This window comes from Dipodomys merriami, unplaced genomic scaffold (assembly GCF_024711535.1).
Source record: "Dipodomys merriami isolate MVZ:Mamm:240054 unplaced genomic scaffold, mDipMer1.0.p SCAF_5, whole genome shotgun sequence".
In the NCBI taxonomy this organism is placed as follows: Eukaryota; Metazoa; Chordata; class Mammalia; order Rodentia; family Heteromyidae; genus Dipodomys; species Dipodomys merriami.
In genome coordinates, this window is record NW_027206068.1 from 14,270,793 (window position 1) to 14,414,971 (window position 144,179).

The window sequence follows — 144,179 nt, forward strand, 5'->3', positions numbered from 1 at the left end:
AGGAACATGGAGGTACAACGCTCCTGAGGCCCGGGACAATGGAAAACCTAAAACTAAGAATCAAACAAATTAAATACCACTGTATGGTAATGCAGCCTTAGCCTAAACACAAACTAATGTTAAGAAACTTAAAACATGTGATGCTCAGAGGGTAACCCTAGCAATAATAAATCCCAAACCCAGATCATCTCCAAACTAGATTAATTTGATTATCCTGATCTCCCACTAAAACTTTGGCAGAAAGAAAGTGTTGCCATTTCCAGTTGTCAACACTTGTCCTACACAGGATGTTTGGCTTAAATGCAGAGAGAGAGAGAGAGGGAGAGAGAGGAACAGGTATATACATACACACATACACACTACAAAAATCACTGCCAAGCAGCAATCCCTCAAACCACAAAGAAGACAAAAACTAAACGTGTGAACATTACAGATCACCCACAGGCTGCGGGATAATACCAGCCTGTTTTAGGTTCAGACTTGCAATCTTAGAGAGGAAAAAAATGTTTTTAAAAAATAATGACTTACAAATTCTTCTGAAATCAATAAACACCAAACCACAAATCTAAATCTAATAACCACCAAACACCATAAACACAACTAGTGGATCCCACTCAAATTGCTTTCAAACTAAATACAAAGCACACCATAGAAGCAACGAGAGACAAAGGTATAAAGGGAGGAGGTGCACTGGCTTCTCTTCTGCCAGAAGACTGGGGCAACACCTTTAAAGCACTGAAAGCAAAAAAGTAAACAAGAGGTAATAACCTCAGTGAAACAGAAACAGAGAATTTGCCGTCAGCACACCAGAAAGGGACGCACTGTGGAAATACAGCAGTTTGCCCAGCAGCATTAAGGCTCCACTTGAGTGGATTTGGGTGCTTTGCTTCAGCCTGAGTTGGAGCTGAGTTGGCTGGATATAACCATGTTGGGCTGGCTTTTGCCAGAACCATTTAAGGAGGAAAGTTGAGGTAGAGGAGTTGATGGCATATGGAAATGGGTGATCGATACTTACTATATAGTATTTAAGGTGAGTAAAATGAAGTGCTGGAAGGAGATTGGGAGGCAGTACAAGCTGATAGATAAGTAATGGATTGATTGCTCCACCAAGTGGAGTCAAAGGTGTTTCTTGTCTGAGCAAACGGGGTAGTAATGAGAGTGTAGTGGTTGGAAGTGAAATAATAAAATACTTATAGTTAGTAGAAATGAAGTCTAGGGTAGAGTCAGTAGCTGAGGTAGCTTGGACAGGATCACTGTACTGGAAGGTCATGGAAGGAAAGCTTTAGAAGATTCATCTCTGCCATTATTGAAGGCAGGGAAATTATTATAGAAACAGAGTTGGAGAGTGAAAGAGAACCACGAGCTCTGATAAAGAATGGTCCAGGGATAAGATTCTAGAGATGCTACAATGAATGTTTCCATGTAACTAACATACTAGGAAGCTGACACTGAGAATCAAAGTAAGGTTCCTGCTGAACATACCAAGAGAAAATTCAAACAGCATTGGAATACTACCTGGCTGTTTTCAGTCTTCTTAAAAGAAATTTCTTCTACAGATTGCTGATGCCTAAAGTTTGGTCAAACTCATTATAGAAATGGAAACTAATTTAGCATTGTATCTGCCTCCACCTTAAGTAAGCCCTCTGTATATCACTCTTACAGTAAAATAAAATGTAAAAAGAGATATGCAGACAAGATGCTTTGCTTTCTCCTGTAGTTAACAGAAAACCAATTAAGAGTGCCACACAGTAAGAGCATCTATAACCTTGTGGGTGGCAGGTTGTGTGTGTGTGTGTGTGTGTGTGTGTGTGTGTGTGTGTGTGTGTGTGTGTGTGTGTTGGTACTGGGGCTTGAACTCAGGGTCTCAAGCTCTTGCTTGGCTTTTTCAATAAAGGCAGGTGCTCTATCTGTTGAACCACAGCTCCACTTCAAACCTTTTGGTGGTTAGTTGGAAATGAGTCTCATGGATTTCCCTGCCCAGACAGGGTTTGAACCATAATCCTCAGATCTTAGCCTCCTGAGTAGCTAGCATTACAGGTCTAAGCCACTGGCCACGTGTCTTTTCTGTGGTCCTGAGTGGGTCAGCATTTCTTTTATCATGGTCGCTAACTGCCAACAATGCTTTTTAGCATTCTGTGCAGGTGATATTGTCCTGCTAGAAAAGGGAACATCTTAGTCCACTTATCGTCATTATCACAAAATACTAGGAAATGGCTAATTTGTGAAGAACAGAAGTTTGTTTGCCTGGAGGTTCTAGATACTAGGGAATAGAAGAGCACAATGTCAGCATGGTGAAGGCTCCTTCTTGCCTCAAACTCAAGATCCTCTTGTGTTTATCTCCTGAGCATTTGGGATTAAAAGTGTGAACTACCTCTTTATACTGTCACAGTGGAGATTGAATTTGTGTGTGTGCCTGCTCTAAAGCTTGAACTCAGGACCTGGATGCTGTCCCTAGCTGCTTTTGCTCAAGGCTAGTGCACTACCACTTGAGCCACAGCTCCACTTCTGACATTATTGAAGATTCATGATCCTCAGATCTCAGACTCCACCTGGCTTGGAGATTGAATTTTAAACTGAGTTTTGAAGGGGTTGTTCAAACCATAGCAAGGAACATCTTCATCTTTAGCAAAGAACAAAAACTTTCCAAGAATGAGTTCTTGTATTCTGGAGAAATGATCCTCCTTAGATGGTTGAACTACAATTCACTGGCAACCTCCTCTTAAGAATACAGCCGCTAGGAGGAGCCTGTGCAAAGCTGGGTTGTCCTGGTGAGAAAGCTGTCCATTTGGCATCAATCAAAAGAAGCATTAAGCTGTTTTGTCTGAGAGACTATTAACACATAACATCATTAGAAGCAGCACTTTACCCTAACATGTTAACAATGTGAGTTTCTATTGCTCAATAAAAATACTGTCCCTGGCTAAATATTATACTTTATTTTGGAAATGCTCTTAACTATATTCAACTTAAGATTTTGGAAGAGTGAAATAAAACAAAAATGAAGTGGAACTAAGAAACTTTGACACTTGAGGAATTTTAATATCTGGCTCAGAGATATTAAATATCAAGGCAGAAAGAAATAAGCTAACACAGCTATAGAAGGGAGCTGCTGCACAGGTCATTGGCTGGGTGATATGGATGGAGGAGACAGAGATGGGCTTCGGCGGGACAAGGAGAGAGACGAGGATTACAGGCAGGTATGCCAACTCATGGTAAAGTCAAGACTATTCAAGATAGAAATAAAACAAATACTTTTCCCTGATCACTGCTGGTTTTGATAGAGTAACTTAGAAAACAAATTAGAATATAAAGCTTGAACTAAAGAGTTAAAAGAGGAAATGGTATAGAAAATGGATAGATTTGTAGGAAAGACTTATGCGATATGGGAACAGAAAAAACTGAAGTGCGGAAACTAACAGACAAAAGCAAACAACCATCCAGAAAAGAGGTGCCACCAGACTCCCCTAGAAGTCTTCTTTCAACTTTGTTGTCACATTTCCTGTGTCTACTTATTGTAGATTCTAACTTCCTATGTAGTAATGAAGCCCTTTGAAGGCAGACATTATCAGGGACTGTCATTTTTTAAAATTTTTCATTCCCTGCAACATCTAGCATACATCCAGTGTTGCTATGTACCTTGAGCAACACTATTCTTCAAATACGTGCTACATGGAAAGGAGCTCAATAGAGATGCAAGAGAGGGAAGAACTTGTCACTTGTGAAACTCAAGTCAGGGAAAGTTAGAGCCTTTGAAGGGAGAAGAGCAAAAGTATATCTGTGAAAGAGATGACATGAGTGAAGATCAGAACAGAAAAACAACTTTATTTTAGGACTAGTTTTAGGGAAGGAGTAAGATTAAATAATTCATTTGAACAATATGAGAGTAAAACTGTAACAAGTTTAAGCACAATTTCTTCTGAATTAACCTCTAAAACATATTAAACAGCTTTGCTCCTATTTCTATCTGCTACACATTTCCTGGGGATCAGAAATAAAAAGAAAGCCCAGGAGTTGGAATGTAGCTCAGCGGCAAAGCCCTTGCCTAGCAAGTACAATGTTCTGGGTTCAATCCCCAGTACCAAGAAAGAAAGACAAAACAAAACAAGGACAATAACAACAACAAAATTTTTTTAAAAAAACAAACAAACAAAGCCCAGAGCTGGTGGCTCATGCCTGTAATCCTAGCTACTCAGGAGACTGAGATCTGAGGATCACGGTTCAAAACCAGCTCAGGCAAGAAAGTCTGTGAGTCCAATAAACTACTCGAAAACCAGAAGTGGCCCTGTGGCTCAAGTGGTAGAGTGCTAGCCTTGAGCTGAAGAGCTCAGGGACAACACCAGGCCCAGAGTTCAAGGCCCACAACCAACCAAAAAACAGAGAGAGAGAGGAGAGAGAAAGAGAGAGAGAGAGAGAGAGAGAGAGAGAGAGAGAGAGAGAGAGAGAGAGAGAGAGAGAGAGAGAGAGAGAGAGAGAGAGAGAGAATGAGAGAGAGAGAAGAGAGAATGAGAGAATGAGAGAGAGGAGAGAGAGAGAGAGAGAGAGAGAGAGAGAGAGAGAGAGAGAGAGAGAGAGAGAGAGAGAGAGAGAGAGAGAGAGAGAGAGAGAGAGAGAGGAGAGCACCTAGGATGAAAGTCAGGCAGGGGTAGGAATTAGAGGAAGATCCATCCATTTTCCAGCACCAAAGCAACACACATATGTAACCCAAACCTTCCCACTTGCTACTGCTCAATGATTTCCAAAACCCTTTCTTGTAAGATTTCTTATCTAGGGGGGGAAAAAACCTGAAGGTAGAGATCAATGTGCTTTGGTCAAGTAAATCTCCTTTTCTTTTTTCTTTTCTATTTACTTTGGCTGTGCACACTGCTCAGCTTTCTTCATAAACCAGTAAGGATTGTTTGCATGCTTGCTTTTCTCCCTAAATAAATATTTATATTCCTAATGTGCTGGCAGTGAATTATTCCAGGATACAGAAGATCATGTGACATTAGGATATTCTCCACTCTCCATGAATACATGTGCTTCCACTCTTAACCCAAATCCTACCAGTAAGCAAGGAGTGCTTCCCACAATCACCACCAGCAATCTCCAGCCAATACAAAGAGGACCATGCCCTCTGTAACACTCACAGCCAGGGCTGCAGCTTTACAAAGTGGGAGAAGCAGCAGGTCCAGACCTGCCATCACCCAAGTCTCTCACTGCCTCCTCATGTAAAGGAGCAGACACAAATACAGCACCTCCCTGTCAACACTTGAAATGGACAAGATGGAGGTTGAACAGACTTGATGGGAATAGAAAGAAATAATTAACGTGACTTCTAATTCTAGTTGATCACTTTGATGGCGTACATTCCGCCCCCCCCCCCCCACAATTAGTGTCTTTAAATTGGACTCTGTCTTCCATCTGTGGTCCAGCAGCAGGCAAGTCTGTTGTAGTTTCTATTTTCTATAATCAGCAGAACTTGCAGGATAGGTAGAGGAAATCCTTGGAGATTCCAGCAGAGTATCTTGTGAATACTGCATCCTCAATGCTCTTGAAGGCACAGATGATACGTTTTGAAAGTTAATGACTCATGGCACATTTATTATCTATTGTGAGGAGCTGAACACTGGTAGCTCACACCTATAATGCTATCTACTCAGGAGACTGAGAGCTGAGGCTCCTGGTTCAAACCCAGCCCAGGTGGACAGAAACTCTTATCTCCAATTAACTAGCATAATGCCAGAAGCAGAGGTGTGGCTCAAGTGGTAGAGTGCCAGCTTTGAGCAAAAAAGATAAGTGAATGTGCAAGACTCTGACTTCAAGCCCCAGTACAGGCACATAAAATCATCATCATCATCATCATCATCAGGGTTTAGCTGGGGAGTCCTGGGTCAGATCATCATCATCATCATCATCATCATCATCATCATCATCATCATCATCATCATCATCAGGGTTATCTGGGGAGTCCTGGGTCAGATTCTTTGATGAGGTGGTAGTTAAAATGTAGGCTGAGGCAGCAGTCTTCAAATGCTGGACTGAGCAGGAGAACCCAGCTGAACCCTTAGGAGACTGCTGTACAGAGGTGCCAGGCCTCACCACCCAGGACCTCTTGAAGGAACTGTGGATGCCATACATGGTAGCTGCTTTACCTGGAGTGAAGTCCAAGACAACAACTAAGGCCATGATGACTTTACATGACTCAGTCTCTGAACTCATACGTGGTCACATTCACTTCATTCTACTCGCTAGAAACAAATCACTAAGCAGTCCATCAATGGGAGAGGAATTCATCAGCACCATCTACTGAAAGAGGAGTATAGAACTGATGTGATAGTTTTAAAACTACCATCTCAGAGCCAGGTGCCAGTGGCTACCAGTGGCTACCTAGCTACCAGAGGGCTGAGATCTGATGATCATGGTTCAAAGCCAGCCAGGGCAGGAAAGTCTGTGTGACTCTTACCTCTAGTAAACTACAAAGAGCCAAAAGTGGAGCTGTGGCTTAAGTGGTAGAGCACTTGTCTTGGGCACAAAAGCTCAAGGTGAGTACCCAGCCTGAGTCAAGCTGTAGCATTGGCAAAAACAAAACAACAGAAACAACAAAAAACCCTGCCATTTCAAGCCAAAACATGAGTGAGAATTCAGTCATTGACATGAAAAAACTAATGCATGTATTTTTTGGTGTCTGTGCAACAATGACACATCAGAACATACTTAAGTAAGCCTAACAGGGCTCTTTCATATAAGTACAACTCTTAAGTAACATTGGTACACAGTTGTAGTGTAATTGACAGAATTTTTTTTAATGGTGTGTAAAATAATTAGCCATGTCTTAGATTCAACAAATATAGGCTACTTTAATCACTGAAAGTTTAGGAATCACATATTAATATTACAAAGCAGCTGTAATCATTAACCTCTTTGATTTCCCTTTTGAAGTTTTTTCAAGTTGTCATAATCTGATGAAGTTGTTATCTTCTACAAGTTTTATGGGAAATCTGAGTGAGCCTTATCTTGAAGCAAAACTTTTCCACTTGGCATATTGCTTTGATTTTTATGTCTCACAAAATGCGTATCTTTTTTAAAAAATAAATTATCTTAGAAATTAATGAGTGTTATCACGACGAGGGTTTTATATCTACAAACTATGTGGGGCATAGAGCATATGAGCACACATTCCACAGGAACATCTGTATAACCACACTGATTATTAAAATGTTGGGAAATTTCTATATGCCAGGAGGTAAAAGCCACTTGCTTTTGAACCCCTACTACCACCTATGACCTTCCCAGGATCCAGCAACTAAGATGAGAGATGTAGCAGAGTTGTTCTGGGACCTTCCTCTAGTACTTTGTCCTCAGATGGATATAAGGATGCTGTAGAGTCCCTTGGTAAACATTCTGTCATTTGTCTTTGGTTGCTGTGACAAAAATACCACACATTGGTTGCTTATCAACAACAAAAATTTCTCGTATTTCCAGAGGCTGGAAAGTTGAAGATGATGGTGTCTGGTGAGCAAGCACTACTCCCTAGTCATAGGTGGAAGGGGATAGCTAGCTCTCTGGAGCTTCTTTCACAAGATGCCCTTATAATGGTCAACTCCAACAGCTCTACTTCTATTGCCATCACTTTGAGGATTATATTTTAACAGAAGAATTTCTGGGCAATACATTTAAATTGCATTATTGTATCTATAATGAGAACCATTTGTTTTTTTTTTTTTATAAGCTTAAGGGAAATGAACTGAACTTAAATAAACTGAATTCTTGGTTTGATTTCTAAATTTCTGTAAATTCTGATTGGTCCTTGTAGCTTTTGAAAGAACAAAGCAATCAGTTCTGGGCCCTTGGGCTAAGATGGAGTATAGCAGACAGCAGTGTTCCATGGGTTCACAATGTGGATATATTTTAGGCTTAATGATAGCTCAGCTACAAAACAAAACCAAAACCAAAGCTGGACAGTTACTTGATTTTTTTTTTAAGATTGCAATTATGGAAGTATTTTGAATAATGACAGAGTTAAATGACATTTTATATTTTTCTTAGTAAAAGACAAATACTTGAATAATTTGATCAAATTGTATTAGAATAAAATGCCTAAGCTAAAGACAAATACTTTATTTGAATATTTTTGGTGGTCTTCACCAGTATTAAGAAATTAGTAAAAGCTGGATTCAAATAAACAAAATGTTGGGGTTTTTTTTGGTCAGTCATGGGCCTGGGTGCTGTCCCTCAGCTCTTCAGCTCAAGGCTAGTGCTGTACTGCTTGAGCCACAGCACTACTTCCGGCTTTTTCTGTTTATGTGGTGCTGAAGAATCAAACCCAGGGCCTCATGCATGTGAGGCAAACTCTCTACCACTAAGCCACCTTCCCAGCCCCTTAAATAATTTTTTAATTTTTTATTTTTTTGTCAGTTGTGGGGCCTGAACTCTGGGCCTGGGTGCTGTCCCTCAGCTCTTCAGCTCAAGGCTAGCACTCTACTACTTGAGCCACAGCATGACATTTGGCTTTTCTGCTTATGTGGTGCCGAGGAATTGAACCCAGGGCCTCATGCATGCAAAGCAAGCACTCTCTCACTGAGCCACCTAAATTTTTTTTAAAAAAACAACTTCTATAAGCAGGATAACAGATTTTGCCTAAAAAAAGTGAACAGTACCTATAGCAGTAAGATAATCAACTTAAAGGAATTCTGTGGGTTTGCTTTTGAATCATTTCTTAGAAGTCTACATTTATAACGTCACAAGAAAAAAAACTACTTCAAGCTTTTTATGAAATTAGTGGTTACTTAGAATTTCAGTACAAATCAGCAGCCCCAATATATTGAAAAGCAAAGCTAAACCAATAAAAATGAAGAATCCAAGTTCTTTCCATAGGGCTACAAACCCTATCGTAGTTAGAATTTGTTCCATAAAAATAAAAAATGAATTAAGGTAATATATGATCACCAAAATAGGACTTCAATTTCTAACAAGAGGAAACAACTCTAATGCAAAATCATAGTACCTTATAAAAATTTAATTGACTATTACCATAGTTATAAATGTATGATATTCTACCAGACATGTAGATTACAAATGTGACCCTAATGAAGAATAAACTAACATAAGAAAAGCTATAAAGACATAAAAAATGGTTGTTACTGTTGTATTTACAGTATTACTGAATTGAACTGGACTTTTCTTGCAGTTAGCTTTCTGCTTTTCTTAAAGTATTTTCTTTAACACTGGTTTTCAACTGTTAAGGTGACCAAACATTTGGAAGCCACAATGCCCTTTACCTAACATCGTAATATATTGAGGTATTTAATTCCAGTATAAAATTATATAAGCTAGGAGCAATTTTACCAGCAGGAAATACAACTTTACTATGGCTTCTACATCTCAAAATATACTACAACTATAAAATGAAACATTTATTGGACTACATTTTATAAGATAATAAATAACACAATTTGAAGTAGGCCAACCATCTAGAAACCTTAGAAAGGCTTGATTCAAAGATGAATTGGGTTTGAGACAACTGTCTAGTTTCTTCACATTTCTTGCACTTTTTGTCTAATCTTAACTTCCAGATCTCTTAGCTATCTTGTAGCCTATTCATCATATCTTGGCCCAAATATTACCAAAGTGTTGACTCCTACCTGCATTACCTGTAGACATGTCTTCATGCACTCCAGTATCTATGCAGCCAATTCCTAGTAAGCCACAGGAAGTAGGGTCCTCCAGCAGACTGTCCACATTTTTTTTTTGAGACAAGATATCCCCAAACCACCATACAGATGGTTTGGAAAAAAAAAAAAGTTAAAGTGAGTAATTCCTAATTATATTTTTCCCTTTATCAGATTTTGAGAATTTTTCTGTTTATTGTATCTCATTCCCAAAGCATTTCAGCTTTAGGCTAGTTGGAAACTACACTGAACCTCTCTTGCTATGGTTTGAGTATTTCCAAAAACTCAAGCTGAAACCTAATTACCAATATATGAGGAGGAAGGGCCTTTGAAAAGTGCTTAAACTGTGAACTTGGAGCCCTCATACATGACATTATGCCCTTACTAATGATGATTCAGAACGCTACCATGTAGGCAATGACCAAGGAACACAGAAACTAGAAAGAGGTTCTCATTAGACATCAAATCTGCTGGATTTGACCTAGGATTTCCCAGCGTCCAGTCTGGTGAGAAATGAATTATGGCATTATTTAGGGTATTTTGTTATGCCTGGTCAAATACCCTTGGTAAGTTTAACTTGTAATAGTAACAAATTCATGTATTGAAAATCACTTGTCAGATGCATGATACAGTTAACCTTAATCTAAATGTATGTATTCTTCAGTGAGGAAGAGATGTAGAAAAATTAGGCAACTTTACCCAGGAACATTTGGTTAGTAAGTAGCCAAACCAGGAGCCCAGTCTAAACTCTAGGACTCCCAATCCTAGGTATCTGTCACAGTGCTTTGCTGTCACCATCAAGTGTTTGTCTGCATTGTAAATAGACTTTTATGCTCCTTCTTTTCCTTTCCTTTTTCTTTCTTGTCTTTGTTTTTCTATTTCCACTTGAGATTACTCTCAGGTATCCATAAATAATCTCATTGCTACTTGCTACTAAGAAGATCACAGCAGAGCCCAAGGCTATGCTAATCAGATCTTAAGAGGAATGAAAACACACACCTTAAAAATTCATCTTCGGTATTATGGGCAGTAAATATTTTAATGTTGTTTGGAATCATTGAGGAATAAAGAATTCAACATTTCTTCCAGAGACTTGCATTCTCTGCATCCCTATAAAAAGACAGCTGAACTTTTTAGAAAGACTCATGTTTCCCCATGACCTCAAAGCTCTCTTCACCGTATTTCAGTAGCACTATTCTTAGTGCTGCTTCAGTTTTTCTACTCAATAGATCAATGATCTGCCAACTATCTATATAAAGTGATTATTCCTACTTTGTAAGTCAGTCTTGTTCATGGCTGTTCAGTGGCTGAAACTCCAAGACATTCAAAACCAGATCATTTCTACATTAAAATTCTTAAAGAGTAATGAACAGTATTATTCTGACACTTCCAAGTGTAAATTTTTTCAGGTAATTAAAATACACCTTTACTTTTAACAATGCATTTTGATAAATTTCTAGGAATATAAATACTTTGGCCGAGTAGCATTATTTAGCTGTTCCTTGGTTGAGATTTACTATTATGAACATATATTATGCATACCCACATTATCATATAACTGCACTTACAGTTTTGCTGGACAAGCAATGTCTCCCTACATTATATAGTCTCTGCTTATGACAGAATCTAAAGACTGTTCAGTCTTTTGCACAAGCCAGCTTAGTTTCCTTTCTACCTAACATTCTACAGCTCTCCCCAGACTGCTGTGCTAGATCTATGGGCTTGAAAGTGTTTTCACTGAAGTCATTGCAATAATGCACTCAAGATGTCAGTGGATCTTCTCCCAAAAGAGAAAGACAGCTTTTGCTTACAGACTTGGTAGCATCTGTGTGGCCTATATTGCTTGTAAGTATTTCTATATGCTTAAATTATCTTTAGATCTTCCTACAATTTCCTAATGGTCACTGCTTTAAAATATTTAAGCAAAACTCTCTAAATGAAAATTTAATTTCATAAATGTCAATGGACTTTGAATTGGTATTCTTTGGCAGTATGTTCAGAGAAATAGTGACCAGATCTTAACACCAGGAATTAAGAAAGATTGCCAGTATGATTTCTGGTGAGAAGCATTTGACTTTCCAGTGTTCACTGTCATAAGAAGGTTGATAGTTCAAACAATTTATTGCTGCTTTATAGTAGACATAATTAAATGAAACATGTTAAACTCAAGGGAATTTTTAATAGGTTACTTGCAATTGTTATTGCAGGCAACAACTTGTACATGATTTTATTTCCAAATCCACAAAAAACAAATTTTATACAAATCAGCACTGTAAAAATGTCAATTACAGCCCCAGAGGCTTTGCTGGCAGAGTAATTGTCTAAATTCTAGACTATGGGAAACAAGGGTGTTTTTTTTTTTTTTTTCCTGATTAATCTTTTTTTTCTTCATTTTCTTTTTTACAAAAAAAATTTACAAGTGAAATGTTACTACGAAAGTTTTATAAGGAATTTTTGCAAAACATTTACATTTTACCATCAACTATTTCTGTTTTAAAATCATCATGTAGATTTAATACCCTATGCTGCACATCAATTTATGTGGGATGACAACTTAGTGACATGCATAAAAAAACACCACAAGGCATTAAAATGGGAGACTTAAATACAAATATTGTTGCAATAAAACAGTTATAAAATTGAAAAATAGGACCTAAGCCTCATGCTTATCTAAGTTTGACAAATTAACTTTTTCTCCTAGATTACACACTTTTATTACTGCTCTCATGAGAGTGTGATAAATAATGACTTAACATCAAGTTCTAATGTAATCAGCAACACATACACAAACCTAACCAAAGAAAGTATACTGTAAGAAAAAACTATTCTAACACTGGAGTTCTACCATGATAAATACATAGTTTTGCACTGATAATTACAATAAAGAAAAGTTTATAATGGTGGCCAAGGGAATGAACAGTGAAATGCCATTAAACAAGGCTCTACTGCACATCTGTGCCCTATTACTTCTAACAGCTATATCCCACTGCGTCAAATAAAGGACATTGAAATTTACGATTCTTGTAAGACAGAAAAGTAGGTTCAGAATGGTATGCAGAATAGACTGTCAAAATATTTCTAATTTCAGGGGTGAAATGTGCACCTGCTAACACAAATTAATATATTTTATATGCTATAAAGCTATCCAGATTCAGGTTGATAAATTTATAATAGGCCTCATTGTTGATTAAAAAAAAAAACTTGCATTTCTGATTAACACACATAGGTTCATGGAATCCTAATGCAGAGTGCTCATAATTGCTATTAACAACAAAAGTGTCACTCAGAAAAAAATGATTAAAACATTAAGAAAGTTCTTTGCATAAAAAAATTTATAGCACTGATTGTGTAGCATAATGATAAAATATATATTTGATGTTTCAGCTCCTATATAATAAAATTAAAATTAACACTACCAAATGCTCCTCTGTACCAAACAAAACAACAAACTGATTCTGATGTTTTAAAGCCAGATACATCAGTTGTTAAAGAGTACATTAAATAAAATATACAAAACAATTTACAAAATCCAACTAAAATTTAAAGACTTTGTTACAAGTCTACAAAAGCTTTAAGAAACTTGAAATTTATAACCACAGTGTAAAAATTTTTTTCCTTTAATCTCAAAGCTTTTTTATACAAACTGAAAGCACAAAAGACTTTCAGCTTTATATAACGCTACAAAGGGCTGGCCTAAAGTGAGCATAGTGTAAACAGTGGTCATTACAGTATTTCTCCTTCATCAAAATACAAGAAACATCACAATTTTGGAAGAAAGTTCTCATGAGTAGTACTTTTCCTGAAATAATAGAGAAAGCACAAGAAAACATGTACCTATGTTCAAACAGTGCCCACACCAATCTGTTAATAACCAAACAGGTAAAAACTGGTTTTCAATGATCAGTTTCATTCATTGTGATTCTGTGTAAATACTTTTTTTAAACATGAAACATCATTACTGATTTAAGCTACTGAAATAATCAATTTTTTTCATATCAAACTTTTGGCCATCTTTCCTAATAAGACACTTTGCTAATAAGATCCTTGCATAAATGAAATATATTTTTTCTTTAGTCACTATTTGAGTGAAAAGTATTCTGGGTTTTCAAAAATAATTTTTGCTTCATAATATCTCTTATATATTTGCTAGGCCGTCTAGTTTTTTTAGGGAAATTCTGTTATTGACATAACAAAAAGACATTACTGAGATGTAAATTAACTAACCTTCTAACACACTACTGAAAACAAAATGGAACTAACCAATTTTTAGTAAAGGAAACAAACTACTATGCAGTTAAAAATAAGTTTCTGCTGGCCTTGAAAAAGCATGATAATTCTTTCTTTGGCTACCAAGTCAAAGCATAAAGAATTCTGCACATTGCAACTTATATTTACACAATATGAAACTACAAAATGATTTATAATCTATGCAAGTATTTCCAATATAAACATTTTAAATCAAATTTTGTAGTTCAACCTAAGGTTAGGAATATAATCAACTTTAAAGCATAGTATGTTAATAAGTTGCTTCACTTTATTTTTTTTTGAAGCCATCATGAGTTCTATTTTAACCATTTTTTCCCCTAGCATCTGCCTAAGATTTCAATCTAAAATTTAACCTAAGATTTAGCTCTATGTTCTGCTTGTGTCTCCAAAATGGAGAAAGTAATTGAATTTCACTGATTGTCTGCATACACACTACTATAATGTAGTGGTAATAAAGATCTGAGACATATCTCAGATGACTGTTTTGGGAACTTACCTAATTCAACTCCTGAAGCATTTCTAACATTTAGAAAAGACGGCCAAAACTATTTTTGAGTTGATTTTCCCGAAATTAGCTATGGAAATATATTTTCCCTATTATCAATTTACTATCTGTTTTCTGTGCTATAAAAAGAAATATGCATAAATTATTACTGACTGAATTTATAACAAAGTACTTCCAAAGAAAGAAAGTCCAACTAATGTTTAGCCTGCAAACTACTGAGATTTGTCCTTTTAAATGTGTCAACACATGTGAAAAGAGGGGAGAGGATTCTGTTTAAAGGTGATGTGACATACTTCCAACAATTACAATTTACAGTATGGAGGAAATACTTTTCTGCTTCCAGTACATCAGTTTGCTTTTACTATTTTTTTTTTTTAATTCAACACTTGGTGTGTTGAAACAAAACCCTGGAAAATACTTAAGCCAAGAATGAAAACATGATTTCCTATTCTGTAATCCACTTGACCAGCCCATTTCCAGATTTTCAGAGGTGTGTAAACTTAAGTGCAGCACTAGAGGTCTCTGTTATAAATAACTTTTCAGAATTCTTCCATGTTGGTTGAAACATTGGGAGTTGCTGGATTCGAATCTTGAGAAATGGCTGCAACTGTGACGATTCTTGGGGAGCCAAGCACCTCTGTAACAGATGAGTCCAGTTCTCCCGAGGTAACAATGGCAAGAGCTGTCCCACCTCCTTTCTTATTCTGGTGTGTTTTGACATGTTTGGAGAGATGATCACTCCGCATAAACCTTTTAGAACACTCTGGGCATTCAAATCTCTTTTCACCTGTATAGAAAAAGAGCAAATGAAGCTATAATTTTTAATATTCTCTCTTTTTGTCACCTACTTGTTATGTGGTCGGATTTTTATTTTTATTACTTTGTTGGTCGTGAGGCTTGAATTCAGGCCTGGGTGCTGTCCCTGAGCTCTTTTTCTCAAGGCTAGAGCTCTACTACTTTGAGCCACAGAGCCACTTCCAATTTTCTGGTGGTTAATTGGAGATAAAGAGTCTCACAGACTTTCCTTCTCCTGGCTGGTTTCAAATTGTGATCTTCAGATCTTAGCCTCCTGAGTAGCTAGGATTGTAGGCATGAGCACCAGAGGATTTTTTAATGGTCCTACTCTATGTACATCCTTTTCTTTCTGTTTTGTTTAAAAATGCTATCAAACAAACAGTATAGTACAAGAAAAACCCCATGTGATCAAGAGTAAAAGGATAAGTTAAACATTCAGGGCCTCCATTTTCCTACCCAATAAATAAGAGGATTGCTAGAAGATGATATTGAAAACACCAGTCTCATGCCTGCATTTCTTTAAAATTGATAAGGGGTTTCCGTTTTAATCTCCAGAAGCATATTTCAAACAATTTTAAATTAAGATTACTATGATTTTCAAAATGCAAAATGAAGGGGAGAGGGAGAAACATGCTGTTTCTGTTACACAAAATAATTCTTCCATATTCTCTTTGAAATTTAAAATGGTCCTAGTAGAACTATTGCTATACTTTGGAATAAATAAAAGCTAAAAAGGATACTAAAAAGCCATCTTACTTTTTTTTTTTTTCTGGTTATGTGGTGCTGAGGAATCAAACCCAGGGCCTCATGCATGCAAGGCAAGCGCTCTACCACTGAGCCACCTTCCCAGCCCCCATCTTATTTCTATATATAGCATAATAAAAAAATTTGGTTAATTGATATATCCTGATATTTTCAGTGGGTAATTCTAAGTTTTAGTCTTTTCTTCTAAAATTGTTGTAAGAATAAACCAATGTCTTCCAGTGTGATGTAGAACTTGGATAAGAAAAAAAAAACATTTTGGCTGATTTTTCCCCCTCTTGCTCCACTTTTGACTTACAAAAAGAAAAACTGCTACAAACTTAATTTTTTCTGAGTCAGATACTTTCCCCTTCTATGTGTTCTCTTTTGACTTTTTTTTAAAAGCAATTTAATTTGCACTTTTAGAACTTTTTTTTCCTCTTTCAAATTTTGGTAAGTTAAAGGTTAAATACATGCTTTAGGTAAAATTCTTGTAACATCTAAAATAAAGGCAGTAAATCTTTAAAGCAACTTGACTGTGAATGATGGCATTTAGGTAAGGATGAAAAAATTATCAACTAATATACAGTGGCAGATTTTGTCATGTTTATAAACCTCAAGTCTTTTTTTCAACAAATACCTGTAGAAAATCCACAATGTGACAAGCAGTGGTGACAGGAAAAAATAAACAACCAAAAATCTCTGGCTTTAAAGACATCTATTGATAGAGTTATTTGCAGTGAGCTATCAATGCCAATTAAGAAATAAGGGAATTTGCCTCCCCGGCTACCCGGTGACCTGGTTAGTATGTAGACTTCCAAGCCTGTCTCCTCACTAGTGTGTGGGTAGACAAGTAGTTTCAAGCAGTAAAAAGGTGGTTAGAATCTCAAATATTCAAGTCATACTGTACAATTACACTTTCATTAGAGATATGACTCATTTTAAGCTATTATACTTTCCCACAGAGAAGTAGGTTTTCTGTTGTATCAGATAAACTTCATTTTCCCACCCTTAGCAAACATTAGTATACTTTAAGAATGTTAGCAGTGCTTATATTAACTATATGTCTTTTTCATAATTAGAACTATTTTACTTTATAATTATTCACAATATATGATTACCTTTGATAATGAAAGCATCTCATTATTAAAACTGTTGATAATAGCAACAGTGGTAAATAGAATGAACATACAAAGATGTCCATGTCCTAGAAATTGTAAATACATTGTGTTTACATGGTAATAGTGTTTTTTGTACGTGTCGAAGGTTATGGAAGACAATACAGGGCAATTACTCTGAATTATCTGTGTGGGCCTAATCTGATTACATGAGTTGTTCAAAGCAGAACTTTCTGCAGTTTAGAACTATGAGAAGGACCTGACCTGTGTTGCTGGAGGAGGACATGTGGCCAACTATGAGAAAAATATGAGCCTTCAAGAGCAAAAGTAGCCCTTAGTTGATAGCCAACAAAGAAGGAGACTTAAGTCCAACAACAACAAAGAGATGAATTTAACTGACAGTAAATAAGTTTGGAAGCAGGTTTTTCTCTAGTGCCTGTAGGAGGAAATGCAGCCCTGCTGACACCTTGATTTCAGGTCTATGAGAAGCTAAATAGGACATTTCAGCAAAAGCGAAATAGGACATTTCAATGAGCCCAGTTGGACTTCTGACTTAAAGAAACTATGAAATAATAAATGTTATTTCAAGCCACTAAATTTGTGATGTTTTCTTAAGCTCAGTTTGTTGAACATTTTAATAAAATAAACACTGAACTGGGTGCCGGTGGCTCATGCCTGTAATACTAGCTACTCAGGAGGCTAAGATCTGAGGATCACAGTTTGAAACCAGTCCAGATGGGAAAATCCATGAGAATCTTATCTCCAATCAAATACTCAGAAAACGCAAGAAGTGGTATTGTGGCTCACGTGTAGAGATAGCCTTGAGCACAAACAGGCTCAGGGACAGCACCCAGGCCCAGAGTTTAAGCCCCAGGACTGGCTAAGCAACAACAAAAAACACTGAATAGACACGGAACTTTAGTAATTATGTAATTTTTTTCTTTTATCATTAATATGGTAAATTATACTGTCTAACTGATTTTCATCTGTTGAAACAGTCTTTATTCCTGGAGTAACTCTATTTAGTGCTGATGTATTATCCTTTCTATATATTGCTGGTTTTAGTTTGTTAATAGTTTTTTGAGAATATTAACATTTAAATTCATAACACTCTTCTGTAGTAATACCATTGGTTTGTTATAATATGAGCCTGATACAATGAGTTGGTAAATATTTCCTCATGATTCATTTTCAGAAACAGACTATGTAGAACTGGTATTAAAGAAGAAATACTTCCTCAAATGGTTTTTTTTTTTGGGGGGGGGGTCCGGTTGTGGGGCCTGAACTCTGGGCCTGGGCGCTGTCCCTCAGCTCTTCAGCTCAAGGCTAGCGCTCTACCACTTGAGCCACAGTGCCACTTCCGCCTTTTTTCTTTTTGCTTATGTGGTGCTGAGGAACTGAACCCAAGGCTTCAGGCATGCAAGGCAAGCGCTCCACCACTGAGCCACCTTCCCAGCCCGATACTTCCTCAAATTGTATAATTAAACAATATCATCATCTGGGCCCAGGGTTTTCTTTGTTGAAAGTTTTAAACTACAAACTAAATTTCTTTAATAGAGATAGGACTATTGATGGGATCTATTTCTTTCTCATTTTTTTTTAAATGAAGTTATCGCTGGGCTAGTTTGACTTCTCTCTAGCTGTACTGAAATCATGTGCAACTTAATTTTGCTGCTCTAACCCTTGCCTATTTCTTCACAAGCAGGTATTGGCAGATACATACCTTTTTAAAGAGATACTTCTGAAATGTAAGGGGTAGAGTTATATACAATATTCGTTTATTGACCATTTAATATCTATTTTTGAGATGCTGATAAAGGTTCCAGAATAAACTGGCTAGAGTACTTCAGCAAACCAGATTTGGGGTTAAGGGGCTGAGTACAGTTTATCTCAGTGGTATAGCACATGCATGATACCTTCCCAGGGTCTGATGCCTAGCACTACTTCCAGAGGGTAGGGGAGTAGGAAAGGATGTGTCAACCAAATGGCAACAAACTCCACATTCCAATTCTCTTCCAGATGTTTGTTTGACTGCCCCCCCCCCCACTGATTTTCTATTTTCACTTTATTTTCCTTTTTTATTTAACTTTGTTTTGGATTTTCACTTTTATAAGTGAAAAGTTTTTAATGATTAACTTAAAATTGTGTGTGTGTGTAAGCGTGTACACACACGCAAGTGCACACTGGTCTGGGGGCATAAATTCAGGGCCTGGGCACTGTTCCTAAGCTTTTCTACTCAATACTAGCATTCTAACCATTTGAGCCACAGTTCTATTTCCAGCTTCTTTGGTAGCTGAGCATAAGACTCTCATGGATTTTCCAACCTAGGCTGATTTTAAACTGAGATCCTTAGATCTCAGCCTCCTGATTATCAAGGATTATAGGTGTGAGCCAAGTAGTGCCTAGCCAAATTTTTTTAATATAAAAATCAATGGGAGGACTTAGTGTTATGAATTCACTTGAATACTGCTTTACGTGCATTCTACAAATTTAATTATGTTGTGTTTTCTTTCAGTTGAAGGTATTTTCTAATTTCCCAAGACTTTTCTTGACCTAGGGAGTATTCAGAAATGTGCTGTTTAATTCCCAGTTGGATATTTTTGTTATTTATATTTAAAGTTTAGCTCAATTATAATCTGAAAGCATGCTTTATTTCTTATTTTTTGCAAGTAACAGGTTTTGAACTCAGTGCTTACTTGATGGGTTGATATTCTACCACAAGAGCCAGAATTCCAATCTGCTTTTTTGCTAGTTATTTTTAGAAATGGATTTTTGAGGACTTCTTTGCTGACTCTATTTTGAACCACAATTCTTTAGATCTCAGTCTCCTGAACAGTTAAGATTATAGGCATAAATCACTGGCATACAACTTGAAATCACACTTTGTATGATTTATTATGGTGTGTTCTATGGCCCAAAATATAGTCTTCCTTGTATTCTTGAATAAAATATATATTCTGCTAGAATACACTTTAGGGTAAGTTTTAATGTATGGAGTATGCTTTTTTCTTTTTTTTGGTCGTTTGTGGGACTTGAACTCTGAGCCTGGGCACTGTCCTGAGCTCTTCAGCTCAAGGTAAATGCTCCACCACTTAAGTCATAGTGCCACTTCCGGTTTTCTGGTGGTTAATTGGAGATAAGAGCCTCTTGGACTTTCCTGCTTGGCTGGCTTTGAACCATGATCCTCAGATCTCAGCCTCCTAAGGATTACAGGCGCGTGTACCAGTGCCTAGCAAGTATGCTTTAAAGCAAATTTTAATGCCTACCCAGTTGGCTCTTTTAAGCAGAAAGCCAACCAACAATCCCATTCTTTTAATGTTTTGACCACTTGCATTTCATTATTAATTTGACTAGAACTAAGCCTATCCTCCTAACTTGTTTTCCATTCCTATATTCACTTCTAATTCTTCAGTTACTTCTTTTCCTTTGGATTATTTGAATATTGTTTTAATATTGTAATATATAGAATAAAGTCTATAAGATTTTGTCAGATATGGAACTAATACTTCTGAGTTATATTTTTAACTTTTATTATTTAATTTCTAGTTTCTAGTAACATTTATTTTTAACATTAAGAACAACTTTAGCACTTCTTTTAGAAGATTTCAAATCTTCTTAGTTTTCTTTTATTTAAAAATGTTGTTATTTTGCTTTGATTACTGAGGATACTTTTATTGGCTAAAGTGATAGGTTGACAGTTTTTTCCTGCAGGTCTCCATACTTTCTGAGGGGAAATCTGCTTATCACTCAGATTTTTAGTCTATCATATATAAAAAAAAGTATCATTTTTCTTTTGCCTTCTGTTCTTTATTTTTTATTTTCTGCAGGCTGATTATAAGTCCAGGAAGTTCTTTTTCAGTTTTCTTCCAGTTCCTTTTTGGAATTCAAGGAGCTTCCTGAATCTATATTTGATATCTACTATGGGAAATCCCAGCCATTTCAAATTTTTCCCTACAGCAATCTCCTTTCTTATGGAAGCTCAAAGACACACATTTTAGAACTTTTATTGCTATAGGTCCTGTTCTTTTCTCTTTTCTTTCATTCTTTTTATTTTTATTTTGTGCCAGTCCTGGGGTTTGAACTCAGGGCCTAGATGCTGTCTCTGAGCTTCTTTTGTTCAAAACTAGTGCACTACCACCTGCGCCACAGTTCTACTTTCAGTTTTTTTGGTAGTTTACTGTAAAAAATCCTCAGATCTTAGTCTCCTGTAGCTAAGATTACTCCAGTTCACTTTTTATTTCCCCAATCTTCTTCCTCTGTTTTGCAAATTTTCTAATTTCTAGTGATGTTATTTCAACCTCACTCATCCTTTCCTCTTTTATTTGTCTATTGAGTACCTGATACTTTTTTACTTTGAATACTGTATCTTTTTCAATTAATTTCCACCTAGTTCCCGTCTCTCCTCTCTGTATGTGCGTGCGTGTATGCACATATTCACACGTATATGCACCAGTAGCAGGACGTGAACTCAGAGCCTGGGTCCTGGGTCCTTAACTGTTTTGCTTGAGGGTATTGCTCTACACTTGAGCCATATCTCTTTTTCCAGCTTTTTTTGGGTAGTTAATGGGTTACATGTGTGAACCACCATCAGTGCCCAGTTCCTAGTTCTATTTTAAGAGTTCCAACTTCTCTGCTGAGAATTTTTTCCTTTCTATGCATTTGATTATGTTCACTTCTATTCCATGAAGCATGGAACATGGTTACAATAGGTACTTCTCAGTCTTACAAATTTCAAAATCTGGATCATTTTGGTATTTGCTGATTTTCTTTTCCTTTGAGAAATAGTCAACTATACTTGGTTCATAAAATGTTCAACAACTTTGGACTGTATTCTGGACATTTGGATATTATGTTGTGGAGACGATAAGTCTACTAAAACAACGCTGGAAATTGTATGTGTATGTGTGTGTGTGGTGTTACAGCAGGCAAATCAGTCCATATACATTCAGATCAACATTTCATATTGCTTTCTTAAAGCTGCCTTGTTGTTTCAACATCAATTCATTTTACAAAGGCTCTGATATGGAAATTAGGTGTTGGTATTTTTGCAATGGTTCTTTGTGTGTGTCCTATGCACACATACAACTCAAAGTTGAGACCAGAACTTCTTGGTTGACATACAGAATATGTGATCCATTTTTCTTTGTCTCCAAAATTTCCTCCACACATTCTAACATGCTTTCTTCCCTTTATCCGGTTCCTATAGTCACCCAGACAGATTTCTCTGAGGCCTCCTATACTACGTTATACTTACAGTATATATGGGATTAGCTTTGAAGGAAAAATTATATAAGGGAAAAATAATGACAACCCTCCCACTTAAATTAACTGAGAAATAAAAGTCCCATTTCCTGGATACTCTAGCACAGATCTGAGTATTTTAAAAGACTTTTAGGGTTTCTATGCTGAAACTACTGCAGTACAGTCTTCAAATGACACTGGCGTTGAAGCACAAAGGCTCTTGCTTGCTTTTCTAGCTAGATACAGGAAGTTTCTCCTACCATTTTTTTTTCCTGTCTGAATCTGCTATGCAGTACAAGATCAAACCTGATAGACAAAGACGGGAGAAAAATCTGTGAAACTAATCTCAGTTGTGCACTTATTCTAGTTTGATTTTATTGCAATTGTGTGATATTGCTTACCTTTCACCATCATCTAGATACTTAAAAATATCATACTCTATCCAGAGTTTTTTTGTATTTAATGCAAACAGTCTGAGATAGATTTATCAATTTTGGCTGAGATTCAAAGGCACCAGTTTTGATATTAACTAAACATCTATATAAAACAATTCTAGGGGGCTGGGAAGGTAGCTCAGTGGTAGAGTGCTTGGCCTTGCATGCATGAAGCCCTGGGTTTGATTCATCAGTACCACATAAGCAGAAAAAGCCAGAAGTGGTGCTGTGGCTCAAGTTGTAGAGCTCTAGCTTTGACCTGAAGAGCTGAGAGACAGCTCCCAGGCCCAGAGTTCAGGTCCCACAATCGACAAAAAGAATAAATAAATACATAAGTAATTCTAGACTAAAACTTCAATACAACCAATAGAGTTTGTTTTAATCTATTCATACATAGTTCTCCATATTTAGAAATATAGAAATTCCAATCTTTCATTTCTGCTTAAGTTTATAATCAGTGGCAATTACAAATTTACACATGTTTATATGAAGCTATATTTTGAATACAATAATTTGTTACCACATTTCATGAAATAATATCATTACAGTACATGAAAAACCCATTTTCAGTTGTACAAAAGTTTTTAGATTGCTATTTTAGAGTTTTTCTTAGCTGGTGTGAAAGAACTAAATACATGGTTGAAGATGTAACCTTGTTTTATCATCATCAGAAAACAGGCCTAGACTATCTATTGTTCAGCAAAGAATGAATGACAAATAAGTAGTCCAGTAAGTGTGCAACGTGTATAACAAAATATTCAAAAAAGTTAAAACTATACTAATAGATGAACATATCAAATATTTACATTTATTTCAAATTATATTCATTTGGTAATATCATTTTTAACTATTATGATTAATAATATATTTATGATTTAATACAGCAATATAATCATAACTATTCATTTGTTTACCCCATGAAGATACCTGTTAGGCGAAAAGGGGGTGGTGGTGAAATCTATAACAAGAAGAACAGGGAAGAATGTCATCAACAAAACAATTTCATTGCTCTTTCTGAAAACTAGAATAGAAATGATCAAACAAGGGAACATCTTCAAGCAGAGTCAACTTGTTTCCTGCAGAAAGTTATAAACTCTAGGGCATGGCTTAAATGGCAGAGTGCCACTCTAGCCAGAACTAGGTCTTGAATTCAAACAAACAAACAAACAAAACGGACAAATTACTTTTCTTTATGTTAGTCAGCATCTCACAATGTTTTCCAGCAACCAAGGGAGTAAACTGAGAAAAATGAAAATATGAGCTCTTGAGAGCCAAAGAGAGATCCAAACCAGGAAAGGTAAGTCTCAAGCCTATAATCTTAGCTACTCAGGAGGTTGAGATCTGAGACTCTAGGTTTGACACCAGCCTAGGCAGACTAATTCAAGAACTTCTTATCTCCAAGTAACTAGCAAAAAGCTAGAATCAAAGGCACATCTCAAGTAGTAGAGTGATAGCCATGAGCCATAAAGTCAAGCAAGAGCATGAAGCCCTGTGTTCAAGCCTATTACAAAAAAAGAGAAAAATCTCAAGATTACAACTATCCAATAAATAATACCATAGAAGAATCAGTCCAAGCCCAATAAGAAACATGGCACAACTCTACAATAAGGGCAAAGTATGTGAAACTGATTACTTTTGAAAAAAATAACTGAAGGAGAAAGGAGATAAAGACAATGCAAGAATAAAAAAGAAATTAAGAAACCAAGAAACCTAAAACAGTACATTCATGGTCATAATGCAAATAATTTGCTACTTCACTAAGCAGAGATTAGTGCTTAGTGAAGAAAATACAAGCACTTTAATTTCAAGAGAAAGAAATGGAAAACTTTTAGATGAGAAACTTTCAGAGGTAACAAGGATGGGAAATGAAGGACACATGGTAACATTCACATTATAAAGTGGTGAATCAAGAGTACTGTTGGCCCTGCAAAACTTTTTATTTTTTTTTTTGGTTGGTTGGTTGGTTGTGTGGCTTCAACTCTGGGCCCGGACATTCTCAGCTCTTCAGTTCAAGGTGAGCGCTCTACCATTTGAGCCACAGAGCCACTGTCTTTCCTGCCCAGGCTGGCTTTGAATCACGATCCTTAGATCTCAGACTCTTGAGTAGCTAGGATTACAGGCATGAGCCAACAGGCCCTGCAAAACATTTTATATAACAATTTTTCTTTCTTTCTTTTTTTGTGATGTTGGAACTCAAACCCAGGACCTTATGCATCCTAACACACTCCACCACCAAGTTGTATGTCTTTATCCAATACAAAACAACAGTGCCTTCAAATGCTGCAAAACACATTAAATTCTTAACTCTTAAAACAATTAAGTGACTAATATTAATAATCAAGATATAACCTTTAATATATTATTTATATATGTGATAGTCCTCAGAGGAAAAACAAAATGCAGAAATTGTTCAAGGCTTGTGATCCTATCCAAAAAATAAAGAGCAGAAGGAATGACATGTGGCTCAAGAGATAATCCATGTCTAGTTAAGTATGAGGGTCTAAGTTCAATTCTTAGTACTGGGGGAAGGAAAGTTTTTTCCTGGGGAGAACAGGAAATGGAAAAAGAGCTTCCTCACCACTGTAAGGTCTTTTACAAAATCTGATCTTTTAAAATTTTTTTGTCGGTCATGGGGCTTGAACTCTGGGCCTCGGTGCTGTCCCTCAGCTCTTCAGCTCAGGGCTAGCGCTCTATCACTTGAGCCACAGGCATCACTTCTGGTTTTCTGGTGGTTTCTGCTGCCTGGGCTGGCTTGGAATGTGATCCTCAGATCTCAGCTTCCTGTGTTGCTAGGATTACAGGCATGAGCCACCAGCGCCCAGCAAAATTTGATTTTTTAAAGTATGCACACATGTATCATTTTGAAGAACTCACATTTTCTTCTAAAAGTAAACAGATCTTCATTATTTTCAGCAGTGATTAATAACAACTCTTTTATTCATTTATTTTGAATCAATGTGTTTGTACTGGTAGTAGAAGCAAGACATTAAATAGTCCTTGCCATGAATAATCAAGGTTTCAGTATATATCCTTTGCTTAATGAACATTTATTTCATATTGATTTCAACAAATAAGCACTTAGAAACTACCACACATTTGTAAGTATGCTGATACTTAGCAAACGGATAAATTTTTTAGCATTACCATGTTTTGTTCAGGCACACACGCAGGCACTCAGTTAAGCTACATCCCTAGTCTCTAACATGTTTTAACTAAATAACTTTGTAACAATAAGCATAAATTTAATTCTGAATTATCAGGCTACTAGATGATGAACAATGATATGGATTAATGATCATATTTTTAAAAACTCAAATCAGTATATTTGGTGTATCTAAACCCTTTAATAAATTGTTTTATGTTTTGTGAGTGTAGATGTGTGACTTAGAGGACTTTATAAACTTTTTTTTTTCTGAAACATAATGATGCAGTCACAATGCGACTTTCCAAATCAAACAAGTGTTGATTTTTTTTTTTTTTTTTTTGGCTTCTCTGACCTGCCCCTCTGTTAACCAAGGGAGAAACATTGCATCTTCTCATATGGATATAAGAGGACAATGCTTTTCTAGAACAAACATATTCACATCATATTTGACAATGAGTAGTGAGGTGACTAGAAGCCCCATATAATATGGAAATTTTTTTAAGTTTTTCAGGAGTTCATAGTTTTAAGTATAATGATAACTAAGGAACTAAGCAGTAGACTAATACTCATTTGAATGTCAAACTGCATAATGTTATAGTTATGATTTGTAATTGACATACTTTTTCCCTTTTCTGAAATTATTTTCTTTCTCTCTTCCATCCCTCCCTTCTTTTTCCTTCCTTCCAGGACCTTGTCATACCAGGCAAACTCTCTACCACTGAGCTCCAACCACAGCTTTCTGAGACTATTTTCTAATCTTTATGTGGAGCTATTTTTTTTAATTTCACACCTTTGTTCTTATAATCAAATGAACTAGTACATTCATGTTTATTGAATGCATGGTAGCCTATTAAGAAAATATTGGTTTTAATCTCCCTTTTATTCCACATGTACCCACGCAAATGTTAGCCTAAGTCAAAATTTATTCAAATTAATTTATTCAGAAGTCAAATAATGAATATGAACCAGACATGTTCTCAATAGAGAGGGTGAGAGTTCAGATCCAAAATTTTTTTGAATTCCCTATCACATGTCAAAACTTAATATAGCATGCAGGAATTAAAATAGTATGATACTGGAATAGGAACTGATAAGTATATAAAAGCTTCAAACGCCAGTAAATGGAAATGAGGTTTTTTTCTTCGTTGTTGTTTTTCTTTTCTTTTCGCCTTGCTTGTTCATTTATCTGTCTTTGGGAGGGTAAGAGGTGGACACAAAAATGGAGGGATAAAGGGTGAACAAATCAATAGTGGTACCCACTAGACACCATACTGAAAATCAACTATACAACTTGTGGGTGGGGATGGGAGAGAAAGACTGAGAGAAAGCAAGGGAAGGGATAGTAACATTGTGCAAAAAGAAACGTACTTTTTAACCTAACTTCTATAACTGTTAGTCCTCCATACACCTTTATAATAAAAAAATTAAAAAATGTTTATTTAAAGCTTCAAAATACAGAGCTCAGAGAATGAGCCATACGTAATGGGGTGTAGTATATCAGAAAAGTGTTGTTATAAATTGATTGGAATAAATTAGGATATGGCTTTCCATGGCAGGCAAAGTGGCTCAAGTCTGTAATCCTAGCTATTTGGGAGTTAGAGATTGGGAAGATCATGGTTTGAAGCCAGGCTGGGCAAATGTTCATAATACCTCCTTCACAATGAAAAGGCTAGGCATAATATGTGGTGTTACTAACATCCCTGATGCTGGGGAGGTAAAAAGTGAGAGGACAAGTGAGACTTTATCTGGAAATAACTAAGGCAGAGGACCAGGATGGGACTCAAATGATTAAGAGCCTGTCTAGTGTACACGGTACTTGATTTGAACCTCAACTACCACAAATAAGAATTTTACAAAAGGGAAAAATGGTTTTCAATACAGAAGAAAAATAATTTAAAAATAATTGTAATTTAACTTTATCATAATTATAAAAAAATCAAATACAAGCAATGAGATTGATCAGTAATAGTCTCAAAACAACAACAACAAGAACAAAATCTTCAAATCCAAATAGAATCATCATAGTAGAATTCTACTCAATCCTTTCAAACATCAAAACTTCTCAAACTCTTCCATTAAATAGAAAGGGAAGGAATGATAACAAATTCATTCTATAAAGCAAGTATTAATATGTAACAACAAAAAAAGAGAATTACAGACCAAGATCTTTGTTGAATACCAACGTAAAAATTCTCAGTTAAATTGTTGCCAACTTCATTCAATAGTATCTTAAAAAGAACATGAACCATAATCAGGTTTGTTTCATCCAAGGGAAGCAAGGATGGTTCAACATATGCCAATTAATAAATGTAACACATTACATAAACAAAACAAAAATTAAAAAAAACCACTACATAACCATCATGCTAGTAGCATGGCTCATCTGGTAGAGTGCAAGCCCTGAGCATAAAAAGCCAAGTAAGGAGCAAGAGGTACAGTGTTCAAGAACTGCTACTGTATTAAGGGTAAAAAAAAAAAAAAAAAATTAAACGATCTTATTTGACACAGTAAAAGCCTTTGACAAATTCAATGCCCTTTTTTATAATAAAATTTTTAAAGAAACTAAAAACAGAAGGAACTTAATAAAGGTTATATAAAAGAAACCTAGAGGAAAAATTTAAAAAAAAAAACTAGAGGAAAAATAATTTTCCCTAAAGTCAGAAAAGAGTCAAGGGTGTCTACTCTCCTTACTCTTTTTCAATGTGGTATTAGAATTCCTAGCCAGAGAAATAAGCCAGAAGAAAGAAATAAAGATTGAAATAGGCAGAGAATAGACTCTACAGATAACACCAAAAACTTCTAGATTTGATGCCTTCAGCAACACAGCAATATGTAAAATCAATACCTAAAAAAAAAAATAGCTAGTCTATAAACCAACAATGAATAGGCTTAAAGAGAAATCCAGAAAATAGTTATATTCAGCAACAATAAAACATCTAAGTAATTAACTTAGCCAAGGAAATCAAAGACTTCTACAATGAAAAGTATAAAACCTTAAAGAAAGAAATTGAAGACACCAAAAGATTGAGAGACACCCAATGTCCATGGAGTGACAGAAGAGTACTGCCAAAAACAACCTACAGATTCAATGTAATATATAATGAAGTCCCTATGTCATTCTTAACAGAAACAGAAAAATCAAACCAGAAATTAATATGGACACATTAAAAAACCCTGAATAGCAAAAGGAATTCTGAGTAAAAAAAGCAACATTGGAGACATCACAAACCAGACTTCAAATTATACTATAGAACCATAATAACAAAACCAGTCTGGTACCGGCAGAAAAACAGACCTAAAGACCAATGGACCACTAGAAAAGACCAGGAAACCAAACCATACATCTACAGAACCATCTAACTTTCAACATAACGTGCTTGAAAAACTGATTATCCAATTGCAGGAAACTGAACTTGACCATTACACCTCCCTGTACAAAAATCAAATTCAAAAGGATAAAAGATCTTTAAATTAAGATCTGAATTTATAAATCTAATACAGGAAAACACTGGGGAAATCTTGGAAGTTACAGGCACAAGTGTTTATTTGCAGTATAGAACTTCAAGTGCCTAGAAAATAAGAGTAACAATTGATAATTGAGACTGCATCAAATTAAAAAGCATCTGTACAAAAAAGAAAACAATTACCAGAACCTACTGAATGGGAGAAAATCTTTACCAGTTATTTAACAGATAATAGATTAATATCCACAATAAACAAAAAACTCAAATTAAACAGCAAAAGAACAAATAAATTACCCAACTATTAAATGGGCAAACTAACAGTTTTCACAAAAGAAATACAAATGGCTGATACATGAAGAAATGTTCAAAATCCTTAGCTACAAAGGAGATGCAAATTAAAAGCCACATTAAAACTCCATCTCATCCCGTCAGAATTGCATCCATCAAGAAAACGAACAACAAATTTGGCAAGAATGAGAAGAAAAGGAATATTTGCTTGTACAAATGTAAAGTAGCACAACTATTACTGAAATCAGAACAAAGGTTCTTCAAAGAACTAAAACTAGACCTACCTTATGCCCTTGCCATACTACTATTGTGTATGTCTGAAGAAATGCAAATCATACATGAATGATACTTGCAGAGCCATGTTTATTGCAGCACTATTCACAATAACCAAAGGATGGAATTGGCTGAAGTGCTCAACAACAGATGAATGGATAAGAGACATGGTACAAATAAACCATAGAATATTATGTAAACATAAAGAAAAATGGAAGGAAATTGAGAACATCATGTTGAACAAGATAAGCCAAACTTTGTTTTCATTCACATGGAGAAACTAGACCTAAAGAACATATACTAACATATACTAATAAAACTAAAAATTCATGATGTTTAAGAAAAACAAGCAAAAGGAAAACTTCATCACGCTATCAGAAGAAAATGTTTTTTTTTTTTAAATTTCAAAAAACAAAACCAAAAAAACCCACTGGGTGCTGGTGGCTCATGCCTGTAATCCTAGCTACTCAGGAGGCTGAGATCTGGGGAACAAGGTTCAAAGCCAGCCCAGGAAGGAAAGTCTATGAGACTCTTATCCTCCAATTAACTACCAGAAAATTGGAAGTGGCATTGTGGCTCAAAATGGTAGAGTGCTAGCTACCATTGAGCAAAAGAGCTCATGGACAGTCCCCAAGTCCCAAGATTAAACTCCACAACTGACAAAAAAAAAGTCCAAAAACACTTGGAGTAGAAGACAATTTCATAATTAAAAAAATAAAATCGAAGGTTTATATCTAAAGTGTGAAACGTTTATATGACAAAAGATAATCCAAATATAGCGTAAAAATGTAACATATGAATTATATAAATAAGAAAAAGAAAGGAATGAAGGCTTGGTACAGTGGTAGTATTAAACTAGCAAGTGAGAGGAGCTGAATTCAAATATCAGTACCATTTAAAAAAAAACAAAAAAATAAAAGAGAATGCAATCCAAATGAATAAGAAACAGAATAATGAGCAGAAAAAAATGAAACTAATACACACATTACAAGTTGCTTCATCTCACTGATAATCACTAAAAGCCCAAATTTTAAAAAATAGGAATCATATTAATTAGACAAAAACTCCTGAGGTCTGACAAGCCTGGTGAGCATACAGTTAAGTGGAAACTACTAATCACACTAGCAAGGTAGAGATTATAAACTAGTCACTTTAGAGACTCTCTAGCTATTATCTATAACCGAACTGATAGATTTCCTATGATTCAATAAATAATTGCACTTCGTATGCATGTTTCCTACTTTCTAGCAGCAAAATACTTAGCAACAGCCTTAATAATGTGGGAAATGGATTAACAGTAGTCATGTGATTTAATATTACAAAGCTTCTTATTTTCCCCAACACTGGGGATTAAATTCAGGGCCTCATGTTTGCCCAGCTGTCTTGCTCACAACTGGTGCTCTACCACTTGAGCCATAATTCCAGCCTAGAATTATTTTTTTAGTTATTATAAAAGTACGTGCAGAGCCAGACAGGATTTTTGCTAGTTAACTGGAGACTTGAGTCTTGCAGATAATTCTCCCAGGCTGGTGTTGGACCTGGATCTTACAGGTCTCAGTCTCCTGTGTAGCTAGAATTACAGATGTGAGCTACTGGCACCTGGCAGAATACTTCATCACTCTTAAAAGAAATGCATACATGCAACAAACATAAATGAACTTACATAAATCTCAAACCACAGTGAGTAGAATTATTCTGTAATGAATCATTTTTGCAACATTTCATAATCCACACAAAATATTCTTTTATATAGATTCATGATAATGTGTGCAGGTAGTAAAAATATACTGAAAAGTTGTGTTCAATACTGACTATGTAAAGTAAGCTGTTTTACCGAAAAAAAAAAAAAACAACAGAAAATATAGTATCGACAGCTGCCAATCTGTGTAACAGTCAGATGCCTATATGCTATATGAGTCTTGGTATTTTGATGAATTTTCTGGATTTGTAAAGGCCAAAAAGAAACCCAAGTTCATCATTAACATCATAATGCAATTTCATTCTTATCTATTTAAGCAATTCTAGGTCATGTAAAAAGGAGTATATAATGTATCTTAAGACATTAGTTTAAAAATTTTTTATCTTCAACATCAACTACATAATCATTATAGTGAATTCTTTTGTTTCAATTTGCCTATTTCCAATGTAATAGCTAACCTACCACTACAACTTTCATGGGAGCACCAGAAAAAATAAATAAAAAGGTACAAGGTGTAAAATAAAGCAACTAACCTGTATGGGTTCTTCTATGTCTCTGAAGCTCGTCACTCCTTGTGAATCTTTTGCCACAAAACATCCAGTTGCATATAAAAGGCCGTTCCCCAGTATGCCAGCGGAGATGTGCTCGGAGGTGAGATGTTTTGCCATAAACTTTCCCACACCCTTCAATATGGCAGATATGTTGTTTCTTCTTTCCTGGTTCATTACTGCCCCTAACAAAAATAACAACACATTCATTACACTTTCCAAACTGGGCTTCTACTTCTCAAAAAAATAAAAGGGACTTAACAGGATTGAGTGATGCTTTTCTGGATAAGGTTGATCATAAAACAAGTACGAAGTCTGAAAACTTGAAATTAGAAGAAGAAAAAAAGAGAGCTGAGTACTCAAAACTGCCATTAAAATATACTGACCTCAGAGCTTATGTTTACTACAGAACATATTCGTTCCCTAGTAAGTTTTTCCCTTGGTTATTTTTTAGACTGGGTTTCTCTAGGTAGCCCTGGCTATCCCTGGACTCACCATCCTCCTTCCTCGAAGGTCCTCCTACTCCTTCCTCTGAAGTTTTTTAAATATAGCCATGCCCCACCACATTCAGCTAAAATAATTTCTTTAAACTTGTCAAGCTAATTCCAATCAAAAGTGTAGAGTTTTACTTCTAGCATGATAGTGTAAGGAGTTCCACAGACTGAATTTCCCAGCAAAAGTGGTGAAAATTATAAAACAACAAACAAAAATACCATTTAAAGTATCTGGACATGAGCCCAGGAACAAATAACAGCAAACAAGAACTTTAACAGCTCTGGGTAAGTACAGTGAAAGTCTGTGGCTCTAAATCAAGACTTACTCCTTGCCTTGTCTCTCCAACGTCCATGACAGGGGGAAATTATAGAATGGTGTACCCAGGAACACGATTCCCCTCCCTCCTAATTCCCAGTCAGAGGGGTATCTCCCTAGGAGGGGTAGAACATAGCATTTCTATACTACCCCCAGGCACCTTGCTAAGGCTAAATTCCAGGTGAGTGTGACTCAAAGTATGAATCCCTCTTCCACCCAGCATCCAACCCAGGGGCATAAATTCTACTTTGGCTGTGGCATAATAAAAGTGCTATGGGTGGTCTGGTGCTGGTGGGTTACGTTTGTAATCATGAACTACTCAGGAGGGTGAGATCTGTGGGTCATAGCTCAAAGCCAGCTCAGACAGGAAAGTCCATGAGACTCCATCTCTAATTAGCCACTAAAAACCTGAAGGGGAACTGTGGCTAGACTTAGGGGAAAAAACCCAAGGACAGTGCCCAGGACCTTGAGCGCAAGCCTCAGAACAAGCACAGAAAAAAACAAAAATGTTATGGTTAAGGTGGGCCCTGGCCTGTTCAAGTCACACAATAAGAGTTCCTAAGATGGGAGAGCTCTATTTCTGCCCTCCCAATAGCCCTGCGGCAGCCTTACTACTCAGTTTCCAAGCACTCAGTTCCTAGAACAGAGTGCTACTCAGAAATGTGCTACTGTCTAGTCTCTAGGTCTGAGAAACATGACTGAGTACTTATGGCCAGAATGAGAAGCATACCATCAGAGCTCCAAATCTTTCCCAAAAGGAACTAATACTTGCAACAAAACTGAAACAAAGTTGAAGAAGTTCAAGCCAAAGAGTGCTTTCAAAACAAGTAAACTGTCACAGAAAGTATCTGGGGAAAGAGTTATAGGTTCTTTGGACATTTGGCTAAATTTTAGATTGGACAGTTAGCCAGATAGAAGCATGGGAAGAAACAGGAGGAATAAGCTCTAAGTAGAAACAGAATAAATGCCAAACACAGATTCTTAGAGGTCAACAAAATAAACTTCAGTCAGGGGGGGAAAAAAGGGAAGAGTTACTAAATTGAATCACAAAAAAGGGAAAGTTACCATGAGCCTTACAAAAATTAAAGGTTATAAACGTTTTACATTATGCCAATAATTTAGGTGAGATGGACAAATTCATAGAAAGACACAAAATTTGCTAAAGAAAAGGACATCCAATCAAACCAAACTTAAGAGACTGAATTAATCATCACAATCACCTATAAGAAAAGTCTAAAATCAACTAAAAATAGCACTGCTGGTGAATTCCAAAAATATTTAAAACAAAACTTGTTCAAAATATAAAACTACAACCTCCTGAAAATTCCAAGGACTTAGCAAATAGGAGAAGCCACAAATGGGATTACACAGACTAAAAAGTTTCAACACAATTAAGGATATAGTAACTAAACTAAAAAGACAGTGTAAGGGAAAAATCATTGCCAGTTAAAGGTCTGACAGGGCTTAATAACCAGAAAATGCAACTCATTGAAAGGAAATCAAAAAATGAAACCCCCAAAGAATTAATAATCTAATTAATAAACAGGCAAGCCAGGCACCAGTTGCTTATACCTGTCATCCTAGCTACTCAGGAGACTAAGAGTTGAGGTTGGTGGTTCAAAGCCAGCCCAGGCAGAAAAGTCCATGAGACTCTTATCTCCAATTAATCACCAGGAAACAGAAGTGGCACTGTGGCTCAAAGTGGCAGAGTGCTAGCCTTGAACAAAAGAGCTCAGGGACAATGCCTAGGCCTTGAGTTCAAGTCCCACAACTAACCCCCACCTACCAAAAAACAAAAGAACTAAATAGATCCCTCTCAGAAGAAGTTTAAATGGTCAATAACACATGAAGAAATGTTCAACATCTCTGGGTTATTAAGGAAATGCAAACCAAAACCATACAAATTCTATCTCACTCCAGTAAGAAGGGCCATTATCATGAGTACAAACAACAAATGCTGGCAAGAATGCAGTGGGGGAACTCTATTGCACTGTTAGTGAGAAATGTAAATTAGTGCAACAACTATAGAAGGATACAATAAAAACACTTGCATACCCATTTTCATTGCTGTGCCATTCACCATAGCCAAGTTATAGAAATGACCCAGATGTCCTAAAACAGATCAAGAAAATATGACTGATTTTATATATACACATACATGTATATAGGAATATATATATGTGTGTGTGTGTGTGTGTGTATATATATATATATATATATATAATGGAATTTTATTCATCCATCAAAAAGAATAATGTCATTTGCTAAGAAATGAACAGATAAGGACAGATTTTCTCTCATGTGCAAGTTAGATATAAAATATAAACATACATGAAAGCATATACTGGGTCATATGCATATGTACTAGTTGAACTCACTAAAATATGGTATATTCAGGGGTAGATCCCAATGGTGTATTTTCTTTGAACAATTAACATACAGCTTTAAAAAAGGAATAGCAGGGAACTGAAACATGTTTCCTCTGAGGGGAGTAGAACTTAAAGGGCGGGGGGCAGTGGGGAGCAGATAAACACAGACAGGAATGGTGGGTAGGCGGGTAGGCGGGATTGGGAGAGATAGAGAAGAATGATGGAACAATGACACTGATAAAAAAAAAAAAACTAGGAAGTGGTGCTGTGGCTCAAGCGGTAGAGTGCTCGCCTTGAGCTGAAGAGTGCAGGGACAGTGCCCAAGCCCAGAGTTCAAGCCCCATGACCAACCAAAAACAAAACAAAAAAACAAAAAACTGACATGTTATGTGGTATATAGATAAAATGGAATTCTATGCCTCCATCAGAAAGAATGGCATTGCCCCATTTGTTAGGAAATGGAAAGACTTGGAAAAATTATATTAAGTAAAGTAAGCCACGCCCCAAGAAATATAGGTCCCATGGTTTCTCTTATTTGCAATAACTAGTATATGTCTAGGACAAGCAGAAAAGATCAAAAGCTATGTATATATGAATATATAAGATGATGCTAAGTGAAATGAATCCAAGACAGGGGACCTAAGTGGTTTTATCTTTCTTGCTACTGTTTCTAACATACTTATAATGTACTATGTGATTTTTTTGTTTCTTTTGTATGCTCTTCCCCCATGGTATAACCCCTCTTTTCACTGTATTTTATTCCAGTGCCCTGCATCTTGTATATACACTTTTCTAATTTGGGGAGGGGAAGGGAAAAACAAAATGCTTAAATAGGGATACAGGTTGACCCATTGTAACAATGAGATGTACAAGATACTATGTTGAAAATGAACTTTACAACTTGTGGGGGGGAGGAGAGGAGTTGGGGAGAAGGGTAGGGAAGGGATGGTAAGGGAAAAACAAAGGAGGAGGTAACAATACTCAATAGGATACAGTTACTCATGTAACTGTAAGCCCTCTGTAGACTATTTTTTCAATAAAAAACATATTTTTTAAAAAATGACAGGTTAAATAGAAACCTCTTTGTACAATTAAAGATAACATAAATAAACAAATGAATACAATTTGAAAAAAGAAAGCTAAAAGGGAAATTTTCCAAGCAAGAGCAATCCTTTTCAGATGACCAACAAAGCTACTAACAAATGAGAAACTTGTGTGGTTCTAGAGATAATATGAGGAAATAAGAGTTTACAATTCATGAAAGTCGAACAAATTTGTTCAAAATAAATATTACCAAGATGTGTTAACAAATAACACACCAAGAATAGTTCTGAATAAAGGCAAATCCAGGCCCATCTACAGGTATTGTTCTGAGTTAGGACACATAAACAACTACAACAACTAAACAGTCTCAACAGAGATACAATGTAGTACAATAGTGATTTGTCCATGGTAGGATTATGGGACTTTTAAATTTTGTCTATGCTTTAATTTTTGCAATGAATAGATATTAATTTTTTCATAAGAAAACTGCAAGTCTCAGAATGTTCATAATTCTAAGCCAGGTACAATGCCAAGTGACTATAGCTCTAGTCTAGCTACCTTTTGTAGGGAGAAGTGATGGGAATACTAAACCCAGGTCTCTAATATGCTAGGCAAATGTTGTACCACTGAGGCACAATGTCAGCCCAGTACCAGCTAGACAGGAGACTGCCAAATTTGAGGCCAGCCTAGGCACCACAGGCAATACAGCAAGACCTTGTCTCATTAAAAAAAAAAAAAAAAAAAGAAGACATTACATGTACAAGGTGACAGAAAACAAAGATTAGTAACACATATCTTTCTCAATAATATGAAGAAATGTTAAGATTAAGTTTAAAAAGGAAGATACACATGCTGAGTGCCAGAGACTCCAGCCTGTAAGCTTAAACACTCAGGACACTGAAACTTCATAGTCTGAAGCCATCCCAGGCAGCAAAGTCCATGAAACTATCTACAAAATAACAAGCATAACAGTAGTGTTGGAGGTATACTTTAAGTGGTATAGTGGCAGCCAAGTAAGCACAAGGTCTTGAATTCAAACCCTGGTACTGGAAAAGATATATACATATGTGTATATGTATGTATATATGTGAGTACATGTAATTATGTATGCATATGTATATCTATACATATATACATACATACTATATACACATTGTTGAGACCTATGATTAGTTATACAAAAAATGTATTTAAAAAGTTGTTTTTCAGTACAGATTTTCTACTTTTCTATATATTCCAAGTAAGCTGCAATTACATAGTTTAGAATTTTCAAAAACAGCAAAGAACATGTCCTACATAACTCATTCTAAAAAGCAATATTTCTATCATTAAAACCAGATAAAGATATTACAAGAAAAGAAAAACGACAAATTCTATTTCTTAATAATACAGACTCAAAAATCCTGAACAAATACTAGCAAGCTTAAGTGGATGTGGTGGCTCATGCCTGAAAACCCAGTCCTCGGGAGGCTGAGGCAGGATGATTGATTATGAGAGCCAACCTGGGCTACACAGTGAGACCCATTTCAAAAAATAAAAGAACAAAAATTAGCAAACAGAATCCAGCATATAAAAAGAATTATATGCCATGACCAAGATTTATCTCAAGACTGCATAAATGCTCTGACATGGAACAATCAATTAATGTAATATATAATGATGTAATAAAATACCAAAATGCACATGTTTCTAATAAATGCAGGAAAGCACCTGATGCAATTAAATATTCTTATAATTTTAACAAAAGTGGTTTTTTTTTTAAAAGACAACAAAATATGAAAAGAAGAGATCTTTCACAACTTGATCATGGACCTCAGGGCAAATCTTACATTTAAAAGAAGAATTGATGCTTTTCCCTAAAATCAGAAACAAAAGAAGGATGTGTATTTATGTCCCTTGTACATAACATTGGACTGGAGATGCTAGACAAGCCAATTAGGCAAAAGGAAAAAAACAACTGACATTCTCCAGAGTGAAAAGGAAGTTAAAATAAAACTGTCTCGATTTACAGATACTATTTTCTTACATACAGAAATCCTAAGGAAAGTACTAAAATGAAAAATTAGTCAGAAGGTACAAGATATAAAATTCAACAAAACAAGAATATTTTCTGTATACCTGGAATAAACTAAATCAAGAAAACAGTTGTACGCATAATATTGAGAAAAATATCAGAAACAAGTTTAATAAACATGAAAATTTATACTCTAAAATCTAAAAAGTATTAATGAACTAAGTAAAGACAAGTAAATTTCCATGGAGCAAAAGATTATTACTGTTAATCACCCAATGGAACAACAGCTTCAATATAATTTACACCAGAATCCCATCTAGCATCTTTGTAAAAACTGAAAAGCTAATGCTAAAATTCACCTCATTTGCAAATGATTCAAAACAGTTCAAATAGCCAGGTGCAGGTGGCTCATGCCTGTAATCCTAGCTACTCAGGAGGCTGAGACCTGAGGATTGCGATTAAAAACCAGCCCGGGCAGGAAAGTCCCGGAGACTCCTTATCTCCAATAAACCACCAGAAAACCGGAAGTGGCGCTGTGGCTCAAGTGGCAGAGCACTTGCCTTGAGCTGAAGAGCTGAGGGACAGCACCCAGGCCCAGAGTTCAAGCCCCACAACTGACAAAACAAAAAACAAACAAACAAAAAAAAACAGTTCAAATAATTTGGAATAATAGCAAAGTGGAATGATTTATATTTCCAGACTTCCAAAGTCACTACAAAGACAGGCAGTATGGCACTAGCATAAAGAAAGACATATAGATCAAAGAAATGGGATTCAGAGTTCAGAAATACACCCCATGTGTATATTGTCAACTAATTTTTACAAGGGTGCCAACATTACTTAATGTGGAAAAGATAGTCTTTTCAATAAATGCTTTTCAATAGATATTTACCTTACACCATGCACAAAATTTAACCAGGAGTCAATCAGAGATCTAAATATAAATTAAAAACTGTAAAATACTCAAAGCAAGAAATTTTCATGACAGATTTGGCAACAGAATCTTACAATGACACCAAAAGCAGAAGAAGCAATTAAAGGGTGAGGGGAGGAAAAAACCCTGCATTTCTAGAACTTTTGTTCTTCAAAGAACAGTATAAAGACAGTATGCAGACACTTACACAATACAGACAATATCTGCAAACTCTATTGTAAGGGATTTATAGAAAAAATAACAATTCAACAATTTTAAAACAATGTAATTAAAAAGGGAAAAGGGATCTTAACATGTATTTCTCCCAAAAATACAGAATTGATCAAGAAGCACATGAAAAGATCTCAATCATCAGGAATGCTTAATCATCAGGCAAATGCCAATGATAACACACTGAAATGCCATTTTCTGGTCCACTGTTATGACTGTAATAAAAAAAATGACAAGAACCAGCAATGGTATAGAGAAACTAGAACCCTAACTTGGAAGGTAAAATGGTTCAGCTGCTTTGGAAAAGTCGCAGAGTTGTTAAAATACTACACAAAGAATTTCCACATGATTCGGTAATTCCATCCCTTGATATGTACACAAGAGAAATGAAAATGGTCATGACCACACAAACACTATTGTGTTTTCATAACACTATTGTGTTATTCGTAATAGTCAATAGGGGAAAAAATGTCCATCAAGCGATGTGATAAAATCCTTTATGTCTATAATATTGTTAGTTAATAAAGATCAAGTAGTGATCAAATTATCATATGGCTAAAAGCTGAAAATACTAAATGAAAGATGCCAGTCACAAAAAAACACATACATAATTCCAATTATATGTAATGTCCAGAACAGGCAGATCAATAAATGAATAAAAGTATAAAGTTAGTAGTAGCCTAGACATGGGAGAATTGAGGGACATATAAATAAAATGGTGAAAGATGTAAAAGTCTGTGAATATATATTTATTTTTATTTATTTATTTTTGAGAGGTTGCTGATTCTGGGACTTGAACTCAGGGTCTGGACAGTGTTCCTGAGTCATTTTGCTCAAAGCTAGTTCTCTACCACTTGAGCCACAGCTCTATTTTTGGTGCTTCTGGTGTTTGATGGTTAATTAGAAATGAGAATCATGTATTTATGTATGTATTATGGATGGATGGACGGACGTATGTGCTGGTCCGTGGCTTAAAATTCATGGCCTGGGCACCAACTCTGAGCATTTTTGCTCAAGGATATCACTCTACCATTTGAACCATACCTCCACTTTGGCTTCTGTGGCATTAATTGGAGATACGTCTCAAGAGTTTCTTGCTGGGCTGATTTTGAACCTTGATCCTCAGATTTCAGCCTGAATAGCTAGGACTACAGGCATGAGCCACCAGTGTTCAGAATCTGAGTACTTTTAAAAACACCAAATTATATGCTTCAAATAGGTAAATGATATGATATATGAGTTAGTTTTATATCATAATGATGTTTAAAATGTGTAACTAGTAAAATAAGTAATAAAGAAATCCACTTCAAAAATGTAAAAAGCACAAATAGAGTACTCAAATCACTTCTGGAATAGCTCAACATAACTTCCTTCATAAAGTTATATTTTAACTTCAGGGCTAAAAAAGAATGAAGTATCAGTAATCAAAGTATATAGAAAAAGACTTTATGGTTTCAAGAGAGGAAGAGGTGAAAACAGAGTATTTACCTTCCTTCTCCTTCCCTACAGTTAGGACATGAACAAGCAACTCTTCGAAGCCTCTTGCCAGGTTGCACCTCTTGATCGGAAGTCTGCTGGCCTTGCTGCAAATGCACTTGCGTGAGTTGGTCAGGACTAACAGCACCTATCGTTGCATTAGCAATTCCTCCAACTGCCACCGTTACAGGAGCTATAGTAGCTTGCTGGACTTTCACTCCATCTTGTCCTTGCTGCTGACCTAACGAGGAAGGAAAAAACAGAACAGTGTAATGTTTTCTATTCTTATGTATAGACAAAACAAAATTCCATGTGGACAATTTAAAGGTAACAAACTTGTTCTAATGATAGGTGGAATATACAAAAGTAAACTTCCTAAAATGCACTATTCCTACTTTAGTAGCTTAGGTTGCCTCTTTCTCTACTTGATAAGACTATATAAAAGAAAAACATCAGTTTACTTGTGACTTGATTTTTCTCCATCTGGAAAATAAAATTCATGATACTTGCCACATACTTACCTCACTAAAGTGCTATAAGTGAGACTGAGGATGGAAATGTTACATAATACAAAGCATCATTACCATGTCTGCAGTAAATAATATATCTCATTTATAGCAATTAAAATGAAGGAGTCCAAAGGAAGCTAAACAAAAGATGAAGTTGTATGGATATTTTTCATTTCTAAATATCCTTTATTTATTTATTTATTTTGGTCATGGATCTTGAACTCTGGACCTGGGCTCTGTCCCTTAGCTCTTCAGCTCAAGGCACTCTACCAATTGAGCCACAGCGCCACTTCGTTTTCTGGTGGCTAACTGGAGATAAGAATCTCACGGATGTTCCTGCCCAGCCTTGCTTTAAAATGCAATCCTCAGATCTCAGCATCCTGAGTAGCTAGGATTACTAGCCACTGTCGCCCAGCTAAATATCTTTATTTAAGCAAACATCTCTGAGTCATTCTTTTAGTATGCACATAGTTAAGTGTCTTGTATTTTATTTTTTTGAAAGAGGGTCTCACTAGGCTGGCCGTTCAACTCTCAATCCAGTTACCTCAATATTCCTAGTTAAGAGTTTACAGATATGTATCGTCATACATGGTCTAAGTGGATTTTTATGCAAAATTATCAATGACATTATAGGTAGCATTAGAAAAATAAAAGACATCTGGAGTATTATATATAGCCTGTGTTTTATAGCATTCATCTCTCAGTTAGTACATACTAGCCTGGCTTCTTTATTGAGGAATATGAGAAACTAATGTATAACTAAAAAAAATCCTGCATGGCATAATCGTATCTTAAAGTACAACTAGCTGTGCCTTACACTCACTCTTTTTCCCATACTTAATCCCCCATAGGGTGTGTGAATATGAAGTAGGTGAATGGAATGAAAAGAAAACATCAATTCATGAAGAAGTGTTCCTATCTCAGAGATGATATAAGAAATAAATATTGATTGATTCCATGACAAAGAACATACATGCTACATATTATTAACATTAGTACTACAAGGATAAAATATGCTACCAGAAGCCGGGCGCTGGTGGCTCACGCCTGTAATCCTAGCTACTCAGGAGGCTGAGATCTGAGGATCGCGGTTCAAAGCCAGCCCGGGCAGGAGAGACCGTGAGACTCTTATCTCCAATAAACCACCAGAAAACCGGAAGTGGCGCTGTAGCTCAAGTGGTTGAGCGCTCGCCTTGAGCTGAAGAGCTGAGGGACAGCGCTCAGGCCCAGAGTTCAAGGCCCATGACCGACCAAAAAAAAAAAAAAAAAATATATGCTACCAGAAACATATGCTACCAGAAACGCATGGGTGCAGGGTATAAAACAAAAGGGCTTGTTTTAAAACTGCATTTGGAACAGTTAAAACATATGGAACAAATAAGTAAAGACAGCAAAAATTAGTAAGGAAATAGAACATACATTATTTTCTAAATAAAATTAAACCTACTGTTTTCCTAGTCAAAGTAATCTCAACCTTCTCTATGAACCTACAGGACTCTGAACTTTTTGGTGCCACCTGTAGTTAAAATGAAATTACAGCCATGTACAGGAATTATTTTCATGATCTCCCCCACTCCCAACATACAGATAGCAAAAATCTGTAGATGTTTAAGTCTCTTACATAAAATGGCATAATATTTGCATATAAAATATACACAACATCCTCCCACTATTTTAAACAGCCTACATATGTACTACATGATAAATTGTTAGTTGTTATACTGTATTGCTAAGGGAATAATGACACAGTTTTCATCTGTAGTTGGTTAAATATGAGGATATACAACCTGCAAAATGTAAAAATGTGTATCTTGTCATTGCTTTAGTAAAAACAAGATATATTTCAGTTCTTTTATGAAAGTTTATATTTTTGTTCATCTTTGACTTGGCATGATGTGATAACCAGGCAATGTAAATGATATCAGAAGTTGTGAATTCATAACTGTACACTTGGAAATCCTGTTTTCTCATCTCTAAAAAGAGTCACATTGAATTTGGTGAAATTTCTGTCCTCTACCTAATTTAAAGAGTTGTTTCTGAAGATCAAGTTGCTTCAATGCACCTTTGAGTACATATAACTTTCAAATGTTACTTAAAAGATCAGTAAGTATTACCTTGGGTAAAGCAAATTATTCAAACCAGCTGGACACCCAAAGCTCAGTGTTATACATACTCTCTCTATACTCAGTTCTGAATGAGCATTATAAAGTCTTTACAATGTGATCCTTAGGGAGACCAAGTATTTTTCTAAGTTGATAAGTATTCCTTACATCCTCAAGTCATGAGGTATTTTCAATCAATTTTTTTCCAGCAATTGTTCACTCAACAGTTCATCTTCCCTTCCAAATTGCATTATTAACTTAACATGACCTATGCTGTGTTAAAGGACTGCTTAAGGTTCTCTGATCCAACAGATTCCTCCCTACCCTTTGATCATTTCCTTAACTCCAAGCCTCTACATTATGAACACTTATTTTTTCAAGGTTAAATAATTAGACAAATTCTTCAATAAATAGGAGGAAAATTATATTTGAGTTTACATATTTAATCCTCACAGTGGTAACATCTTCACCTAGTTGTCCCATGAACAGCTCAAATTCAATATACTAACATCCATTGATTTACATTGCTACTAATAAGCCATACTAAGACCTGAAAGTATTATTTAGATTCAGTTTTACCAAGCTCTCAGCCTGTACCATGTATTAGCCTTTTCCTTGATCATTGTTTCTGACATTCACCTGGCCCTGAAAAACTCAAGCCTGAATCTTCTTTATCTATCTCTGTATCACTACTTAAGTTTTGTCTCGTTTGCCTTAAATTACCATGTTCTTTTTTATTCCTTATCCACTTCTGAGTGTGAAGTGCCATGAAAGCAGGATTTGCCATTCAATAAAGAAGTTTATGAATACAATGCATCTTGATCAATGTCACACCTCTCATCCTCCCTCATCCCTCTCAATCTTATCTCTTCCCTCAATTTTCTTAGTTTTGAAAAACATGCATCAAATTTTATGACTGCATTCTCTCTATCCTCCCTTCACTTATCTACCCTTCATCCTCTTGATCTCCCTCTCCATTCTTTAGTACCCATTTCCCTAGGGTTTATTTTATTGGACTATAAGCTAGTCTTTCTAAGAAATTATACTGTTTTGAGCTCTCCTCTGAAGGTCATATGCTATGTACACTTGGATAGCACCCCAAAGTGTTTATAAATTAAGTCTGGGCAGGAAGCTTGGCTACACCCTCACTGATATACCAAACACATAATAAATAAATGGAAGCTCCCAAAAAAGGTCAAATATGATAGCTTAAGCCTAGAATCCTACCTACTTGAAAAGGAGAGATGGGGGAAGAGGAGAAATTGAGAAGTGAGACCCAGGACAAAAAGAATTAAACATGAATCCAGCTCAACCAAGAATTGAGACCCAGAGTACAAAGAAATTTACACAAGTCTAGCTCATCCAATGGGTGGGCCTGATGGATGGTACACATTATTACCTAGCTGAAGGAAGTACAATGGCTGAATGCAGTGGCATACATCTGTCATCACTAGAGATGTAGAAAGAGGGGAGCACAAGTAAGAAGATTATAGCTTAGGCTGGCCCAAGCATAAAGTGAGAACCTACCTCGAAAATAACTAAGGCCAACAGGGGCTAGAGGCATGTGTCAAGTGGCTGCCTGCCTGCCTGCCTGACTAGGAAGTTCCAGGCTCTGAGTTCAATCCCTACTACCCCAAATAAATAAGTAAACAGATTAATATATTTTTAAGCTATTATTCATTCAATCCAAGGACTTTGGAGTTAAAAGGTGCTTCTGCAGAGTAGTGCTTACATTTATGTTATCTTTCTATTACCAAGATCACTACCCTAATCCTGGCCCATGGTATTTTATGCCTTTCCTGGCTCAAATGTACCCTTCCAGAAAAGAACAAAAACATGCTGCTGCCAGAAAAATTAAAAAGTGCTGTTCTGATCACAGCGCTTCCATGCTCAAAAACTGTCAATGATTCCCCACTGAGTAAAGTCTGGAAGTCAAAGCACTCAACTACAAGGTCCAGTTCCTGGCTCACAGACTTCTCCTTAATGCCACATTCAATGTACATTTTCTCATGAGTATTACAACAATGCTTTGCTGTATCTGACATCCATCCCTCTTGAAACTCAACTCTGTTTGCTAACTTTCTACCTGCCCAGGAACCTGCTCACTGGTAGCTCATTCCCCAGTCCCCTGGACCTCCCACTTTTAAATACAACTCACATCTAAATTTTTGTAACGTTCTTAAAGATTTATCTGGATTGACACTGTATTTCTAACCTCTCATTTTGTAGTCAAACTACTAAAATTAGGTGTCTTTAACATCAGTCTGCTAAAAATCATGACAGGGTAATAACTTCCTTGTTGGTAAATCCAAAGATACTTTTTCATTGGATTTTCCTCCAACTCCCTTGAGCACTCCCTTGAGTAACTGCTAATCCCATTCTTCCTGAAATTCTCTTCTCACTGTGCCTCACTGATATTGTTCATATCAGTGTTTCTCCTCTTCCTTTGACCACTTCTTCTAAGAAGCCCTGGCCAATCTTTACTGCTCTAAAATTCCTACATTACTCTCCAGGGTGCTGACTTCTCACTTAAACCATCTTTTGAGTGATCTCATCTACTTTCATAACATGTATTGTCATGTATAGACAATGTCTCCCAAATCTGTACCATCTGTTCAAATGTCTTTCAGGAGTGTCACACTCTTCTTGTCATGTGCCAGGGAATATTTCCATCCAGAATGCTCATAGGCAATCTAAGAACCAGACAGATCACTCACTTTCTGAATCTAGGTCTTTCTCAACCAAATAAAAAATTTTAAAGTCCTTCTCGGTTCCTTTTCATCTCTCTCATCCCCCATAACAATAGTAGTTATCATTTTACATCCACAGTAAGGTACTTTACTGGATATTTCACATGAATTACTTCATTAATTCCTCACTTCTCTATGGGCTAAGAATTATTGTCCTAATTCTATAATGGGGAAATAGAAAATCCTGAGAGGTCAGCAAAACACCCTAGGCTACATAACAGATATGACACAGCTGGGATTTGAACCCACATTTAGCTAAATCCAAATCTTTGTACCAGATATACTGATTATATTGATCAGTACACCCCACTGCAACTACCTCTTCAAAATATCTCAAATCTGTCCATTCTCTCCTTTCCTATTGTTCATCAGCGTAGCTCCCTATCACTTTATGCCAGTTTTAGTACTTAAGTCTTCCATGTGTTCACAATGAAGTCAACATTTCCTAGCATAGTGCATAAAGCTTTGTTAATGTAGCTATTGCTTACTTTGACAACTTCATCTTCTGGCATTCCTCTTCAACTCTTCCTATTCCATATCCAGTAAACTATTTCTTTTATGAGCTCGATTGACTTTGGGACTTAAAGGTAATGAGTGGAATCTACCATATTCTTCTACCATCAAATTTTCATTTCTCTTTGTCAGGCAAAAGTCTATCATCATTTTATAGAACTTAATTCTTACGTCATCCCTTTGGGTCATCTTCCCAATAGATTTCGTAAGATTATCTCTGGGTCACATCTCTTCCCTATTCTCTCATAATATAATGTGAATGATCATGATTATGATATTACCATGGATTATATAGTATAGGTATACAGTAAATGTATATTATAATTGCTTTTTGTCTATTTCAATTAAAAAATTGTTCTTCAAGAATTATATATGCAAAGAAAAAGTATGACTCCATTTATTTTCTATTTCTGAAAGTGTTTTGCCTGAGTTTGTTAGACATATAAATCAAGATTAGTTTATATGCTAGAATATGTAGTCACTGTGTTAAAATTATGAGTAGAGGAATTTTTCCTAATTACTCCTTTTTAAAAATTATGCTGAATTGGATCAGCACAAGAGTAGGGAATCTTTTTTTCTGCAGGGGTCATTTGATGTTTATCATATCATTCATGGACCATAAAAAATTATCAGTACAGGTAAACTGCCTTAAGCAGCCAATGAGAAACATGAAAAAAGCATAGATACCTGTCCAATCACATACCAAATAATTTAGAAGTCATTAAGTGGTACACAGGATGCAGGCCCATCCATGGACTAGAGAATAAAATCTTCATTGAGACCACAAATGGTTTTAAGTCAATCAGGACTATGATAAACAACAAACACAAAAGCTATTATATAGGGAAAATAGGTGGTTTGTGGGTATAGTGATACATTCAAAACCTGTTAGTAAAGATGTTAAAATACTTGTTATGTCAATTATAGTGCTGGTGAAAATGTGAAAAAAGTTAATCATTATAGAAACAAATTATGTGTTTCTAGCTAAATGATACCAGAAAGTCTGATAGGAAAAAGCTGTTTGCTCTCTCGCTCTCTTCTGAAACTCTGGTCTCAAATCCCTCTCTGAATGCACTGAACCTATTTATAAAGTAATTTTTAAGCTGGGTGGGGTGAGCCATGCCTTAATTCTAGCACTTGAGAGGCTAAGGAAGGAAGATTACTAGTTAAAGGCCAGTGTGATACACAGCATGACCTCTCCAAAAAACAAAAATAAAAAATAAAATTCAAAATAAAATTCAAACTTTCTTGTTATTATTAACTCCACATTATGGTGGGGTAAACTGAGGATGGACCTTCTTTTTCTTTCTTCTATGCTGCCTGGTGGTAGAAGTATTCCAAGCATCCCTCTGAACAGCAAAGCAATCTTTCTTATTCTTTTTGCTTGTTTTCTTTTTCTGAGTAAGGAAAGTGGGCTAGGTGTAATAGGACAGCTGCATGGCAGGCAGCAAGACATTAGACTGTGAATTACTTACATCATCATTGGGCTGTTTAAAATAATAACTTTTTTGCAAATTTTCCTTTAAAGTCAATAGAGCAGTAAAATTTGAGAATCAAATTTTTTACAGAATTTTATAACCCTTCTGTATGGTATTTTCACAATTTAAAATATATATAAAAATGAAAAAAAATATATATTATAACTTATAAAACCTTTGCTTGACTATTAAACATTTAGGTTATTTCCAAACACTTATGATAAATAACATGACTATATAAATAGTGAGCAACTTAAACAAAAGTACTTTTATTTCTTATGTCCAAAGAATTGAGTCTTCAAAGTTAGGTAACTTGTTCAAATACATAAAGCATTTGCATATGCTTTATACAGATTATGGAATTACATGAATACATATGAGTACATTCATGAACATTTCCATTAGAAATAATAAGATACACACAAGAGAACTTCAGTGAGAGTTTTAAAACATAATAGACCAAAAAAGAAAAATTTGATAGAGCTAGGGATGTAACTAAGTATAAAATGTTTGCCTAGACTGTGTGATATCTGGGTTTGATCTCAGTACTTCAAAAAAGAGACAGAGGAAGGGAAGAAGAGAGTGAGCAAGGGAAAAAGAAAGATGGAGACTGCCATAGAGAGCCAGAACTGTTATTTTCATTGTGGTTTAAAACATAAGTGATTCATGCTAATCTAATATTCTATACTTCCTAAAAATCTAAATCAACTCAGTAAGAGAAGAAATAATAGGTCTATATAAAATAAAGAATTAGTTGGGTGCTGGTGGTGGCTAATGCCTTTAAATCCTAGGTACTCAGGAAGCTGAGATCTGAGGATCATGGTTTGAAGTCAGGCAGATCAAGAAAGTCTGTGAAATTTTTATCTCCAAATAACCACTAAAAACTAGCCAAAAGTGGAGCTGTGGATCAAGTGGTAGGGCTCAAAAGCTCAGGCCCTGAGTTCAAGCCCTAGGATTGGGATACACACATGCCTGCATGCATGCATGGCTTAAAAGTAACAGGGCTTTAAAATATTTTTGTTTTTTTGTTTTTTTTTAATTTGTGAACATATTGTACAGAGGGGTTACAATTACATGGGCAGGATAATGCATACATTTCTTACCAAGCATTGCAGCCTCCTCCTTTGTTTACCCTTCACATCACATGCCTGCATGCATGCATGGCTTAAAAGTAACAGGGCTTTAAAATATTTTGTTAAAAATAAACAATGAGAATTCTAGAAAGTCAACCATTACACTTCAGCAAGATGAACAAATATAAGCTCAACATGAAAAAAATTAAGTTTGCTTCTATATCCACAACACAATCAATTCAAAAAGAAAAGGATATTCCATTCACAACTTCAATAATAACTATGAATAACCACAAAAATCTATTTAATTAGAAATATGAATGATCCTGAAAAAGATTTAACAAAGGACACAATGACCATAATAGAAAGTAACACAAGTTCTCTCATGAAAAGACTGAATCACTATTGTAAATATACTGATTTTTCTACAATCCTTCTAGGAAATGAAAATTTTAAAACTCTAGCTGATTCAAATATTAAGAAAGCAGAACAGCTGGGAGCAGGTGGCTCAAGCTTGTAATTCTAGCTACTCAAGAGGCTGAGATCTGAGGATTGTAGTTCAAGGTCATCCTGAGCAGGAAAAGTCCATATGACTCTTATGGCCAATAAACTACTCAGAAAAAACAAGAAGTGGCACTGTGGTTTAGGTAGTAAAGTGATAACACTGAGCAAAAAAAACTCAGGGACAGTGCTCAGGCAGAGTTCAATCCCCAGGACCAGCAAAATGAAAAGCAGAATGGAGATGTATTACTTTAAAATATGGTAATGCTTTTAGAAGATACAAGACTAAACATACAGTCTAAAATAGATGTATGCACATGTGTGCATATGAATAAATTTAGCTTGATAAAAATTACACCTCAAATCAAAGAGAAAGGAAGAATTTGACTACTGGCTATCTGATCTACAATGAGAGAATAAAAAGCATCCCAAGCTAGGAATCAGTGGCTCATGCCTGTAATCGTAGCTACTTAGGAGGATGAGATCTGAAGATCAAAGTTTGAAGCCAACCCAGGCAAGAAAGCCCAATGAGACTCATCATCCAATGAACCACACATACCTCCCAGAAAAAATGGAGCTGTAAAGTGGCAGAGAGCTAGCTTTGAGCAAAAAGGCTCAGAGACAGCACCTAGGCCCTGAGTTCAAGGCCCAGGACTAATAACAAATAAAAGTGTCTCAATCATACCATTCACAAAATCATTCTAAAAAGATGTTGTTGTTGTTGTTGTTGTTGTTGTTGTTGTTGTTAAGTAACTAGAATTTACAAGTGTGAGCCACCAGTGCCCGGCTCACAGATTCTATTTTAAGGTTAAATGTAGACAAAAACAATAAAACATAAAACAAACATTAGAAGAAAAACTATAGGTGGTCTTAAATAATGCCTAAAAAGTAAGAGAGAAAATACTGATAAATTTGATCTAATTGGAATTTAAATATACAACTCCATCTGACCTCTTGCTTAGTATGTGGAATTATCTTGATTCTTGATTCATTGTATTGACTCTATTGCCTCCTTCAGAACTTATCAAAATCCAAGCACTTACTTCTTCACCATCCTCATTGTTTCATCTTTGTCTACAAACCATTTTTTCTTGCTTCATTATTACAATAGCTTTTTAACTGGTCTTTCTGCCACCACTTTGCTGGAGTCAGTTTGTCTTAATTTGTTACAAGGATTACTTTCAGCTATAAATGCAGATCATGTCATTTCTCTGCTTAAATCCCTCCAATGGTATTCCATTACATTCAGAAGGAAAACCAAAGACTATGTAATTGCCTCCAAGGTTTTACATATACTGGCTACTCATTACTTCTTCAATACCCTCTAACTTACTGAGTCTAAATGATGAGAACACCAAGGACAGTCCCAAATTAAGGTTTTGCACTATGAGCATTCTGCCTAAAATGCAATTATTTCCTTACTTCCTTCAAGTCTTTGGTATAACGCTACTTTCTCAATGTGGCCGACTCTACCCTGACTGATTTGAAATTTCTTCCCACCCCAACAATCTCATTCCCTTTATTTTTTTTATTTTTCTACAGACCACAAAAGGGATATTTATTGTAACTGTTTGGTAACAATAAAAAAATCAGAAAATTATAAATTGGGAAATAGCTAAATTGCTATAGAATAGCTGTACAATGGAATATTCTGTATCAGTCAGAAAGAATCAAACTCCTTAAAGGCATATAGTTATGTGAAAACAATCAAAGCTGCTAATAAATGTTTACTATATTGGTATAATTGAAAACTAACTTAAAAAGGAAACAAAGCTTTGATAACTCATTATTGGTTATATCTATTTTGACTCTAACAGAGCTGAACATTTTAAAAAATGTTCTGTGGGTTATTTGAATATTCTTTTTTAATTCTGTGTTTATGTCCTTTGCCATGTATACACAAAAACTCAGGTCCTTGAGGTTATTAAGTACAGTTGTACTTAATAAATACATTTGTACTTATTGATAACCATTAATCTAGTGTGTTGAAAATACTTTATAGGTATATAAGTTTTAACTATATAGATTAAAATAAAATGAAACATGGGTAATGACCCCTTGTGAAGTCAGATATAAAAGACATTAAAAAAAATTCTGACACCTTAATAACATTCAAACATAAAGGAACATGAAAGGGGAAGTAGAAATAGTAAAAGATAAAGGTGCAATTTTTGTGCATTTCCATCAACTGTTACTACACTTTGATTCTTACGCATTCTGCATCAAACTTTTGAGGTAAGGACAGTTATTAACACTTTCATTTATAGACAAAATAATTTCTTCTGCAAAAAAATGATTTCCAAGAAAAATCATTCCACAATGAGTATCAGGTTACATTTTTATGTAGGTAAGCTAGACCCTCAAAATTGAAAAACAAAACAAAATTTTGTTCATAAACCATTTATAAATTAACCCAACTATTTACCTGTTACTAAGCTGATCAAACTACCAAATCACTGGAAATGCCTATTTAAGTAATAAGACAGTATCAAAACAATTCAACTAAATGTTTATGGCTCTCATTTATTCCTATCACAACCATAAGCAGAACTTAATATATAAAAATGGCATATTTATGTGATATATATACCAACTATAAGCTAGCTGATTTTTTACTGAAACCTTTGCAAAGAAAAGAGCATATAAATTTGAAACAGGCTACAAAAGCTTTGACAGGCATATGACTAGGGTCTTTTGGTAAAGTTGTAGAAAAAGAATAACATTCTAGTAGTGTTTTGCTCTTCGTCACTATGTCAAATAACTGAGAAGAGAACTGAAGAAAGGAAGGATTTATTTTGGTTTGTGGTTTTAGAGGTTTCGGTACATGCATGGACATCTGGCTCCATGTTTCTTGGCTTCTGGCGAGGTAGAACACCATGAGGGACAGCATGGCAGAGGGAAGCTGCTTACCATCATATTTTCAAATCATCATCCTCAGATCTTAGCGTCCTGGTTAGCTTGGATATAGCTGTCAGCTATATCCAACAACCAGCTGGTAAGAGTATATTTAAAAGCATAACCCTGAGACAACATATTGCTTGAAATTGGAAGTAAAAAGATAAATAATCTCAGCACTGGGACATTGAGGCGGAAGGATGGAAAAATTAAAGGCCACAGCCAGTTCAGCCTAGGAAATAAACAACAAAAATCTGCCTAGGGTGGAAGAGATACAATCCAACAGAGCTTAAGTGACTTCTAGTTTAGGAAAGGGAAGTCCTTGTTCATGTATCACACTACCCTCCTACATACAATATAGAGAACAACTGCTATATAAATAATTTGGATTTACTGAATTTACTAAGTAGCTAGAACTGAATTCAACTACTTTATACTTCAATTTTGCCATCTAATGTACTCTTCTAAGACTCAGGAAGTTTATGTAAATTTTCCAGTTACACAGTTTTTCATAAGTATTAAAGTGTAGATGTGAACCTAAATCAGCCTCAATCCAGAGCTCTACATTCTTCTAGTAGAATGAATTCTTTCATTGGGAACTAGGAGTATTATTTGGGTTTTGAAGACCCTAAAGAGTTAGCGTTATACACAGTAATGCTAGCAATTCAGATGTCTTGAGATATTGCATGTAAACATCTGTGAACTAGGGGGGTAAAGAGAACTTTAGTCACTTCAAAACTGCTATCTCGAAGGCTTTTAAATAAAGTTAGAGAGTGATAATAAAAACTATCTAAATTTCACTAGTGATCTGATTTCTACCAGATTCAAGAAAATGTAAGAAAAAAACCCAACATTTTCATATAAAATGAAACATTGAAGAGAAACACCTAAGCAGAATAAAGAAGCAAGCACAGATACTATAAGAAACCAGACACAAATCTCGAACTTTGCCAACACTATTATTAACAATACCCTGACATCACGCGCTAATCTATTTAAGCTTCATGTATACAATGAATGCCTACCAATATTTACATTATAAAAACACACACTAGTGGGCTGGGAAGGTGGCTCAGTGGTAGAGCGCTTGCCTTGCATGCATGAGGCCCTGGGTTCGATTCCTCAGCACCACATAAGCAAAAAGAAAAAATCCAGAAGTGGCGCTGTGACTCAAGTGGTAGAGCACTAGCCTTGAGCTGAAGAGCTGAGGGACAGTGCCCAGGCCCAGAGTTCAGGCCCCACGACTAGACGCCCCCCCCCACAAAAAAAAAAAACAACAAAAAAACAACACACACTAAAAGCAGACATTTAAATAAAAAGATAGGAAAAATAATTCTAGTATTTTTTTCCTGTTTCCTATTTTATAATGCATGGTCTTTCAGAACAATTAAGTAAGGCAAACAGACAAAAGTATTAAAGTTGGTTTTCCATGGGAACTGCAAAAGATCACAGCCAAGTATGCTTAACAGCAGCTGTACTGGTGTGGTTTTAGAAGGTTAAAATTTTATTTGGAGATCTATTGATCTCTCTACCAACCTTTCCTAATGAGGAAAAAAAAAAAACCTATTGGTATTTATTTAGAACTACTGCCTTAAAAGAAAAAAAAACTAACTGGAAGATAATATCCTAGTTATTAGGAAGACCAACTGCAGTCATGGATACAATTTCAATTCTGAGGAAAATGCTAATGAACACATGTTATCATGTGCTTCCACATACTTCACATATACCTCTTGATAGCCTATAGACTATCACTCTAAAATATCCTATGTTCTAAGGCTAGGCTTACTAATTAATTTTGATCATTATTTGTTTTCTCAGATATCTTGGAGCACATGTATGCACACACGTGTGCACACACATACAAATGCACACATACACACACACAAAACACACCGAGAATGTTCCAGTAGTTGAAAAGATTACCTCTAAGATTATAATAAAAGGAATAAAAACTACACTCAAGTTTATGTCAACTTCTTATGTTATAAATCAACATCTACTGAATCTGATCATTTCATATAGGTTCCTAAAACTACAAGTTACAGACTAAATCATATATGTATTTTGACTTCATCAAAACGTCACTTCAGGAAGCCCCACTTTGAAACAGATTAATCATTTAAAGCACAATATATACACCTATGAATTTCTATAAGGAAATTGCTATTAGGAAATTAAAAAACTGGCTAACAACTATTAGAGATTATATAAATACACAGTCATAATGATTTAATTAAATGTGCCTTTAAAAAAAAAAAACAACTTTGGGAAATAGTAGTAGAGACCCAATATTCATGCTGTTGAGATGGGCAAGAACCTAGTGTCACAGGAGGTCAAGTGACATTCATAAATGCCTCATTTGCAAAATGTCACTGGTTAAATAAATTGAAGTATTTAAATGTGTCCCTGCTTATTTTCTAGAGTCCATGTTCCAAAGAAAATCTCTTCTATTTCTTATACTTAATTTGCAGCAGTAATGACTCTATAGTCTCTTACTCGAATAAAAATTTCTTAATGATGATCTATAACGATATTTTGCAATAATAGTTCACATTTTCCCCCAAGATTGTTTGTACAATGCACTGCTCAGGGCTACAAAATTAATAACCGGCACACAAATAAAAGGCTTTAATAACTGTATTTTGACTCCACAAAATTTTGGAGGCTGACACATAAATAATCAAATGCATAAAGCTGTTCCAGTTCATGCATTCAAATCAATTTTCTACAACAAGCATTTATGTATGCCTATCCAGATGAGTAAAAAAGGAGCTAGGAAGAAAAGCTTAGTCAAAACAGACATATACTCCTGGCAACTCAGCTCAATTTATTTTCAATTTATCCAGTAATTGTCAATAATTGCCTCATTTGTATACTATTGTTAAGTTAGTAGACAAAGCACTTCTGGAAACCTTTCCCGATAATCCCAGAAATACGTGAATATTTCCCTTAAACAGAATTTTTAATATATATTTTTATTGTAAAGATACTGTACAGAAGGGTTACAATTACATGAGTAATGAGTGCATTTCCTATCAAGCATTGTTACCCCCTGCTTTGTTTTTCCCCTACCATCCCTTTCTTCCCCATCTCCCCAACTCCTCCTACCGCCCCAACCCCAAAGTTGTAAAGTTCATTATCAACCTATTGTCTTGTACATCTCATTGTTACAATGGGTCAACCTGTATCCTTATTTCAGCATTTTGTTATTTCCCTTCCCCTCCCCTAATAATTAGAAAAATATTTATACAAGATGCAGGACACTGGAATCAAATATAGTGAAAACAGGGTTATACCATATTGGAAGACCCATACAAAAGAAACAACAACAAAAAAAAATCACATAGTACATTATAAGTACATTAAAAAGAACACCAACAAAGATAAGACCTCTTGTGTCCCTATCTTGGGGTTCATTTTGCTTAGCATCATCTTATATGGTAATATGTATATAGGTTTTTACCTTTTTTACCTAGACATATACTAGTTATTGCAAATAAGAGAAACCATGGGACCTATATTTTTTCCAAGTCTTTCCATTTCCTAACAAATGGAGCATTGTCATTCTTTTTGATGGAGGCACAGAATTCCCGTGTGTGTGTGTGTGTGTGTGTGTGTGTGTGTGTGTGTGTGTGTGTGTGTGTGTGTGTGTGTGTGTGTGTGTGTGTGTGTGTGTGTGTGTGTGTGTGTGTGTGTGTGTGTGTGTGTGTGTGTGTGTGTGTGTGTGTGTGTGTGTGTGTGTGTGTGTGTGTTTGTGATCGTTTGGGTAAATGGCCAAAAGTGGAATTGCTGGGTAATAGGGGAGCTCTATATGTAGTCTTTTGAGGAACCTCCATACTGCTTTCCAAAGTGCTGAACAAGTTTACACTCCCACCACCAATGCAGTAGGGTTCCCTTTTGGCCACATCCCCTACAGCATTTTTGTTATTAGATTTCTTGATTATAGCCATTTTAACTGGGGTGAGGTGGAATCTCAATGCTGTTTTGATTTGCATTTTTTTTTCTCATTCATGGGGCCTAAACTCTGGGCTTGGGTTCTGTCCCTTAGCTCTTCAGCTCAAGGCTAGCACTACCATTTGAGCCACAGAGTCACTTCCAGCTTTTTCTGCTAATGTCATGCTGAGGAATGGAACCCAAGGCCTCATGCATGTAAGGCAAGCACTCTACCACTGAGCCACGTTCCCAGCCCTTTGATTTACATTCCTTTATGGCTAGAGAAGTTAAGCATTTCTTCATGTGTCTATTGGCCATTCTATTTCCTCTTCAGAGAAGACTCTCTTTAAGTCTTTAGCCCACTTATTTATCGGGCAGTTGTTTCTTTGAGGATTTGTTGTTGGGGGATTTAATTTTTTGAGTTCTAAGTATATTTTATATATAAGGCCCTTGGTCCATTGTATGGCTAGTGAAGATCTTCTCCCCGTTCTGTGGGCTTTCTATTGATCTTGCTAGCTATGTCCTTTGCCATGCAGAAGCTCTGTAGTTGCATTAAATCCCATTTGTCCAACCTTTCTTTGTGTTTCTGGGTCTTTCTTAAGAAAATTTTGGCCTGTGCCAAGGAGCCCTAGAGTTTCTCCTATTCCTTCCTGTAATGTTTTCAGGGTGTATGCTTTGACTTCGAGGTCTTTGATCCATTTGGAGTTGATTCTGGTGCAGGGTGATATATAAGGATCTAGCTTTAGTTTTCTAAAGGTGTTAAACTGAATTTTTAAGTACATATACATATGTAAAACTAATTAACCCTCACACCACTCATCCTATATTGAACTATAGCATTTAGGAGGGTAGTATTTTTGCTTTTTTAAGGAAAATCTTGACATGTCTATGTGGAATTTTTAATAGTCTAGAAAGTTTTAAGGTATCTTCTAGAACTTTAAAACAGAGAATCTACTCAGAAAGACACCAGTTAGGACAGAGACTGTTTCAATCTTTTGGTGGTTATTTTAATCTCCTTAGAACAAGCTTCCATCAACTGGCCACACTAAGCCTAACACCGATCATGATATTCCACTAAAGGTTTTACAAAGTTTTTCTGTGTGAGCCTCTAATATATCATCCTCTCCGTGTGTGTGTGTGTATTGGTACTGGGGCTTGAACTCATGTGTGTGTGTGTGTGTGTGTGTGTGTATATTGGTACTGGGGCTTGAACTCTAGGGCTTACATTCTGGCTAGGGTTTTTGCTTAGGGATGGCACCCTACCACTTCAGCCATGCCTCCAGTTCCAGCTTTATGCTGATTAACAGAAGACAACAGTCTGCCCAGCCTGGCTAGCTTTGAACAGAGATTTGCAGATTTCAGTCTCCTGAATAGTTAGAATTACAGGTTTGAGTCACTGGTGCTTGCCCTTTTCTCTTTTATTGAACTTTTCTTACGTGTATCCTGCATCTTGATATTTTCACTGTTTACTCATGTATTCAAATATTTAAAGTGTTTGCTTTAGTATTCTCTAAACTCATAGGATTACTACTGTTCTATAGTTTTTTGTGATAATAAAAATGTATTATATCAGTGCTGTCCAATACAGTTGCCTCTAGATAAACGTGGCTATTCGTATTTTGATAACTGAGGGAGTTTGTATGGTTTGTTATGAGACTGGATAGAACTGGGAATTGAGCATAGGGCATCATGTAGGCTGGGTAAGCACTCTAACATGAGGCAGTCCATACCCTAACCCTTTCTTTGTAGTTTGTTTTTTCTAGATAGCATCTTTCTAACTTTGTCTAGGCTAGCAGTGAACTCAAGATCCTCCTGCCTCTGTCTTCAGACTAGCTAGGATTAAGATGTATATATACAATTATGCATGGTAGAAGTAAATTTTTAATTTTAGTTCATTTTACCTTAAAAAGCCACATATGGCTAGTGGCTGAATAATACAGTTCTTAGGTTTTATCAAATGATTCAAATATAAAACTCATTGTACTTTACTTAATACTTTCTCTCCAACTCACCTTTACAACATTCTATAACACCTGAGATTTCTCTTAGCTACTGACATATCCTGTCTGTTTCTGGAAAATCATTTTTCTTGACTCAACTTTCTCCTTTTGGCACTCAAGGATTGGGTGAGCTTTTAAATTTAGTTGTCATCCAACTGAAAAGTTTCCTTCCTCAATTTTATATTCTATTGCAATTTCAATCGTGACCTTATGTAGAAGACCTCCAATCTAGAATGCTAATTCTGATCCCTACCCAAATCCAATCTCCAAATATAAACTAAATTTCAAGTAAAACATTTTATTATAATTTTAGACAATAAATATCAAATTTCAGTTACATACGATTGTCTTTCTCTTCTAGTGTCATTTCTTACAATGATAAAACCCTCTCATGGTTATGCATGCTCAAACTTTCAAAAATTACCCTTAAAATTATTTTTCTTCTCTGTATTATTAAGAACTCAGGAAAAAAAATCACATACTTTGACTTCAAGTTCAAATTTTTCTTTACAAATATCTAGCAAACACTATGGTCCAAAATTGTTTTCCCTGTTTGTCCTATGTTTGCTTGACAATAAAACAAACATTACTGTGAATCCCTTCTCTTATGCCTCAAAAAGTATACAAATTCACACATTTCTTTAATAGCTTGTCATTTATCCTTGGTCTGACACTGTCATTCTAAAATCAGGCTTCTATCAACACCACCAACTTCATCATCTACCATTTCCTCAAAATCTCCACTACAGTCTATCCCTTCCTGAACTTCCTCCTCTTTTGCATCTGTTGCTTTCTGAGCCTACGATCACTTTTATTGTATGTGCCAGGCCTAGGGCTTAAACTCAGGGCCTGGATATTGTCCCTGAGCTTTTTCACTCAAAGCTAGCACTATACCACTTGAGCCATATCTCCACTTCCAGCTTTTTGGTGCTTAATTGAAGACAAGAGTCTCATGCACTTTCCTACCCAAGGCTGGCTTCCAACTGTGATCCTCATTTCTTAGCCTCCTGAGTAGCATGAGCCACTGACACCCAGATTCCTTTTTTATTCTTGTTAGGCCTCTCTTTTTCTTTTTTCTTTTTAATTTAATTGTATTTTTTTTGTGAACATACTGTACAGAGGGGTTACAATTACATGGGCAGGATAATGCGTACATTTCTTATCAAGCATTGCAAGCATCCTAGGCTTTATGAAATCTTTGATTCCTGCTGTGGCTCTCAGTGGCTTCATCCTACTTTTTTATTTTTTTCTGTGCTGGCTCTGGGGTTTGAATGAAGGACTTGAGCACTGTCCCTGAGCTTCTTTTCCTCAAGGACAGCTCTCAACCACTTGCCACATCTCTACTTCCAGCTTTTTCTGTGATTAATTAAGAATCCCACAGACGTTTTTTCCCAGGCTAGCTCTGAACTGTGATCTGATCTTAGCCTCCTGAGTACCTAGGATTACAGGCATGAACCACCAGTACCCAGCTTCATTCTACTTTTAATTTAATAATTTTACCTTTAACCACTTACTTTACATTTAGTATATACCATCATGTATTATTCCTAGGCACTACCTTTATCTTAGTGACAATTCTGCCTCCTCAACTAGGACATAAGCTTTTAGAAGGCAGTCTTCTGTTTACTGCCATCCCACCCTGAATGTGCCCGGTCTCATCTGATCTTGGAACCTGAACAAAATAGTATTTGAATGAGAAAAGGCAAAGGCTTCCATTTTTATATTTGTAACATAAAGTCATGGTGGCACACAACTGCAATCTCAGAGGCTCAGGCATGGGGATTATGAGTTCAAGGTCAGTCTGGGACAAAAACAACACAACAGAAGCCTTAGCCTTAACTATCATTATAGAAGAAACAAAAGAGGTGGAAGTTACATGAAAAAGATTAACATCAGCAATCAGGGACATTAACAATTTAATGGGTAGAACAGGAAATAAGGGGAGAAAAGCAATCTGAAATGACAGCAGAGGCTATGGACAAAGGAAATCATAGAATAGAGCATTAATGAACTAACCATTTAAAAACAGAGCAATTTATCATAATATTCATTAAGCGACTTTTAGAATTTTTTTAAATTAATTTATAGGTAGTTCATCCAAGCGAGCAATGAAAATACAAGTGTAAAACATACAGTTTATGGTTGTCTAATCAACATTTTTCCCCAACAGTGGTATCTAATGTAATGAAGCCTGATATTTGTAACAAGAAAAGGTGGCAGCTTATAAGGGAGGGAGGGGATATAAAAACACCTAAAATATTACAACAGCTGCCTTCATTTCACACAAGCTTATAGCTGACTGTCCTGTGCTGGAAATACAGAAGTGACACTCTTTAGTAAGAGGGTACAGTATGCCCTGTCAGTTCTTAGGGTCATAGCTTAAAATAGCTGAATAGTTTAGGGCCAAGGTAGGCTAGTCCAACACTGTTGTGCTGTCATGGAGCAGTTTAACCCCACAGATGGCAATTTTAAGATATATCTTGAAACAACAGATTAAGCAACTAGGAAATACTAGCTTTTTAACTTTTAAGTGTAGATAAACTAGCCCCAGATTTTCTCTAAAAACTTAGAGGGGGACATGGGGAGGGAAATCATTCTTACCAAAGAACCATTTTCTATTTTCTACTATACAATTGAGACTTACTTTCAATTAAGAATTCAGCTCCAGTTACCACTTTTTACTTCCAATTAACATGAACAGAGTATGAGAACATATATGAGGGAAGCAGAGTAATTATGTCTAAGTATATTTTTTTTCTCAGACACAACAAATTAGGGAGAGGTCAGAAAATAGATAAAGAAAAGGTCTGATTCACTTACCTGATTAATTCATAGTATGACTTTTTAAAAAATCCTTATTTATAGAAACAAATCTTGCCAGTGATGGAAAAGAATAATTTAAATAATTTAGAGAGGCATTCAGAGAAGGAATGAATTCCACTGTAAAATTATAATCAGAGCTTGATCTTTTTAAACAAAGAATATCGACATTTCCTCTTTTAGATAGTTATTAAAATTTTGCAACTTGGAAGTATTTTGTTCTTTTAATTGCATCATCACAATAAACCTTCAAAGCTTATGGCCATATTACTCTTCTAAAAATTAGTGGCTCATTTCATTAACTGTTCATAGCTAATACAGATTTAAAATATTTCCATATAACCATGGCTTATGGCAACAAATGAAAAATGAATGATACTAAGCAAAAAACAAGTAATGAATAGAAAAAAATGTGTGTACTGCTACTTGCTTAAATAACTGAAGGGTGTAATTATTATTTTGTCATCTCTTAAAAAAACTCAATGTACTTTTATCTGCTTGGGTAGACAGATGATCAGTTCATGATTCAAGCATATTTTGAGCTAGCTTACCCTTGATCATCTTGAAAAGGAAAGGAATAGGTCAAGCATTCTTCCCTGCTCTCTACCCCCAGGGTTTCAATTCAGGGCAGATACTCTACCACTGAGTACCCAGCCCCAAGCATTTTATTATTTCTAGAGCAAGCAAATACAGGTTGGGATGCCTTTTCTAAAATGCTCAGGACCAGAAGTGTTTTGAATTTCAGGTTTTGTTTTTTCTTTCTGATTCTGGAAATGTTTCATATACACAATGAGATTCTTGAAAGTAAGACCTAGGGTCCAACATGTAATAACTTTCATATTCACTTTCTTCATGTAGTCTAAAGCTAATTTTATATAGTATTTTCATTATGTCTGCATTTTCAGTGACCTGTCACAAGATCAGGTGTGGAATTTTTCACTTGCTGCATAAAATTAACACTCAAAAAGTTCCTAATTTCTTTTTTGGAATAAATATCCAGCATTAAAAAAAAAAAAAAGAAAGAAAGAAAGAAAGAAAGGCTTCTACTACAGAGTATCTTGAGTTTTTGATTAAAGATTCTATAAAGATTACTATAAATTCAGTGAGAGACTTTAAAGCAAAAAAAAAATTTACATATATTTTGTAAGAAACCTGGAAAGTTGCTATGTTCTTCCAAAGAACACTATCAAATTTAGTTTCAGCTGGGTGTCAGTGGCTCACACGTGTACTACTATGGAAGGCTGAGACTGGAGACTAGGTTCAAAATCAGCCCAGGCAGAAAAGCCCATAGACTCCACTTCTAGCAAAAAGCAAGGCTTAAATGGTGGAGTGCCAGTATGAGGAAACAAGCTAAGGAAAGCATGAGGCATGAGTTCAAGTCCCTGAACCAGCAAAAAAAAAAAAAAAGTTTTAATTAGGAAACAAAGTAATTTTTAAACTTTAAAGAATAAATCTAACCAGATTTACATAATCTAGCCTATGGTAGTTTGTGGTCTGTGTGAGTATCTAATGTTTCAGTATGCACAACTGTAATCCTAGCTACTCAGGAAGCTGAGATCTAAGGATCACAGTTCAAAGCCAGCCCAGGCAGGAAAGTTCATGGGACTCATTTCCAATTAACCACCAGAAAACCATAAGTGGCGCTGTGGCTCAAAGTGGTAAAGCACTAGCCTTTAGCAAAAGAGGTCAGGGACAGCATGTAAGGCCCTGAGTTCAAGCCCCACGACCAACAAACAAACAAAAAACTAAACCAAAACAGAAGGAAAAAAACCTGTATAATGTAATTTTTATTTGCAGTTACAAAACATGAAGTTACTATAAGTTACCGGGAATGTGGCTTATTGATAGAGTGCTTGCCTAGCATGCATGAATACCTGGGTTTGATTCCTCGTTACCACATAAACAGAAAAAGTCAGAAGTGGCGCTGTGGTTCAAGTGGTAGAGCATTAGCCTTGAACAAAAGAAGCTCATAGACAGTGCCCAAGCCCTGAGTTCAAGCCTCAGGATTGGAAACAAACAAAAAAGATAAGGCAGACAGACACTGTTAAATACAATCCAATTTTAGAATAATACAGAATACTAAATTTTGGAAGTAGCACTGTGGCTCAAAGTGGTCGAGCACTAGCCTTTAGCTAGAGAGCTCAAGGACAGTGCCCAGGTCTCAGTTCAAGCCCCACAACTGACCAAAATAAAAAAATAAAAGAATACTAAAATTTTCATGTCACCAGACAAAATACAAAATAATCATATTTTATTCAACAGAAAAATCAAAGCATTCCAAATATGAGCTCTCAAGTTTCTATGTGCTTATTTACTATAGTTCACATATTAGTCCTTGAAATAACTTGATACATTTTAGATTAAGCCCATATAGTTATGGAAAATTGAATTAATATAAGTTTTTAATAAAGCTACTCAATAAAATATTAAGTACCAACCTTATGTACGCACATTAAGGGAAGCCAAGATTATAAGGGCACTAACCATGTACTAGTAGTAGTACAATAGACCATTACTGAATTAAGTCCCACTTATGGGTGTATATTTCCATTACAAAAACTAAGAGTTACAATGCCTGGTGCTGATTGCTCAGACCTATGTAATCCTAGCTACTCAGGAGAAGTAGCTCAGGCAGAAAAGTCCATGAGTGGGCTGGGAAGGTAGCTCAGTGGTAGAGCACTTGCCTTGCATGCTCGAGGCCCTGGATTCAATTCCTCAGCACCACATAAGAAAGAAGAAAAAAGCCGGAAGTGGCGCTGTGGCTCAAGTGGTAGTGCGCTAGCCTTAAGCTGAAGAGCTGAGGGACAGCGCCCAGGCCCAGAGTTCAGGCCCCACGACCGGACCCCAAAAAAAAAAAAAAGAAGAAGAAAGAAAAGAAAAGTCCATGAGACTCTTATCTTCAATTAATTACTGAAAAAGCCAGAAGTGAAGCTGTGCTCAAAGTGGTAGAGCACTAGCTTTGAGCAGATAACCTAGGAAGAGTACCGAAGGCCCTGAGTTCAAGACCCACAACTGACAAAAACTGAAACGTGGATATGATCATATAAAATGATCCTTACTGAAAAGAACTGCAAGAAATGGAAACAAAAGGGTTTTTTTAATCCTACTGTTTGTAGTTAATGCTTTTCTCTTTCCTTCTTTTTTTTCTTTGGTTTATTCCCTGTTGTCACTGATTTTTTATTTCTGTACCCTTTGTCTTGTATATAAAGTTTATGCGATTTGGGAAAGGGAAGGGGAAATCACAAATGGTGGGACAAAGGGTAAACCAATGGGACAGTGATACTCAATAGACACTGTTAGAAACGAACTTTATAACTTGGAGAGGAGAGTTGGGTGGGGGAAAGAGGGGGGGAAATGAGGGAGGGATAATACTGTTCAAAACTAAATGTACTCATTACCTTACTTATATAACTGTAACTCCTCTATATCATCTTTACAATAATCTTTTTAAATACAGAAAATTAAAAAAAGAAATTTAAAATGAAACAACTAAGAGTTACAGTAATAAGTATGTTGGGGCTTCATAATTACCACATGTAAGAGTATGTGCATGAAGCCAGGCACCAGTGGCTCATGCCTATAATCCTAGCTACTCAGGAGGCTGAGAACTGAGGATCGAGGTTCAAAACCAGCCCACCCAGGAAGGAAAGTCTGTGAAACTCTTATCTCCAACAAACCACCAGAAAACCCAAAGTGGCGCTGTGGCTCAAGTGGTAGAGCACTTGCCTTGAGCTGAAAAGCTGAGGGGTAGCCCCCAGGCCCAGAGTTCAAGCCCCACGACAGACAGAAAAAAAACAAAGTATGCACACATCTGTATGCACACACACATGTACACACACACAGACATGGCTATATAAGAAAACTGGGGGGGAGGGATTGAGGGAGGTGGGGGAGGGAAGGAATAGTGAGAGAACAACAAAGGAAGGGGTAACAATGCTCAACAAGCAATGTTCTCATTCCCTTACTCATGTAATTGTAACCCCTCTGTACAGCATCTTTACAATAAAATAAAATTTTTAAAAAATCTGAAAGGAACAGAATAGTCAAGAAAAAGAATTGAATTCTCAAGCATAGGAGATTTCAGATCATTCCCCCAGGATTTAAAGTTATACAAAATAAAGTTGCTACACATCTCATTCAATATGACTTTTTTTTCAAACATAATTTTTCTCATTTAGGAAATTAAAGGTCCCTGGAAAGCAGGTGATAAGCAATCCTAGAAGAATAAGCCTCTAAGTAGTCGAAGGAAGATTTTCATGAGAACAATATCCTTCTTAATAAGGTATATCCTATGTAAGTACTTGAAGACAAAAATTCACTTTAACCTAATTTCCCTTTTCAATATAATTAATTACAATCTGCTAGTTTTTTGAAGACATGAGAGAACAGTTCTCCTCAAGCTTCTTCCTTTCACTTATTCCTCTAGATATGGAAACCAAACTTGGTTCTCTATTTACATGAAGGCCCAGCAAAACAGATCACAATATTAAGCTATTTCTCCTCAAATCTTACTTACATTGTTACCTCTTAATATACTTTCACCCAAAATAATTTTTTTAACTTTTTAAAGGAGCTGGGAATGTGGCTTAATGGTAGAGTGCTTGGCTAGCATGTACTTAGTTCTATTCCTCAGTACCACATAAATAGAAAAAACTGAAAGTGGCACTGTGGCTCCTGTAGTAGAGTGCTAGCCTTGAGCAAAAGAAGCCCAGGGACAGCGCCCTAAGTTCAAGCCCTAGGACTGGCAAAAAAAAAAAAAAAAAGCAAAAACACAGCAACTTAAAAAAAAAGTAAAATTTCTAAATCCATTTTCACTGTAATTCACTAATCTCTCTAGTCAATAATCCCTCCCCATATTATATTTGTTCACAATAATTATTTGGCTCAAATTCATCAGAAAACTACAAATGTTGAAACATATATACAATAAGGTATCTAGGTTAAAAGTTGCTATAAATTTCTAAGTCTGTGCCTCTACTATTGAAGGCAAAGAAAACAAAGAAAAAAATCATCATAAAGGGCAAGAAAGCAAAAGGTGTATTTTGGGCATAAATTAAAACTAGAATATGAAATAAAAATTAAAGTATACTGAATTTCAAGTTTTAGTTTGCAAGGTGGAGAAACTGTATCAGTTGGAATAATTGCTTAGCAACCCCATCACTGCCACCAGGGACAGGAGCAAACAAAATTAACTTTATGACCTAACTCCTTTGGGAAGGAAAGAAGTAAGAAAAACTTACCTATAATTATTTTCTTCCCAATAATTTTTTTAACTTGAATATTTATTTAAGCCTGAAGGAGTTAGACCTGAATTATCCTGACTTTGCACATAACCAGAGGTTTAATTTGGGTAAACTGCATATCTAATCTAAGCTTTAGGTTTTTATAAACAAAAAAAAAAACAAAGCAAAGATGATCTATTCTATTATGGTTTTAATATAAAATGTCCCACATAGTCTTAGGTGTTATACATTCCTTGTTTCTCAGCTTGTGGTACCATGTGGGAATTCTAGGAACTTCAGGCAATAGGGTTAGTTGGAGGAAACAGGAACTGGGGACATTCCTTTAGCAGTTACACCTAGTTCCCAGGACCTTTTCTGTTTCCTGTCCCAATGTTCTGCCCAAGCACATGGGCCAAGAAACGACCGGCTAAGCCCTCTGAAACTATGAGCCACAATGAATCTTTCCTTTATTAAGTTGTTTTGTTCAGGTATTTTGTCACAGCAATGATAAAAGTACTTAATATAATCTGTAGCTTAGCACTTAGAATCTTGTCTGAATGACAAAAAATGAAGTTAAATGTAACTTCTGGTTTAACCAATGAAGTTAAAAACATTTTTATAAGCCAGATAGCTTATAACATTTGTAACTCTAACTACTCAGGAGCTGAGACCTGGAGGTTCACAGGTCCAAAAAAGCTTAGCAGATTCTATTTCCAATTAGTCAGGAAAATGCTTGACTGGCAGTGTGGTTCAAGCAGTAAAGCACTAGCTGTGAACAAAAACAAAAAAAGATTAGGTCCTGAGTTCAAGCCTTGGTACCAACACAAGAAAAATAAAAAGATTTTATGGCCAAGTGTGGTGGTTCACACCTGTTATCCTAACTCCTTGAGAGGTAAAGATTGGAGACACTGGGATGATCCTAGTTTGAAAATAGGAAAAACTGGCAATAAGACTCCTATCTAAGCTGGGAAGGTGGCTGGCTCAGTGGTAGAGTGCTTGCCTTGCATGCATAAGGCCCTGGGTTCGATTCCTCAGCACCACATAAAAGCAGAAAAAGCCGGAAGTGGCACTGTGGCTTAAGTGGTAGAGTGCTAGCCTTGAGCTGAAGAACTGAGGGACAGTGCTTGGCCCAGAGTTCAGGCCACACAATCGACCAAAAAAAAAAAGACTCCTATCTCAGCCAAGAAAAACTCTGTGTAATGGCATGCACCTGTCATGTCAGCTAGGCAGAAAGTGTAAATAGGAGACTTGTGGTCCAAGACAGATGGCAAAAATAAAGACCCTATCCAAAAATAAAACCAAAGCAAAATGGGTTGGAGGACATGGGTTCAAGTGTTGGAACATCTCAGAACCCAGGCACAAAGCCCTGGGTTCAAACCCCAGCATTGCCATTATCCATATACAGAAAAATTATCTTAATACCATTCTGAATCTCAATCCAGATTACTTCCAGGAAAACCTTTTCTTTAGGGAGAGGAGACTGCCAGTCCTGGGGGCTTGAACTCAGGGATTGGGCACTGTCCCTGAACTTCTTTTTCTCCAGGCTAGTGCAGCTCTACTTTTCCAGGAAAACTTTTTAACACTTCATTTAATGGTAAGAGTCTTAATAATGTCTTTGAGATAATGACTATAAAGAAACCCACTAACCCAATGTTTTAAAATAATGCATGAATAGAAATCTGTCACTGAAACAACAGCTTGCTATTCATGATTACTAAAAGAAAGCAAGCCATGCTATAGTGAGGAGATAGAAGGAAATGGATGACTCAAGTGGGGAAATCCTGGGTTCAGTCACAATGTAAAAGGGGAAAAACTGTGGGCAAGAAATTTAATGTGGATTTTGCATGAGGGAATAGGTGAGGCAAGGTAAGCATGCCTAAGAGTAGCTAGTTTAGGGCTGGGAAGGTGGCTCCGTGGTAGAGTGCTTGCCTTGCATGCATGAGGCCCTGGGTTTGATTCCTCAGCACCACATAAGAAAAAAGAAAAAAGCCGGAAGTGGCGCTGTGGCTCAAGTGGTAGAGCACTAGCCTTGAGCTAAAGAGCTGAGGGGCAGCGCCCAGGTCCAGAGTTCAGGCCCCACAACCGGACCCAAAAAATAAAAATAAAAAAATAAAAAAGAGTAGCTAGTTTAATCATGTTAGAGGTTCTGGGCACAGCAGCTATTCCTAGTTGTCTGGTACCTAATCATTGGATGGTATGGGCAAGTGGCCTAAACTGAGAGCCTCATAAAGGAGATGATCAGGATTGGTACTGATTTCTCTGGAAATCATACTGGCAGGACAATTGTTGATATCTATAAGAAATAATATCTCTACTATGGGAGGGACAGTCTTCCAGGGTCATCAGGTTCCCCATCACGCACATCATCTGAATACATTAAAAAAAAAAACATGCTTAATACACACAATCAAGCGAATAACTCAAATATTCTTATTGTATGTTTACTGAATACTCACTATATAGCAGCACTGCATTGTTAACAGATATAAAAATAACTATGTAATAGAAAATAAGACTGCAAAATGGTTAAGTGTATAGATACTAATTTAGAAGAATAGGGATAATAAACTTTACATCTATTTAGTGCTTTAGCTTTACAGAACATCTTCACACATATCCCTCTAGTTGATCCTCAGAAAAACTATCTAGTAGGCAGTTTATTACCTTCTTTTACAGGTATTTATGACTGAGAATGGAAAGCTAATGGACATCTACTTGGCACTGTAAATGTAATAAGTTTGGACTAAATGTTATATTGAAAAAACACATAGGATTCTTAATAACTAACACAAATTCTTTACTAAGAGTACTTATAAGTGGTATAATTTTTAAGACATAATTTTCTTTCTTGTAATATATTTATTAGTTTTAGCCATATCACAAGATAATATCAAAATGATGTTATACATAAAAATTATTATTTTATCTGCTATTAAAAATTAGGAAAATTTTCACATATAGGTGATTTTTAAATTGCTGCATTTTTAGCATTATTTAATTTTTAAAAATCCTTTATGGGGACTTTTTTCTTTATTGTAATCCAGTATTTAAAGAATTTTCTCCCTGTGCTAGAGGCTAGAATCCAATATCAGACTGCATTTGCGTCAGAAGTGTAAGGCTAAAATTGTACTCTCCTTGCCTTCATATACCTAGCAGAAAATGCTAAAAATCCATAAGATACTACTTCTCCTATGAGAGTTCTTAGACTACAAATTGGCTATGATATTCTTCACCTCCTAGTACAAGAAGTAGAAAGCTTTCTTCTTTTAACCTGAGGTAGGAAGATCCACTTACCACTTCCAATTTTCTAGATTTTTACAATTATTCCCTATAGTACAGGTTGACTAGAAGTCCAAATGATGAGGCATGAAGGTAATAAAATAGGAAAGTTAATGTGGTTACTAAGAAGATAAGAAAGCAAAATACAGCAAAGACTATGATAAAACAAAACAAAACAAAAATCCTTGAATGAAGATCAGGGACTGGATTTGGAAAATATTCAGAGGTAATGCCAAATAGGAGAGGTCTCTGCAAAGTTATGGCAGTATTTATAGTCACAGGGCTACGCTGCATGTAAGTAAGCTGCAGAATTTGGTCCTAAGCAAGCATAATCCTTGGTTTGTATGAGCTGGCATAAGACATGGTAGTATGGGCTGGGAATATGGCTTAGTGGTAGAGTACTTGCTAGCATGCATGAAGCCCTGGGTTCGACTCCTCAGTACCACATAAATAGAAAAGGCCAGAAGTGGCATTGTGGCTCAGGTGGTAAAGGGCTAGCCTTGAGCAAAAGAAGCTCAGGGACAGTGCCCAGGCCCTGAGTTCAAGCACAGTACTGGCAAAAAAAAAAAAAGACATGTTAATACATATTTGTAATCCCAAAACTTACGAGGCAGAGGTAGAAGGACTGCAAGCTCAAGGCCTCCCTGAGACCTTAGCAAGACCAAGTCCACAAAAGGCAGTGGTCTCGACCAAAAAACCTTTTGTCTGTATCCACTGGCAAGTTCATGTGATGTAGTCAGTCAGGTAAAAGCCCAAATGGTCAATGCCCAAGGGCTTAAGGTCCTGGCCTCCATCTTCACTGTTTTTCAAGGCTAGAAATGTATGTGCTTACAAGGTGCTATTAAATGAATCGTTTTCTAAAAATTTCTATGAATCTTTAATGACTTTAATCCAAAACATGAGCCTAAAAGGTGAAGAGCATTACATGTCATACCAAAATATTTTCAAGAATTTGCTGAAACAAAGCCAAAATCTTCCACTTTTTAAAATATTAACATTACTGACATGTCTCACTTAGTTTAACTCTAAATTTGTTTTCTGTTGTTCTGACACAGGATTATGCTATGTAACCCACATTGGTCTTGAACTTGTGTTCCTCCTGCTTCCAACTCCTAAGTACTGGGTTAACAAGCATATGTTACCACGCCTAAGTAATGTTTTTGCTGGTCCTGGAGCTTGAACTCAGGGCCTGGGCACTGTCCCTGAGTTTCTTTTGCTCAAGGCTAGCACTCTGCCACATGAACCACAGCTCCACTTCTGGCTTTTTCTGAGTAGTTTAATGGAGATAAATCTCAAGGACTATCCTGACTGAGGCAGACCTGGAACCATGATCCTCAGATCTTAGCCTCCTGAGTAGCTAGGATTACTCCAGGATTACTGAGTAGTTAGGTGTGAACCACCAGAACCCGGCAAGTAATTAGTTTTAAACTAATATTAGTAAAAGGTACTTTCCCTGAGTCTAATAGCAGAGACAGTTTGCTACCTAGCACAGAGCTTACCACAACCTGCTTACAGAATGAGATTTGTCTTTCAGTTTGCAAAGTATGCATACTTAACACTTCCAGTATAGACAGCTGCCCAAGAATACTTTAGAAAGCACAGAAGTTATGTCAATATTTTGGGAGTTTGTTTTTATTTGTCATCGATCCTGGGGCTTGAACTCAGGCTTCTGAGTGCTGCCCTTGAGCTTTTGTACCCAAAGCTAGTGCTCTACTACTCTGAGCCACAGCTCCATTTCTGGCTTTTTGGTAGTTAACTAGAGATACGAGTCTTATAAGCTTTCCTTCTCAGGCTGGCTTTGAACCACAGTCCTCATATCTCAACCTTCTGAGCAGCTAGGATTAAAGGCATGAGCCACCCAGTACCCAGCCTATCTCAATACTTTAAATTCAAAAATCAAGTTTTCTTTTTGGCCTAGGATGAACATGGGAATGTGAAGAAGTGCCTTTTTTTTAAATACCCCAAACTTGGTTGATACCCTTGACTCTTAACGTTGAAAGAACAAGGTGAGAAATGAATATAACATAATCCCCTCACATTTTTCCCTTCAAATCTTCCTAAAGAGTAATGCATATATGTAACTTGTATATGCGTATTTATATACCTACATGTATACATACATAGATAAACACATAAAGCCAAAAATAAACTCAACCTCATGTTTTGGAAATATAGGCTAAATTAATTTTATTCTAGTATACTGAGAAAATATAAATACTAGTTTCTATAAAATATAGATTGCTCTTCAATTCCCTTTGATAATTTGTGATCAGAGGAATAAAAAAAAACTTAAAATTCTTCATGGAAACTATGATTCATTTGTTCTCAACATTTATGAAGAAACAAAAGGAAAACTATGAAAGATTTAGGTCTTTTCCCAATCTCCCTGGGCATTAATTCTGTAACACTGGATAAAGTATTTAAACTTTCTGAGTGTTGATTTTCTTATCTATTAACATGACTAGAAATTGAGTGATTTAGCTCAGGGAGTATATGTCATGTGCTAAGGTATGCCTTGTATTCAACCTCAAATCACTAAAACACACAACAAAACACATACACTCAAAACTCAAACGTGAACCAGGAATGTAGTTCAGTGTTAAAAGGTGCTTGCCTCATATGTGCTAAGTTCTGAACAAAAAACCACACACACACACACACACACACACACACACACACACACACACACACACACACACACACACACACACACACACACACACACACACACACACACACACACGACCAATAATCTAAAATTGAAATAAAACAAAACTTACCTAGGTAGAACAAAGTATACCTGATCAATACAGCACAAAAAAATGTTTTATTTCTCTGCCTGATATATAGATTGGTAGAGACTAAATATATTATTTATTTGTTGGTATTAAGAATTTGAACTTAGAACCTTGAGCCACACTCCCAACCTTTTTTGCTTTTAGTTATTTTTCAGACAGGATTTCACATTTCTGCCTAGTGCTGGCTTTGAACTGTAATTCTGTTTCTTGAACAGTAGGAACACCTGACTTGTTTTGTTAATATGGGGAGGGGTCTGTCTCACTAACTTTTTACTAATGGTCGTGTACTATGATCCCCGAGATCATTGCCTTCCTAGCTGGCCTTGCTTCTTATTTATTCACTGGAAAATAATGTCACAGTGCCACTGGTTTCACCTGAACTAATGTTACATAAAAATGACATGCAAGTCAAATACTGGTGGCTCACGCCTGTAATCCCAGCTACTCAGGAGGCTGAGATCTGAAGATCACAGTTTAAAGCCAGCCTGGGTAGGCTTATCTCTAATAAACTACCAAAAAAGCTGAAGTAGAACTGTGCCTCAGGTGCTAAAGCACTAGCTTTGAGTAAAAGCAGCTCAGGGACAATGCCCAGTCCTTGAGTTCAAGCCCAACGACATGCGCACACACACATGCACATGCGCGCACGCGTGTACACACACACATACACACAACAGCTATACAAGAATAGCTAAGAAACATTATATGCATATAATTTTTAGCATCTTTGGGTTTTCTTAAGTTTATTTCTCTCAAAAAATGAATATAAATTCATATTTAAAATATAGCATGTCACGCCAGGAGCTGGTGACTCACATCCATGATCCAAGCTACTCAGGAGGCTGAGATCTGAGGATTGCGGTTCAAAACCAGGCCGGGCAGGAAAGTCCATGAGACTCTTATCTCCAATAAACCATCAGAAAACCGGAAGTGGCGCTGTGGCTCAAGTGGTAGAGCGCTAGCCTTGAGCTCAAGAGCTGAGGGACAATGCCTAGGCCAGAGTTCAAGCCCCACGACCAAAAACAAAAGAAAGAAAGAAAGAAAATATATATGGCATGTCACATTTTGATTAAGAAGCAAGTTATGAAATTCAAGTTTTATAAAAATACTTGCTTTGGAGGTTAAATACTTAATGAAAATAAACTGTAAGACTTCTGTATGGTTTGTATTTTGGAATGCTTTTGAAATCTGATTCAAAATTAGTTTGTGTAAAACCACATTTAATCAAGGAAATGTTTTTCTACCCTTAAATACTCAAATCAACACAGGATATCAAAGTAATTTTTTTTAAGGAAGAAAGAAAAGAAAAAAAAACCTTTCCGTAGTTGGGCACAATGGCTGTAGTTCTAGGAACTTGGGAGGATCACAGATCAAGACAAGCCTGGACAAAAGTTTAAGAGATTCCATCTCAACCATGGTAGTACATGACTATCATTATAGCTACATGGGAAATATAAACAGGAAGATTGAGGCTCAGGCCAGTCCAAGGAAAAAAAACACAAGACCCTATCCCAAAGCACAACAGGTTGGAGGTGTGGCTCAAGTGCCTGCCTACCAAGGACAAGGCCCTAAGTTCAAACTCCAATACCGCCCCCAAAAAAAAATCTTAATTTTTTTTATATTCTAATTATTTTTGTGGCATCTAAGAACATTCCCTTGAAGTTAGGCAAGGAATAGAACACTAAGCTCAAGATATAGAAATCCATGTCTTACTATATATATTACCATACTGTAATTATAAGAATATAGTTAAAATATTAATGCTTAGCTGTAAAGTCACATTAGAGTCCTCTTTTCCTAGACCAGTATTTTAAGGTTTCTTTTCTTAAAGGTAAAAAGTATACCTCTATATCTTATTGGCTATAAATAAGACCTTGATCAAAGTAAAACTAATTTCTAATGGCTTGGGCTTCCCAACTTATAAGTTGAGGTCACCACTATTACCATCTTTACAGAATTACAGAAAAATAAATGTATTAACATCTAAGCAGTACTTAAATACAGTATCTGTCTTCATACAAAGGACAAAGGGGGAATGCAACAGTGATAATCAAAAGCAATATGTTGGAAATGATCTATATAACTTGGAGGGAGATGGGGGAGAGAGAAAGTGGGAGAAAAATGGAGGGTGTAACAAGTTCGAACAAGAAATATACTCACTACTTTACTTATGTACATCTAACCGCTATGTACATCACCTTGACAATTAAAAAACGAAAAAGAAAAATAGAGAGAAAAGCCATAAATTATCATAATGATTACAGGAAACTGACAATATAGTACAGAGGGAGTACACAGACAGTAAGTGGTAATAAAGTACAGAGTTCTAGCACTAGAGGTGTTTACATCTGGCTCCACAAACTACTATGTGTCCTTGACCACTTATTTACCTCACCAGATCTGTTTTTACACCTGAAAGGAGGCATGATAGGATATGTATCTTATAATGTGTTCTGAAGATTAAGTAAGTTACTGTATCAAGTGCTACATACATTATCTAGTACACTATAAACGTAGTAAATGTCAGCCAAAATATAAACAATATAAGGATTAAAGAAGTATCCTTTTACTACCTGTGTCATTCACAAAAAACAAAACAAAAAAATGAACAAAACAAAACTGCATGGCTTCTTGCCCCATTAGAACATTACGGAAGCAGCAATTCAGTTCCCTAACATTCAGCCTTAGAAGGAACACATTAATTGCACTATGTAAATGCTGACTCCCTACCTGGTAGCAGAATTCATGGATGGCGCTCACTAGCAGGAAGTCTAAAAAAGTCTACAAGAAGTCTACAAGAGATCACTAAAACCATTTACCTGTCCTATCACTAAAATTAGTATTAACATGGATAGTTACATCCTTCTAGAAATATAAATACAAAACGATTTAACTCCAGAAAACTAAAATCATAAATAAACAAATTTCCAATTCAATAAATATACTGTCATAGTTTACAGTATGTATGACAAATACCTGCCAAATGTTTTTGTTTTAAGTTGGTTCTTATATACTTACATATTTGAGAAACAGAAGATTTATAAAAACACCATATTATTTCTCCTATTATAATTTTTCCTATATAAATTCAGTCAGACATTTGTCTAATCTTTTCCTCTTCAACTCCCTAGCATAGACATATTCAGCTACACCTAAGCAAGTGGTTTTTTTTCTGAATTTAATTTTTATTTTTTTATTGTGAAAATACTGTACAGAGGGGTTACAATTACATGGGCAAAATAATGAGTACATTTCTTATCAAGCATTGTAGCCTCCTCCTTTGTTTCCCCTTCCCATCCCTTCCCATCCTCCCCACCCCGCCGTCCCACCCAACCCTCCCTGCCCCGCCCACCAAAGTTGTAAAGTTCGTTTTCAACATAACAACTTGTACTTCTCATTGTTGCAATGGGTCCACCTGTATCCCTATTTAAACGACTTGTTTTTCCCCTTCCCCATCCACAAATTATACCGACATCAAATACAGTGAAACCAGGGATTATACTGTGGGAGAGGGGCATACAAAGCAACAAAGAAATAATCTTATAAATGTGTTAGAAACAATGGCATGAAAGAAAAAAAAACATTTGAATACATATCTTAGGGTTCATTTCCCTAGCATCACCTTATCTGACCTTTTCTGCTTGACTCAGATATATACTAGTTATTGCAAATAAGGGAAACCATGGGACCTATGTTTCTTTGGGCCTGGCTTACTTCACTTAATAAAATTTTTTCCAAGCCTTTCCATTTCCTAACAAATGGGGCAATGTCATTCTTTCTGATGAAGGCATAGAATTCCATTGTGCCTATATACCACATTTTCTTGATCCATTCATCTACTGAGGGGCATCTGGGTTGGTTCCATATCTTAGCTATAGTAAATAATGCTGCAATAAACACAGTCATGCTGGTAGCTTTAGTGTGGTCTTGTTTGTAAACATCTGGGTAAATGCCCAAAAGTGGGATTGCTGGGTCATAGGGGAGCTCTATGTGGAGTCTTTTGAGGAACCTCCATACTATTTTCCAAAGTGGTTGAACAAGTTTACAGTCCCACCAACAATGCAGTAAGGTTCCCTTCTGTCCACATCCCCTCCAGCATCTGTTGTTATTAGAGTTCTTGATTTTTGCCATTCTAACTGGGGTACAACAGACAAGGGTCTCATATCTAAAATATACCTGGAACTCAAAAAATAAAATCCCCCAACAACAAATCCTCAAAGAAACAACTGCCCGATAAATAAGTGGGCTAAAGACTTAAAGAGAAATTTCTCTGAAGAGGAAAGAAGGATGGCCAATAGACACATGAAGAAATGCTCAACCTCCCTAGCCATAAAAGAAATGCAAATCAAAACAACACTAAGCAAGTGTTTTCTACACTTCCCTAGCCCCACACCAGTCACCAATTACCACACTACAGATCACTATGCAGTTTCTAATATTCCTGTGTAATAAGCAGCTCTGCTTTTGTGAACAAAAAGCTATGATGACTGGACTCATTATTTACAGAACTGTACTAGGGCCCTTTGACTGACAACATTGTAAGGCATCTACATAACTTCCAGGGAATAGAATCAAACTGGAATCTTTACGTTCTTCCAAGGTCTCCTCAGATCTCCCTTCATTGCTAAGCTTCTCACCTGAAACAGTCTACCAAAATACACAAAATATACAATCAGATACAAAAATCTTTTTTCTACTTTATCAATCACTTTCCTATGAGATTATAAACTTTCATTTCTTTAAGCATGTATCTTGAATCTATAGGATCTCTTCATCTCATTTTCCCATGTTCTGAATTTTGAAGTATGTAAAACAAGTATGAAAGTTCATACTTGTTCTCTAACTTTGTACTTTCTCCTAGTTAAGTAGCAAGATTATGTATTTTCTAAACAATGTTCAATGGAAATAGGAGCAAATATATAGGGAATATATATGTAGCATATAGTTCCTTCCTAAATGACATTTACAGTTCCAGTACAGATATACCATTATTTCTGATCAAATATAAATTTTATGTTTATAAAATAATTAAATTTCTGACCTCAAGTGAAATCACAAACTGAAAATTGTCCTCCTCTTCCTTTTGGTCTGGTAGACTTTCAGTCATCCCATAAGTTCCAATTCAATTATCATATTCTCCATGGAAACATAGCTACAGCCATAAAAATGGAACTAGTTCCTCTTTCCCATAGGCCTCTATGACACTTCACTTACAGTTTTTATAAACCAAATGTCACACAGTAATCTCATTAACTATAGCACATTATATTTCATTGAGTCTAAGACACAAGTGACCATAAGAAAAAAATTGCTATGAAAGGTCTTTAAGTTGTATGCCAATTTCAATGATGCCAAAATGTAAAATCACTTCCTTAGAAACAAAGAAATAAAGTGTCTTGTGCAACAGATTTTATATTCTGTAAAGGTAAAAAATATGTCACTTTAGTTTCTCTACCTACTACAATGTTTGACACATAGTACAGGAAAAGAACAAGGCTTTTCAAATCTTTACCATTTTCTTCATGTCAATAATCTTGTTTTTCATATTTAATAACCATGTACTTCACTGCAATAGCCACTATGACTTCATGATTACAATACTTCAATAACATCCTTCTAACTAGGTTCCTGATTTCCATCTAACTTTCTCACATTTTTTTGAGACAAGGTCTCTCTACGTAACCCAGGCTAGTCTCAAATTTCAGCCTCCTGCCAGCGGGCTGGAATTACATATAGGCAAGGCCACCATACTCAGCTATATTTTATTCTATAGAAATATTAATAAATGTTTTTTGCATCACAATATTTCCATTCACTCTTTTTATAAAATAGATTCAGGTTATTTGAATTTATTTTTATTGTTTTGGTAGAATCTCTTCTTCAAACAAAATGTTAGGAAATAACCACACAACTTCTCTAGCTTAAGTAGGGATGGCATGCTGCTCACTGAGTAAATCCTCTGCAGCTCTGTGACACCTTTATGCCCCTATGGAACACAGAAAAAACAAACAAAACAAAACAAAACAAAACAACCACTTCTGTGGTAGCTATAAACTTCCAGGTGAGAGCTTTTTGCTTCTCCACTATTGGTCCCTGTCAAACTCATTTCAAGTTGAACAACTTGACTCAAGACACCTCTCTTCACCCTTCTATTCCCACAGGCACAAATGTTCACCTTTCAAACCAATCACTGAGGACTATTTCAAGTCCTATCTCTACCACAGAAAGCTTTACTTGTATTCTCCAATACACTGATATTATCTGTTGTTATGCAGTTACAGCTGCTATATAATTATTTCATGCACATAAGCCTCAACTTCCTGACACAAGCATCCTTTGAGGGCAGGACGAGTATTTGTCAGAATCTTGAACAAAAAGATCCTTAGTTTTATTACACAGAAATACATGCCACCTGTAGTATACCTCCCCCAATATCCTTGGTTGTCCCTCACTGAAGCTTTCTGATATTTCTCTTATATAAACCTCACATTTACCTCGGACACATAACTCATACTAACATCCATAGCTACAATAACTTTCTCCCACTTTACTACGTCATACTTTCCTAGTGGGTATTACTATTCAGAGATTTTATAAAGTTACCACTTTCCATATACAGGTTTTTAAAAAAATAAATATTCAAAGTTTTTCTATGCATATTATCAACTTTATGTAAATAGGGAAGAAATTAATAACTATTTTCCAAACTCTAATTATATAAAGTTTTCCGAGGACAAATTAATGAAACAGCTAAGTAAAAACTCAGGTTTTAATTTTTAGTTCTGTGTTCTACTAAGTTTCTGAGAACCAATGTAATTTAGCTTACTTCTTGAGCCACATCTCTGATCAATCAAGCATATTTCCCACCTCCCTAACCTTATTATTATCCCCAAAGAGGACTTTCCTATACTTTAATTACTAGTTTTACTGCCCCAAAATGTACTGGATTTTTTTTTTTGGTCGGTCATGGGTCTTGAACTCTGGGCCTAAGCACTGTCCCTCAGCTCTTCAGCTCAAGGCTAGCACTCTACTACTTGAGCCACAGCTCCACTTTCAGTTCTGGTGGTTAAAGGAGATAAGAGTCTCACAGACTTTCTTGCCTGGGCTGGCTTTGAACCATGATTCTCAGATCTCAGCCTCCTGAGTAGCTAATATTACAGGCATGAGCCACAGATGCCCCAGCTTTTATATTGGATTTTAAATGCTGTTTTTTAAATCATCTTTGTGCTAGATGTTATGAACACTCCTCATCCCCACATTCTGGATTTGTATATTCCACAGAGTAAATTAGAAAGTTAAAGCTTTGAGCGCTTTCCAGAGTTCAGTCTCAGAATCCTAGACTGTCACACTGTTCTCTAACTCCACTCAAGAAAAAGCAATCACATTGTTCAGACTAAAGTATCACTATCATAAATGAAATTGTAATTAAAAAGTTAATGAGATACAGTAACTACAAATTTAGTGTTGGGCACTGAAGTATATGTTTAAAATACTAAAGCTTTGGTACTCACCAAATTAAAACATAAACAACAGAAAAATAGCACCTAAAAGAAGCCTTAAAATAATGGAGAACAAAAATACATTAACTTCTAAAGTACTGCATACATTACACCTCAGAAGTTATACTAATTATATTGCTTTTGACAAAAGGTGTATAATCTTTAATCCTTCCAATCACATAAGTTCAATATTTATAGAATATTTATATACAGTACTCTGACTATAAACTAGACAGAAGTATAGAACGACATATTAAATATTTAGTTTTAGAATTATAACTCAATCTAAAAAATAGAATTATAACTCAAATAAAATCTTCTATATAGTACAAGAAATTCTATATAATATCTCTTACAGATGGACATTCAATTTTTATTCATTACACAAATTGTGTGTACATAATGTTTTCTCACAGCAAACAAAAACCAAAAAAAAAAAAAAAAATCAGTTTAAAAAATCTCAGAGCTGGGAAGGTGGCTCAGTAGTAGAAGTGCTTGCCTTGCACGGATGAGGCCCTGGGTTCGATTCCTCAGTACCACATAAGCAGGCAGAAAAAGCCAGAAGTGGCACTGTGGCTCAATTGGTAGAGCACTAGCCTTCAGCTGAAGAGCTGAGGGATAGAGCCCAGGCCCAGAGTTCAGGCCCCACAACCGGGGGGGGGGGGGGGGGAATCTCAGAAGCTGGGCACTGATGGCTTACACCTGTAATCCTAGCTACTCAGGAGGCTGAGATCTGAGGATCATGGTTCAAAGCCAGCCTGGGCAGCAAAGTCCATGAGACTCTTATAAACCACCAATAAACCACCAGAAAACTGGAAGTAGCACTGTTTCTCAAGTGGTAGAGCACTCGCCTTGAGCTAAAGAACTGAGGGACAGTGCCCAGGCCCAGAGTTCAAGCCTCATGACTGGGGGGGAAAAAAATCTCAGTTAAAGAAACAAAAACAAAAACAAAAAACACCACTCTCTGATTATAGCTAGTCTGAGGGATTTTCCACATTTCATATCAGGAATCCTCTTTACTATGCTTGCCAGTTTGTCGACATTCCAAATAAAATGTGCAACCCAGTACTGTAGAAAATACTGCAGAAGTGGTCTGACAAATACCATGTACAGAAAAAAGTTTTCCTCTCAGTTCATATTAAGCCCATTTTCCCAAGTCCTACTGCAAGCTGTTTTTAATCCTATAGGTGTATGTCACCACAGAGGATCTTAACTGTAGAATTCACCTTCCCAGCATTCCAGCCTATTCAATTTCCTGTTGTATTACAGCAATATCCCAGTTTTCTAAGCTTTTAATTAAAAAAAAAAAGGAAAAAAAGAAAAAGAAAAAGCTCTCCTTCAGCTTGGTATTAGGGGGTGGGAAGGGAAGTGGGGGAAAGATACACAGGACTGTATCAAGGATAAAAATCCCATGCCAAAATATTAGACTGTTACTGAGGTGGACAGTCAACACTTTTCATCGATTATGCAACCAGATAGAGCCTTTAAAAAGTCATGACTAAAAATACTGAAATCAAGACATACTGTATTGACATAATTTGCTTGGTACACTCATCAGAAAAATCTTTAAAAATGAACATGTAAATCTAGTTTCTTACTGTGCCCATACTTTGATCCAAGAAAAATGTCTCAGGATCAACAACTTGAAAAATTCAGGGACTCTTAAGGATAGCTACACAGATGATCTGTCTATAGTTTAAGATGTTTTGAAAAAGTGAGATGTTTACTGATGCTCAACTTTCTGGCCTTTGTTCTTATATTTCATAATTTTACTTTTTGTTGTTGTTGTTTTAACTATGTTGGGGTTTGAACTCAGGATCTTGAGATCACTAGATGCTTGCTTGGCTGGTGATCTACCACTCAAGCCACACATCTAGCACTATGATGTGTAATTTTGAAGTTAATGATACTAACCTAAAACTATATCTGAAATGAAGTTCCATCTGATCAAAGATTACAATCATCCATATCATACTTCCAAAAATACCCCTAAATGTACACTACCTCCCCATTTAGCTTGAACAACTTATCTCAGAAAGTTATAGTACTAGTCATCAGTCAGAACTACATTTTTCTTGCAGAACAGAAGCAGGAAGGAAAAGTTCTGCCTTTTCATACCCTCTCTAGCATAATTTTACTCAGTGAGTCTCTCTCTTTGATTTAAAGCTTTCAAGTTGTTTAAAATAATTTTTATTTTTTAAATGTAATATTATTATTATTAAGTTATACAGAGGGATTACCATTTCATAAGTCAGATAATGAGTACATTTCTTTTTGGACACTGTCACCCCTCCCCTCTTCGCTTTCCCTTCCTGTCCTTACCCACAAGTGTTTAAAGTAATTTTTAAACCTGACAACAGTTTGTTTTCCTGACATTATTCTTAAAATGTCATGCAGGGTTTTTTTTTCATTCTTAATCCTAGATTCCTCCTCATATCTCCCACGTAAGTATTTTAAGAACTAAGCTTAATGTAGAGTTCTCCAAACAGCTATACTAGTTTCAACTTACCTCTTCTATTAACACTTTTGGTCATAATCTTCTGAGTAGCTCATACTGTTAGAGCTTGACTGCACAGTCAATATTTCAATTTTTGAAATCACCTACACTTTTTTTTTTTTTTGGTTGGTGTGGGGCCTGAACTCTGGGCCTGGGCGCTGGCCCTCAGCTCTTCAGCTCAAGACTAGTGCTCTACCACTTGAGCCACAGAGCCACTTCCAGCTTTTACTGCTTATATGGTGCTGAGGAATCTAACTCAGGGCCTCATGCATGCAAAGCAAGTGCTCTACCACTGAGCCACCTTCCCAGCCCTCACCTACACTTTTAATGTTTCATGAAACAACAAAAAAAATTAGTCTATATCTGTGAATGGCTTTATCCTTGTAGCCTCTTATGCACTATGAACAATAACAGAATTGAAATTAGAGAAGATATTCAGTCATGGCTCTCCCACTTTCAGTAAGTCCACCACATTGGCAGGTCTTATTACCTATGATTTTGACCAAGTATGGTATAAATAAATAAATAAATAAGTCCAAAAGAAAAATATGTAATTCTCATGCACACATTACACAATTGAGTTGATATAGAAAACCAATCTGTCAGTCCAGTGTTAGCATCAATTGTTTCTGTTTTGTCTTGTTTTGCCAGTCCTGGGGCTTAAACTCAGGACCTAGGCATTGTCCTTGAGCTTCTATTTTTTTTGCTCAAGGCTAGCGCTCTACTGCATGAGCCACAATACCACTTCTAGCCTTTTCTATTTACATGGTACTGAGGAATCAAACCCAAGGCTTCATGCATACTGGGCAAGCACTCTACCACGAAGCCACATTCCTAGCCCAGCATCAGTTGTTTTTAAAAACTGTTGTGTAAGTTGGTGCCATGATTCTGTCCCTCAGTTCAAGCTCCAGAACTGGTACACACACATATGCCAGCTGTTTTCTTGCCCTTCATTTTGTAAAATTATGTATCCTAAAAAGAAAAATGGTGCCTAAAAGCAAAGTATGGGCTATAGGTGTGGATCAGTGGTAGAGTGCCTTGCCTAGCAAGTGCAAAGTCAAGTTCAATTCCCAGTACCACCAAAAAAAAAAAGTGACTATTATTGTTTTTTCACTTTGCTAACAAAAGACTTGGGTCACAAACCCAAGAGAAAGAAAATTAGACAGAAGTCAAGATTATAGCCCTCAATTTGCCACAAAATACAAGTCATTCAACTTTTCTGGGCATCAATTTTTTATTTTTATTTTATTTTTTTCAGAAACAGGGCTAAAGAATGAGAATTGAAAGTAGAACCTGAATTAATTTTAACTTGCATTCCCAAGTACAATTTCATTAAACCTTCATCTAGCCTCATACTTACATAAGCAATTTGTTTCAACAGGTTTCCTTGGACATACTTTTCTATTCACTAAGTAGTAAATGTATGTATTATGACCATCTTGGATCAGAAGAGCACACACCTGATATATATAGTCTGTTAGCAGGCCAAGTGTACCTTCTATACTATCCATCCTTAATGTGTTATCTCCAAGTAATTAAAAAGACACTTGAAAATCGCATCCACATTTCTGCTTTCATTTAAAAAACTAAAATACCTTTATAAAGAGACTTCAGCAGCAATATCAAAAAGTCACAACTGTAACCAATAATATGAAGATCCTTACCAACTAAAATGTTATCATTTTATAAATCTGTGTTATTTCTGTAAGATCTACATATGCCGCCTTTCCCTATTTTCCTTCCTCCTCAAACTTCCTTTTCTTCCCCTCAACCTATTTTTATGCTTGACCTAATACTCTTTCAGTATTAGAATTTGAAAAGCCATCAAATTCTACAAGTTTAAGGTCAGCTTGGGCTACATAGAAGTTTGAGGACAGCGGGGACAGGACCACATACATAGCAAGACTAAATACACATCAAGACTATGTCTCAGAAATAAATAATAAATTGAAAAGCACACCATTCATTAAAACTATGTTTCCTTGCTCCTTTATCCTTTGCAAAAAATGCCCACTTTAAAAGTTAATGTGGCTGTATATTGAGCACTTTTTGTCTTCCATAGGAAAAAAGTAATTAAAATAACTTGGCAATTCAGAACCTAAATCATTTATACAGTGCATAAGACATAAATTCCTTATAATTAAGTCCAATCTATAACATATTTGAATATTTTAGAGAAATAAAATTACAGGAGTAAAGCTGACTTATCTGAAAAAGAAATAATCATCCACAAGTGTAGTTCTATGTGTGTAAGTACATAAACTTTAAAAAATATTATCTTTAAGATGCTTATTAGGTAATTCCAAACCAATACAATGTATAAGGCCATGGAAAACAGTATCCGTATTAAACCTCAAATTGATTTTCTATTTTTAGAAAATAAGAAAGCTAACTATAAGAGGTTAATTCTATTAGATCAAATTAGGTTTCAAATTAAATATAAATTTCAGTTATCTTCATTGGTCCTCATTTTTACCAGAAATAAAGAACTATACCTTCCAACTAATCACACTATATCTCTAGGTTTCTCAATGTAAGAATTAGGTAAGAGAGTAGAAGAATTAGATGGGAAACCCAAATTCTTTTTCACGAATTTGGGTAGGCTTTTAATTTTTTTGTAATGATCACACATACCAGGAAAGTTGTCTACCACAGAGATATATTTATATATGTCCCTCCTTAGACTAACTTTGGATTTACTTATTTTTGCAATGTTGCGATTTGAACTCAGGGTCTCATACTTTGGAAATTTAAATTTCTTAAAACAATCAGCAGTATCTTATTAAGTCTAAATTTCCTATGTGGGAAAACTAGTATACAAAACATTGAAATTGACAAATTCATGAAGCAAAAGAACTATAATGTGATAATTCAAATTATTAGTCACTCCCAAATGAGTTACAGATTTAGATAGCAATAGTCCCTAAATGTTCTCAATTCTTAATGACCATAACTCATGAAATTCACTTTATGCAGGGATGCTTGGTAACAAGAAGACACAGTGAAAATAATAGCAAAACTTCCACTGTCTTCACTTAGTTAAAATAAAGGAGGTTCTTAAGGCAGAAACAGTTGCTGTCTCCATGCTAAGCGTTTCTACTTTTCCTTCAAACTGAATCCCAATAAGGAAACAAAAAAGTATAAAGGATATGTATTTAATTCCTAGTATTACCCTAACTAGACCTGGAGATTTATTTAGATTTTCAAATAACGCCAAAGCACAGAAACACATTTTGCTGAATACATTACTAAGACAAAAGCAGTTCTCATTTCATAAAACTAGTATGAAGTTCCCTAGCTTTAAATTTCATTTGACTTAAAAGATTTTTTTTTTTCCTGTATCTGTCTAAATCATTCAGATATCCCCTACCCGCTGAAGAGTGAAATGGGAGGGATGGTAGAAAAATTTAACCCCTTTCTTTGAACTAGCTGTTAGTCTGTCATAGGCAATTAAAGATTTTTTTTTTCAAACCTTGCTAATACTTGTCATGAACATGTTCCAGTACATGAAAGCTAAAAATTTATTGCAGGAAAAACAAATAATACAGAGACTACCAAGACTAGGAAAAAATGGGGAAAGAATTATAAACAGGTACGAATGTTCAATGCACAGGAGGAGGTGGACAGAAGGCATACTATCTAATAGTCTACATCACAGTATATTAACTACAGTTAACAATTGAGTATTACAAAATACCTAGTACAGAGTATTTTGAATGGTCCCTACACACACAAAAAAAGCTGTGTCTGAGATAACAGATATGTCAACTACCCTGATGTGGTCATTACACAATGCATACGTGTGTTAACATGTCACACCGCATCTTATATGTATAAACATGCACAAATATGTGTCCGTTAGAATAAAATATATACCTTTAAAAAGTTTAAACAAGTGAGGGACTAGTTGCCCAAGCCTGTAATCCCAGCGACCCAGGAGGCTGAGATGTAAGGATTGCAATTCAAAGCCAGCCAGGGCAGAAAAAAAGTCAACATGAGACTATCTCCAGTTAACCACTCACAAACCAGATGCTGCAGCTCAAAGTAGTACAGTGCTAGTCTTGATCAAAAAAGCTAGGGACAGTGCCCAGGCCATGAGAGTTCAAGGCTCACAACCGACAGGTAAAACGATTTTTTAATGTATTAAGTTTAATTTATTTCTACAAATTAAATACCATTCTCCTAAAAGGAAAATATGAAATTACCAAAGTACTTAAAAACAAAGAAAACTGCTGGGCAGCGGTGGCTCATGCCTGTAATCCTAGCTCAGGAGGCTGAGATCTGAGGTTTGCAGTCCAAAGCCAGCCTGGGCAGAAAAGGCCCTGAGACTCTGATCTCTAATAAACCACTCAGAAAACCGGAAGTGGTGCTATGGCTCAAGTGGTAGAGTGCTAGCCTTGAGCCAAAGAGCTGAGGACAGAGCCCTGGCCAGAGTTCCATGACCCCGAGAAAAACAAAAAACAAAACAAACAAACAAACAAACAAAAACGAAGGAAATTTGAGAATGGTGGTGTATGCCTGTATCCCTAGCACTCAGGCTGAGGCAGGAGGATTCTGAGTTATAGAATGGCCTGGGCTACAGAAAGAGACCCTATCTCAATTAAAAAAAAAGGGGGGGGGGGTGTTTGTGCCAAGGGCTGGTGGCTTCTGCCTATAATCCTACCTATCCAGGATCAAAGCCAGCCAGGCAAGAAAGTCTGTGAGACTCTTATCTCTAATTTATTAAAAAAAGCCTCAAGTGGAGTTGTGTGGCTCAAGTGGTATAGTACTAGCCTTCAGTTGGTAAAGGTCAGAGACAGCACCCAAGCCAAGTCCAAGCCCGAGCCCCAAGACAGGCACCAAAACAAAACAAAAAACAAGTGGGGTGCTGGTAGCTGGCATAAAGTAATAGGTCTGAACTTGCAGGCTAATTATCTGAAGACCTCAAATATTTGGTATTCTACTCGCAATGTCTTTAAAACATAAAGCCAGAAGAAACATGGTAAAAGCAATTTCATTAGCTTCATTCATTATACCAGGGCATTAATCCCAATCCCAAACTGCTATTTTTTCCATCACCCTGTAAAAACCCCTGCTAAGCTAAAATAATAGTAGCATAAGATCCACAAACTAGGCTTCGATTAATTACTGACTTAAGCTACTGATTAAATACTGACTTACAGAAATCAGAGTTAATTTCTTTGGTTTTTAAAAGGCATTTGTATTTTTTGTAATATATGTATTTTTTAGTAGTCGAAATGGTTAGAACATTAGCTCTACAACATAAACAAAACTTAAAATCTTTGGGTTTCAGAAAACACAATCTATGTAAAGTTCAATTGTCCTCAGATACTTAAGTGGAGCTCCTATAGCATGTACATTCATTACGTAAAAAATTTACCATTAAAGGAATAACAGTGAGAGGACTAAGTACACAGTAACCCTTTCAACATATATTTGTATTAATGAGCAAAATTCTTTTTCTAAGGAATGTGAACCAACTTAGCCCCTACTAGCTTCCATATTCTACCTTCAGGTTCATTGATGATTATTAGACCCTTGATTCCCAACTTTACAGAGCTTTAGAATGATCTGCAAAACTTGACAGGCAAATCTCTTGACCCTGCATCCCAAAAGCTATAGTTCCAGACCGTACCATTCAAGTGAATCTGAGCTGGGAGATCAGTAGAACAGCAGCTTATCCTCAACTATTAAGAGGAAAGCTCTAGATTCTAACAGATATTAGAGAACATAAGAATTGACAATTTTTAACTTACATTATTATTGTTCAATACTCTTAACCGTAGTTCACTAATGAATGTTTAATAGTCAAGCTAAAATGGTCAAATAACTTCTGCTTTAAACTGTCATTCAATCCACTAAAATCAGACACTTTTCTGAACTACTCCAGTTAATGTACAGAAGGAGAATAGGAAGACAAGTTAAGGATTATAAAACTAACCTAGAGTGTCATATTAGTTTCAGGAGGAAAAGTCACAGATTCAAAATACTGGCTAGATTTCTATACTGTCAATCTAGCTATCGGGCACTACTTAAAATTAAACAAAAGTAAAAATTCTTACTCAGTTACACAAACCACCATAATGGTAACTGCTTAACAGCCATTCAAATGCACTGAATAGAAGAGAAATAACATTTCAAATGTCGCACAAAATTCTACTGCATAGTGCTTAATCTCTAGATAGCAAATATCTAGATCAAAATTATAAACTAGGTTCTCAATCAGTAGGCTCTTGGTAGCAATTTCCAATTTTACATGTAAATTTTACTTATAAAAGAGCCCTAGTGTGATTTTTCTGCAACTTACTTCAAGGTCATCCAAAAGTGACAAGTGTATTTATCTCATATTACCAAAATAGAAATATTTAATTAACAAGGTCTGAAACTATCAAAGGCACTAAAACGACAACAAAGTTTTCACCAAATAACAATCAATGTAAAGAATGTAATTACTAGAAAACAAAAGGCATTGTTAGTACAATAAGACTGGTACCCCAAAGATTAAACTACTTAATATGACTAGTTTTTCAATTATCTATTTATTTGCATAACAATTGCTTTTATAATTGGTTTAAAAATATCCTGCCTACAATTAGTTCAAATTTGTGACATTTTACTGTCTACATGTTTGCTGTCTACCAACCTCACATGAAACATCTATAAATACTCTAACATCCATAAGATGTACTTAAATAAAATTTTCTAAGTGAAGGACTATTGACTCATAAACCAGAACAAATCCTGATTGTACAAGAAACTAGATATAAAAGTTAATGGAGCAACTGTAAACTTAAATTTCTCTCTCAACTGTAACAGTATATAGTCTAAAACAACTCCATATAATAAAAAAGCATGAGGGACAAGATGCTGAGGCACCATAAATAACTTCCAATTTTCAAAAGGCCAGCCTTATTACGCAAAATGACTATTTTCATGAGCTCACAACTATATACCAATTAAATTTAAACCTGCTTTCCTTCCACAAGAGATAAACATCATTTTAACTAGTGTTATTTCTGAAGAGTTCAAGTGTACTCAAATATGATCTCTAAATTACAGAAGACAATTATGGTTTTAGTCAGGAAAATTTGTTCCATTAGAATTCTTAACTTACAAATTTCACACATAAAACAGAGTACTAAAAGATACAAAAGTAAACAGGTCGCGCTAATAATTATAAAGGTTGTGGGCATAATAATCCTGTTTGGCTCTGATTCCTTATGATTACCATTTACTTCAGAGATGTTTATCAACGCAACAATGGTTCCTTACTAGCAACTATTTTAAAAGTACTTTAAAAAGAAAAAGATGTAACTTACCTGCAACACTAGTGATTGTTACTGGAACTCCCTGCACTTGAACGCCTGCAGCACCCAGGTTGGCAACGCTCACTGTTTGAAGGTTAGGCACTGATGCAAGCTGGGCAGTATTCAAAGTTATTGGGGCACCAGCAACAGCCACAGGAGCAATCTGAGCAAGAGTTGTGCCACCACTTGAAGACACTGGGGTGATGGTTAACTGTTGGGATAGCCCAGCATTCTGAACTTGCAAATTTGAAAGACTCTGAATATTCTGAACCTGTACAGTTTGCCAACTGATTTGCCCTGAAGGTGTTAAAGTTGGAGCCCTGATAAGCACCTGAGTCGGATTTACTGCTTGAAGTTGAACATTCTGCAAAGGCTGCTGCTGGATGGTCTGAATAGTCTGCCCTGACTGGAGTTGAAATGACTGTGGTGGAATAGCCTGAATAATCTGTTGCTGAGGCTGTTGGATCTGGATCTGTTGTAGGATAGGCTGGCCTACAATCTGCACTTGCTGCAGAGAATTTGACTGATCCTGTGCATTCTGTATTCCATTGGGCTGAAGCTGGCTGGAGCTCTGGGCTTCAGACTCAGTAGCAGCAGGTGTTTGCGATTCTTCAATGGTGCGTTCAGAACTACTGGCTGATGTGCTTGCATACTGGCCCGTATCTGCTGAGCTCACTAATGTGTCACTGCTAGTTAGAGATGTAGAAGCAGTGGTTGTGCAGGTAGTGGAGGAAGAGGGAGATTCCGGCATAGTACTAGTTGAAGCAGTGGTAGTTGTGGGTGTGGAAACTAACTGATTCCCATTGGAAGTCCCACTATCAGTAGTAGTAGCAGGCTGGCCAACTTGTCCAGTCCCTCCTCCAGTAGTCACGTTGTTTATGACTGGCAAAGCTAAAGTCACTCCTCCAATGTTAATTGGTAGAGTTGTTACAACTTGAGCCTGAGTACCTGGAAGGGTCTGTAATTGCAGTGGTATTGAAACACCAGGTCTAATTTGGACTGGAACTGTCTGATTTGCCAGGTTTTGAGTAAGAATATTCCCAGAAGCTGTCCTGTTAGCAGCCGTGAGTATAGCTTGATTATTACCTGCAGAAATTAGCTGAATTTGACCCTGCAAGTCCTGTAGAGATGAGCTACTAGTTGGGTTGATTTGAATTTGCTGACCTTCTACTGTCTGAAGTTGTGGAATCACTTGATACTGTACACTACCACTTGGATTTTGTACTTGTATGACTTGAAATTGACCTGGGGTGGAAGAATTACCTGATTTAGTTTTTGTAGGAGATGCACTCCCGTTATTACTGCTGGAAGAACTAGAAGTACTAGAAGCTGGTTGAGAAACGTTATTTTCTTTTGAAGCAGGAGGAGTGGAGGCAACAAGTTGCCAAGCGTTTCCAGCAAGTTGTGTTGTTACCAGTTCTAGCTGTTGTGGTTGGTTTTGAAGCTGTACCAATCCTTGGCTTGGATCTATAATAATCTGTTGTTGTCCAGTTGCTTGATTTTCACCAGGAGTCCCTATTTTGCTGCAAGTAGCTGCCAGTAAAGCCAGAGGAGAGGGCTGAGAGTCCTACCCAAGATGGGATCGTAAAGGAGAGGGGGAGGAAAAAAGTGGGTGGATTTAGTGGAAACCAATAGTTGGAAGGGGTTATTTATTTCTTTTGACAGCTCTACACATGAGAACTTACTCAGAAGCAGCAGAATTTTTTTTAAAGAAACATAAACAAAAGCAGGTAAGAGCTATATGAGTAAGGAGGCAAATCTGTCATGTAAAGTTTAAATAAAAGAAAATGTCTAACAAACTTTGTTAAAAGTGTTACTCTCCTCAACTCAAAATGCCCTTGGTAAAATACACAATTTTCTTACAGTCTAAGTACCTGATGTAATTTTAAACAACATTATACACTCAGCTATGTGCAATCTTCAGGAATGTACAATTTTAAGTTCCTCACGCATAAAAGGATGCTTTGCGTGGATAAACATTTTTATTGCTCTTTACTTCTGGGGTTTTAAAGGACATAACTCCCTCTCTTTCTCTCCCTCTTATGTTTTGGGTTGAATTTTTTTATGTTTTCTTTTACCTGGGAGCCTGAGGTTTTAGGTTTTTTATTGTTATTCTCTGGCTCAGAGGTTTTCCCTCCTTCTGTAGCCATCGCCGCGGCCGCCGCCTCCTCCTCCTCCTCCTTCTTCTGATCTGCAACAAACCCCCCACCAACACACACGACAACAGGTTACCAGGATTATTATTATTATTCGTCCTTCCCTCCCCCTCACTCTCCTTCCCCCCCCAACATTAATCTCCATAAACCCGCGATCCGTGCACACCGGCAGGGGGTGGGGGAGAAGGACGGGAAGAGGGGGAAGATCACAAAACGTGGTTTGAAACCCGACCCATCGGCTCCAGAGCAACACCCAGAAGGAGGTTGTTCCCGCTCCGACGTGAAGACAAAACACAAGCCTCCTTCCCTCCCCCCCCCCTCATTCCCTCCCTCCCTCTCCTCCTCCCCGTAAAGCATCGCAGCGGCCCCAGGGGAGGGGGAGAACCGAGCAGGGTCTGGGGAGGGAGGGAAGGAGGGAGGGAAGGAGGCGGCGAAGGAGACCGAGGGGGGTGGAGAATACGTACCGCTCATCCCGCATTAACAGGACAAACCCTCCGACAGAGACACTGGGATAGAGGTGGGTGGGGGTGGGGGCGAGGCGGGAGGAGAGGCCGGTCCCGCCCGCCTGCCCGCCCGCCCGCCCGCGGTGGCTCGGAGGAGGCTGTAGCTGGCACAGGCTCTGCCTCTTTTTCCGCGAATGGCCGCCGCTGGGCTGTGGCGTAGCAGCTCCTCTCTCCGCCCGAGCCCGGCTGACTCGCCCTTGATTGACAGCGGCGGCGCGCGGCGCGGGCGGCGGCGCGGGCCGGGGGCGGGGCCAGGGCGGCGCGAGCCCGGCCGACTCCCCACCCCCCTCGGCCTCTCTCCGCCGGAGCCGCCGACTCTCCACCCCTTCCCCCAGCGGATTGGCCGCCGACCTGCCGGGGGGCCGGGGCGCCGGGGCCGCCCCTCTCCACCCCCTTTCCCGGGGTTGTGCTCTCGACCGCGTTTCTCGTCCTCCCTCGGCGTCTCCGGCGCTCCTTCCTTCGGCGTCCTAGCTCAGGCGCGCCGCCGGCAGGCCCTTCATACAGCCAAACTTGTTGTCTCAGGATATCCCGCCCCCTACTCATTTCCCAGCGCCCTCCACTCAAAACCCGGCTCCCGCATCCCTCCGAGTGGCCACTAAAGACAAAAGTGGAGCTCTCGCTTGAGGGAAGCAGAAGGGGCGGGTGTGAGGGCGCGCGGAATGCCGACAGCTCCGCGCGCCGAGTGGACGGCCCGCTGCCCCCGCGCCGCGAGCATGGCTTTCCTCAGGCGCATCCGGACCCGGGCGCCCTTTTTCCTTGGCTCGTCCTCTATTGGCTGAGCTCCTGCTGACGCGCGCTGAGTGGTGGGAGAAAAGGGGCGGGCCTAGCCGCAAAGTCTTTCGGACCTTGTAGTTTCTGGAGGCCGCGGTGGGCCTGGAGGAGGCACCGCCCTCCTCCCGCCCCCGGCCGTGGCCAGGCTGCTGAACGGAAAGCTGCCCGAGGGGGCGGCGGCTGCAGGGCGTGGCCGGGGCCGAATGGGGAGTTGAACTGAGCGCGGAGGAGGGGGAATGGGTGTTGTTTGTCTGGGCCTATCCGCCGCCCAAGCCACCTCTGCGGCCGCCTCCTCTGCTCCAAGCCGCTCCCCGCGGGGCGAGCTCCCACCCCGAGCGCGCGGCGATTGAGCGCTCGGCGGCGTGGGGAAGGCGGGGTTTGCTGTCCTCGGGGTTTGAATGAATCGGGCTTCCCAAAGCTGCGCCTTCACCCGGTCTTTCATCACGCCCTCCCCCCCACACTCACAGGAAAAAAAAAAAAAAATCAGGCCGCCCCAGCCCAGCCCAAGGCCTGCTTTCCTTCGAGAAGGCTCTTCCATTTTTATTTGTCTCTGCTGCTGGTGCGGAACGAGGACCCGCCTCCCGGGGTGGCACCGTGTGTTGCCCGCGTGGTCGGCGGCCGCTCACTCTTGGGGGGTCTCGTAGGCTCCTGCAGGCCAGGGAAAGCCAGGCTCCAAGTGGGTCAGCCCGGCTCATGCCTTTAGCATAAGCGAGGCGGGCGGGGGGGAGTGCATTCTCAGCAGCACAAAGCATTTTATCCACAGCATTTCTCCTGGCCCCAGTTTTCCATCAAAGTCCTCAAGTCCGGAAGATGCCATGGCATACACCGGCGCCTGATGAAGTTAAGTGTACCCAAGGTGGCAGTGAGTCCATAATGTAAATATTGGCCTTGGGAACAGGATACACTCTGAAAGCCATCCACTTTTTACCTGAGCTCCACGTGCAGCTTTGGGCATATATACATATATGTATATGTGTATATATGTGTGTATACACATATATGTATATGTGTATATATGTGTGTATACATATATGTGTATATACATATATGTGTATGTATATATGTGTGTATATATATATGTATATATATATATATATATACACATCTTCTGCCTGAGGAGCTGAGGCATTGCATGGGTGAGTGGGTTCCAGGTGTTACACTTGATTGGCATTTCCTTTTCGTTAGTCATTACAGCATGGGCTGACGACAAAGCCATACAGCAAGACAAAGCAATTCACATAGTTACATACTATTGTTTACTCCGTTTATCAAGTGAGCTTGATCCTGAAGTGAGCTGCTCCACACCTCCCTCACCCAACAGAACACAGAAAGCTCAAAAGTGCTTCCTAAGCTTCCAGTGGTCCTGCCTATCCCATTGCCCCCTGTGTAGTCCCCCCCTCTGCCACCCCCCCCATATCAGTTCACCTTAAGCAGAAGACATGTTTCAGTCACCATATGGGGGTAGTCCTTGTAGTTCTCTTAAGCTGCTTCGAAGAAGTAATTCATTGACTGAACCGTAGACCACTTAATACAGATTTATGAAGGATCTTAAATATTCTGCATCCTTTAGTAAGTGAAAATACTGGGTTGGTTATCCAGCGAGTATAGTTAGAAGCCCTACTTTTTAATCCTGAACCCAGAACTTCTAGTTTCAACCTGTTTGGAACTGAATGTTTTGTACCCATCCCCTTCACACTCCATTCTAGACTGAAATTATATCCCCAGAGTGAAGGTGTTAGAAGGGGGGGGGAACTTTGGGACTTGGGGAGAGCATTAGGATTAGATGAGGTCATGAAGGTGCAGCTTCCCTGCATGTAAGATAATATAACCAGAAAGTCTGCAACCACCACCAGAACTCTCACTATACCTCGCTATGCCAGCACCTTAGGCTCAAGACTTGCCACTTCCACAAATGAGAAAAAGTAAATCGTTGTGTAGTTCATAAGCCACCCAGTTTCTTGTAATTTATTATAGTAGCATGAGCTGATTACCACACTAGCCATGAAACCTAGAGCTAGTAACAAAGTAATCACGTCTTAAGGACTACAGTCATTTTGTTACCCATATAATATAGAAGGTTTGACTAAATGAGATATTTCCAGCAGTACAAACAATTCCAAATCACCTTCCAGAATTAAATTGTCTATATTCTGTGATTCACTTAATATGTTCTATTAAACTTGAACATGATTTTATTTCTTAAAAAAATGTAAAAGAGATGTTTATATCACTATTGCCAATGGAAAACCGATTTGCTAGAGATAATTATTGAAAAGACTCTCCTTTGACTATACTTGAGTCAGACTCTGGTGAGTCCTTTCTGACTAACCTTGACCTTGGGCTTTAAGTTGAGTCTATGTGATTTTGTTCATTGAGAACAGTTTGACAAAAGTTGTTCACCCTAAATATAAAAACAAATTCCTTATCCCTAAGCTCAGTATCACTGTCAAACAGTGTCAAATCTGTTCACCCAGAATTCCCCTCTCCCCTGAATGTTTCCTCCCAGGATTTTCTATCCACTGACCCCACTGTGCTCCATGGCTACAGATTTCTACTTGTTCATGTTTAATTCACAGTGGAGCCTCCTCCACACTGCAAGATCCCAGCACAGTGGTTCCTACATCTCTCTCAATGCTCTGCTCTTGAATAGTCTTCCTTACCATCTTTAACAAAGTAGCATAAATTACTATTTTTGCCTTTACCGATGTAAATATAAATTGAACAAAAGTCTCAAATGCAGGCCTCCTAGGGTGGTTTGTCTTGTGACAAAGCAGTGAGTCTGAAAAAATTGCTTCCTACATTTTTGTTGTCCACACAACAGTGATTTTTCAGGTCTTTTTTATCATGACCCACAGAGATAAATATGGCTTATATCATGGCCCAGTGTGTATCCACACAGACACTCACAGAGAAAATAATTTTATTCTACCTGTTAACCACCATTGAGCACTGACCATACAAGTATAACACTACTAGGAGGTTACAGCAGGATCCTAAGGACACCTTGCTACAATCTAGCCACTGAAGGTGGTAAAGCTATGGTGGACAAGGCAGGGACTTAGACACTACTTATGTGTCTGAAAGAAGCAGCATTTTAGAGTCATGTCAATGTCTTTCTGCTTTGTGTGAACAAAATGTTCACACATCTAGTTACAGTGCAGAACAAGGGTAAAATTTAGGATCCTGTACTTTGCTCTATACACTATATCAGCTGTCATATCAGCTGATGCTATTGGAATTTTCTACAGAGTTTTTTCCATTACAGAATTTCTGTTGGTCCCCATTTTCTATGGCATGGCATTTTTCATCAGTGTGTGCTTTTTTTTAAAATCAGAAAGTCTGAAAGGGTACCTATAATCATGCTAACACAAGGCATTGCACCTTAGCTGCTGAACGGGAAAAGGCCAGGACTCCAGGACTCCACCACAGTATTGAGGACTCTTGACTGCTCCAGAGTTGATTTAATGTAGTCTTTCCCTTTTCCCTTCTTTAGGTTTGGTACTACAGCTTGAGCTCAAGACTGTCATTTTACCACTTGTACCACACCTCCATTTCTAACTTATTGCTTGCTAATTAAAAGTAATATCATCATAGATCGATCTGCCCAGACTGGCTTCAAACCTCAATCCTCAGATCTCAGTTCCTGAGTAGCTAGGATTATAAGTGTGGGCCACCTATACCCAGCCTTAATGTAGTCTTTTGAGGGAAGGAACTTAGGCCCAGACATGACAAATGAAAGAAGTTTTATGTGTGTCCCCTTCAAAGATCTATCTGTTAGGATTTTTAAAAAAAGAGGTAGCCAAGTAAGAACTGCACCACGCACGTGGTATTCAGGTAAGGGATAGGTTTATACAGTAGACCTGCTGGGACCAAGAAAGGTTGGCACTCCACGCGGCTGGCAAAAGAGAGTGTCTGGCCCCGGGTTAGGCTTTATGTAGGGTAGGGGCGGGGGGGGGGGGGTTGGGGGGGAAGGTGTGTCCAGGTAAAGGGAAGTGGGACCAGGTAAGAGGTGGGACCATGTGGGAGAACGGTGTGGCCACATCAGATTCAGATGTGACCTCAGCGGATGCAGATGTGACTCTTCCAGGTGTCCCAGTTGCCTAGGTAACACAGGTACTGGGCAAGGTCTGTTCGCCATCCAGGAATGGACCTTACATTCCAGCCTTTTGATTATTATGAAAAAGGGCGAAGATTCTCTCTGGCTATTTCCTGCTGACAAGGGGTGTCGACAGTAGGGGTAAAGGCTGAGATGTGGTCCACTCTGGGAGAAGGCAGCAGGCAGCAGCTGTCACTTGGGTGTTGAGTCCTTCAATGAAGTCTGGAGGAGGCAAGTCTCTTGGACGAAGTCTGGAGAAGTTTCATGAGGCATTGACGGAAACCTGAACAAATGGAAACTCTGACAATTTTTAAGCCTAGAATGGCTAGCCTTTGAGAGGGAATCTAGAGGGGGCTTCCTCGGACCCAGCCTGCATCACACTCTTCAGTGCACAAGCCAAAATGTTGTACAAAAGAGAGAGAAATAGGGAAAGTTAGACATGATTGGCACAGAGAGAGAGCAAAGAGAGCCTGAAAGTAAACAGACTTCTGACCATTTACCATTGCAGTGGCAAAAACTGTTTAAAACTGAGAATGGCAGAAAAATTGACTTGCAGCACTCCATTAAATGTAGAGTCAGTCTGGTGAGTGAAGGAGAGCTGACCAGGCAGAAGCGGTGTCCTGATTTCTCCCAGAGCCCTCTAGAGAGAAATGGCCAAGCCCCCAAAACCAAGCGTCCTCAGCTTCGGAGGTGACCGGCCTTTCAGCAGCTAAAGGCCGTAGGAGCTCTCTGGCGTGGTGCCACGTCTGGACAGAGACTGAGCAACAGAGAACCATAGAGAATAGTTTCACTCATCAGAGTAGAGAAGTGGTGTGGATGTGGATGTGAAGGCCAGCAAAGATATTGGTGAAAAATCTCGCATGGTGTCTCAAGGCAGTTCAGTTCACAAAAAAGGGGTGGTTAGGAAATTCTAGATTTTATTTGGTAGCTGATGAAAAGAACACCACATGCTATTCAGGCAGGAAAAGAAGTTAATTTGACTGAACTGCTGCCCCCACCAAGCATGGTGGAGAAGCAAGGCTGAAAAAGGAAAGGGGGGGGAGGAAGAGGGGTGCCCCACCTCTGGGCCAGGACTTATCTAGGCCAGGGACAGGAAGAGGTGTGGCCAGGTGGGGGAAAGGTGTGGCCACACTGGATCTGGATGTGACCTCAGGGTCTGGGACCTTCCTAAGGTCAGATGGGAGGCATGTGACCAGAGGTGGCCTGGGATGTGACCTAGTAGGAGAAGGTGACAGCTTCCAGGTCTGCCAGTTCCATGATGTCTACAAGAAGTGAGTCTCTTGGATGAAGTCTGGAGGAAGTCTTCTCAGGCAGAGGGCTGGACAAAGATGAAAAGGAAATATATTATTGAAAAGAAAAGATTGGATGTCCATGGCTTGGAGGTGACCTAAGGGATGAAGTAGTGAGGTGTTTGGGGAAGAGAGCAGTTAGCTCAGTGTTACTCACCCGGATCTTCAGGGATGCGAGATAGCCTTACCTTGGTAGGCCCAAGGGGGGAACAGGTGTACCTGGAAGTCAGTGTTGGTATAGAAGGGGCAGGAGCAGGAGCCCTTTTTATTCGTGACAGGTGAGTCCACTGTGGCTGTCCCTTGAGCTTGACTGCTGTGGGGGTGGTCAGCAGAACCTGGTGAGGGCCTGTCCACTTAGGGTGTAAACCAGATGGATTAAGGGTCTTGAGAAACACTTGATCACCAGGCAAAATTGGGGGAGTGGGAAAGGGGCCTGGATGAGGCTGAGGGAGACAATGGTCAGCATGTTGGCGCAGCATGTGCCTTAGAAAGGTTGGGATGGGAAGGTAGTCTATTAGTGGGAGTCTTGGTATTGTCAGTAGGGAAATTACCTAGGAGAAAAGGTCTTCCATACATTAACTCAAAGGGGCTGAGGAAAGTAGGGCTGCGGGGAGAGGCACGTAAGCGGGTGAGCGCCAGGGGTAACAGTTCTGGCCAGGATTGCTGGAGCTCTAGAGAAAGTTTAGTAAGTTGTGTTTTGAGGAGCGCATTAGCTCTTTCAACCTTTCCAGAAGACTGAGGCCTATAAGGAATGTGAAGATTCCACTGGTTGTTTAGAGAGGATGCCACCTGTTGGGTCACTTTGGAGATGAAAGCAGGTCCGTTGTCAGATTGAAGTGACCTGGGTAAGCCAAACCTAGGAATAATTTATTTAATAAGGACAGAGGCAACAGTGTCAGCAGTCTCCGATGTTGTGGGATAGGCTTCAATCCATCCTGAAAAGGTATCAACCATAGTTAGAAGATATTTCAGCCGCTTACATCTGGGCATGTGAGTGAAGTCTATCTGCCAGTCTTCCCCTGGGGTATGTCCCCATACTTGGTGTGTGGGGAATGCAGCTGGTCGGAGACCACCCTGTGAGGAGGTAAGAGAACATGTGGGGCAGGCTTGGGTAATATAGCCTTTAGTCGAGTAGTTAGGCTAGGGCAATGGATTAAAGGTTTAAGAAGGTGGGTGAGAGGCTTGTATCCAATGTGCAGCGCCTGGTGAATCTGGGAAAGAAAGCTGTCTGCTTGTGTCTCAGGAAGAACAACTCATCCTTCCAGAGACCACCCTCCCTGTGCTTCCTGGGAGGCTCCCTGGTGGGTAAGTTCCTCGAGCCCCTGTGGGGTGGAAGAGGGCTGTATTGATGACAATACCAGAACCAAAGGAGCTGGAAGTTGTCCCTGGAGTTGTCTCTGGGCTGCTAGCTTTGCCTCCTGGTCTGCTTTTGAATTGCCAACTGTAATGGCATCCAATCCTGTCTGGTGTCCCCTGCAATGAATGACCGCTACCTGTTGCAGAAGAGAAGCAGCTTCTAATAGCTTAAGAATAAGTGAGGCATTAGTAATGGGAGTCCCTTTGGTGGTCAGGAAGCCATGCTCCTTCCAGATTGCTGCATGCAAATGGAGAATATGATAGGCAAATATTTTGAGTCTGTATAAATATTAATCTTCTGACCCTTGGCTAAAATTAAGGCCCTAGTTAAAGCTATAAGTTCTGCCTTTTGTGAGGTAGTGCTAGGGAGCAGAGGGCTACTTTCAAGAATGGTACAGTTATTAACGATGGCATAGCCTGCAACTCGGCTTCCTGAAGAGGTAGATGCGGAACTGCCATGGATGTACCAGGTGTCTTCTGGGTCAGGAAGAGGAGTTTCTGAGATACCTGTAAAATGGGGTGTGAATTCCTCCAAGGTCTCTGTACAGGAATGGGAAAGAAGGTGAGAATTGGATGGAAGCAAGGTGGCTGGATTGAGTGGGGAGCAGCTTTCCAGTGAAAAGTCAGGGTTTTGAATAAAAGTAACATGAAACAGCTGTAGGCGGGAAGGGGAAAGGGAAGACAGGGATTTATGAGACAAAAGGTCCTTTAGTCTGTGGGGAGAGAGAATGGTAGTGGGTTGGCCAAAAGTGAGTTTTGTGCTGTCCTGTGCTAAGGTGGCTGCTGCTGCCAAAGCTTGAAGACAGGCTGGCCAGCCTTTTACCGTTGGGTCTAGCTGCTTTGAGAGGTAGGCCACAGGTCTAAAGGAGGGGCCTGACATTTGTCCAAGTACCCCAAGGCCAATTCCCCACTTCTCAGTGACATAGAGTATAAAGGGTTCCTTGAGGTTGGGTAGAGCCAGTGCTGGAACCCGAAGAAGCGCTTGCTTCAGAACTTTAAATGGGGTGTCAATGGGCTTTGTGGGGTCTGGCAGCTCCAGTAGGGAACCTTTGGTTGCCTCATAAAGAGGTTTGGCCAACGTAGCAAAACCGGGTATCCAAATACAAAGGAAGCCTGCAAGTCCCAGGAAAGACAGAATGTCCTCCTTGGTCTGTGTGACAGAGAGAGACTCAATGTAGGCTTTTCTATCCAGCGTAATTTTTCTCTCTGTAGGAGTTATGGACAAACCCAAGTATGTTACCTCTGGCTTTGCTATCTGGCCTTTGAAGGGGAGACTCTATATCCTTTTGTCAACAGGAAGTTGATGAGGTCAGCTGTATGTTGGCGAGCCAACTCAAAGGAAGGGCTGCAAAGCAAAAGATCATCCACGTACTGGAGAACGATGCTAGGAGACACCTGAAGAAAGTGGAGATCCTTTGCTAAAGCCTGTCCAAAGAAATGGGGACTGTCTCGGAACCCTTGAGGGAGGACTGTCCAGGTCAGCAGTTGTGCCCTTGAAATGTCTGGGTCCACCCAAGTAAAAGCAAGGAAATCTTGGCAGTCAGGATGCAGGGGAATTGTGAAGAATGCATCTTTGAGGTCCAGCACCGAGAAGTGGGTGGTACCAGGAGGTATCTGTGAAAGGAGGGTATATGGGTTAGGCACAACAGGATGAATGGGAAAGATTGCAGCATTAATAGTTCTCAGGTCCTGGACTAGGCGGTAGGTCCCATCCGGTTTAACTACTGGCAGGATAGGGGTGTTAAAGGGGGAGTTAGTGGGTCTGAGAAGTCCTTGTTTAAGAAGGTGAAGGATGATGGGTTTTAAACGTTGCCTGTGCCTAAAGGAAATGGGGTATTCGGAAGTACCAGGGAAATGGGTAGGGTCTTTAAGGTTAATGAGGACAGGAGAATGGTGTCTAGCCATAGTAGGAGTGGAAGTATCCCAGATAAGAGGGTTGACAAGATCTGGAGGTAAAGGAAAAGGATCTAGTTGGGAGGTTACAGGTGGAGGTTCATGTAAGGATAAAAGTAGAACAGGTGTAGGCTGTTTGGGGAGTTGATTCATGTTATCTTTGGAAAATGACTTGAAAATTATTTGGAGTGGGGGAAAAATAGTTTGAAGAGGCCACAAATATTAGAAAGTTCAAAGTATAACACTCACCTTTACCCCAAAGTACATGGACTGAAAATACAGCCAACCAGGAATGAACTACCAGCTCAAAGGACATATTTAGAACTAGTGACCTTATTAGTACATTAAAGAGATTATGCAGAGTTGGTATCATAATAAAAGCTCTAGTGCTGTACAAAATGACGTTACAATAATTGCTTAACCAACAGTAAGGGTTTTTAGGAAGCAGAGAGAATTTAACTATAAGGTAATTAAGAACTGAAAATAGAATATTTACATGAAAATAAGTAAAAGGTGACTGTAGTCTTAGGTTATTTAGGAGTTATAAGAAATGTCTATAACTGGCATGACATTATCAAATGTAACTGGCACTGTGAACCAGCAAGTGCAGATAAACACTCAGAGGGCCTCTGTTTGTATAGCAGGAGTTGGTGGCATTGATATTTTTCATGTACACTTACCTCTTTAATGTGCTAATTCACTATTTTTAGAAGTTTAAAGTTTATGATCTGAGCCTTGTTATAGTTATTATTAATTGATTTCCAAACAAAATTAATAGTTCTTGGCAGTTATTAAGGCACAGTATAACCAACATCTACTGAGCATTTTATATTAATTTGTATATGCAAGGGAATCCAATGTGGCATGTTTATTTGCCATTAAACAAAAGATATTTGGTCAATGTAAAAGGTGAAATATGGAAAAATTAGTTTCCTAAAGATTCAGCATGTGAGACATGCCTGTAATCCCAGCAACTCAGGAGACAAAGGCAAACAGATTGCAAATTTGAAGCCAGCCTGGAAATTTAGGAAGAACTTATGTGAAAAAAATAAAAATATCCACAGCCCAAAAGACATGGATACATGTACCCCAGAGGAAACACAATATCAATATTCACAAATATCTCCAATATTATAAACAGCCCTTCTTCCTAGCAGTAGAAAGCACTGGCTTTTTAAAATAATGGAAATGGATTTTCAGCTCTGACAAGGAGAGCAGTAATAATGACATTCAAATGATTTCCTTACTTATTTTCATTGGCAATATTTCTTTTTGCAAGAAGCTTGGAAATGTGCCACAAAATAGTAACATATGAATTGATGTATAAAATCAAGTTCAATAAAAAAGAAAAAAGATATGACTACCATAGAGTCAACATGTATTTCATATGAGCTTTACTCTGAGCTTCCAGAGGCAAATAGAGCAAAGTGATTGTATAGTATCATTATCAGAAAGAAAAAGCAGCAGCAGCAGCTTTTCCCATCTCTAAAGAGTGATAGCTACTTTACTTCATAAATGCCACTTACATTTTGTGATTATGAATTTTCCATTTCAGGTATTTTAAATGTGTAGAAGAATTAATCACATCATATTTGGGAATGAGGGTTGAAATAGTTAATAGGATGTTATTAACTTTCAAAGTGAAACTATTTGGGAAACTTTTATGATTGGGAGTGATAGAGTATTAATCAATGATTAGGTAAAAGCAATTTCCTTTAATTATTTAAATACTTGTAGACTTTAAAATACCAATATTTGAAAACTAAACCTGAAAAACTGAGGGGGAAAGTGTGATTTTAATATATCAGATGTTAATTTCAAACCCAATAATCCATGAGTTTGTTGTTCCAAAGTGTCCAAAGGGTTCCTTGAACATTGGAAACATTCACCTTGACACCCTAGGGGTTTTTTTGGCCGGGGGGGCGGGGCTGTGCAGCTATCAGAGGATTGAAACCAGGGCCTCATGCTCTTTCTTAGCTTTTTCACTCAAGGCTGGTATTCTACCATTTGAGCCACAAATCCACTTTTGGCTTTTTGCTGGTTAATTGGAGATCAGAGTCTCACAAACTTGCCTTTCCAGGCTGGCACCAAGCCATCTCAGCCTCCTGAATAGCTAGTATTACAGGAGTAAGTTACTAGTACACTGTTTACTTTGACACTCTTAAGATAACAAAACGAATAAATTCAAACCTTTATTATCTAAGAATTTCTGCCAATGCAAAACAAAAGTTTGAGTTTTTAGATTTCAGTTTTAATTCATTCTCTCTGGCCACTCTGGTACTAGTGAGGTTTGAACTCAAAACCTTGCATTTGCTTGGTTTGGTGCTCTACCACTTGAGTCACATCTCCAGCCTATGTTTACTTTAGTTATTTTGCAAATAGCATTTTTCAGCTTTGCCCAGGGCTGGCTTTGGACCAAGAGCCTCCTGTCTCTACCTCCCAAATAATTAGGATTACAAGGTTAACCCTCCATACCCCTGCTTATTTGTGAGATGAGTTAGGAATCTCACTAGCCTTTTCCAGGGCTGCTCTAGAGAATTGATCTTTGCTTCTGAGTGGGATTATGGGTATGTTTCTTAGGCTAAGCATATTAACCAAATAAAGCTCAAAGAATGTAGTTCAGCTAAAAGTGAATCGAAAAGTTGAAGATGTGGTGTAAAAAAGAGGGGAAGGATGTGCATTCATTTTAATATTTTTAATTTAAATTTTTAATTTTTATGTCATTCCATGTCATTTCTTTATTTTATCTCATGTATTTATTCATGCTCTAGAATCAACTCTAGGGCCTTGTGCATGCTAAGAACAGGCAATGCCACTGAGCTACATCACATTTCTCCCAACACATTTCTAAACTTCCCAGAATTATTTTCTGGCTTGTCAGACAATTACTCTATATGTCTATGCAAATTCTTGTGGGCCTGCAAAAAATGCAGATTAGCTGAGAAGGTCAATAATAGATTTTATGCAGCTTGGCCAACTGCCATTCTACAAAGTGAATGAGGTCCAAAAAGAGGAGCATCTGCTGACTTTGGAAAAGGCAAGCACTGGCTCCCATCTGTGCCCCCAAGCAAGTTATCGCACCTGTCTGAGTTTCCTCATCTGTAGGTAAAATATTCATAGTAGTTCCTACCACATAAAGTTATTAGAAAGATTAAACAAGGTAATCTCTGTGATAGGCACTTAATAATTAATTAGGAGTTCCTTCTGAATAGTGATTTCACTATTGCCTATGAAATTAAGTTTTAATGTCACTCTTCTGCTAGTTTTCATATGTAGTGAGCCCTCTAAGTAGGTCAAAGGTGCTTCTCATGAGCAAATAATGTCTTAATGGCTTTGAGGGGCGTTGATAGCTACTCTGAGTTTCAGAGTCTATCTGCATTTAATTTTTTTAAGTTAACTATATTGTGAAGCTTACAGAAAGTAATTCAATCAATAAGTAACAAGGGGGAAAGTTTCTCCCCAAATTTCTGAAAGAATATGACATTTGAAAGTTACTAAAAGATTGGGTGAGGAATTTGCCCACTAAAAGGGAAAGGCTTAGAGAAGTGTGGGACACTTTAAGGCCATGCAGGAGGCAAAGGAAAGAGGGGCAAGGTTGAGGGCCTTGGCTTTTCTCCCATGGAACTGTTGCCTTACTCAGAGTAGTAGACACCTGGACTAGGGATATGTCAGTACTCCTGCTTCACCAAGGGTAAGTATGAGTTTCTAAGCAAGGCATAGGACATATGAAAAGAAAAATAAATAAATAAATAACCAATAAGGCTAAAGGATTGAGAGAAATCATTGCAGAATAGTACAGCAATGTCAAATGTGACCAAAAACAATCATTTTTGTCCTGTTCAATAAGCTCTACTAGAGATTTTATTCAAATGTGTTAAGAGGTTTGACAGAATTGAGATGAACATAGAGGGGGCCATGCCTGGCGATATAATGGGGTTATCTTCAAGAACAGTTAGAGGGTGCTGTCTTTTCATAGTAAGTGTCTGAAACACTGAAGGCCATAAAGCCTTCTTGCTAAGTCTTGCCAAAACCTTGGTTTGCTCATGAGAGATCATGTGATGTGGACAAAATTCCACAAAACAAAAACAAAACAAAACACAAACCAAGGAAGTGTTTCTCCGGACTAGGAAATCCTGGGTAGAAAAAATAATCATTAAGAAGCACGGTATAGTGGTTATGCCTGTAATCACTGCTACTGCAGAGGTGGAGGTTAGGAGTAGGATCATACATGGAGGCCAGCTTGAGTAAAAGAGAAAGAAAAAAAAAAGCTGAGAATGGAGGCACACATCTGTTATCTCAACTATGCAGGAGCTATAGGTAGGAAAATGGTGGTCTGAAGCCAGTCCTGTAGAAAACGTCCAAATCCTGTCTGAAAAAATAAAGCAAGAAGGTCTGAGGACATGGCTCATGTGGTAGAATGCCTTCCTAGCAAATGGGAGGGTTTGAGTTCAAACCCCCAATACTGCTAATAAATAGATCAATCAATGCATACATATACAAATACATAAACAAGAAAAAATAGTGTACAACATGACTGAGCAGCTTATAACCATGCATCACATATAACGGTGATAAAAATTTCCGTGAAGATAGGAGCAAGGTCTTCCATATTTATTTTCATTGATGTAAATAACTTCTGTGAATCAAGCCAAGGTTGAATTTGATAACTTTTTTTTTGAGGTATTGGGGTTTGAATTCAGGTCCTTATATTTTCTAGGCAGGTGTGTTACTACTTGAGCCATGACTCCGGCTTGATTGGCTTCTAGTTTGTTTTATAGGTAGGGTGTTGTGCTTTTGCCTCAGTGGCTATGTGCCATCCTCCTCCTACCTCTGCAGGGATTACCAGTAAAATCTACCACACCTAGCCCCAAATCCAAAATGTTTGTAAAAGAATGTCAACAATTGGATAAAAAAAATGGGCCAGGGCTGGGAAGGTGGCCCAGTGGTAGAGCGCTTGCCTTGCATGCATGAAGCCCTGGGTTCGATTCCTCAGCACCACATAAGCAAAAAGAAAAAAGCCAGAAGTGGCATTATGGCTCAAGTGGTAGAGCACTAGCCTTGAGCTGAAGAGCTGAGGGACAACACCCAGGCCCAGAGTTCAGGCCCCACGACTGGATCCAAAAAAAAAAAAAAAAAAAAAAAAAAGGGCCAAAACAGCCAGATAGGGCATTTGGGGGAATTAGGGAAAGGTTCTGCGAGCACTTTCAGGCACTGTCAGGCCTGTCAGATAGATAAGGATAAGGTTTACTTTGTGAAGTTCCAGAGGACTAAACCAAACAACAATACATGGATGCTGTCAGGAGGTACATTTGACACTGTAGAAAAAGAACTTCTGGGTTGGGAAGCCATTGTTCAGTGTAGATCCTGGGCATATATCTAAAGGAACAAAAGTCAGCATATTAAAGATACCAGCTTCTTCATGTTTATAACAGCACTATTTATTTTTATTTTTTGGCAGTACTGAGGGTACAACTTGGCCTGGAGATTACAATCCATAACCCCTATAGCAGCACTGTTAATAATAGCCAAGAGGATCAGCATAGGTGCCCATCAACAGATGAATGGATAGACAACCTCTCTCTCTCTCTCTCTCTCTCTCTCTCTCTCTCTCTCTCTCTCTCTCTCTCTCTTTCACACACACACACACACATACTAGAGTGTATGTGTATTACTCAGATGGAAAAAAAAGAATGAAATTATGTCATTTGCAGAAAAATGGATGGAACAGGAGCTCATCATGTTAAGCAAAATAAACCAGACAAATATCTCATCTTCTCTCTTATGTATGAACCCTAGGAAATAAAAGAATGATGTAAATGTAAGGTGGGGGGTGTAGTTTTTAGGGGAGAGAAGCAGTAGGAACAGAATGAAAGAAGGGTGAATACAACCGAAGCAGTACAATGCTTGTATGAAAAGGGAGTAATGAAATCCCTTTAAAGTATTTGAAAAAAAGTTGGGCAGTGGTAATCTTAGCTACTTTGGAGGCAGAGATCTGAGAATCTTGGTTCAAAGCCAGCCCAGACAGGAAAGTCGTGAGACTTTTTGTTTGTTTGTTTGTTTGTTATCTCCAATTAACTACTAAAAAGCCAGAAATGGCACTGTGAGTCAAAGTGATAGAGCACAAGCCTTGAGCACAAAAGCTCAGGGACAGAGCCGAAGGACTGAGTTCAAGCCCTAGGACTCGCACTAAAAGAAAAAAAAGTATTTGAAAAGGAAGTATGGTGATAAAAAAGAAGAGTAGAGAGGGTGAATTTGCCAAGGTAAAATGTTCAGATTAGGCTTCAGCCAACACTAGCTTGTACACAGATGGAAAAAAAGTCATCTATAGACCTGGTTGGCCATGCATGGTAAGCACCTTTGTCCTCTTCCCTTTCTTTCTACTGTTGCAAAATTTGAAGGCAGAATTAAGGACTGAGGTGTTTCTGGTCATTTTCTTCTCACGGAGCAAGTGGCCTGGTTCAAATGTGCAAAGATGGGCTGCATATTCAGGAAGGAAGTAGTTTAGCAGGACCATGCCACACCACTCTAGGAGGTCATTTATCCAGAGAAACATCATCTATGAGTTGTTAGAAATGCAGAATCTCAGCTGGGTATCAGTAGCTCACACCTGTAATCCTAGCTATTCAGGAAGCTGACACCTGAGGATCGTGGTTCGAAGCCAGCCTAGGTATGAAAGTCTGTGAGACTTTTATCTCTAAATCACCACCAGAAAAAAAGTGGAGCTGTGGCTCAAGGTGGTAGAGTGAAAAAGCTCAGGGATAGCACCCAGGCCCTGAATTCAAGCCCCATGACCAACGAAAAGAAAGAAAGAAGGAGGGGGGAGGGGGAGAAGGAGAGATGGAAAGAAGGAAGGAAGGAAGGAAGGAAGGAAGGAAGGAAGGAAGGAAGGAAGGAAGGAAGGAAGGAAGGAAGGAAGGAAGGAAGGTGTTAGGTTTTAAAAAAGAGGTGGCCGAGTAAGAACTGCACCACGCACGTGGTATTCAGATAAGGGGTAGGTTTATTCGGTAGACCTGCTGGGACCAGGCAAGGTTTGCACTCCATGCGGCTGGCAAAAAAGACTGTCTGGACCAGGATTAGGCCTTATATAGGGTAGGGAGCGGGGAAGGGTGTGTCCAGGTAAAGGGAAGTGGGATCAGGTGGAAGAAAGGTTTGTATCCAATATGCCGCACCTGGTGAGCCTGGGAAAGAAAGCTGTCTGCTTGTGTCTCAGGAAGAACAACTCATCCTTCCAGAGACCACCCTCCCTGTGCTTCCTGGGAGGCTCCCTGGTGGGTAAGTTCCTCGAGCTCCTGTGGGGTATAAGAGGGTTGTATTGAAGGCAATACCAGAAGCAAGGGAGCTGGAAGTTGTCCCTGGAGTTGTCTCTGGGCTGCTAGCTTTGCCTCCCGGTCTGCTTTTGAATTGCCAACTGTAATGACATCCAATCCTGTCTGGTGTCCCCTGCAGTGAATGACTGCTACCTGTTGCAGAAGGGAAGCAGCTTCTAATAGCTTAAGAATAAGTGAGGCATTAGTAATGGGAGTCTCTTTGGTGGTCAGGAAGCCATGCTTCCAGATTGCTGCATGTGAATGGAGAATATGATAGGCATATTTTGAGTCTGTATAAATATTAATCTTCTGACCCTTGGCTAAAATTAAGGCCCTAGTTAAAGCTATAAGTTCTGCCTTTTGTGAGGTAGTGCTAGGGAGCAGAGGGCTGCTTTCCAGAATGGTACAGTTATTAACGATGGCTTAGCCCGCAACTCGGCTTCCTGAAGAGGTAGATGCGGAACTGCCATGGATGTACCAGGTGTCTTCTGGGTCAGGAAGAGGAGTTTCCGAGATACCTGTAAAATGGGGTGTGAATTCCTCCAAGGTCTCTGTACAGGAATGGGAAAGAAGGTGAGAATTGGATGGAAGCAAGGTGGCTGGATTGAGTGGGGAGCAGCTTTCCAGTGAAAAGTCAGGGTTTTGAATAAAAGTAACATGAAACAGCTGTAGGCGGGAAGGGGAAAGGGAAGAGAGGGATTTATGAGACAAAAGGTCCTTTAGTCTGTGGGGAGAGCAAATGGTAGTGGGTTGGCCAAAAGTGAGTTTTGTGCTCTCCTGGAAAGACAGTCCTTGGATGGCATTAACTGAACATATACTAACAACAGATACTTCATTTACTATGCTACAAGTACTTTGTATATATTAACTCACTGAATCCTTTACGACCTTTGTAAGGTGAGTACTCTGTTTCCATTTGAGATGTGGAATGAGAAGGTCTTAGAGGGTTTGCAATTTATAAGGATGCCCATTAAACAAGTGATAGAGCTGGGGTATGAGTTTAGGACCCTCAAGCCACGCTTAACCTGCCTCTGAGGTTTTCTCAGAACTTGTTGGGACAACTGTCTGGTTTGGGTGTTCCACTTCCTGTAGCCTGTTACTGTCCTAATCGCATTACCATTCCTTACAGAGCTCCTTTGTGAAAGCCCAGCAACAGATTTTCAGTCATGAAAGCTATGTATGACTTTGGTGAATAATGTAGTTGTTTGTTTAGTAAACTGGCCAGATTTACAAATGAGAGGTGGAAGCATATCTCTGGCTCAGAAAGATATCTCGTGGAGAGTACTTAACAAAACAAAACAAAACCAAAAACCAAAAACATAAAGCCAGCCAAAACAAAAATTATAAAGATAATCAAGCTAATCCAACCAAAGAAAGACAAAGAATTACCCTTTCTCTGAAGTGAATTGTCTTACGGGTAAGATTTTCAAAATGGAACCAATTAATGTGTTTCCTGTTCTCTACCACAAGGCTTTGCTGAGGGTAAAGTGGGCATACTGTTGACAAAGTACTTTCACACATTTACTCCTTGATCTTTAACAGCGCTCCAAAGATGCTGAAATGACTTGCTTAAAATGATATACCAACAAAGTGGCAGAGGGTGAAAAAGTGGCAGAGAGTCTACTGTGGTGTGTCTCCTAAGCAGAGATCCAAATAGTCTAGCTTCACCACCTGCTCTCTGCTTTATTACTCACAGTAGGGTGGAAAGAGGCCCAAGAACACTGTATGGGAAACTTGGAATTGTCGAGTCACAGAAATGACAGCTAGCAAGTATCAAGGGTCTTGCCATGTTCCCAGTGCTGACTTGGGGAAAGTGTCATAGGGTGTGATTTGTTTAATCCCTCCAACAAGTCCATGAGAAACAATGGTAGAATTCCCATTTGCAGATGAATATTTAGAGGTATGGTCAACTTAAATAATGTGCCTAGACACTTTCAGCTTGTGGCTGAATGCTGATTCAAACCAGAATGTCTAATTCCAAAGTTGTTTTCTTATCTGCCTATTTCTGCCTCTGTTGAAAAGCTCAATCCCGCTGTTTGACAGAGAAGTCAAAGGCATCAGTATACTGTGGTGGAAACAGGGGAGGATACAGCATAATTTCCATAGGAGACATCACTACAAGGTCATGTGTTAAATGATTATTTGAAAATAAATAGGACCATAATCTGTGTGAACATGGAATATTAATGATGAATGAAGTGTTTTTTTAAATATATACTTAATTATTTTCGCATTTTTTAAAGACAGAGTCTCATTAAGTAGTTCAGGCTGTCCTTGAACTTACAATCCACTGGCTTCAGCCTCCCTAGGACTAAGATTACAGCCCACCAGACCTAGCAATGACATATTTGTTGTTTCAGGGTCTCTTATTAAGAAGGGTATATATAACTCTGTTTTTAACTTCATAAGGAATTGTAATAAAATGTGTTTTCTATAACTAATTGACTTTTTTTTCCTTCTGCCAGTCATGGGGCTTGAACTCACGCATGTATGCTGTCTCTGAGCTTCTTTTCCTCAAGATGAGCTCTCTACCACTTGAGCAACAGTTTCACTTCCAGCTTTTGGCATTTAATTGAAGATAGGAGTCTCATTCTTGCCTGGGTTAGCTTTGAACCATGCTTCCCAGATCAGCCTCTGAGTAACTATGATTATAGGCACAAGCCACTGGCATCCAGCTTGTATCAGCTTTTATGATCTGAAATCCTTTGTGTGGATGGGGTCACATAGATGTTATAGGGATTCTAAAGACAAAGAAAACCTTCAAGAAGTATTTGGAGAAGCTGGAGAGCTAGCCTGGACCAACAAGTCTTTAAGAATCTTCTTTCTAATCAACCAACAAAAAGCAGAAAGTGGGGGCATGATTCAAGAGACTGAGTGTCAGTTTTGAGTGAAAAAGCTAAACAAGAGCATGAGACCCTGAGTTCAAGCCCCAGTATTTGGCAAAAGACAGACAGGGGAGAGGGGCAGGAGAGAGGGGGCAGTAATATAAGAAATGCATTAAATTTTTATTTAAATATATATAAAAAGCAGACAATGGAAACATGGAGATAGGCTCACAACCATTCTTCTTTCATGATTTTATAGAGATTCTGCACCTTTTTTCAAGTTTTTGTGGTACTGGAGACTGAACCCAGCATGCTATGCAAGTTAAACCAAGTGCTCTACCACTGAGCCATACCCTTTCCCTAAAAGTCTGCAACCCTACATTTAACCAGTACCTTTTTGCCTCTACTTCACCCCCATCACACTAAAGGTTTAGCCCTTGTTTGTTCTAACCCTCAAGACTTACCATCATCCAAGTCAACTAGCTAGTCCCTCAGTTTATTGACCTGTTCTGTCCTGATTACTTCCACATCTTTTCTCCATTCTGCCCCATCGCTTGAGGTTTGGCCTAAATCTGAAATTATAAAATCACATTTCATTTTAAATTCTAATCCCGTAAGGCTGGGGGTGTCACTGATAGAGTGCTTACCTAGCATGTATGAGGTCCTAGATTTGATTTCCAGCACTACAAATGCATGAATGAATGAATCCCAATCTATATGGCAGTTTTCTTATTTGCTTCTAATTTAGCTGCTTCCAAATCTATGGGGAAAAGAATTCACTTGCTATTTGGTATAATAACCCAGTCCTCCCTACTCCTTCGTCCTTATGGCTATTTCAAACATTCTTCATAGTTTGCCAACTATATAACCTCATACTTGTCCCCTTATTGACTTTGAAAATGAAATCCATCATATTCTTATCACCCTTCCCACCACTACATGCATCCCTCCTCTTCCTTCTACTCCTACAGGGTCAAGCTCAACTATTAGTCTCTCCCACAACAGGTAATTTGCTCCACAGCTGTTCCTTCTCATGACTCTGATGGGTTTTCCTTCAACACGTAGATGTCCTCCACTTCATCTTATCTTCGAAGCATATATATAACCAATTCTTCAAAGCCACATGCCTGTATCCCTGGCCTTATCTTTCTCTCCCTTTTCACAGCCAAACATACTTGAAAAGCATTTTGTATGCATTTCCCTTTGTAGTTTTGTGCCCACTTTAATCCACTGGAACTGTTATAGGAGATTGGAGGTTCTAAGCTCAAACTGCTGAGTTTCATAGGTCAGGTCTAGCCACTTGCATTATACCAAATAAAGGACCAGTTATGGTGAAGGGCAGAGAAAGGCAGTTTATAAAACATGGGCAGCTGTGGAAAGAAAGCACTTCAGCCCACTTTCAACACTCTTTGTGGGAACACTTGTGGACTATAAGATTTAACTAGATAAAGAACTAGGGTAAGAGCAGATAGGAATGTGTAATTATTAACACTCCCAGTCACAGGTATGTTCTGATTATCAGAGGTGATCAAAGGTGATCCCCCCATTGATTCAGGATTGGAAGGGGGTATGGTCTTGTTACAGTAAGAAATATTGATATTGGGCAGTAGTCTAGTTTCCTTAGGCTCATTCCTACTATTCAAGAGGGTTGTGAACTGACTTTAGGAAAGAAAGACTCAGAGCAAAGTACACAAATATAATATGGAGGCAGGGAAGCCTAGCTTTTAGACTGCTAATTAGCCCAAATAGGGAGTCAATGCTTTCTAGGAAAAGTAGTTTAAGTACCTGTTATAAAACTGTTCTCTACCTTACCCATTTCCCCCTGCAATCCTCATCTCTTTGTACTCTGCATTACTGAAGGAGCCACAGATAGGACAAGCCCATGCCTGGGATGCCCTTTGCGGGGTGGGGTGGGGGTAGCTTCTGTTCATTTTTCTTCTGTTCATCTTCTTTCAAGAGTGCCCATGATCTCTGGGAAGCTATCTCTACCATACACTATGCTCCAAATTTCAGAACAAAAATGCCCTTTGTGTTGCCTTAGTTCCTTGCACTTCACCCTATTTCATATCTATCAGATTGTGTGGATATTTTTTTCAGTACTAAGTCTCCTTTATTAGACTGTAATCTCCTTGAGGCAGACACAATTCCTTGTACATTCTGAGTTCTTTATGTTTGATATGTGCTACTTTAAATTCAGTTACAGCCCAAACTGTATTATAAGTACTGGAACATGGGTTTCCCCTGGAAACATTGCCTCCTACCACACTGATACTTGAATGTTAAATTGCAAGACTAGGAGTTTGAGAGAATAAACTCTAGATCCAAACCACAGCAATGGGTAAGCAAAATATTCTACCTGCATACAATGGAATATTAATCTGCCTTCTCCTTTGAGATCTTAAAAGCTATAAACCTTTTACAATCTGGAAAAAGAGCATTAAAAGGCATATCTGGTAAAGGAAAGTTCTAAATTCACCTATTGTCTCTGTCTCCAGTAAGCCTAGATCACATCTCTACTCTTACCAACAAAACCATTATCTGAGGATAGCTCAGAAAATTTCTTTCTTATGAAGAAATATATTTGAATTTCCATTGTATGGACCTAGCACATTTTAATTACCATTTTAGTTTTGGATCTAAATACCCATGTACTAAAAGTCGGGTATCCTCAGCTGGTGGTGATGGATCATGGACTAATCCATTGTTGGATTCAAAATTTGATGTCATTACTGGGGAGGTGAAAAATGTTAGACGGTAGAGCCTGGCTAGTGAGAAAGTAGGTCATGGAGGATGTTTCTCTGAAGGGTATATATTTTACCCTGGCCCCTTGCTGTTACTTAGGAGATCTCTCTGCTTCCTGGCTGCTATGAGATGAGCAACTTTCCTCTACCACACCCTAGTCCTCTACTACACCCTGAGCCATGATGTTTATGCCTTACCAGAGATGTAAAAGCAATGAAATCAACCAACCATGGATTAAAATATCTGAAGCCCTGAGCAAAATTAATCTTTTCTTCAACTTGTTTCTCTCAGGCATTTGTCACAGAGACAACAACAACAACAACAACAAACCTGATTTACATATCTACTTCACAGTTGACAGACATTTGTATTATTATCACCTTTTAGCTATTATGAATAATGTGCTCTGAGCATTTGAGTTGAAAGTGTTTGACACATGCTTTCTTCCCCATGGCATATACCTACAGGGGCATTGCTGAGTTATAGTGTAATTGTGCAATTGTATGGTGAGCAATTTGAGGATCTAACTGTAAGGTATATTAAATAGGTAGGTCATTAGGTAGCTGATGAAGAGAACACCACGAGGTATTCATGTCGGAAAAGAAGTTTATTTACCCTTGCTTTGCATGGAGAGAGGCATGGCCAAAAGGGGTGACACCACCAGGGATTATCTAGGCCAGGTACAGGAAGAGGTGTGGGCAGGTGGGGGTAAAGGTGTGGTCACACTGGATCTGGATGTGACTCCAGAGCCTGAGACCCTCCTATTGTCAGATGGGAGGCGTGACCAGTGGTGGCCCAGGATGTGACCTAGCCGGAGGGGGAGGTGACTGTTTCCAGGTGTGCTAGTTACCTAGATAACACAGATACTGGGTGGAAACGTAGTCAAGAGGTAGAGAGGTGTCTGCACAGGGCCTACATGGCTCAGGGCAGACCTTACACTAACCATCAGACTATTTTCCAAAGTGCCTGTCCCATCTTAAATTCCTACTAGAATTGTCTCAGGGTTTTTAGTTTTCCTACATCCTTGCCAACACTTATTTTTGTCTTTGATTTAGTCTTCCTAGGAAGTGTGAAGTAGTGATATAATTTGTATATGGATTGAGTGTCTCCTTCATGGGTTCATGCACTAGAATTTAGTGCCCAACGTGAGGTATTACATGGATGGAAACTTAATCTCTAAATTATGGGGTTTAGAAATGTGGACTCTGGGAGTTTATTGAGACTAAATAAGGTCATAGGATGAAACTGGCTGATTGGGAAAAGAGACCAGAATCTATAGACACACATGCACTTAACATCTGATGCCCCATGATGCCTCAGGACCAGTAAGAAGACCAAGATGCAGTTCAAGATACAAGTTCTTGAAGAACTACTGAGTTAATTGTACCTATTATTCTTACAAAGTTACCCATCCTCATATATTTTGTTATAATAATATGAAACTGATGAATACTAGTTATAGTTCATTATTATTTTGATTTGCATTTTTCCTGTCGACTGATGAAGCTGGGGCATGTTTTGTATGCTTTTTGGTCTTTTGTATATCTTTTATTTTTTATATATGTTTATTGAGATCTGATTTTTTTTCTTTTCTTTTCTTTTTTCTTTTTTTGTTGGTCATAAGGCTTGAACTCTGGCCTCAGCTCTTCAGCTCAAGGTGAGTGCTCTACTGCTTGAGCCACAGTGCCACTTCCAGTTTTCTGGTGGTTAATTGGAGATAAAAGTCTCACAGACTTTCCTGCCTAGGTTGGCTTTGAACCGTGATCCTCAGATCTCAGCCTCCTGAGTAGCTAGGATTACAGGCATGAGCCACTGGTGCCCCGCAAGATCTGATTTTTAACTGAGTTATTTATCTTCATTGTTGAGCAATACAACTTCTCTGTATGTATTCTAGGTATAAATCTCTTAGAAGATATATAATTTACAAATATGTCTCCCTATGAAGAGGGTTGCTTTTTCATTTTCTTGATGGTGCCCTTTGAAATATATTAGCTTAAAATTTTGTCTAGTTTACTTGATTTTCTGTGCATTGAAGAAACCATTGCTTCGTGCAACTGTAACCCCTTTGTACAGTATTTTCACAATAAAAAACAATTAAAAAAAGAAACCATTGCTTAATCAAGGTTATGAATATTTCCTATTTTACTGTCTCTTATCATTGTAGTTAGGAACAGCTGCTCTGAATTCATAAAGTAATAGGTTTGAGCCCTGGCTCTGTAGTTACTAATTTCTGGATCTCATGCAAATAGTAGTTACTTTTTTGAGCCTGTTTCTTCTTCTCTGAAGTGCAATGACTTAATTCAAGGGCCTATCTCATAGTAATATGTTAATGTTCTAGTGAATGTGTGTGTGTCAACTCTCAGTACCACATCTGGTACAGTTATGTGCTCTATTACTGTAAGCTCTTTTGGAACACCCATTGTATCTTCTCAGTGTTTTCACCTCCATCTTCGACATCTCCATATTTATGTCCACTTTGATGTCAGAGAAAAAGTACAATTGAGCAAGGCACTCGTAGCTCACATCTGTAATACTAGCTACTCAGAAGACTTGAGGTCTGAGGATCACAGTTCAAAGCTTGCCCTGGAAGTAAAGTCCATGAGATTCTTATATCCAATTAACCACCAAAAAATCTAGAAGTAGAAGTGTGGCTCAAGTCATAGAGCACTAGCCTTGAGCAAAAAAAGATCAAGGACAATGACCAGGCCCTGAGTTCAAGCCCCATGACCAGCACAAAATAAAAAACAAAGAGAGAATATAATTTACTGTACTGTTTTCCATATATTGTTTTCTCTAAAACTGTGAAGAATACTTTCCAAGCTGTAACTTTTAGGTGCAGTTTACATTGTGATACACAGGATGTTACATTGTGCTGATGATATTTCCATACAAGCTGTGTTTTGCATGAAATGTAATTATGGCAATTTTATATTGCACTACATAAATCAGAGTATATTACAACTGTTAATTTGGATAATAACAACAGCCTATTTATGTAAAATAGATGATTTAACTCACCAAAGAACTTTGGTTATGTGTAATTATGCAGCCTATTTATTTATGGAATAAATGTCCAGCTAACTATAATCTACAGCCATTCTAGTTCTTCATGAACTTGGCTAGGAGTGAGTTGCTCTGAATAGCAACTCAACTAGTTTTTGATGACTCAGTGGTGTGAGCCATCACCCAGGGTGCTTTAAGAGTCTGGCTATTCTGGGTCAGTGCTTTACAGTGTTCAATGTATTATTATCACTTGGGAGCCTGTTTAATCACAGATGCTGAACTCTGCCCCAGTATTTATGCTGCAGCAACATCGAGGTAGGGCTGAGAATTGATATTTCTAACAAGATTTTGAGGCAGGGGGACAGTAGAGGAGTTTAAACCCAAGGCCTTGTGCTTGTGAGACACTATTGCTTGAGCCACACCCGTTGTCCTTTTTGTTTTTGTTACTTTTTAGGTGTAGTCTTGCTTTTTGCTTGAATACTTGAACCTAACCAACTTGGATCTAACAAGTCGTGAGCATTATTGACACTTTTGGGTAGGGTCCACATCTGAGGAACCTCTGCTGTTGTGCACAGTTAAACACAGAAGATATCTAGTCTACATTTTAGTATGTTGATCAGCATTCAGGGACCAATACGTGTCTCCTGAACTCCATCAGATATTGTGAAGTTTCCTGACATCTCACATATGTGCCTAACTTTTCGGAAATGATGAGACTATTTGAAATATTGGGGTATTGTATTCTTCAAATTCCAGGGAAAGATTAAGCTTTCCCTGTTGGAAACTCCATTGGCTCTTGAGAGCAAACTACGTGGTTTCCTTAAAGTCTAACATGTAGGTGCGTTCTCATAGATTTCCTACCCAGCAGAGCAGGTTGTTCTGTTATATTTTTTTTCATTCTACTCTTGCCCAGAGATTCCTTTGCAATATCAGGTAGATTTTGTACACTCTGAATTGTTCAGTCACTTCAGAAAATGTTATGATTCCAATTTGACCTTTTGTTGTTGTTGCTGGTTGTGGGGCCTAAAGTTTGGGCCTGGACACTGTCCCTCAGCTCTTCAGCTCAAGGCTAGCGCCCTACCACTTGAGCAATAGTGCCATTTCCAGTTTTTTCTGCTTATGTGGTACTGAGGAATTGAACCCAGGGCCTCATGCATGCAGGGCAAGCACTCTACCACTGAGCCAACTTCCCAGCCCCTCTAATTTTCTTTTTTTTTCCTCTCAGAGCTAACATTTTTTGTCTGAGTAGCAAATTTCCCTTTCTTTTCCTTCTTCAGTAGTTGGTTTTGTTCTTATCAGCAACAAGAGTAAGTGTATGACTGAGAATTGGTCTCAGCCAAAATTAATGGGGGTAAGTTCTTCTCTAAATGGACTGGCAAGGCTAGAATGCAACTATTAATGGCTATGTCTGCAACAAAGATGATCTTTTCCACATAAAGTCAATATACAAAAAGAAATAGAGCTGGGAGCTGGTGGCCTATACCTACAATCCTAACTACTCAGGATGCTGAGAAACAAAGGATTATCGTACAAAGCCAGCTTGAACAGAAGTCTGAGAGACTCCAAAATAATCAGCAAAGAACAGGGTTGAACATGTGGCTCAAGTGGTAAAAACACCAGACAAACAAATTTAGTAAGCTTGAGCCCCTGTATTTAAACCCTGGTACTATAAAGACAAACCAACCAACCAAGCACAGGTATTTTTCCTCCAGTTTCTTCTCTTATTACTATTTTAATATGGTTTACTGAATGGACTCTTTTTTTCTCTTATAAATAGCTATTGAAATAAAATATGTAAATAAGGGAATAAAACTCATTTTATGAAATATTATTCTATAAAGGGCCTATTAGAAAGGCATTCATTTCCTAAATATGGTCTATGATACTTTGTAAATATAAGTTGATAGTATTTAATTATTTTAAGTAGCCTTGTAAAATACTTTAGGACAAAATACTATTTCATAGCTTTAGCATATGGTCACTTCTTCCTTATATTTACCAAGCCTGGACTAAAAGCTGTAATTTTGACCTCTTAATGATTATTATTTTCTTTGCAGTGCAGAGAAAAGGAGGTTCATTACATAAGAAGACATCACTTCTGCACATTTTCAACCATCTTCAAGGTACAGACATGAGCTACGGATTTAACTAGACAAAAAGCTGAGGACAGGAGGTGAAAGGTTTGCCTAGTGAAATAGTCTCAGTCACAGGCATGCTCAGGAAGCTAGAGGTGACCAGAAGTGGCTTCAGAGAAGGTCTGACAATCCATTGGAGCATAGTTAGGGTAAGTCAAGATGCCTGATGGGTGGTGCAATGCTTCCTGGCTTCTAAGATGGCTGTGAATTAACTTCAGGAGAGAGTAACTTAGCAAAGGATGTAGCTACAACATAGAAGCAGAGATGCTTGTTTTTACTTTGCTTTTGGTTAATTAATGAGCCCAAGTAAGTAGTCAGTGTTTTTCTGCAAAACAGCATTTAAACAGCAGATACAAAGTGACATTTGAACCAACTATAATCTAACTAAAAATGGAGAAAATTTTATTTTTATGTAGTTTTTGAGAACTATTCATACAGTTTGTATAATTTTCTGAGTCTTTTGGCTTTTGTCTCTAGCTTTTTCTTTCTTTCATCTGTAGAACAATCATTTAGGATACAGCTTGTTTTACAAAAACCCTTTTTCATTTTAAAGCATTTTCCCCCTTTAGTTCTCCAAAATCATGTCCCTAATACCTTCCTATATCTCTCCTGTTTGATGGCTCTATTTCTTCTTTCTAATTTGTATTTTGGGAGAACTTTTAGAAAATTTAAACTTAGACTAAATTGTTTCTTATTCCCGCCCAAATAAAATATTTGTAATAGCCTTATATTCTAAAAAAAAAAAAAAAAGATCTAGGAAGAAAAGTAAGCTTACACTGCTTCTCTATAACAGAAAAAAAAAATGGACTGGGAAGGTGGCTCAGTGGTAGAGTGTTTGCGTTGCATGTATGAGGCCCTGTGTTCGATGCCTAAGCCATATAAGCAGAAAAAGCTGTAGCTCAAGTGATAGAGCACTATCCTTGAGCTGAAGAGCTGAGGGACAGTGCCCAGGTCCAGAGTTCAGGCCCCTAGACTGACAAAAAAAAAAAAAAGAGATAGAGAGAAAAATTTACAAAAGTAAGTTTGTTAATAGGCCCAATCATTGGAAAAGAGAACTGAACATAAAATTGCCCTTGTGACTGAATAAACAGATCCAGATTATTGTCTTTGAAAATCTTCTTTAACCATAAATTAGAGGATAATCTTTTTGCTTCTTCTTTTTATTTTTTGCTGGTCGTGGGGCCTGAACTCTGGGCCTGGGCACTGTCCATCAGCTCTTCAGCTCAGAGTGCTCTACCGCTTGAGCCACAGTGCCGCTTCCAGCTTTTTCTACTTATGTGGTGCTGAGGAATTGAACCCAGGGCCTCATGCATGCAAGGCAAGCACTCTACCACTGAGCCACCTTCCCAGCCCTAGAGGATAATCTTTTTTTAAAAATTTTAACATTTAATTTTATTGTCAAGGTGATGTACATAGGGGTTAGAGTTACATAAGTAAGGTAGAGAGTACATTTCTTGTTGAACTTGTTACCCCCTCCCTCGTTTTTCTCCCACTTCCCTGACCCCCAGTACTCCCCTCCCCCCAAGCTGTACAGATTACTTTCAATATAATGTCTTGTGAGTATCATTGTTGCATTGGTTCTCCCTTTGCTCTTTGTCTCACTATTCTTTTGTTCCCCTTCCCTTCCCTAATTCAAATAAAAGTATATACAACACCAGGGTTCCAAAATCAAATACAGTGATAACAGGGGATATACCATAGGGAGAAAAACACAAAAGAAAAAAGAAACCACGTAGTACATTAAAAACAACAACAAAAGGCTGAGTGCTGATGGCTCATGCCTGTAATCCTAGCTACTCAGGAGGCTGAGATCTGAAGATCACAGTGCAAAGACAGCCCAGGCAGGAAAGTCTGTGAGACTCTTATCTCCAATAAACAACCAGAAAATTGGAAGTGGCACTGTGGTTCAAGTGGTAGAGTGCTTGCCTTGAGCTGAAGAGCTGAGGGACAGTACATAGGCCCAGAGTTCAAGCCCTACAACCAACAACAACAACAACAAAAAAAGAAAGAAAGAAAGAAAGAAAGAAAGAAAGAAAGAAAGAAAGAAAGAAAGAAAGAAAGAAAGAAAGAAAAACCTCTGTGTCCATGCCTTGGAGTTCATTTCGCTTAGCATCATCCTATGTGGTCATTGGTACATAGCTATTGAGCTATTCTGCTCATCTGCTAAGATTATCCTAGTTGTATAAATAAGGGAAACCATGGGACCTATGTTTCTTTAGGTCTGGTTTACTTCACTTAATGTGATTTTTTTCCCATATCCTTCCATTTCCTTACAAATAGGCCAGGGTCAGTTTTTCTGATGGAAGCATAGAATTGTAGTGTGTCTGTGTGTGTGTGTATGTATACACACACACACAGACACACATAGATAGATAAATAGATAGATAGATAGGTCACATTTTCTTTTCTTATTTATTTTTTATTTATTTGTTGGTCATGGGGCTTAAACTCTGGGCCTGTGTGTTGTTCCTCAGCTCTTCAGCTCAAGGGGAGCACTCTACCATTTGAGCCACAGCACCACTTACGCTTTGCTGGTGGTTAATTGGAGATCAGAGTCTCATGGACTTTTTTTGCCAGGGTTGGCGTTGAACCATGATCCTCATATCTCAGCCTCCTGACTAGCTAGGATTACAGACGTGAGCCACCAGCCCCTGGCTGTACTACACATTTCTTGATTCATTTATCTACTGAGGGGCATCTGAGTTGGATCCATATCTTAGTGATGGTAAATAATGTTGCAATAAACATAGTTGTGCTGGTAGCTTTAGTATAGCCTTGTTTGTGGTCATTTGGGTAAATGCCCACAAGTGGCTGAGTCATAGAGGAGCTCTATATGTAGTCTTTTGAGTCTGTTTTCCAGAGTGGTTGAACAAGTTTACACTCCCTCCAACAGTGTAGTAGCATTCCTTTTGGCCACATAACATCTGTTGTTATTAGATTTTTTGATTATAGTCATTCTAACTAGAGTGAAGTAGAATATCAATGTTGTTTTGATTTGCATTTCTTTTTTTTTTTTTTTGTCGGTCGTGGGGCTTGAACTCTGGGCTTGGGCACTGTCCCTCAGCTCTTCAGCTCAAGGCGAGTGCTCTACCACTTGAGCTACAGCGCCACTTCCGGTTTTCTAGTGGTTTATTGGAGATAGGAGTTTCACGGTCTCTCCTGCCCAGGCTGGCTTTGAACCACCATCCTCAGATCTCAGCCTCCTGAGTAGCTAGGATTACAGGCGTGAGCCACCAGCGCCCAGCGTGATTTGCATTTCTTTTATGATCAGAGATGATGAGCATTTCTTCATGTGTCTATTAGCCATTTCCTCTTCAGAGAAGTCTTTAGCCCACTTATTAATGGAATGGTTGTTTCTTTGAGGATTTGTTTTGGGGGTTGAATTTTTTGAGTTCTAAGTATATTTTATATATGAGGCCCTTGTCTATTGTATGGCTAGAGAAGATCTTGTCCTAATCTGTGTCTTTCTATTGATCTTGCTAGCTATGTCCTTTGCCATGCAGAAGCTCTGCAGTTTCATGCAATCCCATTTGCCCAACCTTTCTTTGATTTGTTGTGTTTCTGGGTCTTTACTAAGAAAATATTGGCCTGTGCTAAGGAGCCCTAGAATTTTTCCTATTCCTTTCTGCAATGTTTTCAGGGTGTCGCTTTTATTTCAAGGTCTTTGATCCATTTGGAGTTGATTCTGGTGCAGAGTGATATATAAAGATCTAACTTCCATATGGTCTTGTTTGTGGTCATTCGGGTAAATGCCCAAAAGTGGGATTGCTGGGTCATAGAGGAGCTCTATGTGGAGTCTTTTGAGGAACCTCCACACTACTTTCCAAAGTGGTTGAACAAGTTTACACTCCCACCAACAATGCAGTAGGGTTCCCTTCTGTCCACATCCCCTCCAGTGTCTGTTGTTATTAGAGTTCTTGATTATAGTCATTCTAACTGGGGTGAGGTGGTATCTCAGTGTTGTTTTGATTTGCATTTCTTTTATGGCTAGGGAGGTTGAACATTTCTTCATGTGTCTATTGGCCATCCTTCTTTCCTCTTCAGAGGTTTCTCTTTAAGTCTTTAGCCCACTTATTTATTGGGCAGTTGTTTCTTTGAGGATTTGTTGTTGGGAGATTTAGTTTTTTGAGTTCTAAGTATATTTTAGATATGAGACCCTTGTCCGTTGTATGGCTAGAGAAGATCTTCTCCCAATCTGTGGGCTTTTTATTGATCTTGCTAGCCATGTCCCTTGCCATGTATTTTCTACAGGTGTTTAACCAATTTTGCCAGCACCATTTACTGAAGAGTCTGCCTTTCTTCCATCCTTTTTTGTTTTGTTTTGTTTTTGTTTTTGTTTTGTTTTGTTTTGTTTGTTTGGCTCCCTTAACAGGATTAGGTGGCATAGGTGTACGAGTTGATTTCTGAGTCTTTAGTTCTATTCCATTGGTCCTCAGGTCTGTTCTGGTGCCAGTACCAAACTGTTTTGATTACTATAGCTTTGTAATAGAGTTTGAAGTTTGATATTGATACTCCTCCAGCACTGTTCTTTCTGCTAAGGATTGCTTTTGCTATTCGGGGTCTTTGAGGATAATTCTTAAATGCCTCCATCTTAGACCTGTTTGAGTGATAAGAAGTTGAGAAAACTAGTTTTCTCAGAAGAGGCAGGTGTGTGTGTGTGTGTGTGTGTGTGTGTGTGTGTGTGTGTGTGCTAGAAAAGACCATTAATTTTATAATAAGAATAATCCCCCAAATGCTCATATACATAGACACAATATGCCACAAAAATAGGTTTAAATTAGGCATGCAAAGACTGAAGTGCACGTAAGATGCAAAGTTAAATTTAATGGCCATATGTCAGTTATTTGTAGGCAGTCCAGGAGCAGATAGGGTTGTGTTCAATTCTATTCTTTTAGTCTTTTTCAGCCATGAGCATGTGACAGGAAGATAGCAATGTTTTTTCTTTCTTCTTCCTCCTCCTTCTCTTTCTTCTTCCTCCTCCTTCTCCACAGTACAGGGATTTTGAACTCAGAGCCTTAATCTCATTTGGCTTGCTTGCTCTGCTGGTGCTCTACCAATTTAGCCACACCTCCAGGCCTGCTTTTTTGCTGGTTATTTTGGAAAAATGTCTAGTGGTCTTTTCTCTGGAACCTCTAGGATTGCAGGCATGAACCATGGGTGATGGACAACTTTTGATCTATAATATATGTTTGGGAAGCTACTATTTTCTTCTTGGTAATATTTCTGAGTTTCCTATACATTCAGATCCCTTAATGTCTGGTCACGTAACAGGAATAATGAGTAGGATTATCAATATGAGGAGAATTGAATAGTTTTAATCAGCTAACTTTCTATTTAGTAAACACACTGCTAATTTGGTACTTAATGATTGTATTTAATTGCCAATAATGCTGCCATCTTTGCTGAATATTTTAATCAATTTTGTTTCAGGTTGCTGGTTCATTTAATTCAACTAAATTTATCCATGCTAGTTTAGTGTACTATGTGTTTAACAAGTTGGTGAATTAAAGGTCAAAGAAAGAAAGCAATGCACTTACCCATAGTAGAATAAAAACCATAAAATCATTAAAAGTGAAGTCGGCCTTATACAAGTCTCACATTTGAGGTGTCAAAGATTAATTAGGTGCTATGAAAACCAGCCTAAGGGAATCTAAATTGAGAACTAAACTCTGTACTTTGAAGACACCACAGATAAAATGGAATTTTTATATGGCAGATACTATATATATATATATATATCTTTATAACAAGACAAACTTTTCTCTGCCTTATAATTCAGTTCTACTAAAGGGATATGTAAAATATTAATTTACAGTTCTATGAGGTCATTTCTCAGGGGAACTAGCATGCCTCTTGATTGACAGATTACTGATCAATTGATTAATTGGCTTGATACAACAGTAGTTCAGGGAATCTAGGGTACTGGTTTTCAAATACTTTTATTCCTTATATATACTAATGTAATTTTGAAAATCTATATTCTCCCTTGACTGTATTTAAATTAATACCCCCTAAATTTTTATCTGAGTTGAAAAAGGTTTCAAAATACCCTATGGTGGGGCTGGGAAGGTGGCTTAGTGATAGAGCACTTGCCTTGCATGCCTGAGGCCCTGGGTTCGATTCCTCAGCACCACATAAGCAAAAAGAAAAAAGCCTGAAGTAGCGCTGAGGCTCAAGTGGTAGAGTGCTAGCCTTGAACTGAAGAGCTGAGGGACAGCGCCCAGGCCCAGAGTTCAGGCCCCATGACTGGACCCCCCCCCCAAAAAAAATACCCTATGGTATTTGTTTTTTTAATATGTATGTGTGCTGATCCTGTGGCTTGAACTAAGGGCCTGAGTGCTCTCCTTGAGCTTTTGTGCCAGTGCTCTACCACTTGAGCCACAGCTCCCTTTCTGGCTTTTTGCTGATTAATTGGAGATAAGAGTCTCACAGACTTTCCGGTAAAGGCTGGTTCCCACAGATCTCAGCCTCCTAAACAGCTAGGACTAGAAGTGTGAACCATTGGTGCCAGGCCCCTATGAAATAGTATTTTGAGGTTGAAACTTTTACAACTCATTTAAAAATGTAACTGATTACCTAAAAACCATATACTGACAGATGAGAATTTATGATATCACAACGTAGAATTTTCAACCTTGCCGTGGTATGAAAGCAAGGAACATTCAGTGGAAACCAGATTTGGAAGTTTGAATCTGGATCTTTCCTGGGCTAGCAATATTTGATCTGATTCTCTTGGACCAATGCCAGAGAGCTGAAGCTCCTAGTCAGTAACATGGCCCCAAGCGGAGGCAGCCCATACTCTATAGTATGTTGTGTTGCTAAGCTATGATGCTGTGTAAGTTTAGTAAATGGAAATTTCATCTTATGGGTGAAATCTCCTGGTAAGTCAAGGAGTCTTTGTAGATTCCAGATGTATCAGCATCCATTTCAGATACATGAACATGTCAGTTACATTGTTCTTTATTCTTTCCAAACTCATTTCTTCATTCTATTTTCACTATGGAGTCATGAGTTCTATAGACTCGAATCATACCTGCGCGTCCAGCCACTCATTAGTCTACAGAAAAAAATGGTGAGAATTGCTGGCTTTTGTCAGCGTTTTATCATTCAAAACAGCCTAATCATATACATTTATGAAAATTATTTAAGTGATCATTGTGTAGTATCTTTGCACTGGGCAATATGGGAGCAGTTGTGGGCATGCTTTGGGAACCAGCTATGAAGAAGCTGAACTGGGGACAGTGTAATGTGTGCTTAATGGGTTATGTATTTATGAGGCTGGCATTCACTTCCATGTAGATAAGTGACAGCTAGCCATTTTGGAGTAGGTGTGACACCTGCTCCACTTAACTCTCCTGGAGTTTTGACACACGTGCAGGGCTACAGGTTAAACATCAATATCTATGCAATGAATAGTATAGCATGAAGCTAGTGAAAAGGAACAGAACTAAAATTAATGGAAACAGAAGCTAGTGCAATATGACAGGAATAAACTTGGTTTTCATAACCCTCTGGTCAAATAGGAGTTCTCATCTATCAGGAATATACTTCATAATGCAACAAATCCATCATATATTTTTTTCCTCCAGTTTTTGATAAAAGTCACATGAAAACAGGCTTTCTGTGCTAGGCAGAAATCTGGAACAATACATAGAAGCAGCATTTAAGTCTTTGTATAAAGTCATAATGTTTTATGCATCCCATCTGTCAATACTGATTTTTTAAAGTGATCAAGTAAGCATATTAGAGGGAATGCTGAATCACAGTCCTCTTCTTCCTGTAAAAACAATACTTTGAAATTATATGAAGAGGCTAAGAAGGCACACAGGCAAAAAATGTAAAAAGTGGGATAAAAGTGTGCCAGGCCCCTCATTAAAATACAATATTCCCAGCACTATTTGTCTTCCCTTTTAGAATCACAAATTTATGATTTAAAAATGTTCTTTTTTATTCCAAGTAAATATTTACATCATACACACATCTATACTCTTTTCCCTAAGAACGCTCTCCCCCTTTTCCAAATTATAGAAACCTCATGGTTCACAAACACTGCCTGTACTTTCTTTGCTTTGAAGTTGTAGGCTTCTGCCTCAAAAGGTCTGAATAATCAAATGGTTCTCAAACTACAGAAAAGGTGTTCCAATGCTTTTACTGGAAATTTGATTAAGTCAATTAATGAAGTACACTTGATTATAGATGTTTCCAGATCTCATGAGTGTTTTTCTTCTCGACTTCTTTTTTCAGCACTGATGTTTGGCTTGAAGACCTTGTTCTTCCTAGGCAGATGCTCTGCCATTTGATTTATGCCCCTAGCTCTCCCTGCCTTTTGTTTTCATTATTTTTTTGAATAAGATTTCCCTTTTTTCCTAGACAGTCTGAATCTGATCATCCTATTTATGCTCCCCACATAGCTAGGATGGCAGGCATGTACCACCATACCCAGGCCTTTTAAACTGGGATTTAAACTTAAGACCTCTACAGATTGCTTGCTCAGCTGGTATTCTGACACTTGAGTCAGTCCTCCAGTCTGGGTTTTTGCTAGTTAGTTTGGAGATGGAATCTTGAGAACTTGCTGTCTGAGCTGGCTTCAAACTATGATTCTCCAAATCTCAGCCTCCTGAGTAGCTAAGATGGTAGGCATAAACCACAACAGCCAACTTGGGCTGAGAAGAGTCTCATATTTTTATCCAGGTTGGCCTCAAACCACAAACTTTCTGATCTAGACTTCAAAGTAGCTAGGACTATGGGTGTAAACCACAGTGTCTGACCCAACTTAATTTTGAAAAAATTTTAATGTATGGGAAAGCTGAAAGTTATAACACAACAAATACCCATTTGTCTTTTGCCTAAATTTGTTAACATTTTATTACATTGGCTTTCTCTCTCTAAATAGTATAATAACAGCAGTAATGATACTTGGAAATGTGTATTATTATTATTATTATTGTTAAACCTATTAAGTTACAAACAGCTTTCTCTTCATCTCCACCTATATTCCGTCAGAGCCAAGTCTTTCTTTTATGTAACCAGAACTTTGTTCAAGGAGAGACTTGCATAGCTGTGGAGAGTGCTCATGCAACTCACCCTACCTCAGATTCAGGGAGCTGCCTTTTCAGAATACCACTCCTTTCCATCAGATAACTGGACAAGGTGATGGTGAAAAAAACTAATTATTTCCACTAATATGGAATGACTTTGATGAGGAAGGGTCATCTCAGACCTTTCTTGACCCACTCTGTAAAACTTGGTATCTTTCCAGGATCTCACTCCCAATTCTTTTCTCATTGGTCAGAGTAGTGCTCACTTATAAGTGTTGGCATTTGAAGAACACAGTTATTAAGTTGTTTCTCATTCATGAGAGGAATAGAATGGCTTCCATTCATCTATTAAAATAATTCTAGTTGAAAGATTGGAGATATGGCTGAAGTGGTAGAATGTCTGCTTAGCAAATGTAAAGCCCTGAGTTCAAACTCCTGTACTGTAAGAATCCTTCACGACCTTCCCAGGAGACCACGCGGAGAAGGGTAGGCACAGGAGAAAGATTATTATAAGGTTTATTAGAGGGGCCATATTGCCCCAGGAGAGGGAGCACCTGGCGTCTACCCCTATCCAAGTGGCAAGGTAGGTGTGGGGAGGGAGAAAGTGAGGGTGGAAGTGAGGTAAATGAATGTGCAGGTAGATCTGGGTGGAGAGAGGGAGTGGCCAGCTATATGGTGGGAGCGCTAAGGAAGGCAGGATCTCAGGTTTGGGTGGAGCTGAGGACTGGAGGTTGGGATAATATTAACATTCCCCACTTTTTGTTTAATAAAAATAACAGCGGGGGCGGGGAAGGGCAAGGACAGAGGTAGTTTATTCTGAAGCTACTTCCTTCTGTAAAGGGGCCAAGTAGTCAGGGGTCCTTGATTTGTTGCTGGGCAGGGAACAGTCCAAGAAGCATTTGTTTGACAGTTTGGTAAAGGTCCTCATCTTTTCTATGACAATAGTTATCACAGCCAAAGGGTGTCTTGGGCTCTTTTGGCTACTTCCTGCTGGCCTGGGGCATCGAGCAGTCACTGGAGCTGGGGTCTCTAAGGTCTGGGTCTGTGCTGGGTAAGGCAGGGCAGTGTCAGTGAAGTCTCCTGTTGCCTGTAGTAACAAGATGGCCTTGACTTGTTCCCAGGGGTGTCCTGGGTGTGGAGCTGTTATTTTGTGAAAAGAAACTTTTAGAAAGGTCAGGCAAAAAGCTGACAAGGTGACAAGATGAGTTAACATGAATGACACAGGAGAACACACACTGGTAAGATGACACATCTAGCTAGGTGACAGTGGGTGGCTCACTCCCTCAATCTTAGCTAACCATGTGGCTACGATGCACGAAAGGTCATGAGACTTTTAATCACAATTAACCACCCAAAAGCCAGAAATGGAACTGAAGCTCAAGTGGTAAAACGCTATCCTTGAGCAAAGATAGCACCCCGCCCTTGAGTTTAAGCTTCAGGATTGCTGTGAGAGTGTGCACAGACAGAAACAGACAGACAGACACACACACAGACACACACACAGACACACACACAAAGAGATCTCTACTTGAATTTTAAGTCCTATACAACATTACATCCAGGTAATTTCTTTCCTTACTCTTTTTTTTTTCCTAATTTTAAAAATACTTACCTGATATTTTGGTATGTTAAGAAGGACTGTACAAAATAATGGCATTTTCAGGGAAATGGATGGAGCTAGAAGGAATCATGTTGAGCGAGGTAAGCCAAGAATGAAGAGACAAACGGTACATGGTCTCCCTGATAAGTGGATGCTAAATCCAAAATGTTAGGCGATACGACAAAACTAACAGGACTTAAGAAACAACTCACACTCATCTGGTTGAACCACTACTAAATATCCCCATGCTGCTGATCACATATATGGTATATAACATGTGAACACCGTTATATGTTACAGACTGTGATAGACAATTTGCTCCAGGAAAGTTAGAATGAACTTGTGACTTTAAATGAGCATCATTATTCCACAATACTGTGAAATTCCGGAAATTATGTAATCACTTAATCACAATCAAAAAAAAAAAAAAAAAGAACCTCGGGGAAGTAGGGAGGGAAGGGATGGTAGGGGGAAAACAATGGAGGGGGTAACAATGTTCAAGAGGAAGTGTACGCATTACCTTACTCATGTAACTGTAACCCTCTGTATAGTATCTTTACAATAAAACAAAAGAAGGACTGTACATACGACTCTCCAGTAGTTTTCTCATTGTAATTACTTCTGCATTTTCTAGTCACTGGAATATCCAACATTATCTTTGGGAGATGATCACAAATAGATTGTAAATATACCTGTTAGTGATGTTTTCAACTCTGAAACTTAATCTTTATGTTTTACCTGTAGCATTCCAATAGGATTTTAAATATTCCCCCGAACAAGTTTTTTTAATTTTTTTTTGAGTCCCTTCTCTTCCCTTGGGGAAAAATATCCAAATGATAGAAAGGAATCAACTCATGCTGAAGCCATAAAACTAGAGAGCAGTTTACCTGAGAAGCTGAGAAATCTTATCTTCAGAACTAAAATTAAGATATTCCAGGCTCCAAGCCTGAGGTCAAAACACTGAAAATCACAGAGATATACCATTTGAACCTGGGCCTTAAAATAGCAAAGATGTGTTTTACTGTTTTGCTTTGTCATTGAAGAAATGTTTTTATCTTATCTTTCATTTCCTTTAAAGAGACATTGTCCTTAAATATGGGTAGCATAGCCTGGAACTTGCTGCCTGTTTCTTTGAGCAGTCTGCTGAGAAGGGCTAAACTTTGATTTCATTGACACTTTTCATTATCTACTGACCTCCAAATGGAGACATATTTGGACAATTTTCATAACCTACTGGAACTCCAAATGGAGACATATTTTGCCTTTCTGGTATTTTTTATGGGGGAAGCAGCCATGTGTGATCAGCACTTAAATAAAGCTCCCACTTAGTCTCACAGGAATAACAACATCCTAACTCATTGTACATGCTCTGTATCCATTGCATGAAGCACGTTCAGTCTATGCCATTGTTGGATAAGAAACACATAACTATACATGCAAAATCTCTTTAACAGCATGGTGAGCCATGGTTCTTAACAATTCTGCTTACTTCATCTGGAGAGACACAAATGAAAGGATCAATGAAAGGCTCCAACACATCCATGCCAGGGGACAGGCACAGGAGAAAGATTATTACACGGTTTATTAGAGGAGCCATATTTTCCCTGGAGAGAGAGCACATGGCAGCCTCCGCTACAGGTAGCAGCAGGGTCTGCGGGATAGGAAGTGAGGTAGATGGGAGCTCTGGTGGTTCTGGGCGGAGAGAGGGAGGGGCCAGTAGGTCTGGGTGGAGCTGAGGACCAAAGGTGGGCATAATGCTTACAACAAACATCCTTCATGTGGAAAGAAGACAACTTGGGACATTTTCTTTCCAAGAAATTTATGTAAATTACAATTGAATGTAACAAATGTATGTATTTTTCAGGTTTTATACCTTTATTTCCCAAGAATTTTGGCATAACTTTCCATGCAATATTTCTTTAAAGAAAATCAAGGACCCTATTTCTCAGTGTCTCATATGGGAAAAAAAAGTTATGATTGGTTATCATCTCTGTCAGTCATCTCAGCCATAAAAAGAGGAAAACTAGTCACTAAATTCATGACAACTCATTGAGTTCATGAGTTTGGCTCAGACAATTTTCTTTTTCTCTGTTCTTGCCTGAATAAAGGCAATTCTATTGGTAGGGCATCAACCATACAAGCATAGGAAGTATGATGTCATAGGATATGTATTTGATCTTTGTCCTTGGCACCTAAAACCTTTGGAATTTCTTTAGTGATGGGAGTTTTTTGATAATCACAAGAAGCCCCTTTTGATCACACCTGAGTTTATGCCAATGAGATGACTTAAAATGAAGTCTCTTTATAGGCTCAGCTGATAACTGAAAGACCAAGTGACTAGATTAGAACTCTGTTCACTCCCCTTCCTGAGTCACAGGCTCTAGAAAAAGGAGGGATGAAAGCTAAAGATTGAGCAACCAGCTATAGTTCTGGATAGGTGAATGCATCTACTTGGAGTGAAGTTAGCGCACTTTAACTCTACCAGAAGCTCCCACACTAAGGACCCTTTTTGACTACATCCTATGCACCTCTTCAAATGGTCCTTTATTTGCATCTTCATAATAAATTTGAATACATAACTAACATGGATTCCTAAGTTCTGTGTGAGCCATTCTTTTTTTTTTTGTCAGTCATGGGGCTTGAATTCTGGGCCTGGTCATTGTCACTCAGCTCTTCAGCTCAAGGCGAGCGCTCTACCACTTGAGCTACAGCGCCACTTCTGGTTTTCTGGTGGTTTATTGGAGATAGGAGTCTCACGGTCTCTCCTGCCCGGGCTGGCTTTGAACCTCGATTCTCAGATCTCAGCCTCCTGAGTAGCTAGGATTACAGGCGTGAGCCACCAGCGCCCAGCTCTGTGTGAGCCATTCTAACCAATTATTGAAAGGGAGAAAGACGCAATAAAACTTCCAATTTATTTAATGAATCTATCAGAAATTTGGTGTAGATATCTCTAAAGTGAAGGCATTCTTGTGCTACCAAACCCTTAAACTTGTGGAGTCTGACAGTGACCTACTAGTGACACAACTGCAATGAATTGCTGGACATCATTGGTTTCTGCAGGGAATCAGAGAATTTCTGGGTGTGCCACCAGCACCACTTGGTGCCAGAAGGGTTATATGAAGATAAAAACAGAATTTTTTTTTTTAGGGATGTAAGAGCAGACATCTGAGAAACCAGAGTGGATGATAACTGGTTAATAACTTAAAATTATATCGAATAGAGAGCAAAGAATACTTTGAAAAATTCCTCTGACAAAAGCTGTTGCTTAAAGTTCCAGTCCTTTCCCTTAGGTCTTGATTAATTAGGGCTGTCAAGGAGAAAAATGGCTAGATGAACCTCTGGTTAAAAGTTCTCCTAAATAAACTACTAGAACTTTTAATGATAAAGCATTGTCAAGTACTTTTCCTTTATATATGTATCAGATAGCTGCCATGAAATATTCACACTTTACAACACAACTGTAAAGCAAAATACCCACTAGTATGCAAGCTAACACATACCAGTAATCCTATATTATTTGCTGAAAATTGACGTTTGTTGCAATTGGCTACTTGAATATGTGAGATCCCCAAAATCCAAGCTGTGAGACCCAGAAGGAACTGGGAGTTTGGATTGCCTTCTCCCAATGCAATCTCAGAACACAGAGAGTTTTCCTGGAAAAGGTCAGTCTTGGCTTGACCTAAACTCAGATTCCACCCTAAACTGTGTGGGAGCCTACGGATAGACTTAGGTTTATGCAAATTCTAGGTTGTTTATTGTTTAGCTCTCCTGCTCAGAATAAGAAGGTCATCTACCACTTGTACACAAAATATTGTCACATATTGAAATTTGTACCTTATTTCCTTACACAAGACCAATGAAAACCTTGGTTAATGGAACCTTGGGATTTGTGGCTAGTGGAAGGCTACAGGGCCCCTGGTGCTCCAAACCTAAGTTCCATGGCCCAGTCTCCTTTATTTCCTTGCTCCGGGTTGCAGCAGAATAAGGAGCATGATGCTGGATCCTACCTGGATGGTTTCCCAAAGTACCAACAGAGGAGGGGGTGAATGAACTACAATATTAATTAATTGCTAATGGCCCTTCCTACCTTTTCCATGCATATATAAAACCACACCACTATAGACTTTTATGAAGGAAGACTGTGTTGTTTTTATTATTACATTTCTCTGTGTTGTACTGTTTGTTGCCAGCTTACATTTATGTTCCAGAGGTAACATCTGGGCCTTTTTTGTGACTTGAGAATAAAGCACAACTGCATAAATTGCAATGTAATATCACTGATGGAAATAATAACATGAAAATATCTTTCAAGACAGACTTACCAGTGCAATATTTTTAGAGCACAAAACAATGATTAAAATGCAATATAATATATGAGAATAATAATCTTTTGGGTCTGGAAATGTGGCTTAATGGTAGAGTGCTTGCCTAGCATGCATGAAGCACTGGGTTTGAGCCAGAAGTGGCACTGTGGCTCAAGTGGTAGAGTGCTAGCCTTGAGCAAAAGAAGCTCAGGGACAGTGCCCAGGCCCTGAGTTCAAGCCTTAAGACTGGTAAAAAAAATCTTTTGAGACAGTTTTTAATAACGAGTAATTTTTTCTTTTGGGTGACACTGGGATTTGAACTTTCACTTGCTAGGCAATAATGAGGAATCTAATATCTCAAAGTTGTGACATGTATATAAATAGCCTCCCCCCCCATTTTTGTTTTTATATGTACAGACTGCCTAAAACCAGTGTGTGTCAACCAAAAGTTTTTTCTCTTTCTCTTTGTCTGTCTGTCTGTCTGTCTATCTCTCTTTCTCTCTCACACACACAGAGTTCCAAATAAAATTTCACTGATAATCTCCATGCGTCCTAATTCCCAAGTTTCTTCCTCAATCTTTCATTTGACTTTTTCTTCACATCTCCTTTTGGCTGCTATATTCATTAATCTCAATATGTTAAAAATGTCAGTATACCTTAAAGATACTCACTCTATTTTGTCTTGGCAACTCTTAGAAGGTTGTGAATTATTGAAAGTTCTTCTGTTCCTTCATGTCTCACTTTTCACTTCTAAATATATTGTACCAGCCTGGACCTCTTATTTTCATCCTCCTTCGACATTTTGTCATTTCCTGCCTGTTTTACCAGAATCCCTTTCATATTGGCCTATCAATCTTGTTCTATTCCCATTTAGATTACAATGTGATCTTTAAAAAAAATCCAAAATTGATGTCTTGCCCAGAAATGCTTTACACTTTTTTCTGGTTAATATCTGAAATCCTTATTATTCTGTTGAAATTTCTTCATAATCTGGCTTTGGCCCATTTGTGGTTTCCTCAGCACCCCCAGGTGGAACTTTGGACATACAGGTATGTCTTAGTATCCTTTGATGTTTTTGCCAATTATTTTCCCATACCTAATTAGCTTGGGCTTGGCTGAATCTACAAGACAGAGGTCAAAACTGGACTTTGCCAGTGAGTCTTCCAGAAACATCCACAGTGTCAATGCTTTTGAGGTAGATTCTCTCCTCTCTATTCAATAATTCTGTATCGCCCTACATGACAGTTTATGTGATTATAGTATCTAAGCACTCAACTAAATTTCTTCTTCTCTTACTTCTTCATTATTGTTATTTCACTTATGCTTTAAGGTTATATAAAGAGAAACCAGCTGTTTGCATTTATATCTTTTTCTGACGTATGTTTTGTATTCAAAATCTTTTTTTTTTTTTAAATTGGTCATGAGGCCTGAACTCTGGGTGTGGGCCCTGTCCCTCAGTTCTTCAGCTCAAGGCTAGCCCTCTACTGCTTGAGCCACAGCACCACTTGCAGCTTTTTCTGCTTATGTGGTGCTGAGGAATTGAACCCAGGGCCTCATGCATGTAAGGCAAGCACTACCACTGAGCCACCTTCCATACCTTCAAAATCTTTTTTGAAGAAAAAAATTAAGAGGCCTAAATAGACTTGCAATATTTTTCTCACAATTCAGGACACTCATACCTAGGGCTTTTGTTAAAATATTTTAAGAATTGAATTTCTTATAATGTAAAGTTAGTAAGCAGAAATTGCCCAATTTTGCTTTGTTACACTAAATTGCTTATTCTGAATGTAATCAATCTTCAAATGTAAAATTTAAGTATTCTAGTATATAGCTTTAGGGCAGAAAACAATAAAAAATACATTTTCATAAACTTTCTGTTTCTTACAATTGAGGTTCCTCCCCAACGAGAGACAGATTAGTTTTTTTTTGTTTTGTTTTGTTTTTTGTTTTTTGTTTTTTTTTTTTGTCGGTCGTGGGGCTTGAACTCACTCGGCCTGGGCACTGTCCCTCAGCTCTTCAGCTCAAGGCAAGCGCTCTACCACTTGAGCTACAGTGCCACTTCCGGTTTTCTGGTGGTTTATTGGAGATAGGAGTCTCACGGTCTCTCCTGCCCTGGCTGGCTTTGAACCACGATCCTCAGATCTCAGCCTCCTGAGTAGCTAGGATTACAGGCGTGAGCCACCAGCGCCCGGCGACAGATAAGTTTTTATGTGTTAAAAAGGATCGTTACTGGGCTAGGAAGGTGGCTCAGTGATAGAGCGTTTGCCTTGCATGCCTGAGGCCCTGGATTTGATTCCTCAGCACCACATAAAAAGCCAGAAGTGGCGATGCAGCTCAAGTGGTTGAGCGCTAGCCTTGAGCTGAAGAGCTGAGGGACAGTGCCCAGGCCCAGAGTTCAGGCCCATGACCCCCATGACCCCCAACCCCCCCCCCAAAAGGCTCATCAAATGAATTTATTTTGTCTCTGCTATGTTTTGCTAATTGTTTTTGTTTTCTGAGTAGTTTGTCCTCTCTGAAACTCATGACTTGTTGAGGGACTCTGCCAGCAAAAGGTCATCACCAGATGTGGTCCCTTGACACTGAATCAGTACCATGAGCTAAAATAAACCTTTTATTAGAACTTACCTTATTTGCATTGTGTTATTAGCCACAGAAATTGACAAAGAGACTATAAGTACCTTGATATTATAGAATCAAGGTGTTCTGAAAATTTATTTTATGTTAGTGATTAGCAAATAGGTAGAATATAAACTATTGAAGAAAAACAAAGCAAAACATGATCAAATCATGTGGAATGATAAGCTTAGGGAGAGTTTATTCCATAAGAAAGAGTAAGAAAGCCAGGTGCCAGTTCAAAGCAAGCTTAGAAAAAGTTTGTGAGACTCTTTTTTCCCATTAGCAAAAATCCAGAATTGAGGATGCAGCTCAAGTGGTAGAATTTATGCAAAAGCTAAGAGACAGTACTCAGGGCCTGAATCCAACCCCCATATTGGTACAAAAAGGAAAGAAGGAAAGAAGGAAAGAGAGAAAAGGAAAGAAAGAAGGAAAGAAAGAGGAAGGAAGGAAGGAAGGAAGGAAGGAAAGAAGGAAGAAAGGAAGGAAGGAGAGAGGGAAGAAAGGAGAGAGGGAAGGAGGGTTGGAAGGAGGGAGGGAGGAAGGAAGAAAGCGTAAGAGGTAGGAATATTGTAGGAACAGATACCAATGCAATCTTGAAACAATAAAATTGCACAAATGGAAGAAACATAGAAACTTAGCAACTGGCTGCTTCTGTCTGCACAAACAGCCCTCAACTATCCACGTATTGAAAGCTTGGTCCATAATCACCTAGGAAGTTCTCAATCCATGTTGAAAACCAAGATTAACCATTACAAAGCCACCTCTTGTCCATAGATAGCCAAGCATATCTTCCTTAACCATATATAACCTCAAAACCAAACCAAAACAAAAAGCAACCCATGACAAATTAGGTCTTAATTTCATCCAACATGATATAACTATCTTGCATATAACTAAAAATGTATTAGTTCCTTTCTTTCTTAAATTCTTTTTTAAAAAAATATAATTTATTATTATTTTTGTTTGTTTTTATGTGTTATTGAGAAATTGAGCCCAGGGCCTCATTCATGCTAGGCAAGCACTCTACCACCAAGCCACATTCCCAGCTCTTTCTTAAGTTCTTAATGGTTTTAGTATTGCTCAGAAATTGACGTTCAAAGTCTCCAATGAGTCTCAAGTCAAGATCTTAGGTATAAACTGTATAAAAATCAATAGAGGGGCTGGGAAGGTGGCTCAGTGGTAGAGCGCTTGCCTTGCATGCCTGAGGCCCTGGGTTCGATTCCTCAGCACCACATAAGCAAAAAGAAAACAGCCGGAAGTGGTGCTGTGGCTCAAGTGGTAGAGCGCTAGCCTTGAGGTGAAGAGCTGAGGGACAGTGCCCAGGCCCAGAGTTCAGGCCCACAACCGGACCCAAAAAAAGAAAAAAAAATCAATAGAAAAGGTGCATACTTTCCAGATACAATGGCACAGAGTACACATTCTCATTCCCAAAGGAAGGCATAGGAGAGTTGTATAGGAAGGAGTTGACCAAAGCAAGATGGAAACCCAGCAAGACAAATATTGAATCCTGTAGCTCCATGTCTGGCCTCCAGAGAGTGTGGTAACACAATGTAAGCTTCCAAAGGCTTGGGCAGCCCCATTGGGTGTTTTTCCCAGTTATAATCAACATGGCCTCTCTCTTGGGCTGGTTCTACTCTCTGTCTTCAGCTTTCCTTAGCAGGCTTTCCACATTCCTGGCATCTTAAACTTCCTGAGGTCTCCTCTCTTCATCTTCAGCTTCACTCTTAAAGCTTTATGCATTGCCCACTAAAGCGCTGTGTGCAAGGACTACAACCCTGTCATATATCATTGGCCTTCCCAAGCTTTCTTTTCAGTAATTTGAGATATTGTTCCACTGTCCTTTAGCTCACATAGTTTCTGATAAGTCTACTGTCATTCTTGCTTCTCCCACTCCCTTTTCCTTGGTTGCCTTTAAGGTATTGTCTTTATCATGGTTTTCAACTCTTTGAATATGATATTTCTAGGAATGTGCTATTTTATTTATGATTTTTTTATGTACCTGGTTGGAGTTTTCTGACCCCTTTTGCTTCAGGCTTTTGTGCATAGATGAGAAGAGTCTTAGCAGGATCTCCTGTTCCTTTACTGGTTCATCTTCTGTCCTCTCTACTTGCATTGTTGGTGTAGTTTTCATTGGTCCCTAACATTTCTCCTAATTTTTTTTTATTGTTGTTGTTGTTGGTGGTGATGGTTGTCGGGCCTGAACTGCTGTCCCTTGGCTCTTAAGCTCAAGACTAGCACTCTACCACTTGAGCCACAGTACCACTTCTGGCTTTTTTCTGCTGATATGGCACTGAGGAATTGAACCCAGGGCCTCATGCATGTAAGGCAAGCACTCTACCACTTCCCAGCCTCAATTTCTCCTCGTTTACTCATGAGAATCATCTGAAGGCCCATAAAAAGGATCCATGAGCTGAGATTCCCCTGTGTGAGCAGAGAGGTTTATAATAAAGCTTAATCAGGTTTTAGCAATTTGTTGTGAATTGTATATGAATTCATCCTTTTGTTTTATTTTTTAAAGGCAGAATCTTGTTGTGTACCATGACTCTAGTGTTGGACTAGAGTTAACTTTTGTTAACTCTAGTTGGACTAGAGTTAACTTTTTGTTGGACTGTGAGTCAACTTTTCTAAGGAGTTAACACTGCTTGAGTTCTTCCCTAAATCTATCATGTTGGTTATTAGCTTTGTGTGTACTTGCATATCACCCCAAGGTGTTTACTTATATATTTGTAAATTAATTTCAGCTTCCACATATAAGAGAAAACATGCATCCTTTGTCTTCCTGAGCTTAACTTACTTCATTTAACCTTATTTTTTTCCAAGTCCTTTCATTTACTTGCAAATGTTGCAATATTCTTTCTAATGTGTGAGTAAAATTCCATTGTGTATGTATACCACATTTTTTTTTAATCCCTTCATCCATTGAGGAGCATTTGGGCTGATTCCATACTTTGGCTATCATGAATAGTGCTGCACAGTTTGTACTGGTGGCTTTACTCTATCCTAGTTTGTAAGCTTTTGGATAAATGCCTAAGAGTGGTACCACTGGATCATAGGGTAGTTCTATAGTTAGGAGTGGTTAAACAAGTTTACGTTTCCACCAACAGTGTATTAAGGTTCCCTTTGGCCACATCATGGCTAGCATTTACTATTATTTATATTCTTAATGATGGCCATTTTAACTAGAGTGAGATGAATTCTCATGTTGTTTTGATTTACATTTCCTTTATGGCCAGGGATGTTGAACATTTCTTCAGAGTGTTTTGATTTTTTTTCTTTTTCTTTTGAAATAACCAGAATACTCAGTAACATGCTATATATTAACATGTTATAAATCTCATGGAGTAGACTACAGCTTTCAATATTTCCAAGGTTTATTTAATTACCAACATTTTGGGAGAATGCTGCATATTTTTAAGTAGAATAAAAAAAATTAATGGTCCCCTTTTGTACCAGCAGAGCATCAGATGCTGCAGATTCTGGTGAGTAATAAGCAAAGTCATTGCTTTATAGAACAAACATGTGCTTTAAGACAGGTTCTATTTATTAAAGCAAATCCAGAGAATCACTATTCAAAAGATTGCTAGATTCATTGCCATAGAAATAAAAGGGAATACTTATATATAAAGAAATATGATAAAACTTAACAAAGAAATAGGTAACATAAGAAGTACCAATATGTTAACAAAATATATAAAAGTTAATTTGAATTTTCAATATAAATATCAAGCCTCTGTTTTAAATGAACAAAGGATTGAAAAGGATAAACCACAACCCGGAAAGAGGGAGGTCAATGGAGGTCAATCTGACTAAACTGAAATAATATGTGAATTACTATGGTGGAACTCTTTCCTATGGTTAATATACACTGAAAAAAAAGGAATGACAGGACGTAAAACAGGCTTATTAAGAAGCTCTAAAAGTAGAAGAAGCACCAGGAGAATGAGTAAATTAGAGTGAATATGGTTGAGGTAGCTTTTTTGCCTCTATAAATATAGAACCATGAAACCTGTTGAATTTTTTTTTTTTTGCCAGTCCTGGAACTTGAACTCAGGGCCTGGGCACTGTCCCTCAGCTCTTCAGCTCAAGGCTAGCACTCTACCACTTGAGCCACGGCGCCACTTCTGGCTTTTTCTGCCTATGTGGTACTAAGGAATCGAACCCAGGGCCTCATGCATGCAAGACAAGCACTCTACCACTGAGCCACCTTCCCAGCCCCAAACCTGTTGAATTTTTTTTAGTCAGGGGAAGGGAATGAGGGAAAAAGATAAAGGGGCTGAAGTGATCTTCATTGTATATATGTATGGAAGTGTCCCAGTAAAATTTACCCTTGTACAAATAACATGGGCCATTATTGATTGATTGATTGATTGATTGTTGGTCATGGGGTTTGAATTCTGGGCCTGAGAGCTGACTCTGAGGTTTTAGTCATAGCACCACTTCCTGTTTTCTGGTAGTTAATTGGAGATAAGGTTCTCACAGACTTTCCTGCCTGGGCTGGCTTTGAACGGCCATCCTCAGATCTCAGCCTCCTGAATAGCTAGCTAGGATTACAGGCGTGAGCCACTGGTGCCGGTCTTGCACCATTATTTTTAAAATATAAGTCACATGAAGCAAAATGTACATAATATAAAAGTTCTAAAATAATCTACTTTCCTCAGTAATCAAAGTGACATTTCAGTACTATTTAAGGTCTATACCTTTGTCCAGACTAAAGAACATCCATACTGGCAAACTTCTAATTGGCTTCTTCAGATCCAGTGATTTAACTGTAGCCAGTCTGTTGGAATTTTATTGTTGAAATTCTATTTGTATATATACCTGTTAACTAATCTGTAAATTGTAATAAATATATTTGCAATCATTAAAAAAAATTTTTAAAAAAGAACATCCAAGTGAAACAAATAACTACAATATTGACCCAATGGCTACCAGATACGTTTCTTAGAAAGCACTAAAAAAAAATCATTATCAATGCCAAAATCTAGTTCATCAGCTCCATGTGTAATATTACTCCTCAAAATAGTTTGTAAGCGAAGGTGGCTCAGTGGTAGAGTGCTTGCCTGGCATGCCTGAGGCCCTGGGTGCGATTCCTCAGCACCACATAAGCAAAAAGAAAAAAGCTGGAAGTAGTGCTGTGGCTCAAGTGGTAGAGGGCTAGCCTTGAGCTGAAGAGCTGAGGGACAGCGTCCAGGCCCAGAGTTCAGGCCCCACAACTGGATCCCCCTCCAAAAAATAGTTTGTAAGGAAATAATCCAAAAGAAAAATAAAAATGAGCTCATGAACAAAAACACATTTGCTGTTATTTTATTTATAATATAAAATTGTAAGCAACTTTACTAATCATCATAGGCAGTGGTAAATTAAATATTGTCATGCTAATTTGCCAGATAATTATTTTTGTTTTACATCTAACCTAGACAGCTTAGATACTCTGCAAACAATGATGGAAATGAGGTTAATTAGGTGTGCTGTAGTGTGTTTATAAAATCCTCCCATTTTTTTTTAATACTTTATGCTCATGTGGAAAAGATGGTTTTTGCATGATGAATTACATAGTTCAAATGATGTAGGCCTGATTTAGAGATTGGTCACCAATGTCTTCCTGTGACCTAAGTATAGTTTTAGTAAATAGATCCAGAAGTGCTGGAGGTGAGAGCATTTGCCCTGTGGGTGCTAGGGTTCCATCCCTACCTCTGCATAAAATAACCATAAATATACACGGAAGCCATGTTTTCCTATGCTGGTGTACAAACCTAGTGCAATTTAACCTAGTGCATTAAGCATGGGTGCCTCATGCTTGTAACAACTCAGGAGGCTGAGATCTGAAGTCATAGTTTGAAGCCAGTCCCAGTCAGAAAAAAGTCTGTGAGAGTCTTATTTCTAATTAATCAGCAGAAAGCCAGAAGTGGAGTTGTGGCTCCCATGGAAACACCAGCCTTGAGCAGAAAAGCTAAGGGACAGCACCCAGGCCTTGAGTTCAAGCTCCAGTATTCACACACACGTGCACACACACACCCCCAAAATATTTTGCATCTACAAAACTTAATTATAATCTAGCATATAACTATTTTTTTTCTGCTTATGTGGTACTAAGGAATCAAACCCAGGGCCTCATGCATGCAAGGCAAGCGCTCTACCACTGAGCCAACTTCCCAGCCCACATATAATTGTTAATATAACCATCAAACAGTAGCTGAGGAGCAGATAACAAATACAATCTGCAAAGGTGCTGTAACCACAGAAAAGGAGGCAATTAGAGAGAAGGCAATTAGCCTCAGTGTAGTTTGTGCCGAATTCTATCATTATAAATCTGACAATAAAAACTGAAATAAAATTTGCATAAATATA

The 144,179-nt window shown here is 38.0% G+C and overlaps 1 protein-coding gene across 3 annotated transcripts; it reads right to left on the reverse strand.

Annotated features, from left to right (window-relative positions):
* Positions 1-11,806: 11,806 nt before the first annotated feature.
* Sp4 (Sp4 transcription factor) lies at positions 11,807-93,312 on the reverse strand. Of its 3 annotated transcripts, none has more exons than XM_069996116.1 (6): positions 93,208-93,312; positions 92,276-92,388; positions 90,210-91,764; positions 41,034-41,262; positions 32,150-32,349; positions 11,807-15,205 (listed from the first exon to the last, which is right to left on the reverse strand). In XM_069996116.1, exons 2-6 carry the CDS (start codon positions 92,345-92,347, stop codon positions 14,958-14,960), a joined length of 2,304 nt encoding a protein of 767 aa, XP_069852217.1. In that variant the 5' UTR covers positions 92,348-92,388; positions 93,208-93,312; the 3' UTR covers positions 11,807-14,957. The 3 variants fall into 3 exon arrangements, with proteins under 3 accessions (XP_069852217.1, XP_069852216.1, XP_069852215.1); XM_069996115.1 differs by lacking the exon at positions 93,208-93,312 and adding an exon at positions 92,818-93,046 and having other exon boundaries at positions 92,276-92,383; XM_069996114.1 differs by lacking the exon at positions 93,208-93,312 and adding an exon at positions 92,818-93,046.
* Between the last annotated feature and the right edge of the window lie 50,867 nt (positions 93,313-144,179).

Coding starts and splice junctions, on each gene's coding strand:
- Sp4 (XM_069996114.1), bottom strand. Junction 32,350..41,033: donor TGTAGGGAAGGAGAAGGAAG/GTAAATACTCTG, acceptor TATTTTTGTTAG/GGGCAGTAATGAACCAGGAA. Junction 15,206..32,149: donor ACATAGAAGAACCCATACAG/GTTAGTTGCTTT, acceptor TTTTCTATACAG/GTGAAAAGAGATTTGAATGC.